Source organism: Urocitellus parryii, chromosome 5 (assembly GCF_045843805.1).
Source record: "Urocitellus parryii isolate mUroPar1 chromosome 5, mUroPar1.hap1, whole genome shotgun sequence".
Classification (NCBI taxonomy): Eukaryota; Metazoa; Chordata; class Mammalia; order Rodentia; family Sciuridae; genus Urocitellus; species Urocitellus parryii.
Genome location: NC_135535.1, coordinates 137790680 through 137914434, shown reverse-complemented (window position 1 = coordinate 137914434; position 123755 = coordinate 137790680). Strand labels below are relative to the sequence as shown.

General features: G+C 37.0%; 1 protein-coding gene across 1 annotated transcript; it reads right to left on the bottom strand.

Moving 5' to 3' along the window:
- Nucleotides 1-33107: 33107 nt before the first annotated feature.
- Asah2 (N-acylsphingosine amidohydrolase 2) lies at nt 33108-107246 on the bottom strand. The gene is made up of 21 exons (XM_026408980.2): nt 107174-107246; nt 104384-104514; nt 101902-102080; nt 100235-100387; nt 93008-93184; nt 91585-91712; nt 84712-84789; nt 69015-69135; nt 67298-67423; nt 62297-62383; nt 60365-60469; nt 60161-60242; nt 57066-57181; nt 55902-55996; nt 54261-54300; nt 53243-53338; nt 50017-50112; nt 41795-41941; nt 38822-38881; nt 35815-35903; nt 33108-33297 (listed from the first exon to the last, which is right to left on the bottom strand). The coding sequence occupies exons 2-21, from the start codon at nt 104508-104510 to the stop codon at nt 33108-33110; spliced, it is 2292 nt and encodes a 763-aa protein (XP_026264765.1). The 5' UTR covers nt 104511-104514; nt 107174-107246.
- Nucleotides 107247-123755: the final 16509 nt, after the last annotated feature.

Here is a 123755-nt window from a genome sequence, read left to right as displayed (position 1 = left end):
TGACCTTTGAGCTAAAAATGGCTGTTGTGTTTGTAAAGGATTTAGCTAAGAATATTTTTTACATTTTTAAAAGGTTATTTTAAAGGGGGGTAACGATTCAGGGCTGCATAACCATATATGGTCTGCAAAGCCAAACATATTTATTATCTGGCTTCTTACAGCAAAGTTTGCCAACCCTACACTAAACAAATGGTGTATATTTAATACCTCACTTCCAGGTATTAAATTCTGAGTTATCTAGGATTAGGTTTGGCTGGCAATGACGGTATCCCTAAATAGCAGTAGTTTAATTATAAAGAGACCACTTATTGTTTCTTGCCCCAACAATAAGCCCCAAAAGGCAGTCCGATGCTGATATTGTGCTCACAGTGTTTAGACCTGGGCTCCTTCTTGTTACTTAATTTACAAGATTCTAACTTATGGTCTAAGATCTACCTTTCAAGTAGAAGGTTGGAAGAGGGATAAAGAAAAGGAAGGGACACCCACTAACTTTCCTTTAAGAAAATTACCAGAAGCTGTCATACAATACTGTGGTTTATATCTACACAATACTGTGGTTTATATCCCATTGGCCAGAATTTAGGAATATCACCACACCTAGCTGCAAAAAAAAAGGATGGGAAATGTAGTCTTTTATCTAAACAACCCTAAAAAGTATTGTACTATGAAAAGAATGAAAGAATGAATATTGAGGGGAAAACTAGCAGAATCTGCCACAAATTTTATATCATAGATAGGATGTAAAGATTAAGTAAGGGACATGAAACCATTCGGCCCTGGACTTGGCACAGGGCAGGCACTTCCTCTCATCATGGCTTCATCAACTAAAAGGAAACTGCCTATTTTCATTAGTATCCTGAATATTGATACCTATTGAAAGTACAACTGTGGGGACATCCTGAGATTAATACTGTTGCATAATCTCCTCCCCTTGAGTTCAGGCTCAATCTAGTACTTGATTTTAATGAAGGGAATATGGAAAGAATTATAGAATATCACTTCCAAAGTTAGGTTATAAAAGAGATTGATTTCCATTCTGCTGGCCCTTCCTCACTATGAGGAAACAGGCTGCCATGTTGTGAGCTCTGCTGTGGAAAGGATCTCAGAGGCAAGGAATTAAAAGCAGCCTACAGCCAAGATCTTGGTGAAGTGAATCCTGCCAACAACATGTGATTTAGTTTAGAAGCTGATCCCTCCTCAGTTGAGTCTTGAGAGGATGGCAGGCCGGGCTGTGTTGTGTGCAACTGATGAGAGACTCAGAAACAGACCCAGAGCTAACTGTCCGGGTTCCTGCCTCATAGAAACTGTGAGGTCATATATGTTATTGTGAGTTGCTAAGTTTCAGAAAAAATCTATTATGAAACAACAGACAACTGATAGAACAGTAAAAAGTCATAAAATTACAATGCATTCCAAATGTTTTTATAATCTGAGAGTCACAGAAGTAGAGAACTAATACAAGAATAAAACTTGTAAATTTACAGTGATTCAAATGTGCTAATCATCTGAGAGTCACTGAGCTGTTAGGCAAAATCACAGGAAACAACTCAATTTTGAGGTTATGATTAACTATTGCTAACATCAACTGTGGGAGCACATGCCCAGGGCCAGAGAGGGTGAAAGCTAAGAAAATTGTACATGCCTGATACACAATAGGTGCTGGAAAGTGTGGTGAGTGAGAGAAAGAAAGGGAGGGAGGGAATGGTGGCAGGGGGAAATGCAGAGGGAGGAAGGAGAAGTACAGAAAGAGTAGAAAGGAAGTGAAGGAAGATTGGAGGGGAGAAGAGAGGAGAGTCTGGGCTTGTGAGAACCTGGATGATACTAAGTACCTGCGAGAGGGTAAGGCCTTATTGCTCCTATATCTCAAGCAACATCAGTGTTATGATAGGAACCATCTTAGATCCAGATATTTTTCACTAGGGAAAAAAAAATCCAAATCTGAAATTTTACAAGACCAGGATTCCTACTCCAGTTCTGCCACTTGCTGGCTGTTCTTAATATCTGACTAAGACTCTCAGATGTTAATAATAGAAAATAGCAATTAAAACACATGCTGACAAGGCAGACAGGTCAATATTGTTCAAGTGGTAGAGACTCAACATGTTATTACCACAATGCCTACTTCCTTGCCTCTTCTCAAATTTTCTATTCCCTTTGTATGCTCCTAACAAGAAGCAATATGATGAAACACACCAGGGAAAGGAAATATCTGACCCACAGGCAGCCTCTCCCCTTCTCCCACCCTAGGCAGACATTGATATGTGACTCCATTTGTCTTCTACTGATCTTCCTTGTGGTTTCAAAATCCCATCAAATCCAGGGCTCCAGATAGACACCACTAATCGATGTGCATATCTATGAAGGACAGCACCATAAATCTCTGGCTTCCTTATTGCAGCACATCCAGAAAACGGAAGTGATTATTAGCAAAACCACTTAGAGACAGTTTATTTTAGAAAGTAAAACCTTTCTACAGCTAATAATCAATGTATTTGTATACTGTATCAACTACCGATGTCTTACCTCGTGTGGCTAGATAAATATTTTAGGTATTTACTCATTTCTATTCTCACTGTATTTACCCCCTTTCTCAGCAGGACCATCTGTCTATTATTGCTTTGATTAAAGGTACTTAGCCAAATATAAGATTTTCTGAAAGCTTTTCTAGCTGTGATTTTCCAAAAACTTTAGTAGTTCAAAGAATTTATAGGTTTTTGGGGGTTTTGTGGTTTTTTTTTTTTTTTTTTTTTGAGGAATCAAGAGTGAGAGAAAGTAATTCCCAGTACAGACAAAGTATTGTGGAGAAGGAAGGGGAGCAAAGTGTGTCCTTATCCCCAAAATAGAATGGGGATAGGAAGAGAGAGAACAAAGAGCCTGAAAAACTAGGAGCCTGGGGAATGCAGATCCTGATTCCAAGCAGCACCAACCAAAGGCGACAAGATCTCAAAGAACAGCATTAGTGGGAGTTCCCACAGCTTTGACTTCATGTCCATGACCAGAACACAGTAGGGACGTCTAAGGGGGTATAAAGAGGGTTATCAGGACAGAGACATTGGCCTTCTCAGAGATATCTCCATGACCTAACAATAAGGATCAGATTTTCCATTTCCACTCCTGTGTCTTGGCACTGGGAAGGATACCAAAGTTTGTAGCACAACCTCAGAGATGAGAACCTGAATCTTAGAAATAAATCTTAGAAATGTTTATTTTTATCCTTCCCATAGGTGGGATCGAATACTATAGTGAAACAGCCATATCAATATTTATAGCAAAACAATTCACAATAGCTAAGCTCTGGAACCAATCTAGATGTCCATGTTCAATAGATGAATGAATAAAGACATTGTGGTATAGGTACACATGGATCATTACTCAGCCATAAAAAAGAATGAATTTATGACATTTGCAGGTTTATGGATGGATTTGGAGACTATCATCCTAAGTGCATAAACCAGTCCTTCCCCCCCACACACACACCAAAAAAAGAAAAAGGTCGAGTGTTATCTCTGATATTTGGATGCTAACACACAAGGGTGGTAGTGGGGGAGAATAGAAATTCAGTGAATTAGACAAAAGGGGAATGAAAGGAAGGGAGGACGGATAGGGACAGGAATGACAGTGGAATGAATCTGACATAACTTTCCAATGTACATCACCACAGTGAATTTCAATGTCCTGTACATCCACAAGACTGGGATCCTAATTAGAATAAGATATATTTCATGCTTGTATAAATATATCATAATAAATTCTACTGTCATGTACAACTAAAAAAAACAAAATAAAAGAAAAAAATCAGGTTGATCAATAGAAAAACAGTGATTTTTTTTTTCCTTTCATGCTTGTGTTTGGGGACTGAGACCAGCTTTTCTAGCATTCCAAGTTCACCTCCACAGGCTCCCGCTGGCCTTTTCAATCCCCGCTGCCTTTCAGAGCAGCACAAGCACTAGCTCTTGAGCCAATCAAAACTGAGTTTGATCTGCCAGTTACTAATTAATCTTAGGAAAATTACTTAAAGTCCCAGTTCTGTTTCCCGATCTTTTTAAAGGGAAATTATCATGTGTCCCCCACAGGGTTACTATGAGGAATTGAGATTATGTACATTAAAATACTCATCCTGATGCCTGGCATGGTATACGTCAAATAAATAAATATAATCACTATTACACAAATCTACAAATGAAATCTAGTAGTGACCTGATAGAAATTTTCAGATTCCTTCCTCTACAGAACAAGTAAAAATCAGACTCCCTTCCAGTGCTGTCTAAACGGAGGTAAACTAACCAACCGTAGCTTATCTTTCCCACTGATTACAACAAACAACTCTAGCAGGCAGATCAGGGTGGAAAGTCAAAGCATGATTTATCCACAACTGAAGTGAGTTTCCTGGGGATTTTCCTCCTTTATCTCCTTGGAATTTAACCGGAGGGTGACCTAAGTCATGGAACTGTGTAGCAGATACAGACACTAGAACTCTAAGAGAAAGTCCTCCTTCTAGCTTTCCCAAGGAGCTCCTGAGAACCAGACACTATAAAGGAGAAGGAATCCATGGTGGGAGAAACCAAACATAAATAGCACATACAGGATTATTCCATTTTATAAATTTCTGGAAAATGCAAACCAACTATCCAGTAGTGACAGAAAGCAGATCAGTAGCTGCCTGGGGTTGTGAAAGGCAGCAAGATTATAAAAGAATACCCAGGGATACTTCTGGGTGACCGATACCTTCACTCTCTTGGATGTGGTGACATTTTCCTAGGTATATGCATATGTCAAAACCTATCAAGTTATTTAATGTAAATATGCCATGTATCATATAGCAATGGCATCTCCAAAACTGTTTTATTCAGGTGAAACATTCCTCTTATATAATCTAACCATTCCATTCCTAGATATTGACTCAAGAGAAACAAAAGCATATATTCATAACAAGACCTGCATATGAAGGTTGATAGAAGCTTTATTTGTCATATCCAATAACCCAAAGAAGCCCAAGCATCCATCAGCAGATGAATGAGTAAAAAAACAAACGGTGACACATTCATATGATGGGAGGCTGCTCAGGAATAAAAAGAGTGAACTATTGACACATGGTTATATGTCAAAATAATTATGTTCAGCTAAATAAATCAGACAAAAATGAGTACATACTGTATTACTCCATTTTATAACATTTTAGAACATGCAAATTCATCTAATGTGAAAGACAGCAGATTGGTGGTTGTCTGGAGGGGAGGTGCAAGAAGAAGCTATCACCAAGCAGCACAAGGAAGCTTCCAAGGGATACGGGATGGGTTCATCATCTTGTTGTGATGATGGTTTTGTGAGAATAAACATTTGTCAAAACTTTTCAAATTGTACAATTTTATTATGTACATTTTATTGTGTGTTGATAATGCCTCGATTTTTTTTTTAACAAAGGGAATGATATAGGAAATGCAGCAGGGTAATTAAAGAAATCAAGGAAGAGGGATTCCAGTGTTCTGGGTACAAGAACATGTTGGCTCAACTAAATTGCCGGATAGTCATCAGCATGTCCTCTGTTGCCTCCGGGTCTCCATTTTGGTACTGTGACCTGAAGCAGTAGCACTTAACATTCTCTAATATTTGTACCATATCTAAGTACCACAAGCTAGGCTACTATTTTTAATCAATGATATCAGGTTCTTCAAAATAGATTTTAATGAAGAGACTGCTGGTGAGCTTCCTCAGGAAACTTCAGAATTCATATGGAAGAGATAGGCCTGGCTTGCCCACAACAGGAAAGGGATCACACTAAATTACACAGGATTTCAAAACAAGAGCCCCAGTTAAAAAAAAAAAAAAAAAAAAACAAACAAATCATTCTTATCTTAGTTGCTCTATATGTCTGCAAATATGCCACCATAATCCTCCAAATAAACTTTTATTATTTTAATGAGTATCAACTAGGGACAACTGAATTTGAGAGACAATTACTCTCTATCTCTCTCTCTCTCACTTGGTCTTTTCAAAGGTAGTGGGTAGAGTATAAGCAATATCCTCCATCTGGAAGTTACGAAAATTTAAACTTCTGTGTGTGTGTGTGCATGCACACATGTGTGCACATATGGTTACTTTATAACTTATTAGTACTCAGAGTAAGCTCTCTTGGCTTGCCTTTTCTGATAAGAGCTGGGGTAAATCATGACCCTTGGCTTGTCTTACTGATTTCCTGTTAGAGGTTGTGGACTTTATGGTTAGCCTAATGTGTCTCTACTAAGTGCCTTGGGAATTAGACTGCAATGTCCAACCACAGTCTCATCCTCTAACCACATTAATGCGATAAAATATTCATGAGATAAAACACCCAATCTAGTGCTAGTGCAAAAGGCCAAAATATTCAGTAGTTTATGCTTAGACAGAGTTTAGGTAAAAGCCAGAGCTAGATAATGATTCTTCTCATTATCTGGTAGATATTTCCTAAAGGTGCATAATTGTGATATATATCTTTATAGTGACTCCATGTCTGGAACCAGGCTGGGAGTCCGTAAACTGAGTTTTAATCCCGGATTTATTACCAACTTAACCTGGGTCCAACCATTGATCAGGGTCTTTCTCTTTAAAATGAGATTAGAGACTCCTATACTCCATTGCCTCAAGGAACCAGGTGGCTAACTCAAATGAGTGAGCACCCCAGGAGGACTCCCTAAGTAGGACCCAGCTGTCCCAGCTCTAATCAAACTGAAGAGTGTGTTTAAAATGATAAAAATAAAACATGGAAAACCAAAAATCTTTCTACAGCCTACAGTTTTCAAACTCTGGATTTAAATATCCCTAAGGTCCACTCAAACTCTAAAAGTTAATGACTGTCCAAACTAAAGCACCCTGGACAAGAACGCAGTAGCTTAGATCAAGCATGACATCCAGTGGCCTATTTAGCTAATGACACTTAGAGACTTTCAAATAGCCTGGGGAATTCTAACCTCTTTGGCATTTAGTCTTACTGAAAAGATTTCAACTGGAGAAAAGCAACTGGAACTAACAAGTATTTTCCACTGGATAACAGGTACTGCAAGAGGAATGCTTCCCATTTATTCTGCCCATCTTGCACAGTAACAGTGAGACCACTCTTATTATCCACCAAAGTGAATAAAGAAATAGAAGGAGGCATAGAGGTTAACTGAATTACCCAACCATCTTAGCAAGCCTGCAAATGAGAAATTTTAAACATGGTCTTGATAGTCTGACTCCTGACACCACACTTAACATGCGTCATTTTGAGACTTTGGAGAACATGTTGCCACATTTCTATTTTATAAATTTGGAAGTTAGAAATATTCTTTACCTCCAGACCGCTAAGAGACACACTGTAAACACAAACATCCTCTGCTTTACTTCAAAGAAGAGGAAGAATTACCATTAAGTCCACTAATGGCATCAGAAAGAAGACAGAAGAATAATTTATAAAATTTTTAAATATATCTTGACTGTGTAGGCAGTGCCATTAGCACAGGGGCAAAAAGTCTGACATACTTTAAGTTCCAGAGCTTCACCCTCCACAACCTGATATAATAATTAATATCCAAAATGAAGACCCAAGGTCATTAAGAAAAATTAAATTATTCTAGAGTCCTATTTGTAATCAAGTAAGGGAGTATATAATCTAATCTAAAAAATTTAAAAGTCAAGATAATGAGAGCAAATTTTCTCTGTGTAGTTAAAGGGCTTTTCTTGCAGACTTGGGTTTGGATTTCAACATTCTGAACCCTTGAGCATATGTGTAGGAGCAGTCAGAAGTCATCTCCTATCTAGCCAGAAATGTTTCCACCATTAGTCATTGGTTTAGCCACAAATAAGGGGCACTGTTCCCAGAGAAGAACCATTTTCAATACCCACTGCCTGTTTTGTCCTGATAAAACCTAGCCCCTTTCAATTCAGTCTCAGAGCAGAGGTACATCCAAGAAGCTATTTAGTTTTTCACTTACATTTTCCAAAACTTGGCAGGTATGTTAGTCAGCTTGGCATCACTCTGACAAAATATCTGGGACAAACAACTAAAACAGAGGAAAGGATTATTTTGGTCCACAATTTCAGGGGGATCAGTCCACAGTCAGCTGGTTCCATTGCCTTTAGACTTGTGATGAGGCAGAACATCATGGTGGAAACCACATGGTAGAGCAAAGCTGCCTTACCCCATGGCAGTCAGAAAGGTTGGGATAGAGGAGGGTCCAGGTTCCCAATAAATCCTTCAAGGGCATGCCCCAATGACCTATGTCCTCCAACTTGGCCCTACCTACTAAAATTTCCATTACCTCCCAATATTAACAAAGACTGCAACACATGAGATTTTAGAGGACATTTAAGGTCTAAATCATAACAAAAGGAAATTCAACCTTTGTTAAAGATATCATCTCTCTTCTCTGTGTACTGCCCTCACATACTCATCTTCTCTGGGACCTACCACTCTAAAACCCCAGGAAATGTTTGTTTTCTCTGCTTTCTGTCAAACATATCTTTTCTTCTACCTAGAATTTCTCCCTGATTTCTACCTTTTTTTTTGTCCCCTTTATCTTCTTAGCCTTCTCCCCTTGTAGAAGTTAATTCCTGCTTTAGTATTCAACTCAAAAACAATAAAATACGCCTTTCAAAGAACCTGAATCTGTCTTTAAGAATGAGTTTTTATCCTAATGCATGATAATTACATTTTTAGTTCACATCCAAGAATGATAAGTAGACTCAGAGATGAGAACAGATTCTAGAGCCATTCGTCCTGTTTTGTTCACTTGTAAGCTACCATGTTTAGGTTCTTTCTGCAAGGAAAGCCATGTTCCATCCATTTTACATGTATTAACTCAAGTCTCCCAGTTTGCCTATGAGATAGTTACTATGATCTTCATGATTTACGATGAGATAACTAAGGCTTAGAGAAATTAAGTACCTTGGCATTGATCACATAGATAATAAATGGCAAAATCAAGTTTCAAATCCAGGAACTCTGACTCCAGAACTGAGAACATTAACCACCACGGTGGCTGTGGAGGGGAGCCCTCTCAGACCTTCTTTAAGAGAAACTGCCATAGTGAGCACCATTAGATCTACCATATCATTTGTGCCAAGGCCACACATTCCCTACATTGCCCTTAGACAATGACTAAGCATATCAAAAATACTAAAACTGGACAGTTCTTGCCCAACACAGGACCTCTTTTCAAGCATCCTTTGTTGAGGGACTCCTCATGTTATTGACCAAGGCTTTCTCAAGACTAGACTGTGGTCTGAGCTTCTTCCAATCCAATCACCGTTTCTCCATCTCTCCTTGCCCAAATGCCAGTCTGCACTGCAGTTTGAAAGTCCTCTAAACTTTTGATTCTTCCTCCATCTTTATCATGAAAAAGATGTTTTCCTCAGGAATTTTTTTTTCTTTGCATGTCTAACCCCATCTTGGAATCTGCTTCTTGAAAGACATAAGTGGCACCAGAAGTGGTCCAAGAAAATAGGCAATATAGTGGGTTTTCAGGACTGGCTCACTCACCACCTGTCTGGCAAGGAGGATTCCATCCCAAATAGAATATATAGCACAGGTGTCTCTGGCACCAGCAGCAACCAAACTATTAAAGTTTTCATTTATATTGACCTGGAAAGATGCCCTGGTAGAGGAGAGAATGTCCTGGACAGTTCAATGATTCAAATATTTGAAGATGTTTTGGAAAAATTTCTATAAGGTCAATGCAGCTGAGCAGTAGTTAATAAGCTGTATTAGTGCCCCACAGAGGCATGCCTCACATGAAAGTGAGGGTGGTAAATGTTTTAGTCAGCTTTTTCACCACTGTGACTAAAAGACCCAATCAGCACAATTGTAGAGAAGGAAAAGTTTATTTCAGGGCACACAGTTTCAGAGGTCTCATAGAAGGGTGGTTCCATTCCTCGGGGCTCAAGGTGAGGCAGAACCTCATGATGGAAGAGTGTGGTGGAGGGAAGCAGCTCACATCATGATCAGAAAGCAGAGAGAGACTCTACTTGCCAGATTCATATACTTTCCAAAGCCACACTCCCAATTCCCACCTCCTCCAGCCACACCCTACCTGTTAGGGTCCGTAAACAAGTCAAGATGGCGCCTGGCATTTTACCAGAGGGAGTGGTTTCTGAGTAACGCCAGTGAGACATTAAGATGACAGAGATTCCTTAATGACTGACCGCTGTGTCTAGATTATGTCAATTAAATTAAGCTGTGTATAATTATTAAGATGATGAGGATTCCTTAATGACCAAATGATGTAAATTGAAACAAGTTGTGTATAATCAGTTAATTGTATATATACCTCTACTGTCCGACAATAAAGTGGCTCCCGCTGTATCAACCTTCACAAATTGCTCATCATTAACCCCCGGCTATTTTGCCCAGCCAGCTGGGCTGCGGCACCTACCTGCATTCAATTACCACTCAATACCATCAGGTTAATTCACTGATTGGGTTAAGACTCCAATAACCCAATTATTTCTCCTCCAAACCTTCATGCATTGTCTTGTACATGAGCTTTAGGGGGACACTTCATGTCTAAACTATAAAGTAGACAAGCACCTAACAGGCTAAGGGAGAAAATTTCTGTAGCTTACCTCTTGTGGTAGGAGATGGGGTGGGGTGGGAATATAAAATATAATCTACAGCATGTGTCAAGACACTCAGGTTCCCTCCACCAGGTTCATATGTCTTATCAGCTGCTTTCATAAGTGATTATCTTTGTGGGGTTTGATAATCACACAGCAGTTTGGAATAAGAGAGTGAGCTATTTAACAGTTCAATTGGTACTCAACTTAGCCCAGAGAAGAAGATACACTCATTTCCTGATGACACTTGGGAAAAGTGAAGCTCTGAGTCACAAAGAGTGAGGGACAGAGTAAGATCCAAAAAGCCCATCTTGCCCTGGCTCCTATCCAGACATCTCATACTCAACCAAATTTTATATGTAAAGTACACAATGTAGTCTACCTGAAATGGCTTCTGGACAAGTGAGCTTCTGGAATTATCTGTTCTTTTATATGTGATTCTTACTGGCGAGGTTAAAAAAAAAAAATCTATGATCTCTTCAAGAGAGTGAGTTTGAAAATGGAATCTCAGAGAATTGATCTGTAAATTGTGCTTTAATGGCAAAGAAATGTAGAGCCTCAAAGTCTGACACGCAGTAAGAATTCCCTAGAGGGCTGGGAATGTAGCCCAGTGGTAGCATGCACAAGGCCCTGGGTTAGATCTCTAGCACTTGCATGAAAAAAAAAAAAAAAATCCCCGAGATATCCTTTTTCTCTCTAGTCATCCTTTGAAAGAGATCCAGCTTTGGGAGTAGGTGGGTGGTCTGTGTTTTTGAGGAAGGACACACAAGGCCACCTGTCACGAGCAGAACACAATCTCCAACATCCACAAGGAGCCAACCACTTTCTTCTCCAACAAGAGCCTTGAAAGCATCTCTATCCCAAGGAAAGGCCAACTAAAAACTGAGGGACAAAGAGCTTGTCACTAGAATGACTGTTGAGAGGCTGTAGACTCTACTGGCCACAGCATGGGATCAGAAATCAGACAAGACCTGGGTTTTAATTCTAGCATTGACACCTCCTGGCTATATGTTTTGTGCAAGTTTAGCGTCAACTCTCTCAATTCCAAATCCTTTTCTTTAAAATGGAGATAAAATCACCAGGCTGTAATAAAGGGTCAGTTGACATATGGAACATTCAGCACCATGTCTGGCGTGTGACAGACCAATATTGGAAATTCCGTAAAATAAATGGACCTTGTTCAACCATGTTGAAGAAATACTGAATTAGACAAAGTTCAGTGGATTTCTTGCCATCAGAGTTTCCAAAACCTGCATCATCCTCATGTGCATTGTGAATCTGTGACAAACAGACTGAGTATACAGTCATTTCCAAAATTATTAAGTCAAAAACATTTTTCATGACAGTAATGTCAACAATGCAGGAAATGCCAATTTGGACTGGAATCTAACAAGTCATTAACAAAACACTACTTACCTCTCTCTTCCACTTAGACTTTTTTTAAAAAAATTGTAACTTCCTAAAATTAACATACAAATAAGAGTCCTGTGATTACAAAGACATCAGAGGTGTACCTTGGGTATTGAGTTTTTAACCCTTAAGTCTTTCATTGAAAATACTAATTTTTAAAAAGGAAACACATGAAAATGTGTATTGACAACATATACAACTGCAATTTGCATTGGATTAAAAATGGCTGTGAGAACTTCTCAAAGGTGTTCAATCAAAACATAACCCTCCAGTGAAGCTAAATTATGAGATTAAAATATGTGTTCTTAAACAAAAAGCAAAAAACATTCCTAATGTTGTCATTTGGCCCACTTTCATAGTCTTTGTATTGTTTCCTGTTTGATTCAGTAGATGGCACTGCAGACTCAAAGTACAGAAAAATCTATGGAGTGAATGTACATTTATCCTAGGGTGAATATCCTGCTTTTTTTTCACCCTTGCTAGTAGAATCTAGAGTTGTCTACCTAGAGAGGAACCAGTGTGTAACTGCTAGAGCAAGATATGGGATCAAATAGTATAAGAAATAATTTTATGCTCCTCCTAAAAATTCTACTTGTATATCTTCTCTCCTTGAAAAGGGGCATTTATAAAATTCCATAGATCAAGAAGGACAAATGTGGGCCATCACTTGTCCACTAAAAGACTCTGTCAGTACTTCATACTCACAGCCACTTTCCCACTGGACCCCAACACCATCTCCCATCCCTTTTAATACATTTGTCCCAGCAGCTACTATAAATCAATTAACAAGGCACCAAAAATGAAATATATTTATATTACCTTCCATAGAGTTCAGAGATTGTCAAGATCAAATCCTAGAGTTGTTCAGAAACATCCAAGGCTTACCAAATGGTTCACGAAAACCAGAGATAAGAATCCAGGACTCCTGACTCTCACTGAAGAGTTGTATTCCCCCTCACTTGATTCCCCCCTGCTAAGTATACCAAGGGCCAAGTTCATACGACCAAACACAAGCCGTTCATTCCTCATTTGGAGATGGGGATGGGAAGAACCGGCAGAAATTAAATCAAAAGCAGTTGGTGGTGCCCTGTGCCCTGTGGGTGGGACAGTTTTGTCTTGACCCAAAATAGTACTGCTCTGTGAACCCAGATGGAATGGCCTTCCAGTACCTCCTTCCCCATGGTTTGTGATCTTCAAATGCCAAGACTTTTTTTTAACCTCTCTTGGTTTTTAAGGCAATAAGTTATCAATTTTGTGGCAAATGGTAGGGCCTGTCATTAATATTGCTTTTTCAGGAAACTTCTATAATTATTTTTTTCAACTTCCGACTCTGTTGTCCAAATCTCTTTAGAGAAAAGCTGAGGGGAAAGCCCTTGAATCTGAACAGAAATAGCCCTCGTCCCAAACTACTGATGATGTCAGAATGAACCTCAGTGGGCTCCAGAGGATGTCTAAATGAAGTTCCACTAGAATTCTAAATATCATTAAAAAAAGAAAAAGAAAAAGAAATGGGGAGTGAGCATAATTGTAACAGAAAAATAGATACTATCACCCTCTGGCTCATTTCTGATTTTCATCTAGCAATTGCAGTTCTAAAAGTTACCACTCTGCTCTCACCTAGATTTGAAATCTGTCATTTTCTGCTTCTCATTGGTTCTCACCAGCAATACTAATTTCTGTCTATTCTGCTTGCATTCTTTTTAAAACTGTGAATGAATGTTTCAGGTATATGAAAAAGGTCAAAAGGTGAGCATAACAGATCCCCAGGTACCCACTGTTAAGCCTATCCAAATATTTGCAATTTGCCATAATTCATGTTTTTTTTTAAACAAAAGTATTATAAAACCACTCCATTACTGCTTCAAGAACTAGCATAGTGTAGTGATCAGCAACTTAATGAGGCCCTAAACAACATGTAATGAGACTCTGTCTTAAATTTAAAAACAAACAAACAACAACAACAACAAAAAGACTGGGGATGTGGATCAGTGGTTAAGTAGCCCTGGGTTCAATCCCCAGTACCAAAAAAATATTAAAATTCTATCTTTTGTAATAGGGCACAATTTTATCTTTGTACTATTTAAATTTGTTCTGAGGGTTAGGAGAGGAAGTCTGGAGCTCCTTTTAAAAGCTAGAGTTGTTCACTAATAAACTTCCAGTCAACCCTAGAAGAATATCATTTAAAAGCCAAAGGTTGAATGTTGTCTCTGATATGTGGAATCTAACCCACAATAAGTGGGGGGAGTGTGGAAGAATAAAAGTTCAGTAGATGAGACAAAGGGGAATGGAGGGAAGGGAGTGGGATATGAAAAGGAAAGAGAATTGAATGAATCTGACGTAATTTTTCTGTGTACATATATGAAAACACCACAATGAACCCCACCATCAAGAAGAGGGTCCTAACTAGAATAAGATATATTCCATGCTTGTGTAATTATATCAAAATGGACCCTAATGTCATGTATAACTAAAAAGAACCAATAATTTAAAAAAGAAAAAGAAATGGGGAGTGAGCATAATTGTAAGAGAAAGCAAGAGAGAGAGAGAGAAACAAAGAGAGAGCCAGAGAGAGACAGAGAGAAAATATATCAGCTGAATTCCTCTTAGGAAAGAGGCCTGTGCCCAGGGTGGGAGTAGGAAAGGAGTCACAGGCTCTCGGGGCCACCTGCGTAACCCCCTGTGTTATTCCTAGAAGCACTAGGGAAGTCGTATTATTTTATCACAGGTTACTGGGAAAAATGTGAGATGGATTTACATGTGATTGATATTTTGTGCCATGAAAAGGCCAGCAAATGCCACAACATCCTCTCAAATGTAAACTTTGCAATAGAACACAGGAGTGACGATTAGAAGAGTCGTCACAACACTACAGCATGAACAAGAAGGCTCCAAAAAATCAAACAAGAGCAGTCAGCACCATAATCAAATAACAAGTGGCTATTTAATTTTAGCAATATGGTCTCATGCATCCCGTTTAATAATTGTAATTATTTGATTCTTTCTGGTTTGTGGTTTTTCAGTAGATTTAATATTTTTAAATATATTTAGTTTGTATTTAATTTTGTTTCTATATATTTAATATGTAAAAAGAAGAATTTATGGGGGAGTATAGTATCCGTGAGGATTGTTTTTCCCTTTTAATTCCTGTTCATATATCACTCAACTTTGAGAAACACTGATATAGACATAAAGAGATGCTCCAGATGTCCCCTGTTCACACAGCATTCCGGCTTAGTCCCTAGGTTTTAGGGCCCAACACCCCAGTGTTCCCTGGACCAGTCCTGTGCCCTCTGCTTGGATATACTATACATATTAAACAGGTAACCAAAATTCATGATTCCTAGGGTTCTGACTGTTTTTTTTTCCCATTTTCTTACCTCCAGCGACACCCTAACTGGTCCATATTTCTAGCTCACCATCACAGATGACCAGACTTTGAAATGAACATCCTTGTGTTTGAAAAGCAGAACTTCAACTTCAAAGATATATCAAGGACTGGGCAGAAGATTTTTGTTTGGGGTTTTGTTTTGTTTTTGTTTTTGTTTTTGTTTTGTGGTACTGGAGATTGAACTCTACCACTGAGCTATATCCCCAGCCCTTCTTTAAAGTTGTGAAACAGGATCTTACTATGTTTCCCAAGCTAGCCTTGAACTTGTCACCCTGTCTCAGCTTTCTTTCCAGAGAAGCTGGGGTTACAGGCATGTGCCACCACAACCTTGGTGGGCAGAAGAGTTACCTCTATCTACATTGGCAGACTAAGGAATCATGTAACTCCTCCCTTCTCCCGAAGCCTGTCATCTGGTGTTAGATACAACGAAGATTCATTTATTTATTTATTTCATAAAGTTGTTAATTACGCCATGGTGAGATGACAGACAATTCCATGGGTCAATTTCATAAGGAGATAATTGCTGGGGAAAAGATCAGAGGGACCAGAGACAAAAGTGGGGGGTAGTACATCAGAGTGGGCGGTCAAGAAGGTACCTCTGAACAGAGGACATATAGCTAAATGATAATGAGACAGTAGTGCAAATATTGGAAACAACATACAACCTAGAGGAAAAACAAATGCAAAAATATGTTATTGACAAACCAATGAAAATTTTTAAATATCATAAAATACTGTTTTGCACAAGTCTAAATAGAATAGCAACCTAGTAATAACAACCTAGAAAGAAAAGGGATAATTTTAACTCCTGTAGCATAATAATTAAAAACAAGAATCAATAAATAAGATGGATTCAAACTAAAAAGCTTCTTCTCAGCGAAAGAAACAATCAATGAGATGAATAGAGAGCCTACAGAATGGGAGTAAATCTTTACCACAAGGTCATCAGATAGAGCACTAATCTCTAGGATATATAAAGAACTCAAAAAACTTAATGCCAAAAAAACAAATAACCCAATCAATAAATAGGCCAAGGAACTGAACAGACACTTCTAAGAGGATATATAATCAATCAACAAATATATGAAAAAATGTTCAACATCTCTAGCAATTAGAGAAATGCAAATCAAAACTACTCTAAGATTTCATCTCACTCCAGTCAGAATGGCAGCTATTGTGAAGACAAACAACAATGAGTGTTGGTGAGGATGTGGGGGAAAGTTTACATTGATACACTGCTGGAGGGACTGCAAATTGGTGTGGCCAATCTGGAAAGCAATATGGAAATTCCTTGGAAAACTGGGAATAGAACCACCATTTGACCCAGCAATCCGTCTCCTTGGTCTATACCCAAAGGACTTAAAAACAGCATACTACAGGGACACAGCCACATCAATGTTTATAACAGCACAATTCACAATAGCTAAATTATGGAACCAACCTAGATGCCCTTCAGTAGATGAATAGATAGGGAAACTTTGGTATATATACACAGTGAATATTACTCAGCATTAAAAGAGAATAAAATCATGGCAGTTGCAGGTAAGTGGAAGAAGTTGGAGAATATAATGCTAAGTGAAGCAAGCCTATCCCAAAAAACCAAAGGTTAAATATTTTCTTTGATATGAGGATGCAGATGCATTATGGCGATTTGGCGGGGGGCTGGAGCATGGGAGGAATGGAGGAACTTTAGATGGGGCAGCAGGGAGGGAGGGGAAAGGAGGAGGCAAAGGGGTAGGAATGATGTTGGAATGAGTTAGACATCATTACCCTAAGTACATGTGTAAGACACGAATGATGTGGAAATACTTTGCGTACAATCAGTGTTTTGAAAAATTGTGCTCTATATGTGTAATATGAAATGAGTTGCATTCTGCCATCATGTATAACAAATCAGAATAAATTAAAAACAGAAATCAATAGATATAGGAAGTCTAAACAGACTAATATCCATAGGAAAAAAAAACAGAAGTTTCACTTAACAAACTTCCCCTTATATAAAAAACAAAATTAAAATTAAAATCACCATATCCAGATAGTTCCACAAGGGGACTCCTATGAAATCTTTAGTTCAGCTAATTTTGCAGATACTTAGAATACTAAATTTAGAAAAACTAAGAAAGTCTTCAAATAGTAATATAGTATTTGTACTATATTATACTAATTTATGCTATATTTAATATAATATTGATACTTGTACCTGACAAATATTATAAGCACACGTCAAACAAACATGACAATATTGTTTATGAATATTGTAGAAATCTAAAATTTCTAAAATTTTGGAGGGCAGAATTCAACATTATATTGAAGAGTGAGATTTATTTCAGCAAGGATAGTTTAATATTTAAAGATCTGTTATGTAAAATGTCATGTGGATAAACATAAAGAGGAAAATTGTAAAATCACCTCATAGATATCAAGAAGATATTTAACACAAAACAATATCCAGTCATGTTAAGAATACTCAATAAAGAAAAAATTGGGATAGTCTCTTCCATGGTAAATACATATGCCTCAGTGAAGTTAGGATGGGGGGACACTAGAACAAGACCACAATGCTCTGTACCATCCCCAAATCTTTTTTTTTAAATTGATTTTATTTTTTAAATACATGACAGCAAAATGCATTATAATTCATATTACACATATAGAGCACAATTTTTCATATCTCTGTTTATAAAGTATGTTCACAGCAATTCATGTTCTTATATATGTACTTTGGATAATGATGTCCATCACATTCCACCATCATTGCTAACCCCCTGCCCTCTCTTTTACCCTCTCACCCCTCTGCCCTATCTAGTTTGTCTAATCCTCCCATGCTCTCCCTCCCTACCCTACTATGAGTCAGTCATCTTATAACAGAGAAAACATTTGGCATTTGTTTTCTTTGAATTGGCTAACTTCACTTAGCATTATCTCCTCCAACTTCATCCATTTGCCTGCAAATGCCATGATTTTATTCTCTTTTATTGCCGAGTAATATTCCATTGTGTATATATGCACATTTTTTATCCATTCATCTACTGAAGGGCATCTAGGTTGGTTCCACAGTTTAGCTATTGTAAATTGTACTGCTATAAACATTGATAGGCTGTGACCCTGGAGTATGCTGTTTTTAAGTCCTTTGGATATAGACTGAGGAGAGGGATAGCTGGGTCAAATGGTGGTTCCATTATGAGTTTTCCAAGGAATCTTCATACTGCTTCCCATAATGGCTGCACCAATTTGCAGTCCCACCAGCAATTTATGAGTTGTACCACCCACAATTCTTCAATACTGTCTTGCAAAATACAATAAACAAGATGCAGCAATTAAAGCCCAAAAGATGAATCAGAAAGGGAGAGAAACACCTATCTCTATTCTCAGACAATACTGTTATATTTAGAGATCCTAAAATAACTAGTGGACAGTACTAACAAACTACATGAATACTAAATAAGGTCAGAGGATATAAAATTATCATATAATAATAGTAGTTTTCACATATACCAACAATAACCTGCTGGAAGATATAATGAAGAAGAAGAAAAATAATAACTACTACAAAAGCAAGACATAACTTAACAAGAAATGGGCAAAACTCATATGTAGAAAACACTACTGTAGACACACAAAGGGACTTATGCAAATAAAAAATTCTTACCATGTTCTTGGATAGAAGGACTCAACATCATGTAGATGTTGATTCTCCCTGAGTCCATTCACAAAATTAATGAAGACCAATAAAATATTTTCAATTTTATTCAGAAGTCTAAATAAGTGATTATATAGTTTATGTAGAAAAAATAAGCCTGAATATCCAGGAATAACTAAAAAAGAGCAATGAAGCAGAGAGAGAACTCCAGCAGATCGTAAAACATATTGTGGATTTCTATATTTAAAATTGTGGTATTATAACATTAAAAAGACTGACAAGTAGAACATAATATCTAGAGCAGATACTCAGGATAGAACAGAATATCTAGAAACAGACACAAATGCATTAAAATGTAGTATTTAATAAAGACAGAATCTCAAAATAGGGAAGAAAATGTCAACTGCTAAAGTTAGCTTTAGAACAAGTGGAGAGTTACTTAGAAAAATACAGAATGGGGTCAGATTCCACACACCAAGAGAAATTCTGAATGAAGTAGATTTCTAAATGTAACTAACAAAAAAATATAAGCACTAGAATAAAATATGGGTCAATTCCTTTCTAACTTAAAAAAGCAGACAAAATGTTCTTTACTTTTATTTTAAATCCAATAAAATACAATAAAATAAAAAGTAACTCATGTCTAATAAAAATTTGAATTTTTGCATAGAAAAAATATGCTATAATCAAATTCAAAAGACAAATGTCAAACTGAAAAAAAATCAGTAATTAAATTCCTAAAAAAGTGTCAATATATCAAAAGCATAGAAAGCATCTAGAAATTAAGAAAAATAAAACCCTATTTCCTGTTGGAAAATGGGGAAAAACATAAATAAAAGGGAAAAAATTAAACATGCAATTTCAGTCTAGTAAGACAAAGCCAAAATATATCTACCATAGTAGAAAGACTTCAAAAGCACAACAGTATACTCTGTTAACACAGCTCTAGGAGGACAGATATTCTCATCCAATAGTGAAGGAAATATGAAATTATACAAACCCTATGGAAAGAAGATTGACAATTTTCAGTTACTTCTATATTTTACCCAGCCATCTTATATGTAGGACACTATCTCAAAGATGCACTGGTAAATATATATTTGATTTATAACACCAAAAGTGAGGACCAACACAAATGTTTAATTATACAGGACTGGCTAATATTTTCTAGCATACTTACAAACTGTGGTATTAGAAAACTATTTTTAAAAAATAATAGAAGTGTCCATACCGTCATGCATGGCATAGCAACATTTCAGTCAAAAACAGGCTGCATATGCAATGGTTTTCCCCTAAGAATATAGTGGAACTGACAAATTGCTATCACCTAGTGATGTCATAGCTATTGTAACATCTCAGCACAACCCCTTTCTTGTGTGTTGGTGGTGATGCTGGTGTGAACAAACCTACTGTGCCAGTTGTGTAACAGCATAGCATGTACAATTATATCAAGTATATAATAGCTGATGATGATAATAAATGACTGTTACTGATCTATTCATGTACTATATTTTTCATCATTAGAGTGTACACCTACTCATTAAAAAATGCTTACTGCAAACAGTGGCACATTACCTGCAGCAGTCCCACACATCTCATGTTCATCCTGTCTCAAAATTGCATCATTTTCTCTTGTGCTTGATTTAATCTTGTGTTGTTTTATTCATCCTGGCTCTGAGAGTAATAGGAATAGGTATGTAGCAGGACATACCATACAGGTTTGTTTAAGCACACTCTATGATGTTTGCACAATGACAATTTAGCATTTCTCAGAACATATCCCTGTCATTAAATGATGAATGACTTACAAAAATAGAAAAATCTCTAGATATATTTTTAAGTAAGATAAAGATAAGTGCAAATGGGTATGTATAATATGAATCCTTATGAAAAAGAAATGAAATAATTATTACTTGTATTTTTAAAAAGAAACAATGAAAGACTTTACCATAAACTAAATGGAAAATAGCTTCCTATAAACCAAGAGAGGAATGAAGATGGAGGAAACAGGAGTAGAAACTATAATTCTAAGTGTATTTTTTAAAATTTTTAAACTATATATACATGTTTAACACAACTAAATCAAATGAAGAAAAATGTAATCCTTAAAAACTGAAAACTGAATCAAATGAAACTAAACATATATCACATGAGAAGAATTATTTCACATGCCTTCAAACATAGTATTTTTTCTAACACATAATAATAAATGACTCACTAGAGAGATTAACCCCAAGAAAAAAACAGGCACAAACATTTTTTAAACTGCATCAAGTAGTCATAATACTATCAGTAATATTGATACTTACATTTTTAAAAAGATTTATTTATGTATATCCCATGTATCATAAAATAAGTAAATATGTTAGTGTTGTGAGAAACCAAGATTTCTAGTGTAAAATAAAATTGACAACAAGTTTAAGATTTTTTAAAAAAATATTTGTTTATTTTCTTAGTTGTAGTTGCACACAATACCTTTATTTATATGTGGTGCTGAGGATTGAACCCAGGGCCTCGCACATGCTAGGCGAGCGTTCTACCATTGAGCCACAACCCCAGCCCCAAGATTTTTTTTTAATTAAGAAAAATCCTGCAATCATAGCTGAATTTGAAATGGATGTGTTCTATTTTCTTCTTTCTTAAAAATGTGTTTCCCAGTTTTCTTCATTTAAAAAGTCACAAAGCAATGATAACTAAGTAGCACTAAGCACCTCCTATGTGAAAATAGTGGTCTCTACATACCATTCTCCGCTGTGGAGACCCCAGTGATGGTACAGGAAATGAACAAAAGGAGCCTGGAAATGCACCATTTTATCAGGCAGCGTGATATAGGGTCTTATCAGAGCCTACTAAAGGTCCTGTGAAAAAGACATGTGAGCAAACTCACCAGTCTAAGAGCATTAAAAATTGATGAAAATGAACAGAGACATCAAATAAAACAAGAACTAATGAGATATTAAAGATGAAAGAAAACCATTGCTCACATTTTGAAACTGCTGGGAAATCAACTCATTATTCTGAAAAACAACAGATAAAGGCAAGAGAGGAGAGAATTCTATACTGCATTTATGTACAAAGTGTATTTCATGTTGAACCAATACCAGTAGTTCATGAGAAAAAGGTTTTGTTTATAGAAGAAACCCAACTATAAATACAAAAGAAATGATAGAATTAGAAAGTTACTACTTTATAATTGCTACCATTATTCTACACTGCTAAAACCAAGGATAAAAAGTTCACAAGGATATTTAAAATACATCAACCAAAGGGCAACTCCTGAATGTCATGTAAATCTTATCAGAAACAGGACAATCAGACAATGTGAAACGCCGGTTTTACAAAATAGAACAAAAACTGCATTACCAACAAAACATTCTTGACAAAAGAAAAAAAAAACAAAATTAACCTGAATTTAATCCAAAAAGTTGAATATAGCTAATATTTGCTGGAAACAATAAAGATGGAGGAAGAAGTTAAAATGAGCAAGCAATTGATGAGAACATGGGAAAATCTGCTGGACAGACAACATGGTTTCCCTAACAAATAAATGTACAAAACAGAGTAGCATGAAAACTATGTCATATTAGGTCACTAGATGAGTTTTTACCCAGTGTAAAAAAGACATTTATTTTTAGACAATCAGAGAATCTTGACCATAGACCATGTATTAGATTAAATTAAGAAATTGTCTTATAATTTATAAAATATGAGTGACTTTTTATTTAAGTAAAAGAAAAAAACATTCTTTATTTATTAAAAGAATAAAAGTTTTTCAAAATAAGAGGGATTTTCCCCCAAAATATTCTAAGCCTGAAATCATAGTGGCATTCTCATGATGGTGAAGGTACAAGAAGATCACCACCAATGAGAGAAGATCATTAGTTCCTGTGGTGAACTTCATACCCCCCAGCCAGGAAGAAAAATAGTGTTTCCTATGCAAGCCACTAAATTATGTGCTAAAATATGATTATTGAGGTATCTCTTGCTTAATCTAAAAAAAATATGCCCTCATAGATTGGAAAATGCCTCTTTAAAAGACTCCATAAAATCACTCTTTCATAAAAGCATTTCCTGTAGAAAATACTCACCTATTTAAATGCAAAATGAATCACCCAGAGAGAGGGAAAAATTCAGTTATACAGTTCTACTTTTTTTTTCCTTTCTAAACATGAAAACAATCATCTTCTGCCTTAATTTAAAACTAGACCTAACAAATTTTTTCAGTTCATCATGTTTCTTTTCTGGCTTTGCTTCTATGTAGAACAGAAAGATGAACTGTACACTGTCATTTCCCCTATTTATTGCAGAGCTTATAATACTTGTATGATAGAGTTGAGAAGAAAAAGACCAACTCAGTTCAACTGCAACCAAGAACAAACATGCACACTGTATTTGTCCTGATTCTGTCATCTTAAAATATATATATAGTAGGTATCTATAGTCTTACCCAGAATCCATAAAAGATCAATTCCCAAAATTGAATGTTTATTCTCTATAAAATTTTAGTTACAGCTGCATCCCAACTGATATATTTGGCTCTTCGTTATATGTAAATTAGCTTCAGGATTTACTATGGTCTTTAACAGAGATGGAGAACACTCACAGGTAACCAATGATAGGTAAGATCAGTTGCCACTCTGGAAAGCAGTATGAAGGTTCCTCAGAAAACTTGAAATGGAACCACCATTTGACCCAGTTATCTCACTCCTTAGTATATACCCAAAGGACTTAAAATCAGCATACTATAGTGATGCAACCACATCAATGCTTATGGCAGCTCAATTCACAATAGCCAAACTATGGAACTAGCCTAGGTGCTTTTCAACAGATGAATGAATAAAGAAAATGTGGTATATATACACAGTGGAATATTACTCAGCCACAAAGAGAAATGAAAATTATAGCATTCTCCTGTAAATGGATGGAACTGGAGAATAGCATGCTAAGTGAAATAAATCAATCCCCAAAAAAACCAAAGGCCCAAATGTTTTCTCTGATACGCAGATGCTAACTCATAAAAAAGGAGGGGTAGAGAAGAATGGAAGTACTTTGGATTAGACAACAGGGAATAAAGGAAAGCGGGGTGGGAATAGGAAAGATAGTTGAATGAATCAGAGATTGCTTTCCTGTGTTCCTATATGAATACACCACCAATATAATTCTACATTATGTACAACCAGAAAAATGGGAAGTTGTACTCCATGGATGTATAAGATATCAAAATACATTCTACTGTCATGAATAACTAAAAAGAATAAATAAAAAATACATTGAATATATTTATTGAAATTGTAAAGTTTGAATATCTGGTTAATAGAGCTATATTTAATATTTTAATAAAATTGATATTCATTAATATTGCAAAAAAGATAAAATTGGTTGTAATAAGCTGACCATATTATCCAGGAAAGTAAAGATAAGACATAACTATTAGATCCTCTAAACTGGAAGGCACCCACGAATTTGTATGGGCTTATTCCTAAAAGGAGGAAATTAATCCACTGACCAGCTTAGTAGTGTGCTCTTGCTGACATAGCAGAGTACAACAGATGCCTGCTCAAACAACAGAAATATATTGTCTCACAGTTCTGGAGGAGAGAAGATCCAGATCACAGTGTCAACAGAGACGGTGTTCTGTGAGCTGTGAGGGAGAACCAGTTCCAGCCTCTGTCCCATTTCTGGCCATTTGCTGACAATCTTTGGCATTCCTTTGCTTATAGAGACATTCCAATCTCTGCCTTCATCATCACATTTTATTCTTCCTGAGTATCTCTCTTTCAAGGACTTCTTTTTTGTAAAGATGGCTTAAAACTTCAACTTACTTTTTGGTGGGGGGAACACAGTTCAACCCATAAGAGTCAAAAAATCAAAAACAGATCAACATACTGTTTCCCACAGGTCAACAAGATCTGCTTCCAGATTTTGTATAAATATGTTCATATTTGTTCTAGCCACAGAAGAAAGTGTTTTCATTTGATAACCTTCAGGGGATTGTATTTGGAATACTAGTCAGAATGTAGCTTCCAGCTACTCTAACAATGAAATGTTATTATGAAAAAGGAGATGGAGGTTTATTTTCCCTTTAATTAATCATCTAAGATGAAGCCGTCTAGGGATGATTTGAAAACTCCAAATTGTTAGGGGCCCAAGCATCTTTTGTACTATTGTCATCTTTAATAGGGAGCTTTCATCTCTAGGCTCAAATGGCTTCTCTAGCTCTTGCTTTCATGTTTTTTTATACATCTTTAGGAAGGAAATTCAAGGGAATGTGTGCCTAGGACTCTTTAGAGCACAAGTGAGAAGTAAAACACATCACTTCTCTCATCCCACTGAAAAAGCTGAGCCAGATCACTAGATCTCGCTGCCAAATGCAGTCCTGAGATATACCCAGGCTGGGCAATGTAGTCCTTCCCCATGACCAACTAAAACCATCACTTTGGAAAAACAGGAGAGAGGACAAGTGGGGTCAGTAACAGTCTCTCCCACATCCAGCCAACCTAGTATATTTACTCATTCATGTTTCGCAAACTCCTTCCACTCATAAAATTGCTTACATTCAAGTTTCAAGAGCTTAATCTAGTCCTTATCCCTTGAATTTTCTCTATAACATGTGATGTAATTAACTTTCTTGGAATTCTTCCTTCCCAACTCTTAAATGTAATTTCTTCTTCTTCTTAATAGTAGTTATTTTTTTCTCCTTCCTCTTTCTAAAAGTAAATATGTCCCAAAGTCCTGTCATTCCAATCTTTCTTCTCCCCCCTCTCTACTCTTCTTCTAGCAAAATCACCAATTTATTTGATTTCAATCAATCAAGTTGATGTTTCCCCTATCTCTTATCTTTTGCTCTATTTTTTCCTCCAATGCCCCCACCTCACATTTCCCAATGTGTGCTGGAATTTGCTACCTGGACATTTTGTCAAAGTCTCAGATGTCCACAACCAGATTTACCATCTCCCTGAAGTCTCTTTTACTCTGGATTTTTAGTTCACAGTTACTATCTTTCAAACGACGTTTCAGGGTTTTCATTGTTTTTGAACTGCCTTCCTCCTCTCACTCCCCACCTAGTCTAATCAGTAAGTTGTGTCCACTTCCGTTCTTAAGTTTTAGGCACCTACACCCCTCTCACCGTTCCTGAAGCTATTCTTCTGGTTCTCATTCTGGCTTCCATTCCCTCTCAGTCTAGGCCACTCTAACAACCTCTGTCCGTTTTAATTCTTCCTACACTAATCTCAGAGATGTCAAAGCACATCTTTAAAAATAATTAGAGAAAGAATAGTGTCTTTAGGGTCAATCATGATTCAGTTTCTAGTGGAAGAATGTTTTTTTTTTTTTAGTTCCTACTATTTTCCAAATACTTATATGTATTATCTTATGTATTGGCTAACTAAATTAACAACTAAGTAGTAGGGAACCCACCTAGGTACTCACCAATGAATGAATGAATGGATAAAAAAACATAATATATATACACATTGGAGTTTCTTAATGCAACCATAAAGAAAAATGAATTTATGACATTTTTAGGAAAATATATGGAACTTGAGAACATCATGATAAGTGAAATAAGCCAAACTCAGAAGGTCAAGAGTCATATTTTTCTCTCATATGTGGAAACTAGAGAGGAAAAATAAAAAGAAAGCAGGGGGGGATATCCTATAAAAATCAAAGGGAAATTAGTAGAATAGAGAAAGGGGACCAAAAGGAGGAAGAGGGGGAGAGAAAGGGCAAATACTGGGGAATGATATTGGTCAAGTTATATTGTTATATTGCATGCAATATTGAGTAGGCAGCAACAAAGTTCACCATTATGTACAACTCTAATGCATCAACAAAAAATGGAAAAAAATAAGAATGAAGTAAATTGTTTTTATATATATACCCCACACTGTGCCAACAGCTTTACCTTATTTTAATCTCACAATCTAGAAAGGTAAATACAAGTGGTGTAAGAAACTGAGATGAAGAAACTGAGGCTTTTCAAAGTTAATTTGTTCAAGCTCTGACTCTGATTAAGTGGAGGGACTGATATTTGAGCCAGTTAGTTTCCTGAATATTCTCTTCTAATAATTAACTTATTAAAAACACTTCATGAACCAAGAAAGTAGAATGACCTTCTCAAGACCACAGCCATAATTCAAGTTGACCAAACTCCAAAGCTCATGTTTTTTTTTTCTTCCATTTTATACAACTTCCCATTTACAATCTATGGTTATAAGCTACCCCTCAGTCCATGAGAGATTCTTTTGCATTTGTGAAGAGTTGAGGTTAAGAGAAACAGATAAAAGCCCACAAGTCAGCAGAACACCATCACTGTTTTGAAAGAACATTTGAGTATATATTCTCCTCATGATGGTGGCATCAACTTTATAAATCCACACCTGCTAGTTTTTTGAGTACCATTTAAGGACATCTTCCTCTACACTACCATCGCAGTCATTGGCTATTTAGATAACATGATGTATCCCGACTGGACTTGGTTCCAAGCTTGCAATTACCAGAATATTAAATTCTTGGGTCTGCTTAGTTTATCCCAGTTTAGAGAAAAAGGTGAATCTTTTATATTAAACAGAAAACCTTTAATAAAATAGAAAAAAAATACTCAAGTCAATGTTTCCAGATTCCTGCATACAGACAATAGGATTTTCAATTTCCTATTTTCTTTTAGCTAGTGTTGAGCCAATACACTGTGGTTTCTAACTTGTTTATTATTCAAAAACACATCTAAAAACTAAAAACAAAATCAACAGAAAGAGAGTTTCTGATAACTTAGCATTATGTAGGGTAAGCTACTTTTGAAGTTTATGTGTGTAGCTTAGTTCTTAAGATACATAAGAAATTACGGTATACAGGCTAGAACTCTGGACCCCATCATTGGGGTTCCCACCTTAATAGATATAACAATGCAAAAAGAAATTAGATACTTGGAAACATGAGATAAAAGAAAAATAAGTCTCAGTAAATTCAATTCAAAGAAATGGGGTCATAATCCACAGAGACAGAGGATGACAACAGTATAACTGGAAACTGGGTACAAAAATCAACAGGCTTGGTTACAAAGGGTGTGTTTTATTATTAGAGCAAAGGGCAAATACAGTCTAGGACATTTATGTTTTAAGTGATTAGTTTTAAGGGAGAAGATTCTAATTCAAATATAAAACCAAATTGCTATTTATGAAGGCAAAGTTCAGTAGTATATCTCTGACCAATCTTCCTTTGTTCTCTAACTAGAGTCTTGATAAACTGTTTGACATTCCCTCTATCTGGAATAGTCCACTTGTCCTGCACATGCATGATCTCTCTCTCTCTCTCTCTCTCTCTCTCTCACACACACACACACACACACACACACACACACACACACCATTATACTTCTAGCTAATTTCCACATATATTTTAGGTCTTAATTTAGATGTCATTTCTTCTGAGAAACCTAGTGCAATATCGCCTAGACTCTATGAGTACTGTCTCCAATGCTCTGAACTATTGTAGCCATGTGGGTCACTCTGTACAGTGATTGCCTGTTGACTTGTCTACTTTGTCCATTAAACTCTAAGTTCCTTGATGGAAAAAAAACTAGCTGTACCTTCATCCTTGTTTTATCCTTAAGGCTTAGCACAATGCCAGTCACAAAGTACACAAGTGCTTAACATTTGCTAAAGGAATTCATACAGTCTGTAATATAAATTGTAATTCCTTTCTATCATCTTTTCTTTCTGAAAATATTTTTCCTAGGGTAAATCGAGCTCCAGTTATTTTGAAGAGAAATTAAGTTTGGTATGTTGAGATGAAGAAACTGAGGCTTGAGCACTTGTATATGAGCACTTGTATATTATGGTAAACTGCAGGGCTGGTAATAAAAAGAAAAGTCATGTGGCAGCTTCAATAGTTGATGTGTGATTTCTATGTTCACTACCCCCAATCACAGAAGCACAGATCCACTTCCCCTAATGATAGAAGTCTGTTTTAGGTGTGACCTTCTATCAGGCTGTGTCCCTGAGATGTAGAACAGATTCTCCAGATGACCACAATGGACATTTCATAAATCAAGAAATAAATCTCTAATGTTGCTACATATCTAATCTGTCCTGATTAACATGCTTGGTAATATCTGCTTTCTCCATGTCTTTATTCTTGCTATTCTTGCTTTATTCTTGCTATTAATATTACTAGCCTCCTCTCTAGAAATAGAAAATACCAAATATTCTCTTTCCAATTCTCCCTAGCAGCTAAGAGTAGCCATGCAGCACAGATCTGGACAAGGAAATTGAAGGGAAATTCTACTTGTGCTCCACTAAATATTTTCAATCTTTCAAAAAGAGATTCTGAAAAGAACTTTCCTCTCCCCTTTTCCTTCTGTATGCAATTGTATAAAAACGTTTTTTGACTGAGAATATAAACCAAAGAATTAAGGCCAACATGTTTTTTAAAAATGTTTCAATGACATAATTGAGTGGCTATCCAAAACCTGAATTTGCCACCTCAAGACTGATTACAGTGTGAAATTATACGTATTGTTAGAGGTCTTTAATGGTTGGACTACTGTTGATTAGGAATATTTTGTTACTTCCCATTGAATACACCCTAACTAATTGTGTGATGTTTTAGTCAGCTTTTTCACCACTGTGACTAAAAGGACAATTGTAGCAAAGAAAAAGTTTATTTGGAGGCTTACATTTCAGAGGTCTCTGTCTATAGACAGCCATGTCCATTCCTCGGGGCTCAAGGGGAGGCTGAACATCATGGTGGAAGAGAATGGCAGAGGGAAGTAGCTCACATGGTGATTAGAAGGTAGAGAGAGAGCCTCTACTCTCCAGATACAAAATATATACCCCATAGCCACGCCCCCAATGAACTGTTTCCCCCAGCCACATCCCACCTGCCTCCTATTACGACTCAGTTAATCCCATCAGGGATTAATTAACTGATTAGGTAAAGCTATAACCCAATCATTTGTCCTCCAAACCTTCTTGCATAGTCTCACCTGTGAGCTTTTGGGGGGCACCTCATACGGGAATATGTGAGCTTCTATCTCTGGCATTTTATGTTATCTTTTTAAAAATTTATTTATTTTTCTTATCTTTTTTTTCTTATCTTAATGTCAAGAGCCTGTATAAACCAGAAAGTTACACTGGATACCCAGGAACCAAAAATACTATTTGTAATCACTGAAAACATGAGGTGACCATCTAGTGATGAGATTATTTGCCTGAAGCTTCAACCCTTGTGCTGATTCAGAAAAGTACAGTGATCTTGCTTACACTGTAAAAGAAGCATAAGAGAGTAGATTGGAAAAAGATATTCACAACTAAATTTGTTATTGGTATCTTTGTTCAGAATTAGCTCATAAAACAATTTTATAATTATCTACCTGCCTAGGAAACTCTAAGTTGACCAAGTAAGTAAACAGAATGCCAACCACATGTGTTTTACCAGTAGTTGAGCTTCAGAGGTTGGGAAGGAGCTGATGAAGAAGTAACTCTATTTTGTTTGAATGGTTCTTTACAGAAGTTGTTTCCCTCTCCAATCTGATTTACATGTAATCTATTACCTTTATATCTCTCTTAAAAAAAACAAGTGTTAATTTGTCTACATTACTTTTCATTAGAAAATACCAAGTGTAATTCTTAATTTATTATTAAATATTCTATTGAATATTAACAGTTTTACAGAATACTCATTGAAAAAATACAGACCTGGAAGAAGAATCAATCATTCATTGCTTTTTGCAGAAGTCACAGTATCATTTAAATCAGAATAGGCAGAGTACAACTAATAAAACAAAGACATTTTGACATGAGAAACAAAATCTTCTCCAAAACAGTTCTCCCTCCAACCCAACCCACCATTTTCCACACTGCCTGCCATTTTTAGGAGTTTCCTTCACATGGTTATGCTCCAATGAGCCATTCCCAACAGCAGTCACAGACACAGACTGAGTCCGCTTTTAGATTATTAGATCAGATTAGATACTTAGTGGATTCTTTCATGCTCAGGTGAATTATTATGGTTCATGCTCAGGTGTACCTATAATGCAGGAATTCTGTTTTACTTTTATGCACCACAAAAAATACAGCTACATGGGGTGGAAGAAGTGATAGCTAGTGAGGTAATAAGTGTCTGTCTATCTGGGAGCAAAAGCACTCAACAGAGGGGCAGAAGGATCACAGGTGATAAAAAGACCACCTTATACAGTTGCCCATTAACAAGAAGGAATCAAACTTTTTGAGAACATATTCAGTAGGAGGAATGGAGATGTTGGAAAATAATTGATAAATTCTTCTGAGTAGTAATTAATACTTTAAAAATCCATATCATAAGTTCTAATGTAATTATTATTTTGGTTGGGGTTGACTACTTTCAGAATCACCTGTTCTTTTGGCTCCTAAACTTTTATGCTAAATATGGTATTAAGAAAAATAATAACAAGCCTTGGAAATTCTCATTAGCTAATTCTTTAGCAGTGGACTTTCATAGAAAACCCTCTGGAGTACTGATTCATCAAAAAGTGTTCCAGGTTCATTCTAATTCAATTTATCATGTTTGAGTTGCTCAGCTATATATAAATGAATGTTAGTATTCTCATTATTAATATTATTATTATTAAATCTTAAAGTTTGTTTTTGAAATAAAAGTTGATTTTGTCCTAAAGTGTTAAAGCTTTTTCACACATACAAAAATCTGTGACTTGGAGTTTGGAAATTTACTTTGCAGTCTGGGAGCTCCTACATAACTTAGATAATTTTAAATGTGATTAGTACTTTCAGGCAATTGATGTTAGACTATCATTTTTCATTCTTTGGAACATCCGGCTGGGTATTTCACAATGCCCCCTAAACAACTTTAAAAATGTTATTTACAAAATTGTCTGCAGCCTCTATTCTCCCCAATTAGAATGTCTAACACAGAAGTCACACAACATGCAATTTTATGACTTCTGATTTTTAAATGTCTCTCCAGAACTTTTGTATCAAATTCAAAATTTTCTCCCTCAAAATAGTTATCTTTTAACACATATTTTGTCTCAAATATGATCTCACTAATTGTCAAGGTCCAAATACTAGGACAATGCTGGACATGTAAATTTAGTAAATATTCTACTCCTGAACAGGTCCATAAGTGAGTATGTGAATGAGCAAGTGCAACTGATAAAAGAATTGATAAGAGACTTTAGAACCTACCTTTGAGGACTTCCTTCCAGCCAGTAAAACTCCCATTGAAAACTCTATCCTAATGACAAAGCTTTGTGGTTTGGGGTGAATTTGATTGGAAAAGAGTCAAAAATCATTTAGATTAAGTTTTGGGAATAAGAGACACAATCCAGCAGGATAAGGACACTTAAGGCAATAAAAGGCATGATCAAAATATTGCAAGTCTGACTTTCTCACAGTTGGGCTCTGAAGGAAATTCAGAAATGATTTGAGCATCATCAACGGCTCTGAACTAGGCATACCAACTCCAGAGTGACTACTTTGATGGACTATGCTTAATTGGGTATAAAAACTGACATGCTAATTTTCTGTTTCTCTAATCGAGCTCATACATTTATGTAAGGTTACATAATATTTTTAAATGCAATTGGAGGAAAGGTCTTATAACCTTATTCTAATCTTAAATCGAAAAAATCTCATTTTTTCCATCCATAAAAGGAAGACTTAATCTAGAGGATTTTTGCAGAGTCTTCCAGAAAACTCTCACTAACATTTCAGAGGCTTTGTATCCAAGGGAACTGTCCCTTAAACAATCGCAAAGCCTTCAGGGAAATCATGCTTTAGGTTGTGAACTTCTAGGTGCTTGGCCGCTGTAGTAAGATGAATGGGACACACCTCTCTTTCCCTCCCTGCCCTCTCTCCTCTCTCCCTCTCCCTCCCTCCCTCCCTACCTCCCTCTCCCTCTCTCTCTCCCTCTCCGTCTCTCTCTCACATACACACACACACACACACACACACACACACACACACTCACACACACTCCTCTGTCCCATTAGCAATAAACTATCTGTCCCCAAACAGGGGCTATCATAGAAGTCCAAATGGTAGTTCACATTCATGTGCAGTCAGTACATACAGAGTAAAGCTGGTCTTTAAAATAAATATCAGCTTTTCACTAAGTAGTTACAACTTCAAAAATGGAGGAAATGCCTTCAAATGGAAGTATGACTGCGGGCTTCAGGATCTCCATCTTGCGATTATGTCCAAAATATCTTATTCTGTAAATTCCTGGCTGGACTGTGTCTGGAATATGCCATTCTATGGTTGCATTGCTCCGACCCAGAAATCCCTTGTGCCAATAAAATCTGTTGGTAGAAAACAAATAAGCAAAACACCATTTTACTCTTTGACACATTTGACTGCACATATGGTAAGGCACTATATTGTGTACAACCAGAGAAATGAAAAGTTGTGCTGCAATTGTGTACAATGAATCAAAATGCATTCTGCTGTCATATATACCTAATAAATAAATTAATTAATTTTAAAAAGTATGATTAGTAAAAGGGCTGGGAATGTAGTAGCTCAGTGGTAAAGCACCCCTGAGTTAAGTCCCCAGTACCAAAAAAAAATTTGTGATTATTCATTCAATGAATATTCAAGCAGTGCCTACATTGAGCAAGGCTCTATTCTAGACATTGAGGATATAACACTGAACAGAATAGACATAAATGCCTATTTTCTAGAAGAGAACAGCTATTTGTAGAAATATCTTTACTTCTATCCTTCTAACTACCTAAACTCTGTCCACCCCAGGAAGCCTTCCATGATAGTCAGAACACAGATGTCCCCTGTTTTAAATTTCTATAGCATCCTTTTTATCCTTATCAGACTCTGATACTTCTTTTCATATCAATTTAGCTGTTTAAAATGTATATTTTGAGACACAAGAGCTAAAGATACAGTGGTGAGCAAGATAAAGATGGTTTAAAGATTGTTTAAAGTTTCATGAACCTAACATTTTATTGGTGTAGGTATGGGAATAAAGGTAATAAACCCATACATTTTAGAATTTCGAGAGTAAGAAGTGCAACAAAGACAATAAGACCAAGACCCTTCTCTAAGGAGTCCTCATTTACACTGAGTCCACACATGCCTGGAGGAGGAAAATCAAAGTGAACACAGAGAATACAAAGTGCCCAAAGAAGAAAATAATTTGCAGTGGCCAAGGAACAGAAAAGAGGTCGGCAGGAACAGTGAACTGGGCAAGAGTGGTGAGATGAGAGAAACATGGGCTCAGATCACGCAGAGACCAGACCCTTTGTAAGAAACACAATGGCATAACTAGCCAATCCCTCAGCTGTGCAGAAGGTAAATGCCTCGGGCACAGAGGGTATGATCAACGTTCTGTGTGTCTCAGTGACTGCCTCAGTGCCTCCATAAATATTTGACCAAACTACCCTGATGAACAAGGCAGAGGTCTGAACATATCCTCAGTGCTGACAGGTATTCTAGTTTAGCTTTTGAAAATAAATCATCCTTTCTTGTTATCACTATAACCATTTTCTAACAATAAATATGTATTGTTTAAAAACTGCCTATATTTTAGATTCCTACACACCAAAGAAAACCCATGCCTGTATTTGTATGTCATGGTTTAGATACGAAGGGTCCCCCAAAAGCTCATTTGTGAGACCATGCAAGAAAGTTTAGAGGTAAAATGATTAGATTATGAGGTATGTAACCTAATCAGTGGATTCATCTACTGATGTAGATTAACTGGATGGTAATTGTAACAGGTAGGGTGTGGCTGGAGGAAGTATGTCTCTGGGGATATGCCTTTTGAATTAATATTCTGTCTCTGGTAAATGGAACTCTTTCTGCTTCTTCTCTCTGTTTCCTGGATGTTCTGAGCAAATTCCTCCAAGCCCCTATTCCATGATGCTCTCCCTTACCTCAGGCCCAAAGCCATGCAGTTGGCCAACCATGAACTGAACATCTGAAACTATCAGCCAAAATAAATTTTTCCAACTCTAAGTTGTTCATATCAGGTCTTTCAGTCACGGTGACACACAAAGCTAACTAAAACATTATATATAGCTATCAAAAATACCACAATATGATAAATCCTTATTTTTAGTTAACCATGTGAACCAAACCAGCATGCAAAGAATTGCTTGGTTTAAAACAATATGAATCAGACACAAATTGCCAAATGCCACATTTTATGGTGTGAGAGTTATAGACTTTAAAATAAAAATATTTTCTTATTTCAGACACATTGTCAAAATCTTAAAATTATCTATTCAGCTCAAGAATCTGGTAATAAAAGACACTGAAATGTATGTATTTCTCTGAAGGAATGCCATGAGCTTATTACCTCTTTTCTTGCATCTATAAGAATTAAATGTAATTAGTTAAATTAAACGTAACTTCTTAAGTTTTAATAGTTCAAATGAAGAATCACTGGCCATACACAAACAAGCATTACAAGTTGAAAATAGACTTGTTCTTTACCCAATAGGAACATTGAGCTCTGTAGATACATCTCCGCTTCCTCAACCAAGATCCCTTTCAACCAATCTGCAAGAAGGTTAGTCAATTTTTTAAGGGTAATACCTGTAATCATGGAAAGAAAAAACTGCCAAGATGTCTATAAGACAGGAGCCATAACCTCATTAGCACCTAACATTGTAGAAGCACACACCACACCGTTTTGTCTTAAAAAATCAATTAAATAAAGCCAGAGAATCCTGGGGACTTTGATACCATAAATACCATTATGGAGTCAGTCTTCTCATTTGCCTTTCCTGCATTACTAACCAACTCTTTTCAAGACTTTACACATATACAAAGACAAAATATTCCATAGTCATGCTCACCGAGTCTCCCAGGAGGCATCATTATACATTATCTGCCACGCTGCTGTAGTGTTCTCATATTTCTCCACAGTGAGGAAGGTCTGGTGGGTCTGAAATGCAGTTAACATAACTCATCAGGCACTGCACAGCCACAAAAAGGATCCTTTCTGTACTAAGACCTTTTGATGACCACATGTCAACCTTGTATGAAAATGAATTTGAATTTCATCTGAATTCTTAGGCGTTCCGCTTAACCTGTGCCATAGCCTCATAATGTTAACTTATCCAGTCTATTAAAAACCAAGACATTTTTAGAAATTTGAAGGAAGTGTAATTATGGAGCTCAAAGCAAATTTTGGAGGTTAGAGCTGAAAAGAAACTCGAAATAAAACTTGAGACTTTAAAAAAGGCATAAGTCAAGGCTTCTCATGACGTGTCTCTTGATCTATATTCTAAAGCTTTCTCTAGTTGCCTAGTGATTTAGGAGGGAAAATGGAAAAGTTTCTTCATCTCTCCATCTCCAAGTGAATGAATTATTAGTTACAGCACCTCCCTGAGTGAAAGCGCTGAAAAGAATATATTAAACCTTCCCTGTCCTGTGGTGCTAAAGGCCGTCCCCTCTATTTTGTCATAATGGATTCCCATAAACCATATCATAAGCAGATTTTATTTCCCTATTGGAAGATCACTGTAACACAGCAATTTGTTTCAGACCAAGAATTCAGCTTCAAATAAAGTACAGATTTGAATAATATGACAAGCTATTCAATGCAAAGACCGTAAATCTTCAATTTCCCTCAAAATCCTTTGGACTGTGACTCTTAAAGATAGGAATTGTGCTTAATTCAGCTTTATCCATCATAGTCTTTACACCTGTCATTTACCAGAGCTCAAATAACCCTTTATTGAATATACCGCTTACTTACACTGAGCCATGTAATTATATAAAATTCTTCTCTAATTATTCAACTGATGGATTGCATTCAATAAAGAAGTTTTCATAACCATAGTAATTTGTAAAGAGAACTGTTTCTGTCTAGTTAGGACCTGTTAACTGTTTCTTTTTTAATGTTTATTTTTTAGTTTTAGGTAGACACAATATCTTTATTTTACATTTATGTGGTTCTGAGAATCAAACCCAGTGCCTCATGCATGCTAGGCGAGCATGCTACTACTGAGCCACAACCCTAGCCCAGGACCTGTTAACTTTTTCTGTTAGTTGGGAAGGCCTTAGATGAAGAAGGAGATACCATGGATCCTAATTACTACATCTAGAATACCAACTGGAAAACTAGTAGAAGCCACCAAACATTGGGGACAAAACATGGGTATCATAAACTATTCCAGATGCATAATTAGTTAATCTTTCTAGGGTTTAGTTTACTCATCTATAGATTAAGGACAGTAAAACAATGTATTGGGCAGTAATGAGGATTAAATGAGATTTACATGATGAGGCATATAAAGTACTTAGGCTAGTAGCTACTACTAATAAGCATGCATTAAATAGTAATGATGATGACATAATGATTATTAAAAATAAAGGGTACTAGAAATTATTTTGCACAAAGTCCCTGAACATTCATAGAAATTAATTCTATTCTCATTATAGTTTTTATTCATTTAATCATTTTGTTCTCCTGCTTCTCCATGGCATTAATGATGACAGTGCTTCTCTACCTTAAGGATATAGGATGACAGCTAAGCCTGATATAATGTTCCAATATCTTCAGAAAATAATATTATAAGCATGTTAATATCCTTGTATAGCTTGATCTCCCAGTGAAATTATTTCAAATAGGTGCATATTGACTATCCAAGCAGAACATTTCCCCCAATCTCATATTTGACAATGTCATAGGGCCACAATGGTTATCATGGCTATACCAGCATTTTAAAAGGAAAGCTCATTTAGAAGAAAGGTATTTTAGATTATAAGTGACTATGGACCCTAGGCAAATGGCTCATGGATAAAGCAAATACATTCTTAGCCCCTTTAAAATATACAACCTTGAAATCATTTTCATATGCCAATTCTGTTTTCCTCTACAGATTTATTCACTGTTTAAATTTTTGCAACCAGAATGTATCCCATTATTACTTGTGTGGTTATTAAGACTATCCTAAGGAAGCCATAGAAGAGTAAGAATACTTCATTTTATTACTAGATACATTGCATATGTGAATAATTTATCATGTGTGTCATGAAAAGAAATTTTCATAATCATAGTAACTTGTAAAGAGAATTTTTCTGTCTAGTTAGGGCCTATTAACGGTTTCTGTTAGTTGGGAATACCTTAGATGGAGTAGGAGATACCACGGATCCTATATGAAAGTCTATATCCTATAAGAAAGTCTAAAATGCTATGTTATGACCTCTTAATAGTACACTTCCTCTGAAAAGCAGATTTATAAGAAGAAGAGTACTTTCACTTTCTATTTTATATACTTCTACAGTGTTCATTTTTGCATTGTACAAGTGTTTCTGATGCCATTTTGCAAGATTAATAAATAAGCACCCTGTTAGTGCCAGCAGTCAAGAGTACGGAATAGTCAATAAAAAGTAAAGTAAAGCCCGTGGGTCAGAACCCACACCCACAAGGCATCCACCCAGGGATCCGTAACTATCCCCCAGCAAAAGAGGTGGGACCAGGGGCAGCAATACTAGAGAAGAAGGAGAGGCCCACAGAGGAGGATGACAGAACTAAGGACACAGTTCACTTGCTTGGACCTTTAATTATTTTGACAAATTATTGGAGTTCTAAATATGAGTACATAAATGAGATTGTGTTCAAACATCATCTAAAAAGACAACACAGTCCTATATGAACTGTGCCATATGTGTCCTAAATAGAGCCAGGTTAGATGTCTCCTGTGTACTGTTTTTCCAGACTCCATTTCACATTAACTTTATCCACTGCACATTTTCCCACCTCAAAAAATAAGATGCAAAATAAGTTTGCACATTTTTTCTTTATGTTGTGAACCTCTAAAAGAATTTAAATTTGTAAAGACAATTGATGCTTACCCGGTTTTCTGCTGAATTCTTTGGGTTAGCACCTACAAATGTAACTTCAGCAACTTCTCCCTAGAAATAAAAATTTCATTTAGTGAGCTCTAATAAAAGAATTTTTGCTGTACTCATATTCAAGTCATTATCTACTATATGTTCTGGATGCCTATATAGATTCTTTTCTATTAATCACGTGACTATCTTCTAAGAAAAGGAGGAGAAATACCCTTGAAACAATGAACATGGGGTCAATGAATTTTCTTCTGGTAGATTCAGATATAGATGAAATTTTCTCATGCCTCCCTCCCACACACACCCAGCAGATTGACTGAATCAAATAAGAGGAGTTAAAACTCTCCATGGATGACTTATCTTATATTTCTATAGGATGGAGTTTCTGGGTGTGCAGTACTCTACCACCTGAAATAATTTAAAAACTGAAAAACAATCCCCAAGTGGTAGAAAACAGGGAATATAAGCTCTACAATTGTGTAGGGATTCTGACCGTGGAAATATATAGGAAAGCGTTCCCCTGGTAAGCAAACTCCTGGAGGGTAACAAGCACCTTGTTTCCTACCCTTAGAATGCCCTGCAATCTTTCTTAGGATCTAGTAATAAAGCTAATATATGTGCAATATCTATCTGGTATGTCAATGCCCTGAGATGCCTCTGTGTTAGAGCCTCATCAAGCCTCAGACTTGATTGCAGGCACATAGCTCCTGGGAATAGAAGAACTTATTTGCTAGATAACTACAGTGTTTCACCAAGCTCTGGACTCCTGAAGCTGCCTGCCTAACAGTAACTTCACACAATGGACTTTCTTGAGAACTGCACAAATCTCCTAGCATTGCATATTGTAACTATGAAATGTAAGTGCACAATAAGCAACCTTATTGATACTCTAAACAATAATGGGGTTATGGTACTAATGACCTAATGTAACCTATTGGTATAAATAAGTGTGGCCGCTTGGATACCGCTCTGCCAACTTCCCTGCCTCTGTGCCTTGTCTCTTCTTTATTATTATTATTCTTTAAACAATTGCTCCAAGTTAATGCCTTCAGAGTTAAAAGCCATGACACAAAAAGAAATTCAAGTCAAGCCAGGGAATCTTCCTAAGTTGAAGGTATGGAGGAGGGAATTCAGGAAGGCTGAATAAGTTCACTGCTTAGAGTACCAGAGAGCAGAGCAGAGTACCAGAGAGCAGAGCAGAGCAGAGTACCAGAAAGGAGAGTTAATGGGGCAGGGAAGGGTGAGAACGCAAAATTTGCAAAAGGCATAGTTTAAGTGCACAAGCATGCATGGGAGCTACCTGAAGCCAGAAAAGATTCACCTGAAAGAATTAGGTGGAAGAATCCCCAGGTTCACATGGAGTTGTAAAAAGTTCTGTTTCCATCAACCAGATTAGAAAACTTTATAATTAAGAAGAGTTTTACCTCAGCGGGGTAGGGTGAGGGGTAGGGGAGAATGGATTTGCCCTAGACTAAAAGTTTTTCTGGCCCTTCCTAAAAAGCTTAGTAATAAGTAAAACCATAGATAAAAGCAATACAACTAAAATCTAGTTCTTTGAAGACACAAATTACTGAAATAAGGAAGAAATAGGAGACAACATTATCAACCCTAGAGAAATTAAAAGGATTATAAGGGAATATTATGAATAACAAATTTTATATTGTAGCAACAACTTAAACAACATAAACAAAGTGAGAAAGTTTCTAGACAAATGGAAATTGCTAGAAAGATAAAGATTACTAAAAAGAAAGTTAAATTCTAGGGAAGACCTATAATAGACTCAAAGGAAAAAAATAAAATATTTGAGTAGGCTTATAACAAGTAAAGAAATTAAATAAGTAATTAAAATTATTGCCATAAATAAAAGCCCAATTCCATAGACTCTTGCAGATAAATCTAATCAAATATTCACACAAGAAATGATACAAATAATCTTCTGCATGCTTTTCCAGAAAATATAAGAGGACATGCTACCCAATTTTTTCTTTGCAACCTCTGCAGACAAAGACAATGCACAAAAGAAAACTACAAATATCCCTCATGGGCAAAGATATAAAACTCCTTAGCAAAATATCAGCAAATTAGTGTCAGCAACAGGAAAAAGCATGAATACGCCATGATGAAAGAGTATTTAATAGCTGAAAATCAGTTAGTGCAATATACCATTTTAATAGGGTAGAAAGCAAAAACAAAACAAAACATGATCACCTCAGTAGTATCTGCAAAAATCCAAAACCCACCACAAGTAAAAATTTGAACAAGTGAAGCATCAAAGAGAACTATCTCAACCTGATAAGGTCATCTACAAAAATACTAAAGAAAGTGTCATATTAAATGAGGGAAACACTGAATATTTTTCACCTAAGATCAGAAACAAAGCAAGGATGTCCATTCTCACAACTTTATTCAACCTTGTTTTTGAAGGTTTTAGACCATTCAACAACAACAAAAACAAAACAAACAAAAAAAAGTGAAGACATCCAGAAAACATACACAGAGCTATTTTTTTAATTGATATGATACTATATGTTGAAATTCCTAAGGAATCCATACCAAAAACAAACAAACAAGAAAACCCACCTATTGGAAATGATTTAGCAAGACTCTGTAGAGCACACAGTCAACATAAAACGCACAGGTAAAGATCCTGCTTCATTTCCATATGCTTGATTTAAAAGACATATTCTCTCAGCTCCAGTGAATGGTTCTTTCACCATCCATTTAAGAAAAAATAATATTTTAAAGTATAGAAATCTAATTTTACATAATTACCCCCGGAAAATAAAAACATTTCCCATTCTCTTTACTTACATTATTTACTTACAGAGTCTCTACAGAAAATAACTCTCAAAATGATCACTGGTAAAGCTGCCCTATGGTATGATTAGTAGCAAGTGGTATTATCAAACCATATCCTTCCCTTCACCTCCAAAAACATGTCTCTTAAATATTTTAAAACATCTCTCTGAGTCTTACCACTCTGTATTTAGGTTTCACTGGCTCTAGGACATCCCCAAAATTTCTGCCTATTGGTGGTTTATCCTCAATATTAGGAATCAGTGGGATAATCAGTTGTTTGAAAAATGGAGGCTCTGGACCGCTGCTCATGTTGGCGACTGTATCCTGAAACAGAGAGCATTTGCTTAAGGAACACAATGTGGAATCAAAGATCCTTTTAGACATCCATCTCCAGAAATAATGCTTTCATTAAAGGAAGTGCGCGCATACACACACACACACACACACACACACACAGCTAACAACCTTTAACAAAATGTGAGCCTGGATGACCATCATTTATATTTTGCCATTAGAAGAAAGTTTTGGTCAGAGGTTTCTGTTTTATTCCCCTGAGAAGTGTAGTACAGGGATCAGAGAGGAAGCTTGTAAGCACAATAGTCAAGTTTAGATTCTGGGGCAGCCATTTTTAAATTGTGTGGCCTTGGGACAAGAGCTTCACACATGATAAGCCTTCATAACATGACACTGGAATTGTTCTCTGACTCTACAAAAAGTGTTGAAACTCTCCTAGAGTCAGTACCAATTTTCCTTCTGAATTTTTGCCTATAACAATTAAAGAAAATAATAAACACATTTTAATTTAAAAATTTAAGATCAGTTGACATCCTCACTGGTTTAGTCTGTTTTCCACAAAATTTACCATTTCTAACAGTTTCCTCAGAATGTGAATCTCAAACTTAATAGCTCTTGGTATATATTTAATATTATTCAACCTTCACAATGTGTATTTATCTTTACAACAGCAATATGGGACAGGTATGTATTACCATTCTCATTTTGAAAGTGAGAAAATAGACTTGCAGACAGTCATTTTTTCAAGATCACATAGGTAGTCTTAAATGTGCTACTGTAAAGGACATCAAATTTTCACAGACTGAACTACTTTTCTTCACTAAATAATCTCCATAATTGAAGAATTTGTTTCTGTGAGAAGAACTAGAAACCTCTGGCTACAACCAAAGTTACCCAATAGTTCTTTCTAAGGATAGGTTATAGGTTTATATTTTTATATAATTTAAATATTCCACAAGTAGTTTTAGCTTTTATAATAAAAAGTGAAAGTACAAATAATTTTACATCAAAAAAGTAACACAATTAAACTGAGAAACTATGATAAAATAAAAATCAAGTAATTTTTTAGGGGTGGGGTACCAGGGATTGAACTCAGGGCACTCAACCACTGAGCCACATCCCCAGCCCTAATTTGCATTTTATTTAGAGACAAGGTCTCACTGAGTTGCTTATTGCCTCACCATTGCTGAGGCTGGCTTTGAACTTGCAACCCTCCTGTCTCAGCTTCCCAAGCTGCTGGGATTACAGGTGTATACCACTAAAGACATGCAAAGTAAACACAACATGCAGAAATTTTTATACACAATGAGAAACAAATGACAGAGGCATATGAAAGTGCCAATATTCGACCAATTGTACCTACAGGACAGCAATGTCATCTATTCCTATATCATATATCCAAGCTCTTTCTTTCAAAAGGCTTTATTGTCTGTGCTTCACCACAATCATTTCACAGCTTTTATAGAGGTTTGTATGTTATTATATAAGGGTCTATTCATCATTTAAAATCTTTACCCTACTTGTTGACTAATCTGGTACCACAGGTGCAGCTTCACAGTTAACTCTATCCCAAAAGAACGATTTCCACAATTACGGTTTTTTTAAATTAAGTAAACTTGCTCAGTTGTATGTATTTCAGGTAGATGCACTTCCAAGGTAGTGTGCATCCCAAGGTGATACTGTGTTTCATAAAATCTAAGCATCCACTCACAATAATGACCTATATTATGTTTTTAATCACCAAGATAGTAAAAAAAGTGCTATTAATTATAATGGTAAGATTTCTCTGATTGGAAGATACACCCCAGTTTTAGAGATGTTATAATGTGGAAAATTGGCATCCTACAATTGATGCACTACTCAACTCTTGAAGTGAGTCAGAGAATCTGGCAAGGATAACAGAGCACTGGTCCAACATCCAAATATAATTATAGTAGGCCTGAGACTTATCTTTGAGCCTTTTTGCTCATCTGAAAAATGAAAGCAAACAATATCTTCTTCTCATGATAATTGTGAGAATGGAAAAATTAAATATAAGAAAAAGCTGCCACCACTCAAGATGTTAACTGAATTTGAATTTTACTATCAGTAAAATGTTGGTTTTTTTCGTAAGAAATATCACAAGGGCCCTACAGGGCTGAGTCTGTGATCGGCCTCTGGCGGTTCAGCGCTAGGATCCACACTCCTACCACCCCACCCCCCTCCAGCCGGTTCGGAGCAACGCGGAGCAGGGACACAATCCCGCCGGTCACGGAGGCGGCTGGACTGGGCCCCGCAGGCCTGAGTCTATGAACTGCCTCTAGCGGTTTGGCGCTAGGACTTTGGCAGCGCTTAGGGCTGAGTTTCAGCTTTGAGACAGAGGAGAGAAGCGGTCCAGTTTGGTTCCAGACACTGGTCGGACCACAGAGGAGGACAGCAGCCTCCATTTCGGAGAGATGATGTAATCATCCCCATGTTCTACTGATCTCAGCTCATTCAGCTACGGAACAGGTGATTTCAGGCTGGTAAATTTCAAAAACACAACAGTTGCACCAAGCAGAAAGAAGCACGTGCAGTATGAAAAGACAAGGAAAGAAAGGATCACAAGCAATGCAGGTCAACTCAACTTTAGAAGAGGTAATAGCTGCAACAGATGGAATATCAGATAAAGAGTTCAGGATATATATGCTTCAGATGATCTGGAGTCTCAAGGAAGACATGAGACAGCAAAATCAGACAATGAAAGATCACATTGACAAACAAATCCAGGAAGTAAAAGATCAATTTCACAGGGAGATAGAGGTAATAAAAAACAAACAAATAGAAATACTAGGAATGCAGGAAACAATAAACCAACTTAAAAACTCAATTGAGAATACTACCAGCAGAGTGGATCACTTAGAAGATAGAACATCAGACAATGAAGACAGAGTATTTCAACTTGAAAAGAACATAGATAGCTCAGCAAGTCTACTAAGAAACCATGAGCAGAACATTCAAGAGCTATGGGATAATATCAAAAGACCAAACTTAAGAGTCATTGGGATACAGGAAGGCACAGAGCTCCAAACCAAAGGATTAAGCAATCTATTCAGTGAAATAATACAAGAAAACTTCCCAGACTTGAAGAATGAGACAGAATCCCAAATCCTAGAAGCCTACAGGACGCCGATTGTGCAAAATCATAAGAGATCCACACCTAGACACATTATAATGAAGATGTCCAACATACAGAATAAGGAGAGAATTTTAAAAGCTGCAAGAGAAAGAAAGCAGATTACATTTAGGGGTAAACCAATCAGGATAACAGCTGATCTCTCAACACAGACTCTGAAAGCTAGAAGATCCTGGAATAACATATTTCAAACACTGAAAGAAAATGGGTTCCAACCAAGAATCGTGTATCCGGCGAAATTAAGCTTCAGGATAGAAGATGAAATTAAAACCTTCCATGATAAACAAAAGTTAAAAGAATTCGCAGCTAGAAAACCATCTCTTCAAAAAATCCTTGGCAAAACATTACAGGAAGAGGAAATGGAAAATAACATTGAAAACCAACAATGGGAGGTAGGACAGTAAAGGGGGGAAAGTAGTCAAAGAGGATAACAAATCAGGTTTAGTAACATCAATAAACAAATATGGCTGGAAGAACAAATCATATCTCAATAATAACCTTAAATGTTAATGGCTTAAACTCACCAATTAAGAGACACAGGCTAGTAGAATGGATCACAAAACAAGACCCAACAATATGCTGCCTACAGGAGACACATCTGATAGGAAAAGATATTCATAGACTGAAGGTGAAAGGGTGGGAAAAACCATACCACTCATATGGACTGCGGAAACAAGCAGGAGTGTCCATACTCATATCTAATAAAATAGATTTCAAGCCAAAGTTAATCAAAAGGGATAAAGAAGGACACTTCATACTGCTCAAGGGAACCATACACCAACAAGACATAACAATCATAAATATATATGCCCCAAACAACGGTGCTGCTATGTTCATCAAGCAAATGCTCCTCAAGTTCAAGAGTCTAATAGACCACCATACAATAATCATGGGAGACTTTAATACACCTCTCTCACCACTGGACAGATCTTCCAAACAAAAGTTAAATAAGGAAACTATAGAACTCAATAACATAATTAATAACCTAGACTTAATTGACATATATAGACTATACCACCCAACATCAAGTAATTACACTTTTTTCTCAGCAGCACATGGAACCTTCTCAAAAATAGACCATATATTATGTCACAGGGCAACTCTTAGACAATATAAAGGGGTAGAGATAATACCATGCATCTTATCTGATCATAATGGAATGAAACTGAAAATCAATGATAAAAGAAGGAAGGAAAAATCAAGCATCACCTGGAGAATGAACAATAGGTTGCTTAATGATCAATGGGTTCTAGAAGACATTAAGGAGGAAATTAAAAACTTCCTAGAGTCAAATGAAAACACAGACACAACATATCGGAATCTATGGGACACATTGAAAGCAGTTCTAAGAGGAAAATTCATTGCTTGGAGTTCATTCCTCAAAAAAAGAAAAAACCAACAAATAAATGATCTCATACTTCATCTCAAAATCCTAGAAAAATAAGAGCAAAACAACAGCAAAAGAAGTAGAAGGCAAGAAATAATTAAAATCAGAGCTGAAATTAATCAAATTGAAACAAAAGAAACAATTGAAAAAATTGACAAAACTAAAAGTTGGTTTTTTGAAAAAATAAATAAAATTGACAGACCCTTAGCCATGCTAACGAAGAGAAGAAGAGAGAGAACCCAAATTACTAGCATACGGGATGAAAAAGGCAATATCACAACAGACACTTCAGAAATACAGATGATAATCAGAAATTATTTTGAATCCTTATACTCCAATAAAATAGAAGATAGTGAAGGCATAGATAAATTCCTTAAGTCTTATGATCTGCCCAGATTGAGTCAGGAGGATATAGACAACCTAAACAGACCAATAACAATAGAGGAAATAGAAGAAACCATCAAAAGATTACCAACTAAGAAAAGCCCAGGACCGGATGGGTATACAGCAGAGTTTTACAAAACCTTTAAAGAGGAACTAACACCAATACTTTTCAAGCTATTTCAGGAAATAGAAAAAGAGGGAGAACTTCCAAATTCGTTCTACGAGGCCAACATCACCCTGATTCCGAAACCAGACAAAGACACTTCAAAGAAAGAAAACTACAGACCAATATCTCTAATGAACCTTGACGCAAAAATCCTCAACAAAATTCTGGCAAATCGGATTCAAATACATATCAAAAAAATTATACACCATGATCAAGTAGGATTCATCCCTGGGAGGCAAGGCTGGTTCAATATACGGAAATGAATAAATGTTATTCAACACATCAATAGACTTAAAAATAAGAACCATATGATCATCTCAATAGATGCAGAAAAAGCATTCGACAAAGTACAGCATCCCTTTATGTTCAAAACTCTAGAAAAATTAGGGATAACTGGATCATACCTCAACATTGTAAAAGCCATCTATGATAAGCCACAGGCCAGCATCACTCTGAATGGAGAAAAATTGAAGGCATTCCCACTAAGATCGGGTACAAGACAGGGATGCCCTCTCTCACCACTTCTGTTCAACATAGTCCTCGAAACACTGGCCAGAGCAATTAGACAGACGAAAGAAATTAAAGGCATAAAAATAGGAAAATAAGAACTTAAATTATCACTGTTTGCAGATGATATGATTCTATACCTAGCAGACCCAAAAGGGTCTACAAAGAAGCTATTAGAGCTAATAAATGAATTCAGCAAAGTGGCAGGATATAAGATCAACACGCATAAATCAAAGGCATTCCTGTATATCAGCGACAAATCCTCTGAAAGGGAAATGAGGACAACTACTCCATTCACAATATCCCCCCCAAAAATAAAATACTTGGGAATCAACCTAACAAAAGAGGTGAAAGATTTATACAATGAAGATTACAGAACCCTAAAGAAAGATATAGAAAAAGACCTTAGAAGATGGAAAAATATACCCTGCTCATGGATAGGCAGAACTAACATCATCAAAATGGCAATATTACCAAAAGTTCTCTATAAGTTCAATGCAATGCCAATCAAAATCCCAACAGCATTTCTTGCAGAAATAGAAAAGAGAATCATGAAATTCATATGGAATAATAAAAGACCCAGAATAGCAAAAACAATGCTAAGCAGGAAGTGTGAATCAGGCGGTATAGCGATACCAGACTTCAAACTATACTACAGAGCAATAGTAACAAAAACAGCATGGTACTGGTACCAAAACAGGTGGGTGGACCAATGGTACAGAATAGAGGATACAGTAACCAATCCACAAAACTACAACTATCTTATATTTGATAAAGGGGCTAAAAGCATGCAATGGAGGAAGGATAGCATCTTCAACAAATGGTGCTGGGAAAACTGGAAATCCATTTGCATCAAAATGAATCTGAATCCCTATCTCTCGCCATCCACAAAAGTTAACTCAAAATGGATCAAGGAGCTTGATATTAAATCAGAGACACGGCATCTGATAGAAGAAAAAGTTGGTTATGATCTACATACTGTGGGATCAGGCTCCAAATTCCTCAATAGGACACCCATAGCGCAAGAGTTAACAACTAGAATCAACAAATGGGACTTACTCAAACTAAAAAGTTTTTTCTCAGCAAAAGAAACAATAAGAGAGATAAACAGGGAGCCTACATCCTGGGAACAAATCTTTACTCCACACACTTCAGATAGAGCCCTAATAACCAGAATATACAAAGAACTCAAAAAATTAGACAATAAGATAACAAATAACCCAATCAATAAATGGGCCAAGGACCTGAACAGACACTTCTCAGAGGAGGACATACAATCAATCAATAAGTACATGAAAAAATGCTCACCATCACTAGCAGTTAGAGAAATGCAAATCAAAACTACCCTAAGATACCATCTCACTCCAGTAAGATTGGCAGCCATTAGGAAGTCAGACAACAATAAGTGCTGGAGAGGATGCGGGGAAAAGGGCACTCTTGTTCATTGCTGGTGGGACTGCAAATTTGTGCAGCCAATTTGGAAAGCAGTATGGAGATTTCTTGGAAAGCTGGGAATGGAACCACCATTTGACCCAGCTATTCCCCTTCTCGGTCTATTCCCAAAAGACCTAAAAAGAGCATGCTACAGGGACACTGCTACATCGATGTTCATAGCAGCACAATTCACCATAGCAAGATTGTGGAATCAGCCTAGATGCCCTTCAATAGATGAGTGGATAAAAAATGTGGCATTTATACCCAATGGAGTATTATTCTGCAGTAAAAAATGACAAAATCATAGAATTCGGAGGGAAATGGATGGCATTAGAGCAGATTATGCTAAGTGAAGCCAGTCAATCTTTAAAAAACAAATACCAAATGACTCCTTTGATATAAGGGGAGTAAACAAGGACAGGGTAGGGACGAAGAGCTTGAGAAGAAGATTTACATTAAACAGGGATGAGAGGTGGGAGGGAAAGGGAGTGAGAAGGGAAATTGCATGGAAATGGAAGGCGATCCTCAGGGTTATACAAAATGTCATATAAGAGGAAAGGAGGGGTAAGACAAGATAATACAAAGGGAAGAAATGATTTACAGTAGAAGGGGTAGAGAGAGAAAAGGGGAGGGGAGGGGAGGGGAGGGGAGGGGGGATAGTAGAGAATAGGACAGACAGCAGAATGCATCAGACACTAGAAAGGCAATTTGTCAATCAATGGAAGGGTAACTGATGTGATACAGAAATCTGTATACAGGGTAAAATTGGGAGTTCATAACCCACTTGAATCAAACTGTGAAATATGATGTATTAAGAACTATGTAATGTTTTGAACGACCAACAATAAATAAAAAAAAAAGAAATATCACAAAGCTATTTTTCTTGTAGGGAACCCTGTATGTATTTCAGGTAGATGCACTTTTTGTTTAATACAAAGGTTGTCAAAGAAACTGAACATGTGAAGGTAATGTTTTCTCTTTCCTCCCTCTATACCTCCTCCCCATGAGGCAAACATGCACGAGCACACACACACACACACACACACACACACACACAGCTGGTATTTAATTACTGTTGCAATGGCTTTGGCAAGGCCTCTGAAGAGCTGGATATAAGCAGACAGAGTATGTGGTCCATAAATTGTAGAGGCTGCTTCATACCGCTGAGCCTGCAGAAGCAAACAGAGGTGTAGACAGTTCTGCACATTTCAAACAAACCATTCACAGAGGTGTAACATTTAGGTTGGATATCCACATTATTCAAAACCAGGCTCATCTTCAATATTATTTAGAAAAAAATGAATGTGGGCATTTCCATTTACCAGCCCAAGTAAATGGGTCTCATAAATTACTCATTAAAGACTAGGGCAGAGGGGTAGGAGGGGAAGGGAGAGGTCAGGGGGTTATAAATGATGGTGGAATGTGTTGGACATCATTATCCAAAGTACATGTATGAAAACATAAATTGGTGTGAATATACTTTGTATACAACCAGAGATATGAAAAATTGTGCTCTATATGGGTAATATGAATTATAATCCATTCCACTGTCATATATAAAAAAATTAATTTAAAAGGCCATTAATGACCATTAATATCTCTGCTTATACCATTGATATTACCACTCCATTCAATCTGAAAGAGGGTGCCAGCTCTTGAGCTTGTGTCTGTGAAGTGATTATCCCAAGGGCACACATCAGGAGAAAAAAAATAGGGTTAAAATAGTTGTAGTAACTCCTGGATCAATTAGGTATTAACAGTCCTCTCTGGAGAAGGAATTTTAACCCAAGCAGCACTAAGAATGAGAGTCAAAAGGCCCTCTCTCTACCTGAGCACCAGGCCTTTGCTTGTTCCACAGGACCCTCAATGTCATCAAATCCAAAAGGGCACACAGCATTCCAGACCCACCAGTCTTCCTGGCAACATTCTGCATCCCAATGAATGCCATCCTTCCAGATTCTCACACAAGGATCCTCTGATAGTCAACTTACACTCTTCTTTCTCCTTCATCCTACATCCTCTAAGACTCCAAATCATGTCATTCTCCCTCTTTTAAAACTTCTTGAGTCTGTCCATTTTCCTGTGCCTTCAATTCTTGTACACAACCCACATCTCTTTCCAGATCTTAGCTACAACTTCATAATCAGTTGTGTCTCTATACGTGGCCTTCACATTCATTCTCCATACTGTTATCCTATGTCCTTTCTAAATCACAGAATAGACTGAAGCATTCCTTTGCTTGAATCCTACTGCATTTCCCCAGAACCTTCCTTACTGAGCCAAAGCTCTGTTTTGCTGCACTACACAGATGACTCTCCATCAACTAACCCCTGCCCCCGTCCTAGCCCTTGTCTCACCACCACCCTCAACATACTTACTCCAACACACTCACTAATTATGGTCCACTAATGTGCTAAGTCTGTCCCTCTGGTCCTTTGTGTGTTCACTCCCTTCAATATAGAACACTTTCCTAATTTTATTTGTTTGGCGAACACTCACTTTTTCTCAATAATTCAGACAAAATGTTACATCTTCCAGTCTCCGTCCTCAAAAACACACACTAGACTAGTGCTCTTTCTCCTTGTTTTCGTATCACCTGTGCATACCTTTCACAGAAATGGGATCATCTGTTCTCTTTCTACTAGATATTAGCTTCCAGTGGTCTTGAAGGCAGGAACGGAGTCTTTTCATTGTTATATCCCAGAAAGTGACTAGTACAGCCTCTGTTACTGGTACTTATCTGTTTGATTATTTAATGACTTCATAGTAATCCTTGCAGGTCCACATCTCCTGGACCAGGAGACAAGCTAGTAGGGGTTCCCAACTTTGTGCCAAAGACTCCTTTGGCAGACTGTTGGATCTATGGGCCACTCTTAGAATAGTGATTTTAAAATAAAATAACATGAGATTGACAAAGGAAATGAATTAGTTAAAATGCATTTATCTAACTATAATAACCAATTTTGCTACCCAGTATGCTTTGTTATGCTATTGAAACACAAGATCTAATAGCTACTACTCTGCTTTTACAATAGAGAAAGGAATAAAAGATATTTCCAGATCTGCAATCATTTTATGTCATATTAAAAGATCTGTGATTACTATTGGTAACAAAAACAGAGGTATTTGCTAATATTATTGTTGTTTATTATATGCAGTCTTAATAATGGTGAAAAAAGAATGTAATCATCCCTCTCCTAGTTTGCCTAGTTAAGAACCCATATTCAAAAATGCCATAGTTTGGATCTGGAATGTCCTCCAAAGCTCCATGTGGTAAAGCAGTGGTCTCTATCAGGGTGCTCTTGGGAGATGGTAGAACCTTTCAGAGGCTAGACCTAGTAGGAGGTCTTGTGGTCATTGCAAGCATGCCCCGGAAGTGGACAGTGGGACCCCAGCTTTTCCTCTCTCATTTTTGCTTCCTGGCCATGAGGTGAATGACTCTGCTCCACCACACACTCTTGCCGTTGCCCTTCAGCACCCCTACCAAAGATATAAAAGCAGGGGGTCCACCCAGTCACAGACTATGAGATGTCATAAACCTTCCTCTTTAGAAGTTGATTATCTCAGGTGTTTTATAGTTTCAGAAAGTTGAAAGGCATAAACAGGATTTTCACAAGTCAGGGACCTTCAGCAAAGCCAACGGAGGGCCACAGAGTAGATTTCACTTCTGGTATCACCATGTGCATCTGTGTGGATTACCATTATATAAGCAGCAGGTATATATTAGAAATCATCGGTTGTGGAACTCTTGATTGTTTTAATGTGTTTACTATAACTAAAAAGTACTTGGGCTGCTTTCTGGACTATGTGTAAACCAAGAAGCAACACTAGAGACCAGCTCCCCTAAACTCTCTGGGACCTTGCTTCTTAATCTTCATTGCAAATATAATAATACCCTACTTTAGGACATACTGCACAGATTACTTAGATTACATATGCAAAGTGCCTAACTAGTAACTAAGTAGCTGCTGTCAGTGAGTTTTCCCAGGTTCTGCAGAGGCTTACAGCACAAAATGCACTATGGATAGCTATTTTTAAGCTTATTACCAGTACCCCTGACAAAGTCATTTTTTCTAGGTAAGGTGTAAGTCAGTGAGATTAGAATTCTGACCTGAACTTGGAAATGATGAACCTGGAACTCCAAAATACAACCTCTGGCTGATCATTAGCTTATATTCCCCACCTAAAACAAAATCATCTCTCAGAAACATGATAGCAGAAGTTTAGGAAGTGTACATAGGACACAATAGTCTTGGCCAGAATGTAATTCATGTAAATGATGAGAACTTTTTACTTTACCTGGTATTCTTCATAAGTGGTAATATAATGTGAATAAACATTGCACAGACCCGAAATAATAATAGTCATATTCTTCATTCCATAAGATGCAAATTCCTAGGAGGAAAAAGTAGAGTCCAGTAAAATTATTCTCCATCTTAAAGTTATTATCATCTCAGACTAATGGCTCTAGAATGGTGATCATTATGGTGACAAGGGTAGGTGGTGCCAGTGTGGGCGCTGGTGTGGATGTGATTGATGATGGTAGTGGTATCATGGGTAAAGACTATTTTATATAGAACTGAATGTGCAATCACTTATGTGAATTTCTATTGTAAGGTGTGTCTCTTAACAACACTCTTCTCAGAAATGAGCAAAACTGCCAAGGAATGCAGAAGTATCAGAGTCCTTGATGAAAAATTAGCAACATAACTCTGCACTACAGTTGGGTACGTCAGTGAACCTCTGGACATCTTAACGATCACATTTGCAGATGTAAAGTCTAGTTATTACTAAAATAAATCAATATCCTAAATTTTTTTAAAAAAATCAATATCCTAAAAGATATAATGAATGGATGGGATGGATGGCTAACCTGATAGTTATTTAAAGTTCCAAGTAACAACACATCTGTTTCTATGTCATTTTATGTGCTATTTATAATAGTTTCCAAATATAAAGGAAACCACAAATACAGATTAAGAAACAGAATGCCCAAAATGTAATAAATTTTATTTATACCATTTATAAAGTTTAAAATAGTAAGTTTAGGGATTATTTACTATTTAATCCATATAACTATTATCAACTTTTACATTATTTAAACATAAATACATATAAAATATGTATTTAACTAGATAATAATTCCCTTATATTTTTAAAGTCTGGTTCTTACACCACCCATATTAATCTCTAGCCATTAATTTCAAGAAGTATAACATTCTAGCCATCAGAAAAAAATATAATTTAAAAGACATAGGGAATTCTTTCCTCTTCACCAAATATGAACGTCTGGAATTTTATTTCATATTTAACTTACTGCTTGAACTGCCTCTCGAAGTCTTCTTCCAGACATGGTCCTAAGTCAAGAAAACAGAATTATGTAAACGTTCTCCTATTCAGAATGTGTACAAAGTGTACAGAGAGACTTCTAGTAAAAATTTTAAAATGCCCTGGCTCAGATCATATAACGGTAAAGTATGCAGGAACTCAATGATGCTACGAAGCCAAATTTGAGGGGGTTTTCCTGTACTGTCCTATCTTCAACAGAAATTCAAACTGACAACAGTCAGTTTGACACCAGGGGAGTACAGAATCGGTGAATATCAACAGCAAAAGATCTTCATCATTTTCTACTCATTGATTCAACAAAATACACCAAATGTAATCCATGTAAATAAAAGCAAAAGCAGGGAGAAAGGGTACTACTACTATTCCTGCCTATAAAGAATTTGCCATTTGATTCAGATGGTGAATTCTTCAATGAAACATTGAGTACCTACCACAAAGACAGCCCACTTCTTGGTGCTAATATTTCAGGAGTACAATGTTTCCATTCCCCGGAGGAGGGAAGGTCAATAAGTAAATAAAAATGTGAGGTGGCATAAGTGCTCTAGATAATAAAGCAGGGTAAAAATGAAAAGGAAGCTTGGTGGTCACGTGGGGACAATGGCAGTGATGCTGGTGTTGATGCAGGAGTTGAGGTGACAGTGGTGGCAGTAACTGTGGATAAAGACTATTTCATATAGTTTGAATGACATCCCTGTTAGAGATTTAAGCAAAGGCTTGAAAGAATAAAGGATCAGGCCATGAAGATAACTGGAGGGAATGTGTTGTAGGCAGAAGAAACCATAAGTTTAAAGGCTTGAATCAAGACCATCTTTAGTGAGTCAAGGAAGTGCTTGTATAGGACCCTCCATACAGAACACTTTGCCAATACAGACACACAGGGTGGCTGAAGCAAGGGTGAGCAAGGAAACAGTGGTAAGAAATCCCATCAAAGAGCCTGCAGAGGAACTTGGAGAATATTGTAAAGGTTTGATGATTTGTCTGGAATGAAACAGGAAGCTATTGGAAGGTTCTTATGTCCTGAAGAGAATATAGAGGAGTAAGGGAATTGAGCAGAACAAATAGGGGGTTATTGAAATAGTCTGAATGGGAGATAGTAGTAGCCCAGAGGGAAATGATAGAAAGGGTTGTATAGAATGCACAGAATTTATTGAAGGATTCAAAGAGAAAAAGAAAATTCAGAGATGGGCTCTGAGACATAAGGTCTGAGCAACTGGGTTTGCAAAAAGTGCCACTTACTGAGATAGGAAAGATTATATAGGAAGTAGGTCTAAAGCACTCTTACATGTTTTTAACACCTACATTGATTGCTTCAAGTACTGTATTTTCATACTATTTCAAGGTTTTGTACTGACCCAATAGTTCAGGAGGTTACTTTACTTTAGAAATGATAAGTTCATACATTTTTATGATTATTTCAGGTGAACCACCACTAATAGGCACAGATTTATTCTAAAGAGGCCCCACCAAAAGCAGGTAGAAATATTTGCCACTGTTGCCAAACATAGTCGAGAATGATATCAAGAGATTAATACAGAACTGTCTTCCCATAGGAATTAATTCCAACAGAAACACACAATAAACACATTTCTAACTAAATAAAAAGACTTACGTAAACTCCCCAGGGATAGCAGTTATAGCCAAGGACCCAAGAGTAATAATCTGAACATCAACAATATCTGGATGCCAAGGATGAGGTTTTGATAGCTGAGAATCCAAAACAAACAAACAAAAAAAAAAAAACATGTTAGGCATATTATTCTTTCTATGGTCAAAAGACGGGTGGTCAGAAAATTTCCTTTACTATAGTGTTTCAATGTTTCAAGTGAGTTTTGGATTTTTATCCCATCATAGAATTATTTTCAATTTATGATGTAGTATGAGATATATTACAAGGGTATTTATGTTCTGATCATAATGTGAGAATCTCAAATGCTAACGCTACAGTAACCTGGACTTAACAATGAAGTTTTTGGTAGATGTGTCATTATGAAATCATAGTGTCCCACAAATATACTAGGGTATTGTGAGTGACTGTCATAAACCCATGAATGGAGAATGCCATTTGTTGGTAGTTGGATGTGACAATTTCTCTTCACTGTAACAGCACTTCAAGTTTACAGTTCCTAAGTCTTGCATCTGATTTTCCAAGATTTTGACAAGAGAAGCTACCCTTTTTTCAAATACATATTAGTGTATAGTCTATCATTCCATTTCCACCTTTCCTCCCTCCTCTCTAAGAATTTTAATTGATTAGAAAAAAAAATCTGTTTTAAAGAATAGTTCCACCTTGATAATCCATGTTTCTATGAATACTAGAACAGTCTTTTCATATTTAGAATGTAAAAAATATATGTTCCAAAAGAGTGTTAAAAGATACTTGCTTTTAGTTAATAGTGTTGTCTGAAGTGTGAAATAACTGGGATGTGGACATGTCCTTTTGTTTGACCTAGATACTTTCCTCTACCGAGAATTCTGTGCAGACTGGCTTCCTGGAGCCAACATAAATGAATAAGATAAGTGTTAATCTTATTCTTCCTGTCCACTGTCCTTTTTCATCTATTTATCATGAGTGCAATAAGGTAACTCAGTATATTTAATATCATGACCTGAGGTCCTCAGACTTACAGCATTCATATTTTAATATCAAAATTTTATGTGTGAAATCTAAATGTCATCTCCTATGTCAGTAGATATTTGTTATTTGTTATCTGACAATTCATAAATCTAAAAATAACAAAATATGAATTTCACTATTATAATCAAAAAGTATTACCTCTCCAGTGTGAAGAAGGACTGGCTTTGGTTTATGGCATTCTTTAATTTCTTCCGATGGCTTGCCGAAGAGCTGGTCCCGAATGGCATCCCAAAACGGATCCCCTTCTGTTTTCCCTATTAGAAATATTCTGATTAATATGATCCCTTAACTAACCCTCTGAAAAAAAGCCATTATATAGATTTGGTTATTCAATTATTTCCGGCAGTCTGAGTATCAGAAAAGTCAAACCCCCTGTCCATCATATAATGATCCATTAGTTAGATCCTGAATTTAAACTAGAGAATAAAGGAATATATTTTGTTAAAAACCCTCAAATTTTTGAGTATATTAACCTTGCTTATTTGTGTTGTAAATAAAAACAATTTTATACAATCAATGGTAGAGCAGTGAACTAAATCATCTCTTTCCTATTTTAAAAAATAAAAATGACTACCCAACTTACAATACCAGTTGTCTGATGTATGGTCTCTGAAAGAATCTCTCTTGAATCCCCAAACATCTAACACACATACACACACACGCATACACACACACACACACCATAAAACTTAAAAATGAGAAAAAAATTAATAGACATTTCTCCAAGGAAGATGTAAAAATGAGCAAGTACATAAAAAGGTGCAAATCAAAAGCACAATGAGATAACATCCCATACCCACTAAACAAGGTGAAATCAGTAAGTCAGAAAACAAGTACTGGCCAAGATGTAGAAAAGTTAGAATTCTATGCACTGCTAGAATAAATGTAAAACAATATACTGGCTCAAATAAAATCAGAAATAAATGTAAAACAATGCAACCAATTTAGATGTAATCTGGCAGCTTCTCATATATTAAATATAAAGTTATTGTATAATTCAGAAATTTCACTCCTACATATGTATCCGAGAAGGAAAAATGAAGACATATACCCCCACAAAAACTTGTGTGTGAATTTTCATTGAAGCATTATTCATAATAGCCAAAAATTGGAACAACCCAATTTTCCATCAATTGATCAATGTACAAATATCTGGCACATTGACATAGTGGAGTATCATTTAGCCATAAAAAGGAATGAAGTACATGCTACAACATAGATGAACCTTGAAAACACAATGCTACATGAAAGAAGTCATGAAAAAGTGTTGTATTATGTAATCCCACTTATATGAAATAGGAAAATACAGAGACAGAAAGATCAGTGGTTGTTTAGGTACGGGGAAGATGGGGGTGAGAGAGTAGGATCGCTGAAGTGTGCAGTTTGTTCTGAGGTGATGAAAATGTTCTAAAATTGGGTGAGGATGTGGCTTGGTGGGAGAAAGCTTGTCTAGCAAATACAAGGCCCTGGTTTTAACCCCTAGTACCACAAACAAACTAAAGAAAATATTCTAAAATCGACTCTGGTGATGGGTGTATATATTTGTGAATATATTAAAAATCATTGAATTGTATACTTTAAATGGATGAATTGTATGGCATGTGAATCATCTCTCAATAAGTCTGTTATTTAAAAACTAATTTTAGTAAAATATTAAATCAAACTGGACGAATGATTCCCAGGAAATAAGATGTCAAGAATGTCAAGTCTAAACTATATTAACTAATTTTTTTTAAATTAATGGAGATATATGTATATATATATATATAGATATATGTATATATATATATATATATATATATATATATATATATATATATGATGTATGTGTGTCTGTGTATAAGAGAAAAATGAAATAAGCCACAATGTTGTGTGTAGGTAATACACTACAATATTTTCCATTTTATTGCCTTTACGATGCATATTATTATACTGATAACCTAGATAAAATTGGAAGAGCTAAAATAATATTTCATAAATTTTTGGAACTCAAAGGCAGATCAGTAGAGTAGAAGAAAGAGATGAGAGGGAGGGAGGAAGATAAGGAGATGGGGAAATACTGGAGAATGATATTAACCAAATCATAATGTTATATTTTGTCCATTGTACAAATATGTAACAATGAATCCCACTATTATGTACAACCATAATGCACGAATAAAAATAGAGAATAAAAAAATAAAGACCGGCAAAAAACAAATTTAAATATTTTAATATAGGAAGAGGACCTGAGACCATATGCTTTGGGCTTCTAAAAGGCCTCTGTTGTAAGGCATACTGGTTACAATAAAATCAGGGAAACACTAAAATAAAATATGGAAGAACCAATTCACATTGTGGAAAGTTGACATTGTTGAATGACAATTCCCCTCCAGACTCTCTCACTTCTTTCCCAGCCTCGCCCCAATTAAAAATGTTTCCTGTGCACTCACTCCCAAGTTTATTGCAGCACTATTCATAATAGCAAAGATACAGAATCAAACAAGAGTCCACCAAGAGACGAATGAATAAAGAATGTGATATATATACACAATGGAGTACTCTTCAGCAATACAAAAGAATGAAATCCTGTCATTTGCAGCAACATGGATAGACCTGGACATAATAATGTTAAGCATTATAAGCCAGGCACAGAAAGATAAACACCACATGATTTCACTCATCTGAGCTTAGAGGTTACTGGAGGTTGCAGTGGTTACTAGAGGCCATGGCAGGAGGGAGGTATGGAGATATGGAAAGACCGCCTCACAGGTCCAAGGTCACAGCCTGATAGGAGAAAATACTCCTAATGCACTATTACACAGAAGAGTAATCACAACATCGTAGTGTATAATTCAAATAACTAGAAAACCACAAGACTGGGATCCCAATTAGAATAAGATATGTTCCATGTTTGTATAAATATGTCAAAATATACTGACTCTACTGTCCTGTATATCTAAAAAGAACAAATAAAAAATAAAATTAAAAGAATAACTAAAAGATTCTGAATGTTGCCATCCCAAAGAAATGACATTTGTTTGAGATGGTGGATGACCTAAGTATCCTGAATTGATGAATATACAATATATCAATGTACTAAAACAAAAAAATAGCATATGTACTGGCTCCTATTAAACCTTATTAGCAAAGATACAGAATCAAACAAGATAGCAAAGCTGTGTGGTTTATCCCAAGCCCCACACAGAAGCTTCAGAACCCGGAACACAGATTTTTGTCCACCTTCACCTCACCCTGTGTAATATTGAGGCCTCCAACTCCATCAATTGTGCCTGCCGCAAAACTGTAGCCCAATGCTGGTTTACATGTTTTTGCCTAAAGGAAAGTTTTCAAAAAAGAAAGAAAGAAAGAAATTGAAGTTAAGCTGCAAGTAAATAATTAGATCACCCTAGCCCTTTGCCCTTGTGGCATTGTTAGTGTGACTCAGCGATACTTACTGTGTGTGTGGAATTGAGCCAGACGGTCACATCTGTCATATTCACCCACTGGTGAGCCGAAGCCAGTGGCCCAGTCACCTCCTGGGAGGCAGAGGCATACAGTTCCTAGAAGAACCACACAGCTTACTGTCCCAAGCCAAACAGCAAAGGTGAATGGTTCCAACAGAACCCAGGAAGCACCAAACTGGAAAAGCATCTCTCACCCATGAGTTACTTTTGTTTTGCTGTATGCTTAGAAATAGCCACTACCCGGGTGGTTCTGTCAAACTGAATTGCTTCCCAGAAGCTTAAAAGCTCCAAGATGGTGGACCTGTGTGTACTCCTCACAAATACAAAATTCCAGTGATACAGGCCTTGGCACTAAGGGCCACATTTGAAAGACAGTCAAGAAAATTTAAGATTAGGACTAGATGGGCCCGAATACTTTCTTTGCTGGAATGAGAATGTATCCTCCTCAGGCTGTTTCCTTGTGGGTTCATCCTTCTCAGGATCCTCAGGTCCTCCAGGAGTTCAGGTGCCAAGTGGTGGCTTGAAAGACCCCAAGTCCCACTTCATTTGCATCAATTCTGCCACCCACATTCTACCCTCTGGTGATTTTGTTTTGTTTTGTTTTTAAATATGATCAATGCAGCATGCTTTTACAATCATGGGAAGTATAAGTCAAAACGTATTTGGAAATGTTTGTGTTTATTCATTTGTATTATACAATACAAGCAAATCCGGCTTCAGCACAAGTTCCCTGTTCTTGGACCTAGACATTTCCACTCTGTCCCACCCCTTTCTAACAGCCACAGGTGAGCTTTCAGGTAAGTGCTTGGGAGCACTGCTGCAGCCTGCCTCTCCTAATTAAGAGGCAAGTTGTGCCTTGCTGAGAAGAGAATCTAGAATGTGGGCCAAATCTCTATGGCTCCCAGGCCCAGGATGGTAACAAAATTTCTGACACCAAAGTGTGTCGGGGCACACCCCTAAATAGAATATGTTAATTTAGAATAATCCACTGATAATTCCACAGTGATTAAAAAGAAACTGCAGCAATTAAGCTGGCTGCTGCTACCAATTTTGTGTGTGATGTTTTTTTAAAGATGCTTTTGTTCTTTCTTAATTGCTCCTGAAACATTTTAGAACTCTGGGAATGAAAAATTTACACATACCAACATGTGCGCCTGCACGAGCATGCACACACCCAAAAGTAGGAATAAGCTATAAAAACAAATGGCCTTCATTCTCTTTATTGGGTCCACGTCAGTTGAGGGGTTATCCTTTCTTCTTTCCTCAGAAAGCTGTCTCCATAGAAACTGATTCAAAACATGGGGACAAAAAGGACGGTAAAATTCAGGAGAGGGAGGAGGATAAAACAATGCATAGAGATCTCACTTCAGACCAGATTCTGTTCTTCATCATGAAGTGTTTAAAATATAAAGAAAGAAAAAAAGTAAAGATGGCATGCCTTTGCTCTATCAAGGAGGAACTAATTGGAATCCAAACTGTAAGAGCTGTGCCACTCAGCTTTGTCACCAAAGGACAAGTTCAGAAATGGTAGGATGACTTTGGGCAGGCAAAGACTTGAAAGATTTCCGAGAATTTAAATGGGGCTGGTCCTATGTGAATACAGAGTAATTGAAAAGCTTACAATCAATCTATCTCCTCTGTCTGAGGCAAGCACTCTGGCTTTCAAAATATTCTGAAATAAAATGTTTTCCCGATTAATTGGTTTTAGATGTACTTCCTATAAAACATCTGACCCAATCAGGCAGAGACAGTTCCTGTGTGGTGCACGAAGACAACCTTCCAAACTGAAATCTTCCAGACTTCCTGGCGCAGCCAGAGTTCTTGCTGTCTTCCTTGTGATTATCGACCTCCTAATAAATAATGTCAGTGGACTTAAAGGAACAATTCTAAATGCAGACACAAGGAGCTGGGCCCATGGCTTACCTTTGCTCTCTGGTAAATAGTCCGCCCAATAATTTGTGTGCTGTCAATCATATCTCGTCCAGGTCCCTTAGCAATGCACATTCCGGGCTGGAACAACATGAGAAAAGATGCATCCTTAATGAAATGAGTGATTATTCTAAGGAATGGAAAAATTATCACCGAATCTAAGCAAAATAGATTGTTTAAGCTATATTCTAGCATTTCTTTTTAGATAGTCTCTCAAATTATAGACTTAGAAAAAAAAAATCAAACATGGAATTGGAGCAGTGAATGTTTTTAGGAAGTATCTATTCCAGCAACTTAGTTTTAAAAATTAGGAAATTGAGGTTTATGTGGGTTGAAAGACTTGTTGCAGATTGTACATACAGCTAATACTTAGGCTAAGGCGGGAAATCACATCTTTCCCTTTGTTGCACAAGTTTCTCTTTGTTCGTTGTTTCCTAGGACTCTTGTCTATGATCATCTTAAACTAAAATCAGCTAAAATCATATATTAGAAAAACTATTGGCCTTCTGGATAAAAAATAACTAAATCTAATTCTATACCATATATTTTTAAAAATTTTCCTTCATTTTTTATTGGTGTATTATAATTGTACATAATAATGAGACTTGTTTTTACGTGTTTGTACACACACAAAATGTAACAATATAACTTCAATTTCATTCCCCAGCATTTACCCCTCCCTTCCCACCTCCCACCTCTTGGTTTCTTTCCTCTACTGATCTTTCTTTGATTTCCATGAGATCTGCCCCCAACTTTCTTTTCCTTTTTCCTCTGTAGTTCCCACAAATGAGAGAAAACGTACATCCCTAGACCTTCTGACTTTGACTCATTTTGCTTAACATAATGGTTTCTACTTCCATCCATTTTCCTGCAAATGGCATGTTTTTGTTTTTCTTTGTAGCTGAATAAAACTCCATTGTGTATATATACCATATTTTCTTGTCCATTCATCTGCTGTTGGACACCGAGGTTGGTTTCATAGTTTGGCTACTGAGAACTCGGCTATAAATATGGGTATGTATGTATCACTATAGTACAATGCTTTTAATTCTTCAGGAGAAATTCTGAGAAGTGGTATAGCTGCGTCATATAGTGGATCCATTCCTAGCCTTTGAGGAGCTTCCAGACTGATTACCCGTAGTGGTGGTACTAATTTGCAATCCCATCAATAGTGCAAAAGTGTTCCTTTGTCTCCACATCCTCTCCAGCATTTATTATTACTTGTCTTCTTGATGACTAACATTCTGACTGGCAGGAGATGAAATTTTAGTGTAGTTTTGATTTTCATTTCCCTAATTGCTAATGATGTTGAACATTTTTTCATATTTTTGTTAGCCATTTGTATTTCTTCTTTTAAGAAGTATTGTTTTAATTCATTTGTGCATTTATTAATTGGGTTATCTCATTTTTGGTGTAGTTTTTTGAGTTCTTTATATATTCTAGCTATTAATCATCTGTCAGAAGAGTAACTAGCCAAGATTTTCTCCCATTCTGTAGGTTCTCTCTTCATTTTCCTAATCGTTTCCTTTGCTGTGCAGAAAGTTTTAAATTTATTTCCATCTCTAAGAAACTCATTGCTTGTGCCTAAATACTGAAGTGTTGATCCTACGTTTTATTCTAGGAGTTGGGTAGTTTCTGATCTAATTCCTAAGTCTTTGATCCATTTTAAGTTGATTTTTCTTCAGGGTGAGAGATAAAGTCTATACCCTATTTCTTATATCAGAAAGTTTTGAGATTGAGCAGATACTTAAATAAAAAATAAAATCTAGAAAATACTAAAATATATATTATAAGGAAAATGTGGTATATATACAACGGAATATTAGTCAGAAAATAATCAAGTCATATATATATTTGAGTATATACTCTGAGAATATGGAAGAACCTTCAAAAACTAATAAAGAAAAGGTTTAGTAAATTTGATGACTTAAACAAATTATAAATGTTGTTTTGGGATGGGGGAATATAAGCAAAGCTAAAACACAACTGATAAACTGGAGAGAAAATCTATGCTGTTTGTGACAAATATATTAAGACTTTAGTATATTAGAAGCTTTAAAATATCAGTAAAAACAAAATGCTCCTCATAAATCTAAAGGGATAAAATCATCATACTAGATTCTTGCACTCCCATATTTACGCAGCACCATTCACAATAGGTAAGGTATGGAATCAACCAAGATGTCCATCAATGGATGAATGGAAAAGGAAAATGTGGTATATACACAATGGAATATTAGTCATAAAATAATCAAATCCTATAATTTGCAGGAATGTGGAGGAAACTGGAGGTCATTCATTATGTTAAGTGAAATAATCCAACAAAGAAAGACAAAGACCACATGTTCTCACTCGTTTGTGGCAACTAAAAAGTCAGTCTCATAGAATGGAGACCAGGAAGGCTGGGGAGTAGGATAAGGGGCAGCAAAACACAGCTAGATTGAAGGAATTAGCTATTTTTTTTCCCAAACACAATGGGGTAACTATTGGTCTAAACAATTTATGATATATTTCAAGTAACTATAAGAATACAAAATTCCCAACACATAAAAACGGTGAATGTTTGAGGAAATGGAAGTGCTTATTACCCTGATGGATTATTGCACATTTTATACATGTACTGACATCATAATATACCCTATGAAAATGTAAAAATATTATGTCTTGCTGGGCATGGTGATTCACACCTGTAATCCCAGCAGCTGGGGAGGCTGAGGCAGGAGGATTGCAAGTTCAAAGCCAGTCCGAGCAAAAGTAAGGCACCAAGCAACTCAGTGAGACTCTGACTCTAAATAAAATACAAAATAGGGCTGGAGATGTGGTCGAGTGCCCCTGAGTTTTATCCCCAGTTGAAAAAAAAAATATATGTCTCAATTTTTAGAAAAAGAAAAAGAAAATATACCCTTATAAATACCTTTTCATTCATCCATATTGAGTTGATTTCTCTTACTTGAAGTAAAAAATATCCTCGTGAATACACCATGGAATACATATGAAATAAGTAATTCCCATACACACACAGAAATATGAATGGTTCTTGAATATTAAAATATGTTTAACCTCATAAATAATGAAATGGAAATGTAAACTACAAAGAGATAACTCTGCATACTATATTGGCAAAGATTACAAGACCTTTGGTGAGGGTTTGGGGACTCAGCACTCATACATGGTTGGTGGAAAATCATGGAGGGAGCAGTTGGACAATATGGAGCATGTGGTAGGTATACTGTTTCTTTGACAGCAAACTCACTTTTAAGAATTTGTCCTAAGCTGAGATTCATGTACCTGTGAAAACAAGTATGAAAAGGAGGGTGATGTTTATATGAAGAGAAAAAAAAAAGAAGAAAGCATCTGTGCAGGAAGGGAAGAGGGAAGAAAAAACCCATCAGTAAAGGGAGAGTGAACTACATTATAGAACTCAAAGCTATAAAGTCAGCTTAGCAGTGTTACTTAGAGCATATCATTGACAGCATATTTATTGAAAATAAAGAGGATGGTCATAGAATATTATTAGAGCATGATTCCATGTATGTAAAATCATACATGCATTTGTCATGGAGAGATAAAAGGCTGTCTAGAAATTATTCCTGGATGTGAGGGAAGCCAATCCAACACTTGATCAGACAGAAAAAGAATTCAAGGGCGGGAGTGAGGGGCATAAAAGGTCCTGTAATTTTTTTAGATTACAGAAGTAAAATATGCTCCTTTTAGAAAAAAGTATAAATATGCATAAGTTGGAGAAGAATAACCACCCTAATAGTGCCAAAAAGAAAACCACTGTTAATGATTCAAAATATTTCATTTTGTCTTTTTTCTACAACACATTCGTTTTGAAAAACTGCAATTATACTAAATATGCACTATTAAATCCTGATTTTCTTACTCAACATTGACTAGTCTTTTCCCACATTATTCAATATTTCAACAGATGACATTAAATTGATGCATAATAGTCTATAGCAAGCTAGTAGAACTTATTTAACTATTTTACTTACAAATTTTGGAATTTAACAAATAATCTTAAAACTTATTATAAATTAATAATGTGTGAAAATTTTGCAAATGAAGAGTAGCAAAAAAAAGTTTCTTTATGAAAACAGTAGTACATAGTACAATTGCTAAAACGATATTGCTTATTGGGTATGGCTGACTAAAATAGAATAAATAGCCCCAAAATAGTGTATAAAACAAAGATAATATCACAGGTGAAATGTTTTGCAACATAAAGAATAAGAACCCAGAAATGAGCAACTGATGCTCTTGTCAAACATACAAGCAGATCTAAATGAACTCTGGAGGGAAGCAGTTAAATAAATGATGATATATAACTTTGTGGTCTTTCAAATTTTTCACACAGATCAGGATGCAGATGTAAAAAAGATTTCTAAAGCAAATTATGTTAAAAATTCAAGTCCTAGACCAATAAAAAAATCCATAAATAAGTGAAAATTTTTTGTTTATGAATGCTTAGATAAACACATAAGGGAGAGTTGTAAGAATAATAAATTCTGAGAAGGAAAGGGGGTAAATAGAGACTTTAGATTTTTACTACTCTCTGTGTGTTCATGTTATTTGAATTTTTATGGCAAGTTTTTGATTGTGATATTAAAAGAAATAGAGACATTTTGATATTATATTTTTTTAAAAACTATAGATTTATAATTAGTGAAAAATGTCACAGGAGGCAACTTTTGGTACAAACTTAAAACTTCAGAAATGCCAAAGCAAAATGTTTTAGACAGCCCAAATTTGAGGAAGGACACTTAATCTCTGACATTTAACTTAACAGTCAATCAAATGGATTCTGTAACTTTATCCACTAAAACTTTAGTGAGTTTGGACAGGTGCTTTAAAAAAAAAAGAGTAAGCACTTGAGTTAAACAGGCCTGTGTACCCCTAAGAACAACATATTTGTAAATTAATGATGAATGTTTAAATATGAAGTGCACATGAAATGTAGAAACAAAGATTTCATGAGCCCTAATTACTTACCCCACCAATAGGACAGGTACTATAAGCATTTTCACAAGACTCTCCTGTATTGAGGCAATGCGGGCCAAGAATGTTGGAGGACACATCTCCTAGGTTTGATGAAGCAAAGGCTGCTACAAATGGTCCCTGCAGAAAAAAATACTCCATTATCTTTTATTCTTTCTTACTTCCTATAATGACTTCCATTAAAGATGCATTCAATCTACTCTAGTAAACTATTCAAAATCATTTGCTGACAATAAAAAGAGAATGTACAATATTGTGAGGTCATTTTTCACTTCTGAAAATATTCACATTGCAGTCAGTATACATATTACTACTGAAAATATTCCAGTTATCACAGAGTCATTGCAAGGAGGATGGAGTTTCAAATTTATGCCTCAAATAGAAATACTGAGACAAGAAAACACAGTAACAACAATGAAATGTGGACCTATCAATCCAGTGTCTAGTGTTTTATCTGGAGCTCAGGGATGCATTTACCCTTTTTAAAAATGTTGTATTGGCAAAAAAGCAAAGAGCAACTGCAGATTTCTCTATTGTAAAACTGAACCAAAACATACCATTCAGAATCCAGACTTGCCCTCTGTGAATCCTGCCTCTAATCAGCCTTAACCCAACTGGTCTACCATTCCACGTCCTTAAATGTTAATTTTTTCTTAGAGAAAGTGATAACTAAGCATCGGAAATCACATGCCTTTTTTGATACTCAAAGGACAATTTATGTCCAAGTGCCTAACACTCAGGCAATGATTATAAATGGGAACCTCTTTTCGTTTCCCTAAAACGGATGCTAAAATAAGAAAAGAGTTTTCCAATAAATGAGATAAAACATCAGACTGAATGCTAGTGGGGTTACTATATTTATAACAGAACATTCATTCTACCTGAAGTCCCGGGAATCTATTCCATTCTATATTCCTCCACATTTGGTGTTTGTATGCCGTGGTAAGGTAGAACAGGGTCTCTCCTCCCACTTTGTAGTTACTAATTTGCCCACAGATGAAGAGTTCCTGCAGTACATGGATTGGCTTCATGGCGCCTCCAAGTCTGATCTGCTCACTCAGTGAGTTCCAAAGCTACTAAACAAGTCTGACGGATTACAGTTGTCTCTAACCTGTCTCTAGGCCTTCTTTTAGGAAAATGAAAGGAATACCATTCTGAGGAAAGTCTGTACCAGTGAAAAGGACTTATCACCTATCCTTTTTCAGGATTCTTTCACCATTAATAAGGTGCTTAATACTTTTATGGCTCTGAAAACAAAGTTAACATCAACATAGCTTATCATGTTTCCACCTAGGTCAAAAACTATTACGCAGGGGCTGGGGTTGTGGCTCAGTGGTAGAGCACTCACCTAGCAAGGGTGAGGCACTGGGTTCAATCCTCAACACTCATAAAAAAATGAAGGTATTGTGTCCATCTGCAACTTTAAAAAAATTCTTTAAAAAAGCTATTATGTATTATAAAAATGACTTATTCTTCATTATGCAACTGATTATAACTTTATAAGTAATATCTAGCCACAAAGAACAAATAGTTTCTTCATCATTTTAAATTTTTCTTTCCCTCTTAAGAACTGCAAATTCTTTCTATCCAATCTTATGTGTGATCCATGATGACACTTTATTCTAGAAATATGAATCAGCTATTCTAACCATTGCATGAATGACAACACCTGACAAATGTAGAAGAAATTTTCAATGACATAAATTCTCACCTGTCCAGGGAGATATCCTTTGTTCTTCTCTTGCTCAAAAAGGTAAGATGCATAGCCCATATTGTCACTATTTACAAGATGGTTGCTGTTGTTCATGCTGACAGGGTGAATGGCAAACCAGCTGGAAGAGAACAAGAAGCCCCGAGTTAATCAAGAAAACCCGAGAACTGAAACCAAAACTGAGGACTGAGACCTTCAGTTTTCTCCAGCAGGAAAATGTATATTAAATGTGAAGCTTTCCACAGTTAGATTGAACTGGGGTTGTGGCTCAGTGGTAGGGCTCTTGCCTGGCATGTATGAGGCCCTGAGTTTGATCCTCACATCTAGATAAAGAATAAAGTAAAAATTCCATTGGCAAACTAAAAAATAATTTTAAAAAAATAGATTGAAAATGAACCTAAATTACAAATAATGTGCTTGATAAATATGATCATTTACTTAAATTAAAAATACAGAATGTTATTTTTGTGCACTATCATCATCATCATCATCATCATCATCATCAACAACAACATCATCAGCTGTACCAGGGCTGGCCAGTTACCAGATGGCATTTCTAAACAATTATAGAGGTACAGACTTTGTCCTTCAGGACAGGCACAAAGATGATAACTATTCAAATCAATCCTGTCCAATTCAATAGACTTGTCCTGAGGGACAGCTGTATGCCAAACACAGAATAAACGGTGGTGTGCTCTCAGAAGCTCACAGAAGACAGAGAAGTGAATGAATGGCCTTAATACAGTGTGACAAATGGTAAAAATAAAATAGACATAAAGTATTCAGAGACCACAGATGACTAGCAATTAATTCTTAAGGGCATTACAGAGAGAAGAATCAGCAATGTAAATCCATGGAGGCGTGAAAGAGGATGTTATGCATAATTCAGCATATCCTTATGCATAGTAATAGCTTGAGTGCAGAGATATATAGTTTACAAATTAATTTCACATCTGTTAGTTTCTTTAAGCTCCCCAGCTACCCTGATAGGCTGTTTTACCTCCATCTGCATGGTTGACTCAGAGATACAAAATGATGACCCCCTTTTCATGGAGGGAATATGACTCAAATCAGGGTCTATAAGCCTTTGTCCAATAGCTTTTGTAAGATCAAACCACCACACAGGTGAAAAAAAATATTTACAGAAGAGAAGACAATAAAACAGATGAACTAGAATGCTTAAGATGAGAAAGATTCCAAATCATGAAGTTTTGGGTTAATTTAGAATTTTTTCCTATATAAGGTCTCACTCTGTTGCCCCGTCTGACTTCAAATACCTGGGCTCAAGTGATCCTCCTGCCTCAGCCTCTTGAGTAGCTAAGACAAGATTTAAAAAAAAAATTGTCAATTCAAAAGATGTGTGGGGGGGATGTTTTTAAATTATTCAACAAGTAAACAGCATGGAAACAAGAAAAAAATTGAGAATTGCTGTGTATTAGAAAACTTAATATACCTACCAAAAAAAAGTAGGTTTGAATTCAGATTAAAAAAAAAAAAAGACTTGATATAATCAGGAATAACCGAATGCAAACAGGGTATTAGATCCTTTTAAGAAGTTATTTTTAATTTTGTTGGTTGTGATAATGATTTGTAGTTATACATTTTTTCCTAAAAAATAAATCTTTATCTGAAAGAGATATTTACTAAAATATTTGAATGAAATAAATATATGATATTTGATATTTTTTAAATAGCAAAATGAACAAAAAGGGAGAGGAGGAATGGAACAGAATGGCAGAGCACTGTCAAGTTATATCCAAGCTGGTTGATAGCTACATGGAGAATCATTACCCTAATTCGCTCTAAATTGGTACATATTGAAATTTTCCATAACAGTTTTTTATTTCATGTTGGCATCCATCCCAAAAGCACAATGTCAGGCCGAATCACCAGTCCATAAGCTGAATTAGGTCTCTGCATTGACTATTTGCCACTGTACAAAGAGAAGTTTAGGCTGGAGATAATCTAAGCTCATCCTCTAGAAGTTAATTGCAAGGTTTTTTGTATTTCAGAAAACCCTTCTCTTTGTTCTCTTTGTGTGGGGGGAGGGTGTCTCTTTCTCTTAAAACTGTAATGTCAAAATAAAATTCTAATAAACTCTTTTCCAGTTAGTGGACTTTGGTTTTTGTTGTTGTTTGTTTGTTTTTAATTTTGCTCTGTTTAGTTTGGAAAGAAAAATGTGGTAATGGCCTTGGCAGTTTAATGCTCCCTGAGTGAAATATTTCAATCTGATCTGATCACATTGAAGTAAGCCAGATTCAGCCCATTGCAATCAAAGAACACTGCAAAACAATTCTTCCAACATTGGCTGTCATTTAGCACATATTAGGCAAAGACTTTTAAATAAAAGTCTCATTTTATTCTCACAAGAAGCTTTTGAAGCAACTTAGGAGGATAAGGCAGAAGAATCTCAAGTTCAAAGTCAGCCTTGGCAACTTGGTGAGACCCTTTCTCAAAATTTAAAAAAAAAAATGGCTGGGATGTGGCTTAGTGGTAGAGTATCACTGGGTTCAATGACCAGTACCACAAGGAAAAAAAGAACCTCTTGAATCAGGTACTTTCATTATTCTCATTTTACAATGAAGGAAACTTAGTCTCAGAGTAGGGAAGTAACCTGACCAAGGCCGAAGGGTCATTAAGTTGAGAAACAGGGCTATGAATCCAGGTTTGTCAGACTATACATAAGGTCTTATTCACTATGGGATACTGGTTCTGTTCCTTCCCTTTATTCACTTGTTCATTCTATACAAGTTAACCTTGACTCTGTGCCAGGCACTAGGAATGTAAGGATGAATGAGACATCATCTTGCCTTTGAGAAATGCTTGACAAAGGATGTGACATTCCAGTTGGTCTGAAAGCATGAATAGGAACTTGTCAAAGGACTCATTACAGATGTATTCCTAGCAAAGTAAATAACATCTGCAAAGGCACAGAGCTGGGAAAAGTGTGGTGTGTTCAGAGATTGAGTAGATAGGGTGGCCAGAGTAGAATGGATACCATCAAGGAACAGTGGCAGTTGTACTGTCATTCAGCCAGCATGAACTTATTGAAAGCCGGGAGTGGAACAGGCTTTGTGTTAAACCCCAAGGAACTCAGAATCAGTGCTGTTCTCTATCAGCAAGAAAGTTAAAACTGTCCATGAAGTATCTGTGGAGGAAGCAAATGCTAAGTAAATTTTAGTCTAGTAGTTAGATTACAGATGACTTCCTATTTATTTCAGGACTGAGAAAATCGACTGAAGGTTCTCTCTACAAAAATGCAAAAACATGTATCCCCTCCCCCCACAAAAAATGTTATTCTTATTGCAGGAAAGGAAAATGTTGTATATTTTTCTCCTTTTTCCTTTGAAATACGTTGTTTAAATATCAGGCATGCCACTGCAATGAAGTACTAAGGTAACTGATGAATATTTATTTAAAAAACACAAAGAGGTGGTCATTTAATTTTAAAAGGACACACTTACAATTTATTTTATCTGCTAAAAAAATACTCTTCAAAGCAAAGTTCAAAGGAAAGGAAGAAAGGCTTAGTTAGTTTCAGAAGGTGTTTGAATACAGATCTAAGAGGATGAACATGTCCCAAATAATAAACATTTTTAAATTATGATGGTGTCACACCTAGGCGGAAAATGGGATACAGGCCTCTATCTCAACCAACATAGTACAATCAAGAGTACTGAGGAAAGTCAAAGGATTGGAGATTTTATCTTAGTTTGTAGCAAAATCAGTTAAAATTCTTGGATCTTTATTCCTAAGACTGAAAAATAACAAATTTCAACCATATTTTATGAATCAATAAGCAGCATATTAATATATGTTTTGGTTGTACATGCCCTCAATTTCAGCATCTCAGGAGGCTAAGGAAGAACAACCACAAGTTCAAGACCAGTCTCGGTAATTTAGTAAGGCCCTAAGAAACTTAATGAGACCCTGTTTAAAATTTGGAGCTGGGGCTGGGGCTGGGGCTCAGTGGTAGAGCATTTGCCTAGCAATGAGGCACTAGGGTCAATCCTCAGCACCACATAAATAAATAAAATAAAGGTTAAAATATATATAATATGTATATGTAACATATATAAATATACACATATTTATATTATATATAATATATATTTTTCAATATATAAATATATTATGATCTGGCTCTGAAATGTGCCCAGAGCTCATAGGTTGAAGGCTTGGCCCACATTGCAGCAGTATTCAGAGCTGGTGCCTTTGGGAGATGACTGAATTCTGAGGGCTCTGACCTTATCCTTGGACTCACTCATTGATAGATTCATAACTTAATGGGTTCTTGGGAGATGGTGGACATTTGAGGAGGTGGAGTCTGCTTGGAGGAAGTAGATCCTTGAGGGCATGTCCATGAGTATACCTTTCTCTTTTGCTTCCTAACCACCATGAGGTGAGCATCTTATTCCAGTACATGCGTCTTGCCAAGTTGTTCTGTCTTCCCACAGGCCCAGAAAAAACAGAGCCAAGTGACCACAGACTAAACCCTCTGGAATCCTAAGTGAATCTTTTCTCCCTTAAGTTGATTTTCTGAGGCATTTTGACACAGCAATTGAACGCCAACTAGCACAATATAGAATAATGATGTTTTTCTCTTGTGTGAATGAGGCACTTAGAGAAAAAGATCTCTAGAACCTCTTTCAATTCAGACATTGTATGTTTTCTACTGTAAAACGGAAAATAAAAGTACCATAAAAATTCATAAACTAATAGAACCTCAGTGGAAGTCAAGTTTCAGTCTCTCAGACTTGGACCCCCAGGTCCAGTATGTAGGTTGCACTGTATAAAATGGTGGTTGGCAGTAAGGCTGAGTAGGGGTTAAATCCAGCCCCTGCACAGCTCACCAAGCCGGGAACCTCTGTCAGCCCAGAAAAGAATATGACTGTAAGATGTATACCCAGGGGCCTAAGTGGTGTTATCTGTGACCTTCTGTAAACTAAATAGGAAAACAGAATTTTGTGCAACCATTCAAAGGTTGTGTTCATGACAATTCATGGTAATATACAAGCTCTTTGGGTAAATACAATATAGGAGGCCATAGTGGGTAGAACAGTTCCTCCCAAAATTTATATTTACTTAGAACTTCAGAGTGTGGCTTATTTTGGAAGATCTTTATAGATATAATCAAGGTCTTAGTCTTAGATTGACTAAGTCCATACTGACTTAGTACAGTCTCTAATCCAATGACTGATAGTCTTATAACAAGAAGGAAAAAACCCAGGCACCCAAAGAAGAAAGTGATATGACAATAAACGCAGAGATTGAAGTAATGTATCTATAAGGCAAGGAAGCCAAGAATTGATGGTAACCACTAGAAGTGGAGAGAGAGACAAGGGACAAGTTGTTCCTCAGAACCTCTGGAAGGAACCAACTCTGTGAATGCCTTAATTTTGGACTTTGGGCCTCCAGATCTGTGAGACAATACATTCCTGTTGTTTTGAGCCACCCAGTCTGTCATAATATGTGGCTTCCCTTGGAAACTGATACAGAGGTCATGTATTACAGTTCCCAAGCAGACCAGTTCTGGAGTCAGGTACAAGCTACTTAACTTAATGGAATTTCCAATGTTCCTGTCTGTAACATAATGATAATAGTAGTAGCCACGTCACAATATTCGATACTTAAAAGAACCAGCATAAGTAAAGAGCTTAGCACAAATACGGTCTTATACTAAGAATGAAATAAACGTTCACTATGATGATGTTGACAATGCTGATACTGCTACTGCTGCTACAAATGATGATGATGATAAGGAAGGGCACAAAACTCTGAGCATAAATACATACAGCATTCATAAGACTGAGAAAATCCTCCGATATATGGTGTATGGGTGTGTGTGCATTTCACACATACCATAGAGCATGAACATGAATAATTATACGAGGATGCTCTGCCCTCTTGTGGCAGATACTTGAGTGCTCATGAAACACCCATACGCTCTTCTAGATCCCAGCCCCACTTGCAGGGTGGGAGCATGTGAATAGTTCTGGCCAATCCCACATGTGCTGTGCAGAACTACCCCACCTACAGGAGACTTTGCAGGAGCAGGAAATAGGTCTTCAAATGTGGGAGTCACTGGAATGAATGAAGACTAAACCTTCTATCTGTCGTGGTTGTTGGCATTCATTGCTTTGATGAACACGCCTCTCTGTCACCTCCCTCACAATCCTCCTCACCCCACCCCACGATAAACTGTTGGGAGGAAAGAGAGGAAAGGGTGTTTCATTGATAATGTTAAACTGTAAGGACTTTGTGGCCCAGCATTCTACCTAAGGGGTAACCTGAATTTTAAACCAGCAGAAGCGATGAATAAAGACTAAACTCTTAGAGAAAGGCAAAGGGGTTCTTCTGCAATTACAGGTAAACCTGGTGGCAGTATCCTGGGCAGATGTCTGCCAGCTCTGTGCCAGAGAAGTGATATACTTTCTCAACTCATGCTATTCTTATCTTTCAGAAACACTGAATGAAAAGAGGCCCCTCAAAAATAAAAAATAGATTTTAAAAATGCCCTCTCCGATAAGGATTTCGGAGAAAGATCTTGTTTGGGTGGATTTCATTAAGTTATGTAAATCAAATTTCTTGAGCCCTAACTGGTATGATTAAGTGATCAACAAAACCAAACCAGGAAATAGCTGAGAAGATTTTTTTTTTTAATTCAAACCAACTAAGAACTGAGGAAATTCAAAGGAAAACATCCGAATTTGGCTTTGTTGAGTCTGTTGCTTGGCAATTATTATAATGTATGATAATACACATGATTGGCAAGAGCCCAGGACATTCTGCTCCTGTTTGCAGTAGGAGTGTAAACCAGAAAAACCTTTCCAGAGGGCTGTTTGGCAGTTTATAGGAAGAGTTTTACAATTTAAACATTCCATTTGGCTCAGCAATCCCACTTCTAGGAATTTAGCTTAAGGAATCATTGCAAATATTATTTATTTAAGAATTCTTATCACAATGTATTTTATGATGGAAAAACCTGTAAACAACCTAAATACCCAATGATTGTTGATTGGGCTGAATATTTTCTAATATCTATGATGAACTACTATATAGAAATTTTTAAATGGTGATTTTAAAAAATAAAAATTTTATTTTATAAATGTTTAGAAAAAAAGTCTAAGGCTATGTAAGAAAATATTAATAGAATAACAAAGGGAGATAAAGAAAAGTCCAGACATATAAAAATCACAGTTTCTGAAAATAGACTCAACTCACTCATTGAAAGATAGCAGAATACAAAATGAATAAATAGAGCTATATGGTATTCATAATTGATAGTCTTAAAACATAAGAACAAAGAAAGGTTGAATGAAAATGACGGAAAAAAATATACATGGCAAATCTAACCTACAAAAAGTCGAGTTAACGATATTTATCTTTCAAATTAAAAAAAAAAATTTTAGATATTCAGAGAGTCACTATAAAACTGAGCAAGCAACTTAAAAACCACACGATTGTCTTAATACATGAAAATAACATTGTTAATATTTTCATAGTATTTTGAAGTTCCAGTGCCCAAAGTGAATAAAACCAAATAAGCTTCCAATTCTGCAGCAGGACCTTGCAGGCATGCTTATTTCTTCTTATGAGCTCCACATAGGAAAGAGAACAGATGCAAATTACCTGAATATTAACCATGGATAGTTTGGGGTATAATTTTGGGGTATAATTTTGATTTAATTTTTTTTCCTTTCTACTTTCTATATTTTTTCAAGTTTTTTTTCAAATGGTGAATACATCTTATTTAAATACCAATAATAATAATAATAATAATACTTGGAAAAAATATAACCTTCAAAAAAATAACCTTCAAAATTTCTTCAGGTTAAAACTTTCCAACAGTCAAGTCCAATGTCTTCTGCCAACTGGTTTTTATGGCTTTATTTTCTAAACTTGGGACAATCTAACAAGCCTGATTTATCTCTGTTGTCAGCCAACTGTCATCACCCTTGTCATGAAAAAAGTCCTGACCCAGTACCTCTCCTTATGTGAAAATAGATCAGACATGGGGTGAGAGCTCACTACACACCCATGGCCTGTGCTCTCCTGGTGAAGCACATGGGCATGTGGATAAGAGAGGCAGAGCAGGAAGAAGGCGTTAAGCTTCAGATCAACTTACAGGGAAAAAAATATATCCGCTATACAGTGGCAGACAGCAGGGCTTTATAAACCAGATTTAATGCAAATAGAGGCATTTATGAAGACAAAGATCAGGTGAGATGGATTTTTAAAGAGGTCAAAAATAGTGCTGTGAATGGCAGTCACTAAGTTTTTGACATTTGCAATTTGAATAGGATCAAGTGAACTAAGGGGAGAGTAGACAGGGTAGAGTGGAAGAAGCAGTATAGATGGACATTGTAATTCAAAAAGTCATAGTTATAAAGGGTAGAGGAGATTTAAACACACAGGCACGTCTGAGTTCTGTAAGTCAATATGATTCAAATAAATTAGTGTAATTCCACAAATTGGATTTTTTCTGTTTGTACACAAATTATTCAAATAGCTTATACAAATCACTGCCCTGTTATTTTTTTTAAATGTCTTTGAAGAGTGCCCTTACAGGATCCCTTTCTTTTTTTTATTAATTAATATTTTTATTTATATGTGATGGTGGAATGCATTACAATTCTTATTACACATATAAAGCACAATTTTTCACATCTCTGTTTGTATGTAAAGTATGTTCACACCAATTCATGTCCTCATGCATGTACTTTGAATAATGATGTCCATCACATTCCACCATCATTTCTAACCCCATGCCCCCTACCTTCCCTTCCCACCTGTCTGCACTATCTAGAGTTCATCTATTCTTCCTCCCATGCTCCCTCTCCCTACTTCACTATGAATCAGCCTCTTTATATCAGAGAAAACATTTGGCATATGATTTTTGGGGATTGGATAACTTCACTTAGCATTATCTTCTCTAACACCATCCATTTACCTGCAAATGCCATGATTTTATTCTATTTTTTTGCTGAGTAATATTCCATTGTGTATACATGCCACATTTTCTTTATCCATTCGTCTATTGAAGGGTACCTAGGTTGGTTCCACAGTTTAGCTATTGTGAATTGTGCTGCTATAAACATTGATGTGGCTGTGTCCCTGTAGTGTGCTAGTTTTAAGTCCTTTGGGTATAGACCGAGGAGAGGGAGAGCTGGGTCAAATGGTGGTTCCCTTTCTGTAAGAATTCAAGGATTAGCAATAAATAAAATAGAAAGCAATTAAGCAATCATTCACAGACCTGCTGAGGCCTTCCCTCTGACTCCAATAAATAGGAACCACATTATACTGATTCTTAGAGGGCTAACAGAAAGCAAAGAAAGGGAAGAAAAAGAAGAATTCATGCCACTCCCGCAAACTCAAGGGAAGTAAAGCAAGATGCCGGCTGTTCTGTTGCAGCCCAAGCCCATCTTCCCAGCCGCTCAGGGCTGCTTTCCCCAGGCTGGTTGTGTGACTAGTGGCTATCCACTAACCAGAGCTGCCATTTGGGTTCCTTTCTTGGTGACTTTTCTTTCTTTCTTTCTTTTTTAAACCTCTGTTTTGTTCTCCTCCTTCATACTTTCTTCATACATGTGCTGACTTAATGTATCAGGATTTCTCAAGGCTCTGTTTTGTCTCCTCTGGATGACAGACTCTGGGGTGCCTTCCAAAGTTTCTCAAAGTAGATTTTGTATATATTTTTTTCTTATATTTATATTTGGCTTATATTTTAATTCAGAACATTCCCAATATGTTCTCTATGTCCAAAAAGGTATAGATATTTTCCTGACATAGGTCAAGTCAGGGACTGACAATTGTAGAGGGTTTTGTGACCTATGAAAGAGATTTGCCCACAAAGATTTATTTCATTCCTCAAGTCTCTGTTGTTCCTAACCTTTCAATAGTCCCTACCCTAATCCCAGCTTAAAATACTGTAATGATTTTCCATTTCTCTTAGTATAAAAACCAAAGTCTTTATTGTGACATCTAATCTCTTGCTGTGTCTCACAACACTCTGACCCTTTGTCCTTTGTGCTCCAGACACACAGACCTCCCATCAGTCAAAAGGATCCCAGAGCTTTTACACATCTTTCTCCCACTGTGCTAAGTGTTTTTTTTTTCTATACCCCATTTTGCCATTCTTCCTTCAGCTTTGGTCTCTTCCTCAGGGAAACATTTTCAAATCTTCTGACATGATCAAAATTCTTCAAGATAATTCTACACACCTTCCTTCCTACTTAATCTCATTATAATTCAGTATATAACATTATTATTATTATTATTATACAATTTGTTAAATTAGCACTTAAGCCAACTGTAATTTTATTTGTATTTTGTGTCTATTTATATGCCTTCTATCTCTATCAGTAGACTATAAAGGGCAGCAACTATGTCTGATTTTGCTCATGATTGTATTCCTAGGACTAGCTCAGTTCATGACATACACACTCCACAGAGATTTAATAAATGAATGAGTGAACAAATAATAATCTCTTTGTAAAAAGAAGATAGGATACCCATATTGAGAAATGTGAGAAAAGTCTCAGAGAGTTTAAGGGATTCATTCAAGGAGCACAAACATAGGTATTTGATTGCAAGGTATTTGGTTCTGGATTCCAAGGCCAGGGAATGCATCATTCCAAGGACTAAAAGTATGGGTGGCACATATTAGGTGTCTCATGCAGACTTGTTGACTGAAGAAAGGAAAACAAAAATAAAAGTAGGAAGGAATTATGAACTTTGGTAGAGTTTCAGTGTGAAGAGGAATCTTTGCTGTGACACTGGGCAGGCCACATGACTTTTGCTCCCCAGGTGAAGGTTGAACTAGATGATCTCTATGCTCTAGAATTCTGATTCTGTGTTTCCAAACTCCTTACACCTTGGGAATCTGTCTAACAGCAGACACCTACATGTTGTGGCTTAGTTACCTAACAGCCCAGATTTCACTTTATGTTTTAGATCATTTTTAATGTATTCAAAGAGTAATTATCACTATGAAACCAGAGGCAATTGCAGGAGCAATTACATCAAGGATAACATATGGCAGCTATAGAAACAATGGAAAATTACTGCAGGATGTTAAGCACAGCAGATGGAAAACCTTTACTATAACCTTGATCATTGACCCTGAGACTTCTAGATATGTAATACAGTTATATTCAAAAGGGCGAAGAACATCTGGACAAAAAGCTAGCTTTTTAAAATTTTCTTTTCCCATTGATAAGTGATTTAGAAACTAATAAAAGGGAATCATGATGCACCATATGACCCAGCTATCTTCTTGGTATTTATCCAAAAGATAAATCAGCATATTATAGTGATACGGCCATTTTATAGCAGCAGAATTCACATTAGCCAAACTACGGAATCAACCCAGATGCTAGTCAATAGATGAATGGATTCAAAATGTGGCATATATTCACAACGGAGTTTCACTGAGTCATAAAGAAGAATGAAATAATGGCATTTTCTGGTGAATGGATGGAAATGGAGAAAATTATGCAAAGTGAAATAAGCCAGACTCAGAAAATCAAGGATTGAATGTTTTTTTTTTTTTTTCTCACATGTGGAAACTAGAGCAAAATAAGGGAAAGAAGGCAGTTGGGGAGGATAGGATATCTTAAAAATCCAGGGAAGAACAGTGGAGTAGAAGAAGGGGAACCAGAGTGAGGGAAGAAGGAACGGAAAGGGGGAGATAAATTGATGAATCAATAAAATCTTGTTAACTTCAGATAAAAGGTACCAAAAGGAATTTCACCTTTATATATATGTAGAAGAGAGGATGTTTAGTAGAGAGGAGAGAGAATAGGGAGGAAGGAGGGGAAGAAAAGTGGGGAGAGAATGGGGATTGAAATCAAATTCCTTGCATGTATGATTCTGTCAAAATGAATCCAAGTACCATGTATAATTATAATACTCGAATTTACAAAAAGAGGTTGAAGAAGATACACTCAATTCTTAACCCTCTTGGACTAGAAGTGACATGCATTATATCTGCTCCTACTCTGTGACTGAGGTCTAGTCCCACTACCCCACAGAGATGTGAGGGAGGGAGGTTGGAGAAATGTAATGCCCAGTTGGGCAAGTACTTACAGTGCTGGCCCAATACATGGAAAGGCAAGCAAATACAAATTGAATTTTGGTGTACAGTTAATAAATATTACCAAAAAAGAAAAAAAAAAAACAAAAAAAGACTAAAATGTACCTGGTTTGGCCAGTGATCTCTAAATGAAGCTATCTTTTTTGTTTGTGTGTGTGTGGTTCCCAGGGATTGAACCCAGGAGCACTGAACTACTGAGCCACATCATCCCCAGTCCTTTTATTTTTTATTTTGAGACGGAGTCTGCTAGTTTGCTTAGGTTCTTGCTAAATTGCTGAGGCTGGCTTTGAACTTGGGATCATCCTACCCCAACCTCCTGAGGAGTAGCTGGGATTAAAGCATGTGCCACCTTCCCTGTCTAGAAACTAATGCTCTTCTTTGTGGGTTCTACTTTCATTTAGGTTTTGATTTTTAGAATTAATCTCTTTCCAGATTACCAATGTACTGTAAAAGGTATTTTAGTTCTATTTTATGAAGCATTTTTTAGTGGGAGAGTCAGTTAGGGTAGTTAGTCCACCATACTGCTAGAAATGTGACTTGTCTAAAACTTTAAAATCTAGATTTTAAGAACATGCATCTTTAAAAAATTATTTCAGTGGGTTAGAATCATCTTAGGTAGTACTGAATTTGCATTATTTTTTGGTCATATTTAGTTAAGTACTTGTTCACTACTGACTTCTAATCAATTAAAAGTTTTATGTAGGTACAAGTTAGTATCAAGTATATTGGAAGTTAAAGTATTATTTTCATTTTCAATGTAGTGATTAGTTGTAACTATTCCAAATATGCTCTCTAAATGTAAATATTTAATTTTAAGTTATAAATAATACCTGTATGTAGTATAAAATATTGAATTGTTAAGGGGGGGTCAAATACAAAAACCAAATGTTCCAATAAAATGTCAGCATTTTTTATTTTTAAAAGTGGGCAAGAGTAGAGGGAGGATAGGACATGTTTTGTGGTGATGAAAATGTTGCATTTTGGTCACTTTAGTAGCTTCTGTGGGGGCACATATTTGTCAAAACTCATTGAGCTATATATACATTTCAAATGGACATGTTTCATTACATGTAATGGTACCTCAATAAAGTTGATCTTTTAAAAAAGGGAATCATGAATAAAATCAACCATCAGTCCAAGAGGTTAAATAGAAACTATAAGGAAGTTATGGCTTAGAGATGAGGTATCCCCCAAAAGCTCATGTGTGAGACCATGCAAGAAAGCTTACAGGTGAAATGATTGAGTTACAACAGCCTTAACTTAATCAGTGCATTAATACTCTGATAGGGATTAACTGGATGATAACTGTAGGCAGTAAGGAGGTGAGTCATTGGGGGATATGTCTTGGGGTATATATATTGTCTGTGGTGAAGGGATTCTATCTCTCTCTGCTTCTTGCTAAGTCCTGAGATGCTTTCCTCCACCACACATCCCGCCATGATGTTCTGCCTCACCTCAGGTCCTAAAGAATGGAGTCAGCCATCTATGGACTGAGACCTCTGAAATCATGAGCCAAATAAACTTTCCTTTCTCTAAAATTGTTCTTGTCAGGTCTTTTGGTCACAGCAGTGAAAAAGCTGACAAAACAAAGCAAAAACCACCTTCTCCCAACAAACATGGTGTACTCAACATAACTTGTCAGAGATTTATGCCCTAATCAAATTCCATACCAACATGAACCACAATCTAGATCTTCCTTCCCTATTCAGTACACTTCCCACCTACTCTCTGACCTAGCATTCACTCTCGCCTCAGAACTCACTGTCTCCATGATGCCTTGAGAAATCCCATGACTCCTTCAAGGTCCAGCTCCAATGTCATTTTCTCTTGGAAACCTTTCACAGTGCACCCGAGAACTCATGGCTACATCATCCAAAGTCTCATAGCATTTATTTATGCCTACATAACAGCACTTTTGGCCATCTGATTTATGTTATGATGACCTATCTATTTATCTTGTCACCCACCCCAGACACCCCACTAACCTGTAAGACTCGCGAAGACAGGAACTGTGTCTTATTCATCATAACATACCCAAAGCAACACAGTTGCATGATTGACATTTAGAAATTCTGAGTTAAATGCTAGGTGGCAATTAATCAGTAGATGAATATATTGTAATGGAAGAATAAATCTTATCATGTTAGCCCACCTAGCAAAGTTTATCAGGGAGTTTTTAGTCACCTCATTTTATACCCAAAAAAGTAATTCCAATGCTAAAAGTTTCAAGCACTTTTATATGCCAATAATGGAATTATTTAGCAGAGGTCAAATTATATTCTATTCCTTGTCTTTTAGCTAAAAGGATTTTGTTGTCTATGCCATGCACAAAATTATAATTTTGCATGCATTATCTCATTTAATCCCCAAACCATACTATATGGTATTATTATTCCCACTTTCAAATAGAATAACTGAAGTCTAAGTAGGTATTATTTTCCCCAGGCAATAAGGCCAGTAAGTGACCAGCAGGGCTTGGATGTGAACTCAAGTCAACCTTACCCTGAAACTTCAACTCTTTATCACCATGAAACTACTCCACCTAGTTTTAGAGCCAAACTGGGTATGTGATAAACTATGTATCATAGTCTATTTTTCTTCAGTACTTGGTTACTTTTAATTTACTTTAATTTTTAAAATTTGCTTTTAGTTTTACTCACATAGAATCTTTCATTTAGATATTTCATGGTTCTACTTGGCCAACCCATTGCCATCACTCTAATACTTAACCAATGTTTTAACAAAGCAAAAACCACCTTCCTCCCATAGAATGCTCAAAATGGTCTAGGGATAAGAAAACTGGGAGATAGAGTAGTCACATAACTTGTCTAAAGTCACACAGTTAATAAAAATGAGAGTCCAGAGTAAATCCAAGCCATTTGACTTTAGCACCCAAGCACTATTAAACATTTCTCTGAGGGCATTTTTGTATCTTTTGTAAGTCCACAGGTCAAGGTGTCTAGAACAACGTTACCCACCCAGTCAATTCCTGAGTCGGTCCAATTTCAATGACCAAAATCACATAGGAATGTAAATTCCTACTTTTTGAAGAATCCGTTTTCCTATATATTGTCACTGCCATATAACAGTTAACATATGTTAAAATGTGTGCTGAGTTCTTCCTATTCCTAATTGGCACTGCCTTGCATTAGATTTGATCCTCTTAGGAAAATATAAAAAGTGCTAAACCCGTAGTCACTTGCCTGATTGGTCAGGTTATTTTCTTATTTTATCAAGAAATAACTGTCCATATCATAGAAGCTTTCCATCTGAACACCAACATTTACTGAGTATTTATGTCATGTGCCAGAAGCTATGCTGAGTGCCTCACCAGGACTCCTCACTGGGTCATCTTTATATCAGCCCTAATTTACAGGCCACACACTAAGCCCTGAGAGACTGAGAACCTTGCCCAAAGCCCCATGACTGGGCCCCAGTTGTATATGACTCCAAGCCTGAACTCTTAACCACATATATTTTTTCAGCATCTATGGGTACTACTCTAGTCTCTTTTTTCTCCCTGTAATTAAGGAACGATCTCCAGACAGAGTTAAAAAAAAAAAAAAGAAGAAGAAGAAGAAGAAGAAAAAGAAAATAGATTACCTGATAAGGCCCATGTCATCTCCATTCAAATCCACTATTTTCAAGAGTAGCATTTCCTTGTCTGTATTTGAAGAATACCTAGTCAGTGAAATAAAGATACTTAGTTCTATGTTTTTTTTTGTTTTTTTTTTACCTCTTTTTTTTATTGGTTGTTCACAAAATTACAAAGCTCATGACATATCATATTTCATACATTAGATTGAAGTGGGTTATGAACTCCCAATTTTACCCCAAATGCAGATTGCAGAATCACGTCGGTTACACATCCACAATTTTACATAATGCCCAATTAGTAATTGTTGTATTCTGCTACTTTTCCTATCCCCTACTATCCCCCCTCCCCTCCCCTCCCATCTTCTCTCTCTACCCCATCTATTATAATTCATTTCTCTCCCTGTTAATTTTCCCATTCCCCTCACAACCTCTTATATGTAATATTGTATAGCAATGAGGGTCTCCCTTCATTTCCATGCAATTTCCCTTTTCTCTCCCTTTCCCTCCCATCTCATGTCTCTGTTTAATGTTAATCTTTTCTTCCTGCTCTTCCTCCCTGCTCTGTTCATAGTTGCTCTCATTATATCAAAGAAGACATTTGGTATTTGTTTTTTAGGGATTGACTAGCTTCACTAAGCATAATCTGCTCTAGTGCCATCCATTTCCCTGCAAATTCGATGATTTTGTCATTTTTTATTGCTGCATAGTACTCCATTGTGTATAGATGCCACATTTTTTTTATCCATTCATCTATTGAAGGGCATCTGGGTTGGTTCCACAGTCTAGCTATGAACAGTCTAGCTGCTATGAACATCGATGTGGCAGCATCCCTGTAGCATGCTCTTTTAAGGTCTTCAGGGAATAGTCCGAGAAGGGCAATAGCAGGGTCAAATGGTGGTTCCATTCCCAGCTTTCCCAGGAATCTCCAAACTGCTTTCCAAATTGGCCGCACCAATTGGCAGTCCCACCAGCAATGTACAAGAGTACCCTTTTCTCCACATCCTCGCCAGCACTTGTTGTTGTTTGACTTCATAGTGGCTGCCAATCTTACTGGAGTGAGATGGTATCTTAGGGTGGTTTTGATTTGCATTTCTCTGACTGCTAGAGATGGTGAGCATTTTTTCATGTACTTGTTGATTGATTGTATATCCTCCTCTGAGAAGTGTCTGTTCAGGTCCTTGGCCCATTTGTTGATTGGGTTATTTGCTATCTTATTGTCTAATTTTTTGAGTTCTTTGTATACTCTGGATATTAGGGCTCTATCTGAAGTGTGAGGAGTAAAAATTTGTTCCCAGGATGTAGGCTCCCTATTTACCTCTCTTATTGTTTCTCTTGCTGAGAAAAAACTTTTTAGTTTAAGTAAGTCCCATTTGTTGATTCTTGTTATTAACTCTTGTGCTATGGGTGTCCTATTAAGGAATTTGGAGCCCGACCCCACAATATGTAAATCATAGCCAACTTTTTCTTCTATCAGGCAAAGAGTCTCTGATTTGATATCAAGGTCCTTGATCCATTTTGAGTTAACTTTTGTGCATGGCGAGAGAAAGGGATTCAGTTTCATTTTGTTGCATATGGATTTCCAGTTTTCCCAACACCATTTGTTGAAGATGCTATCCTTCCTCCATTGCATGCTTTTAGCCCCTTTATCAAATATAAGATAGTTGTAACTTTGTGGATTAGTCTCTGTGTCCTCTATTCTATACCATTGGTCCACCCGCCTGTTTTGGTACCAGTACCATGCTGTTTTGGTCACTATTGCTCTGTAATATAGTTTGAAATCTGGTATCGCTATACCGCCTGATTCACACTTCCTGCTTAGAATTGCTTTTGCTATTCTGGGTCTTTTATTTTTCCATATGAATTTCATGATTGCTTTATCTATTTCTTCAAGAAATGCCGTTGGGATTTTGATTGGCATTGCATTAAACCTATAGAGAACTTTTGGTAATATCGCCATTTTGATAATGTTAGTTCGGCCTATCCATGAACAGGGTATATTTTTCCATCTTCTAAGGTCTTCTTCTACTTCTCTCTTTAGGGTTCTGTAGTTTTCATTGTATAAATCTTTCACCTCTTTTGTTAGGTTGATTCCCAAGTATTTTATTTTTTTTGAGGATATTGTGAATGGAGTGTTTTTCCTCATTTCCGTTTCAGAAGTTTTGTCGCTGATATACATAAATGCCTTTGATTTGTGCGTGTTGATTTTATATCCTGCCACTTTGCTGAATTCATTTATTAGTTCTAGTAGTTTCTTTGTAGATCCTTTTGGGTCTTCTAGGTATAGAATCATGTCATCTGCAAATAGTGATAATTTAAGTTCTTCTTTTCCTATTGTTATGCCTTTAATTTCCTTAGTCTAATTGCTCTGGCCAGTGTTTCGAGAACTATATTGAATAGAAGTGGTGATAGAGGGCATCCCTGTCTTGTTCCAGATTTTAGAGGGAATGCCTTTAACTTTTGTCCATTCAGAATGATGCTAGCCTGAGACTTAGCATAGATAGCTTTTACAATGTCAAGGTAAGTTCCTGTTATCCCTTGTTTTTCTAATGTTTTGAACATAAAGGGGTGCTGTACTTTGTCGAATGCTTTCTCTGCGTCTATCGAGACGATCATATGGTTCTTATCTTTAAGTCTATTGATGTGGTGAATAATATTTATTGATTTACATATATTGAACCATCCTTGCATCCCAGGGATGAATCCTACTTGATCATGGTGCACAATTTTTTTGATGTGTTTTTGTATTCGATTTGCCAGAATTTTATTGAGAATTTTTGCATCTAGGTTCATTAGAGATATTGGTCTGTAGTTTTCTTTCTTTGAGGTGTCTTTGTCTGGTTTCGGAATCAGGGTGATGTTGGCCTCATAGAATGAATTTGGAAGAGCTCCCTCTTTTTCTATTTCCTGAAATAACTTGAAAAGTATTGGTATTAATTCTTCTTTAAAGGTTTTGTAAAACTCCGCTGTATACCCATCTGGTCCTGGGCTTTTCTTGGTTGGTAGTCTTTTGATGGCTTTTTCAATTTCATCCATTGATATTGGTCTGTTCAAATTGTGTGTATCCTCCTGACTCAGTCTGGGCAAATCATATGACTTAAGAAATTTATCGATGTCTTCACTATCTTCTATTTTATTGGAATATAGGTTTTCAAAATAATTTCTAATTGTCTTCTGTATTTCTGTAGCATCTGTTGTGATATTGCCTTTTTCATCCCGTATGTTAGTAATTTGAGTTTTCTCTCTTCTTCTCTTCGTTAGCATGGCTAAAGTTCTGTCGATCTTATTTATTTTTTCGAAGAACCAACTTTTAGTTTTGTTAATTTTTTCAATAGTTTCTTTTGTTTCAATTTCATTGATTTCCGCTCTGATTTTAATTATTTCTTGCCTTCTGCTACATTTGCTGTTGTTTTGCTCTTCCTTTTCTAGGGCTTTGAGATGAAGTGTGAGCTCATTTATTTGTTGTTTTTTTCTTTTTTTGAGGAATGACCACCAGGCGATGAATTTTCCTCTTAAAACTGCTTTCATTGTGTCCCATAGATTCCGATATGTTGTGTCTGTATTTTCATTTATCTCTAAGAATTTTTTGATTTCCTCCTTTATGTCTTCTGTAACCCATTGATCATTCAGTAACATATTGTTCATTTTCCATGTGATGCAGGATTTTTCCTTCCTTCTTTTATCATTGATTTCCAGTTTCATTCCATTATGATCAGATAAAATGCATGGTATTATCTCCACCCCTTTATATTTACTGAGGGTTGCCCTATGGCATAATATATGTTCTATTTTTGAGAAGGATCCATGTGCTGCTGAGAAAAAAGTATATCCATTTGATGATGGTTGATATATTCTATATATGTCAGTTAAGTCTAGGTTATTGATTGTGGTATTGAGTTCTATAGTTTCTTTATTCAACTTTTGTTTGGAGGATCTGTCTAATGGTGAGAGAGGTGTGTTGAAGTCACCCATAATTATTGTGTTTTCATCTATTTGATTCCTGAACTTGAGGAGAATTTGTTTTATGAATATCGCAGCGCCATTATTTGGTGCATAAATATTGATAATTGTTATGTCTTGTTGGTGAATGGTTCCTTTTAACAGTATATAGTGTCCTTCTTTATCCCTTTTGATTAACTTAGTCTTGAAGTCGATTTTATTCGATATGAGGATGGCCACCCCTGCTTGCTTACGAGGACCGTGTGCATGGTATATTTTTTCCCATCCTTTCACCTTCAGCCTGTGTATGTCTTTTCCAATCAGATGTGTCTCCTGGAGGCAGCATATTGTTGGATTTGTTTTTTTAATCCATGATACCAGCCTATGTCGCTTTATTGGAGAGTTTAAGCCATTAACATTCAGAGTTACTATTGATATATGGTTTGTACTTCCATCCATGTTTGATTATTTATCCTTTTTTTAAAAAATTTAGTTTGTTTCTCCATGATTTTCTTTCCCCTCACCCTCTGTCTTTACCGAGGCACTTCCCTCTGATGGTTTTGGTTATTGTTTTTCATTTCTTCCTCGTGTAGTGTTTTGCTCAAAATGCTTTGCAATGCTGGTTTTCTGGCTGCAAATTCTTTTAACTTTTGTTTATCATGAAAGATTTTTATTTCATTGTCATACCTGAAGCTTAATTTTGCTGGATACAGAATTCTTGGTTGGCATCCATTGTCTTTCAGTGTTTGAAATACATTGTTCCATGACCTTCTTGCTTTCAGTGTCTGTGATGAAAAATCTGTTGTTAATCTTATTGGTTTACCCCTGAATGTAATCTGTCTCTTTTCTCTTGTAGCTTTTAATATTTTCTCTTTGTTCTGTATATTGGATATCTTCATAACAATGTGTCTTGGCGTTGGTCTACTGTGATTTTGTGTGCTCGGTGTCCTGAATGCATCTTCAATTTGTATATCTGTTTCCTTTTTTATTTCTGGAAAGTTTTCTGTAATTATTTCATTCAGCAGGTTACTCATTCCCTTGGTTTGAATCTCTGTACCTTCTTCTATCCCGATGACTCGTAAATTTGGTTTTTTTATGTTATCCCATAACTCTTGGATGTTTTTCTCGTGATTTTTTTACCAGCCTTTCTGAGTTGGCTAGACTCTTTTCAAGATGATATATTTTGTCTTCAGTATCTGACGTTCTGGCTTCTACTTGCTCCCCTCTGTTAGTGATACTCTCAATTGAGTTTTTAATTTGGTTTATCGTTTCCTTCATTTCTAGAATTATTGTTTGATTATTTTTTATAATCTCTATCTCCTGATAAAGATGCTTAACTTCTTCTTTTATCTGTTTATGTAACTCATTCTCAATGTGTTCTTTTGCTGCTTGAATTTGCTGTCTCGTATCCTCTTTAAGGTTCCATTCCATCTGTCTAAGGTGTTCCTTGAGTTCTTTATATGAACATTTTTCCGATGACTCTAGGTCCTCCTGAATATTTAGGCTGTCCTGCATTGTTTGTACTCCTTTTCTTCCTTGCTTTTTGAAGCTGCTCATGTTACTTCTTGTTCTGTTTGACTGCTGAGTTACTGTTTACTCCTATAAATTTATTTGATGCTGTAGCCGCAGGATTCAATGAAGTTATCTCCTCCGCCGCAGTCTGATCTCCTTCTTACCTCTGGCATGCATGCAGCCCGGGTTCAATCCTCAACACCACATACAAACAAAGATGTTGTGTCTGCTGAAAACTTTAATGCCCAGCTCCGGAGATGGCTTCTCCTAGCTCCCTCCTCCAGCCACCTAATGCGGTGGGGAGGTTTACACAAGAGGCTAGAGAGAGACTTAGTTCTATGTTAAAGACTGGCCCTCATGTATGGCAAATAATAAAAGCTGGAAAAAAAAATGCCCCAGTGAGATTCCTTGAAAAGCAACAGTTCTGTGAACCCCATCCAGTACCTCATTCTTCAGTAAGAAGATGGTTCATAATCATGATTGACCTTAGGAGGACTAAGTAAACTGACCGGAGTTGAACTATATATTTTTATATAATAGATGTAATATTATATAACATATAGAAAATGATTTTTAGAAAATTATTTGTCTTTGACATTTCTACTTATATCAACTTTTAATGGAATCTCTTGGAATGTGCAGGAGTTTACAAAACCCAAATCATTCAATACCTGCAACTTAAGTGTTCCTTTATGTCTTTTCAAGAAAAATCAGATTTTAGTTTCTAAAAATCAATACCTCTGAAAGCCATTGAAAAATATGCAGACAAATATAAAATGTCAATGTCAAGTTGAAACAGATGTTATACAATGCCATAGCAGCCAAGTACTTCTCTTCTGTTACAACCTTGTAACCAACTATTTAAAAAAAAATCATCCCCTTTAGATGTTTAATTTAGTTATGTTGGTTTTATTTCTTGCTTTTCCTTCCAGATTCTCTTTTTTATTTTTGTGTTTTAATCTTCTATCCCTTGCCCCACTCTGATGAATTTAGATGATTCCTTCTACATAACACATAATAAAACAGCTATTTTTTAATTTAACAAAAATGTGTTATGCACATTTTAGTCTCCATTTTACAGATGACAAAGCTAAGAGTCAATAAATTAAGTAAATTCTTAAAGGTCACACAATTAGGAAGTGATAAAGCTAAGTTGAAACAATACTTGTGCCTGATTTCATAGCCCAGAGTACTTTAGACATTTACCATGGCTCCCTACGCCAACAAAGGACAGAAATATATGAAAAGAAAATATTGGGAGTTCATTATTATATTCACTCTTTGTTTGCTTGCCCTAGATGAACGTGTTCTAAAATTATTTTAGCTTTCATACTCTCCTAGGGTCCTATCATGGCCCCCAATAACAACTTTTTGATTTTGTGGCTTTTCTCAAGGGAAATGCAATGATGCTGTTTTGATCATTTCCCTCACCTTGCTCTCTCTGACTGTGGATTCCTAAGGTAAGATGTAGGACTTCGATTGATCTGCACACCCTCGACATCTCCTTTATTGATGAAGATTTTGGCTGGTTTCATATTTTCGTGTGCTATCTCGATGCTCTGAAAGTTAAAAGAAGGAAGAAGAGGGAGTTGTAAGCTTCGACATCCTGGTGGAGATGATGACTTAGTCCATGTAAAAGAAGAGCCCTATAAACAATCTCCTTTGTAAGGTGTCCCCACCATAGGTTAAAAGCTGAAGAGCCACATGGCTGTTGTCATCTGTAGGTAAACAGATAGGGCCTTCAGGGCTGAGACAGAGGAAGTGCTGTGCATAGGTAAGAAGAGTGTCCATTAGCTCTTGTGTCCTCTGCCCTCAGGACTGCCATTTACATGGCCAATATGGCAGACTTGACTCCCAAGACACTGGGGCAAGATTTATTAACATACAAGTGTTCCACCCTCTCTGCCCTCTCCATCCCACCACCCTCTAAGGCAGTTTTTCAAAATTGTTTTTCCTTTTTTTTTTAACTGAAACCACAGTGAGAGATACATTTTTCATCATAACTTATTACAAACCAACATATGCATCCAAAGACAAAAGTACATAAGACAGACTCTACCCTCACTGTGGGTCATGTACTTCAATATTTTCCCATCTATTCTATTGAAGTGCTTCTGCATGTCACACTTATTGCCACCTACACACTTTATTTTATAAGCTATGAACACACTGCTAGCCACAGTGTGAAAAACACTGTTGTAAAGAAAATTCTGCCTTTGCCAGATGAAATTTGGGGCGACTTGGCGAGGAAAAGTAGAGACTAAACCTGGAAGGCCGAGGGAGGAAGAACAAGATACACGAGATCTCTGTGCACAAACAGTAGCCAGAGCCCAGGGGAGAGGGGAGGACAAGGCATTTGAGCTAGGAATGGTGAGGAGCTTGAGGGTGTTGGTGAGAAGTCCCCAGGGGGGTTGGTTCTGCTGAAAAAGACTTGAGAATGAGGATGTGTTTTTACCAATTGTATCTTCTTCTTTCTTTGAGACATATAAAGAAATATGAGAGTTATTTGCAATTGTAGTTCCTTGATAAGTTCCTCTTCCAGTGACTCTGTGCAGGGAACAGATCATGTGAGGCCTTATAATTTATAAGAGTCACCAACGAAGTATTTTCTGTCTTTAGATGGCTTGGGGCTTACTGCCATAGAAGCCTCCTGTTCCTATCAGTCAGTGCCTCTTGCCTAACAGTCTGAGGCTCAGAACCAGAAGCCAAAGAGAGTCAGGAAGGAGAAAGATAGAAAAGCCCTAACACTGTGTCAGACCTGGATCCTAGAGGGAGTCTCTGTGTCACGCCAAATCACTCCTAAAACCTAGGGAAGAAGGGTCAGGAACAGCTGCCTTGGGGACTCTTTGCCTACCTTCACGATACCAGTGACCATGTACTCAAAGGTTCGATTGCTAAATCCTTCACTGGCAATGACAAATATAGTGTACTGGAAATATCCTGCTGGACCCGAGTGTGTGTGAGTGCCACTCAGGATAACATTGTCTCTTCTGTACAGGGAGCCGTATTTACTCTGCAGTCTGTTCAGGACCTTTAGGAAAAAAAGAAAAATGAACCAACAAAGGGGATAACATACAAACTAAGCATGAGAAAAGCGTCTCCTGAGTTTAATCACTGATCCATCCCTTTGATACCCCTTTCATGTGGCCCTTCACTCTGTTTACTATTATAGTAACAATAACGAGAACAACAGTAACAGCTATAGCAATAGCTAACATTTTATAGATTGCTAAGTGCAAGCACAATCCTAGGTATTATATATATATATATATATATATATATATATATATATATATACATATATATAAAATGTCATTTGAAAATATTTAGAACAATCCCAAGAAGTAGGTATTGTGAACCTCTTTTTTTTTTAACTCAGAACATTGAAGGGTACAGAAGTTAAATAATTTGTTGGTAGGAGAGTGGTGAGCAGAGGCACCTTCCAGAAATTGATTTGCTGACCCATCTGAAATGTAGCAGAATCAGACTCCAGATCTGAGTCTGGCTATTGAGCCAGTATTCTTAAACCATTCATCATTCAACGCATAGCATTAACATTCAGGCACCTGCTCTGAGCACATGGAATATGGCAAATTCCTACCTTGAAGATGTTTTTACTCTAATGAAGGAGAAAGATAATAAACAAGAAAACAAATACATGACAGTATGCCATACAGTGACAAATGCTATAAAAAGAAACATTGATAAATAAGAAAAAAGAAAGTGGCAGGAGTTAGTGAAGAAAGACCTTTCTGAGGAGGGGTGCTGTTTAGCAGAGGCTTACCCAGGGAAAGAAGCTAGCCATGTAGTATCTGGCATGAAGCCTTACAGGCACAGTGAGGAGACTTGGCTAGGCCTCTTAGCTACTTTACTGCATCACTTTGCAAGATAAAGAATTCACTATCTCTGAATTACATCTACTGGTCTAAGGTAAGTCATCCAGTGTGATGTTAAGGACACCCCAGTAATCTCATGAAAGGTCCACGTGAAGAAGAACCATCTTACCAGCATGACTTGCTAGAAGAAGATTTCCTCAACCTCAGGCAAGTCTCCAAACAACTGCAGCCCCAGTCAACATCTGTGTGCCACCCCACAACACAGAAAAAATAATGTGTGACTTCTGATCTAACGTAAGTCAGAGGTGCCCGACTCAACCACTCTGGGATTTCCAACCCACAGAAACCTTCTGTGGTAATACATGACTATTACTGCTTTAAGCCACAATGGTTTGGGATGATCTGTTTTTTAGCAATAGACAATTAAGGTAAAGATGCTTGGTAAATGTTCACTGAATTAGTCAATTAATATGCAAGTGCATGACTCGTGTCTTTGTACGGTGCACATGCAACAAGAAAACAGAAAATTGATGATGTTGCTGAGTACCTACTTCTGACTGTGCTTTAATCAGCTGCAATCCAAAGTTTGGTGTTATTGTGGCTCCTTTGTGAAAAATATGAAAATGATCCAGAAAAATGATCCACAAAGGAGCCACAATATGACCTTGAATATGTCATACAGTGTCTGATAAACCATCTCTCTAGGGAAGGGGGGGAAGCCCTCATATATGGTTGCCGATTTCTGTGGTGTCAATGCTCCCACCGTGGTCAATTTTAAAACTGCCAAAAGTTTAACAACCAAACCACAACATTCCTTAATATTTAAAAACAATCTCTCATGAGCTGGTACAATCCACTTCCAGAACACCACTAGTCCACTGGGAAGTAGCAGCTTATGCACTGCATAGTTAGCAGAGATGAAGGTAGCCATGCAACTTCTGTCTTAGCTGAAGAGTGATGCTACTCATTCCAGCCATGTGGTCATTAAAGCATAAAGAATATCTTGCACACCATCTTGCCTCATTAACCTCTCCATACCCCAAAGAACAATTGTTTGGTTACCATGTCCACATAAGCAACACTGAAGCATGAAGCAGCAATGATGGGAAGGAAATATGAAAGAGTGCAACTAACATCCCTCTAACCAAGCAGCCCTCATCCTCCATCCCAGTGAGTTTGTATTCCTTCTGTTTCACCCTAAGTCCAACCTCAACTCCTATTGCTTCCACAAATGCTTCTGCACAGTAACTACCACACCATGCAGAAGAAAAAAAAATGTCTGGGAGAAGAGGAAATAATTGATGAAGGGACACCATCAAGCTGAACTAAAGTCAAAGGCTGAAATTCTTGAAATTCTGCACCAAGACAGGAAGGTAACAGAAAAGTAGAACTGCAAGTCAACTTTAAAACTCCCTAACCCCACTCAATTTATTCCTAAGACTACAACATTGGGATTTTAGAATTAAATGTATTAATTCATTTCTGTTCAAGAATCAAGTTCTTAAAAAGATAGTAATAATGAGGTATGGGGATGTGGCTCAGTGGTGGCACACCTGCCTAGCATGTCTGAAGCCCAGGGTTCTATTCCCAGCTTCACACACACACACACACACACACACACACACACACACACTCACACACACATACACAATGAATCTTGAACAAAAAAAGCTACAAATAGCACACCCACAACTGCAGGTACCTTTTCCTAAACCATAATCTCTGGTAAGAAGCCAGACCCATAGGACTTTGAGGGAAAATGAAATATATGAAATAATAATAGAATAATCATGCGTGCAAATAACCATTATTACAAGCACATTTGCCCTTTCTTGAAAGAAAGGGTATTTTAACATAGAACAATGCAGTTATGGTAATGTATGTAGCTGACTTCTCTGTCTTCCATTCCCATTTCATTTCCTATCCCAGATACTCTTGAGAGAATGATATAGACTATTAGAAAGTCATTCCGTTTTCCTGCCTTGCCTCACTGCTCAGAGATCCTTTCTAATCTTCATTCCATGCTGGAAATGTCATTAGTCTTGAAGCTGAGATGGAGAACCTACCTCAAACCAGGTGTTAAAGACAAGCTTAATGGCACTTATATAGCTACTTTTATTTTTCACACCTTCCTTTGAGTTAACATGGAATAACTAAGTTAGTTTATTTAAAGGCCTTCCCACTGGGTCTCAGATTGCATGGAAAAATAAAAATAGGAAGATATGTTGCATGGTACCCACTATGCCATGACCTCATCTATAAACCAACACATTAAGCCCCTCTCCCCTCACCATTCCAGCCCCAAAGTCTACCTTTGACTCTTCTGTTTTCTTTAGTTCCTTAGAAAAGTAGTATAGTGTAATAATAACTCTGGCACCAAAATGCCTAAAGTTCAAATCCCAGCTCTGACAATTCCTCACTGTGTAACTCTGGATAAGTTACTTGATGGTCTACAACTTAGCTTCACAGTCTGTCTAAGGACATAACATCAGTACTCTCTCATAGAGTTGCTTAGAGGATTAAGCAAGTTTATATATACAAACTTTTTTCCATGTTAAAATGTTTTATATATTGTTCTTCATATATATATATATATATATATATTATATTATATATATATATATTATATATATAATGCTCTTCATAAATATATATAATGCTATATATATAATATATATATCACACACACATATATATGAATTCATATATAAAAATATAAGGCTGGCACTTAGAACAGTACCTGGCTTATTATGTGTTAGTTTTTATGTCTATTCATCCCCAAATCTCATAAGCATTTAATTTCATCCCTTACACACATGAAATCTCACTGTCACCTCATTGGTTTAAGATCTTTGTGCCAACCTCAAATGACATAGGAGAAATTGTCAGGTAATGTTAAAAACCCTTCTGTCACCTTAATTTCTCTTTCTATTTCTTTCAATCCTCCAACACCTTGTAAAATTCCCCTGTATTAAATGTCCTCTGTTTTAAGTACCTAGTATGATACTGTTTTCCTAACTGGACTCTTACAAATAAAATCTCAATATTAAAAATCTGATGGGCTGGGGCTGAGGCTCAGTGGTAGAGTACTTGCCTAGCTGGGCAAGGCCCTGGGTTCAATCTTCAGTACCTAAAATAAAATAAAAGTAAATAGACAAAATAAAGGTACTGTGTCCATCTACAACTAAAAAAAGCACCTTAAAGTCTGCTAATTTATGTCTTTAACTCTAGCTCCACTTTATTCCAATCCATATCAAACATCACTGTCTGATTAATCATCTTAAACCAAAATAGTGTTTATATTACCATTCAAAAGTTTTATAAAATTCCACAGCACTCCCAGAATTAAAAAATAAAAACCTAGCATTCCCAGGCCTTCCACATTAGAGCCAACACATCATCCAGACACATCTTAAGACCTGACTCCTTGTGTCCTAACAGAATTCTTCTGTTCCCTCAGAAGAGAGTCTCTGTCTCTCCCTTTCAAATCTCGTTGTTCATGCTGTCCCTTCCATACAGTATGTCATCTCTCATTGTAAACTTTTAAAATTCTGCACACTCGAATGTCATTTCCACAAGGAAAACGTCTTCATAATTACCATTTCCTGAATCCCTTTGTGCTGATCTTAAAATACTATATATATTCTAAAAATTCTCCAGTATTTCCTACAAGAGTTAAAGCTTAATTTTCCCACCTGTAAGTATGAACTAGATTTAGTGACTTGCTTAATAGAGTAGGGTGAAAGTAACAGTAACTTATAAGACATGGTTGTAGAAGGCACTGTGGATTCCTCCTTGTTCTTTCTCTTGGGATACTCCCTCCAAAGGAATCCATCAGAATATGGAGTGAGTAATTGAGGTTTTCTGCCAACAACCACAGGAGTGAACCATCTTGCAATGAGAATTCAAATCCCAAATTGATCCTTAAATTTAAGGTTCATTCTTTTTTTTTTTTTTTAGTTGTACAAGATACCTTTATTTTGTTTATTTTTACGTAGTGCTGAGGATCGAACCCAGGACCCCGTGCATGCTAGGCATCCTCTACTACTAAGCCACAACTCCAGCCCAAGGCTCCTTCTTAAATGCCTGCATTCTTTGCCATCATCTTGATTGCAAGAAAACTGAGGCCAAAACCACAGAGCCAAGCCAGTTCGGAACTCCTAACCAACAGACCAAGTGAAATAATAATGTTTGTTGTTTTTAAATCACTGTGCTTTGGGATAAGTTATTACACAGTAATCAATAAATAATATACCAGCATACTTTACTCCAGAGAATAATGTGTGTTACTGAAAATTCTCTTCCTTTTATGCCCCAACTAGATGGTGAACACATAAGGGACATGGAGTATGACTCACTTAGCTGTGTGTCCCCTGTAATGGCCAGCAAAGTGCTTACAAAAAAGCAGGTGGTCAGCATATTTCACCCTCTAAAATAATAATGTATTTTAAGAACAAGGGTTCTTGGATGAATAGATGATGGATGAATGGGTGGATGGATCCATCAGTCTATTGATGGAATATGGTGGATGGATGGTAGATAAATGGATGGATGATGGATGAATGGGTGGTTGGGTGGATAAATGGATGGATGGTGATTGAATGGATAGATGGAGAGGCTGGCAGTTGTTAGGTTGATGAATGGGTGGATGTGAATGGGTTGGCATGGTCTATAGGAGCTGTTGGCACTCAGGCAGGTAGCCTCTTACCTGAGAAACTGGGAGAGGGATCTCAGGCAAGAGCTCCTTGCCCCAGTTTCCCTGTTGAGTCACAAGCCAGACCTCTCTTGCAATCAGGAAAGTCAATTCTCCAAGTCCCTCCTCTCTCATAACTTAAATTGAGCTGATTTCTCTTTAGGAAAGACCTAGGTGATCAGCATCCCTTATCCCTCTTCCCCGCAGAGTTTCCACCTCCCTTCAGGTACAGGAGGCAACTTCTCAGGTGGGTTTGGGAGACATGGGCTCTGGGATGAGGCGCACAGGTGTTCAGAACCCAGATCCCACATTTGCTAACTGTCTGAATTTTGGAAAGTTACTTACCTTCTTGAGACTCAGTTGCCTGATCCATGATATGGGGACAACAGAAGAGCCACCTCTGAGTTCTGTTGTTAAATGTAGGAGGGAGGAAAACACTCAATGCCCCCTCCTGTTTCCAGAGATGGGAGAGGCTCCCACCCTCCACCCCGGGGAGGGAGATATTGGAACAGTGCCTTTAGGCCATCTCACCACCCCTTGGCTGGTCTCTTCACACAGCCAGAGCAGCACAGGGGAGACTCACAGAACATGGCACTGCATGACCGGCACTTACAGTCATTGTTCTGGCCAGGGCTCCAGCCTCTCCTCTTTCTCACATAAATGACTATGTGAACAGACCTGAACAGAACATTCACTCATTGTGACCTGATCTTATGAAAAAAAAAAAAAAACTTCACTGGGTCAAAAGCTTGAAAGTTTGCTTCAAGAGATAGAACTGGAACTCTAATATCCATCATTTTATTCTGCCCCATTTTTCCTTCCTTCCCTATCTCCCTCTCTGCCTCTCTGCTCCTCCCTCTCCTTTTCTTTCTCTAATCTTTATATGTTTCAGGCAGCCCAGGACACCATGTAACTTTCTGCTAAGCTCAATTATCCCCACAGGCAGGTAACAAGTTCTAAATTGGGGAGGAAAAAAAATCACAGAAAAGTCTGCCATATTCTACAATACAGTTGAAAGATTAATAGAGCTGATGGTATATTCTTTTATAATGTTTGTCATATAAATTTTCAAACTCATACAAAAATGACCAGAATAATATAGTGAACCCTCTGTGCCTCTCACCCAGTTTCTACAGTTACCAACTCATAGCTAACCTCATTTCAATGTGGCCTTTTAATTCTCATTTGACTCCTTGCATCTCTTCTCAATTGTCTGAGAACTTGAGAGATGAGTGATGAATTGATGCTCTCAAACTTCTAACGAGGAATGATTTAGTGAAAGAATATATGTGAAGGTCACCTGGAATATAATAAGCTTTCAAAAATATTAACATTCTTAATGACAAGACATCTGCAGAACTGAGAGTGAGTTTTGATCAAGATCACTTAGACCCAATAATGGGGCTCATTCGTGTCCGATTGTCTGCTGGATGAGAGCTTCTGTTGATGGAAGAGGCTCACTGTGAGAAACCAGGAGTGCTTAGGCCATCATGTTTCGTTCACCCAGACTTCCTTTAAATCACATCATTTCACTTGGACCTCAATTACCTACCTCCAGCCTGAGTCTCTGGGATATCATGCCTATGTCAACGCTGACAAACACTATCCGTCGGTTTGGCCCAGTGGGTTCTGCCATGATGAATGCACGACTGTACAGCCTTGTGAGGATGCCCCGAGCATTCTGGCCAGATTTGCCATAGCCCATCTAAAGAGAAAGGGAGAATGAGAGCCATGCTAGCCCACTCACCCACTAATGGAAAGAAGGCACACGCATAGGAGAATAAATTCTTTCAGACAAAAATTAAAAACCACATGAACCCATAGCTCTGAGTGAGATAACTAATGTGTTTTCAAGAATAATTTATGTTCATAATAAAGCCAAATAATAAAAAAAAATGTTAAATAATAAAGCTAAAATCATAATAGTGACTTTAATCTTCTACTCCAATGTAAAGGCAATGTATTAATAAGGCAGAAAACATTCACTGGTGTATGTCAAGGAAAGAGCTAGTGTGGCTCAAGAATTCCATTTCTACACTGGAAACCCTTTGACAGCCATTCTGTTCTTGAAAATGAAAGCTTTTCGTCTGTCTGCTTAAGGTACTAAAGAAGGAAATATTTTCTGTACCTCTACCCGACATTGTTCAGGAACATCCTGAAGATTGGAGCCTGCCTGTCTCACAATCGTTGTTTGGTGTGTGATTTTCTTTTTCCTCTGAAGATAATGGTATCTTTATGATTAAGTTATCTTTACTTAGGTACTTCACCCTGGCTTTTACTATGTTATCTCTCCCTAAGCAAAACCAAGTCAGATCACAGGCATCTATCCCAAGCTCCTTTTGTCACTATTCATAAAACCCGTCTATAAAGACTACACCCATACCTTCAGAATGCCCCTTCTACCATTAACTTTATCTCTCATTAGAGTGTTCACTTAGGGTTCCCATTCCAAGTCACTTTTTAGAAGAGACAGCTGGGAATAATTCTTAGAATATAAAAATTACTTGGTAACAGGAAGCAAATCCCATCAGACATTCATGTTCCGGTTTCTTAGGCACAAGCATAGGAGAATAAATTCTTTCAGAAAAACAAAAAATAAAAACCATAAATAGGTACTTCCACCACCATAGCCAAGAAGTTACATGCTAGCTGTCAATAGGCCCCTCCTGACCTATAGAAGTATTTTATTTGGCTTACCTGGTGTTAGCTCCTACTAAGTTTACAGTTCCAACTACAGTTGCCTATGTTTTTCGAGTGAGAGATTGAAAGCCTCAAATCTTCAATTCAGAGATATTTTGGCTTCTTTTGACAAAATCATTAAATTAGATAGCTCTGAGCTCACAGTTACCTCGTAAAACTGATAATTGACTTTACAAAGGCATTGTGACTGAACAAAAATTTCCCTCTTCCTTACAGGATCATATTTCCAATGCTAAACAATACCAAAGGGGGTAGGGTCGTGGCTCAGTGGTAGAATGTTCGCCTCGCACGTGCGCAACCCTGGGTTCAATCCTCAGCACCACATAAAGATAAATAAGTGAAATAAAGGTATAGTGTCCAACTACAACTAAAAAATAAATATTAAAAAAACACCAAAGTCAATAGGAAGACTAGAAGAAGATAATAATGACATAATAAACACAAATGAATATAGAATGCAAAATAATAAAATTACTTGTTTCACAGCCTCCCTAAAAAGCCCATCATTAATTAACCTACCAAATTGATATCTGCTACTTGTCCTGTGCAGTCAGCTCGCCCAACACCAATATGGTAGCCACTGAAGTTCTGAAATAGAGGTGGCTCTGGGGTGCAAGTAACTGGAGAGGGTTGGGTGGCTATGGTGTCCTGCGAAACTGGAGAGGTTTGGGTGGTAGGAAAACCATGGTTTCCTGAGTCTAAAATAGATAAAATATTTGAGAAACAACATTTCATCCACTTTTTTTTTTTGTCTGTATCCATTAGAATACATAAGTTCAGGTACCCAAGGAAAAAAATCTTTATTTTTATTTATATATAAGATACACCATGAGGAAAAAAACAGAAGAAATAGATATCATCATTCTAAGCAGCATCTTTTTTTTGGGGGGGGAGGGGTTGGCAATGCTTCAGACTAACAAATAGAGCCTCTGTGAAATGTCCTTCGGCTTCTCATTATGATCTTTTCCTTGTCACAGTTGTCTGCTGCCCTCACTGTCCCTGCTTTTATGTTCCAGCCAAACAAAACAGGAACCAGGCTCCTCTCACATGATTCGCTAAATCCAACTTCTGGGGATTTTTTTCTTCCATTCTCTCCATTCAGACCTCTCACTCCTTTCCTCTCTGCCAACTGGTCTCCATCACTTGCTTCAGCACAGATCCGTTTCCATCACACCTAGATCTAGCTCAGCTCCTCCAGGATGCCACCCAGATGTCTCTACCCTGCCCTGGTCCTCCTTGGCCTTTCAAAGCCCAGATCCTGTATGCTTGTTGACATAGTTCCACCTTTTTGTAATTATGTTCACATCTATTTATCCACATGCATTATTAATGCATGCATGCATGCATCTATTTCTAATACACAAACACATATGAATTATCAAAGGAGCCAGAATGACACAGAGATTAGTTAGATCAAAAACTAACTGCCTGGTTTTGAAACCTGACTCTACCTATTACTAATGCAACACCTTGCTTAACTTATTTCACTTCGATTTTCTCAACTACATAATGTAGACAATCATAGTATCCTCTTCCTATGGTTGTTTGGAACAACAACAGTATCATCACATTCTTAAAATTTAGAGCAATGGTTGGTAGATAGCTTTGGTCTTCCTTACATATTTAGACATTTTTATAGACATTTTCTTTTTTGTTTCAACCCCCAGACAATAGCCAAGGAATAGACAAGGTGGCAAATATTGGTGTCACCAAGTATCAGTGGTCAGAAAGTTCTTGGGCTAGAGATTTATAGCTGACATCTTTTGGGATTCCAGAATTTTTGAACCCAAAACAGTCATAGATCACCAAGTTCAACCTCTTCAGGTTTACAGATAAGAAAACTGAAACTCAGAGCAGGGACTTCACCAAGATTTCACAGTGAACATGCGGGAGATCCCAGGTCCAATTTAGATTCTCAAACTCAGAATCAGATGCTCTTGTGGCCAAATCCTAGGTGGCGTTAGAATCTATGGTTTTAAATAAATCCCAAGGATCCTCTCATTTCTAGCAGAGCAAGACCCCACGCTGGCCACTGCTACAATAGAGGATGTCTGTTTCTCTGAATCCACAGGGAACTCAAAGCCACAGGACATGATAGAGAAAACTCTAGAAAAGAGAAGAGGCCACGAAAGGGAGAGTGGAAGTGAACCATCCGTCTGCTTTTCCATTCTGCCTGGAGACAGACCTCTCTTTACTTTGGTCAAAGCATGGAATCGCTCCTCCCCACACTCTCTATCGCCTAACAGGCATGTTACCAAACATGGAAGCAGAGACTCCACCAAAACCTGGATGGAACACAGTGCTAAGATTGCTGATAAATGTAGCCTATATAGTTTTTTATAGTTTTCAAAAACTCAATTTGTTTCCAATATCAAATACAAAAAAAAAATCAGAGACACCTTAAAAAAAATCTCAATTTCCAGCTTTTCTTGAAAACTCGGGAGATCTGAGACCATGCCGTATCATGACAAAGAGCACAACAAGCTATGGATCCCCTCCATCAGAATTGAACCTGCCCCCACTCTGTTCTGTCTCTCCACTCAAACCTGGTGGAAGAATTTGATTGGCCTCTAGGATTTGAATTGGAGGCTCCCTTTTTTAAGGCTTTTCATAGACTGACATTCAGGGGTCTTTCTTTCTTTTTTGTTTTGTTTGTTTTGTCTCCAGGAGAAAACAGACACTGCCTACAAGGAGACAGAAAGATTAGAAGCTTGGGGTAAAAGCTGACATTACCAGGCTTTGAAGAATCTTGAACTGGGCATAGATTAATGGGAAAGCTAAAGGCAAATATGTGCACGTGTCTCTTAACTGTATCTTTAGGGACAAAGGTAAATTTGATAAAAACTGCTATCAATGCAGAAAGAATAATTAATGTAAGGGAAAGGACCATCCCATCTCCCTGAAGCACACATTGAACTATCAGCAGATACAGTTTCTCATCTTGGTATCCCCCAATAATTAAGACTGAGGAAGAGCATCTAAGAGGGCCCATGACACTTACCTTTGTGGTTTTCGATGGTCCCACTGGTAATGAACAAGAGGCTGAGAAGGGCCACTGTGATGGCAGTCATCATTACAAGGAGAAAAATCAGGAATGTCTCCAATGTGGAGAAAGTACGCTTGGCCATTTCTCTTGAGGCAAAGCAGAAATGGGAGAAGAAACATGAAGAGGAATAAAAAGACAGAATCATGGGTGAAAATTCATACACATTGAGCTTCTCAAGGCTAAAACATCTTAGCTTTCATCTTGACAGTGGCAAGGATGGTAAACAAAACATATTTACCACGGCTTCCATATCCCAGACCACAACAGACAAGACCAATTACAATAGTGTTTCTGAAAAGCTTAGATGTGTTATCCAAATGCTTCACAACACAATCTATTTGCATTCCACTGTTGGTACCTATCTCATAGAATTTCTATAAAAATAAGATCACGCGTACAAGGGATACTTCTTCTAAGTATTTATCATTAGGTTGATAAAACAGAGACCACCATACTCCTCCCTGTCTTTAAAGGGAGTTTAGAGAAGCTAGTGCTAAAGGTCTATTAGAGTGCCAGGTGGGAACTTCAGAACCCATTTTTCTTAACCCATGCTTGAAGAAACCTGATCAGTGATATGAGACTCCCAGGACTGGTCCTTAAAAGGAGCAATTTGTGGCTAAGATGCTGCCACCCTATGTATTGAGAAATGGCAAGAAATTAATGCATTCAGTGTGGCCCAGACAATGTTTGGTTTCAATTTGAGTGAGATGGCAAGAAAAAAAATTGCATTTATAGTTTATCTGTAAAGATAGAGCTTACATTTATAAATCTGATATTTCACATTTTCTTTTAAAGTACTTCATAAAATACAGCAGTAGCTGGTGTTCCTGCAGCTGGGACATGCACTCTCTAGCCTGCTAAACCTGTATAGGATACAGAATAAATGGAAACAATTATGTAATCTGGAACCATTTGAGACGTAATCATGGGCTCTGCTCCTCAAGGTATATTTGCATTCTGAAGGCAGATGAGGCATCTGCCTTAATGTTCAAATTCAGATTTTAATCATCAATGAGAAATAAATAGTGCTCACTCAAATGTTAATTTCCCTAAAGATGGTGGTAAAGTCAGTTAAAGTGGTTTAACAAGAATGTTAATGTGTTGGCAGTGATTCTGGCAGCTAAACAGAGTGGTGAAACACATGAGGTAGACAGGTCATTCAAGTCCAACTAAAAGGCGAAAATTCAAATGCAAAATCAAGTGCCATTGTTGTCTTATATAGAAGGTCAGCAGTGGTAATCAGTTCAACAGAGCAAAAATGGCCAAACAAAACGTGTGTGTGTGTGTGTATGTGTGTGTGTGTGTGTGTGTGTGTGTGTGTGTGTGTGTGATGTGTTAATGTGTTATGTAGCACCTCTGTTTGGTACACAGGCTCTTATCACATGACTACACTTAACATAGACAATCTGTGTGTTGTCAGTCATCTTGGCTTATAGAAGGCTCATAGCCTGTGGTTCATTTAAAGTGATTATTTTAAAAATGGCATACATGGGTTAAGATTTTTTTGTTTTAATTTGCTTTTTTCTTTCTTCTTAAAAATTGTTCTATCATATTAATATCTTGGGAACTTCACTAAAAAAAAATCAATTTACCATATACATGGATACCTATTTCTGGACCCACTACCATATACATTTGTCTTTATTGCCTATTCCAGAGCTTTTTAATTGAAGTAGTGGTAAATAAGTTTTGAAATTAGGTAGTGAAATCATCTTTATTCCTTTAAAAATTGTTTGGCTGTTCTGTGTCCTGAGAATTTAGAAATAAATTTTTAGAATAAATAATAACTTCTCTTTAAAAAAAAAAGAAAAAAAACAAAGCCTTGAACATGAACTAGGCATAATCAATCTTACTCAAATTGAAACCAAAGGTTGTCTGGGCCATACTGAATGCATTAATTTCTTGCCCTTTCTCAATGCATGGGGGTGTCAGCATCTTAGTCACAAATTGCTCCTTTTGAGGATCAGTCCTGGGAGTCTCATATCACTGCTCAGGTTTCTTCAAGCATGGGTTAAGAAAATGGGTTCTGAAGTTCTCATATGGCTCTCTAACAGGTGTTCAGCACTAGCTTCCTATAAATTTCCTTTAAAGACAGGGAGGAGTACAGTGTTCTCTGTTTTGAAACCTAATGATAAATACTACCATTCTGAACACTTCCTATACCCCAAGGATCAGAAAAAGTATCCCTGGTACATATGATCTTATTTTTATAGAAATTCTATGAGATAGGTGCCAACATTGTCATCATATCCCTATTTGTAGAGTCGGAAACTGAGGCTCAGTATTAGGAGAAGAATTTCCCAAGGTCTCAACCCAAGAAGTGGCAGAAATGAGATTTTTTTTTTCAACTCTGCAATCAGGCTTCAGAACCCAGTTTCTAGCCACCATATCGTATTTCTTCTCATTACATTCTATAGGTTTTTAGGTTCTACAGTCACTCTGACTGATGATGGATTCTTCTAAACCATCTTAAGGAATCTGTGAAGAAATACTTTGATAGAACACAGGGCTTGCAAAATGTGTGGGATAGTTCTGATCACTGAAAGGGAAATTTTACTAATGCCTGTCTTGAGACCAGACATGCCAATCCCTTTTCAGTAACAAGTAACAATTTGGCACAATGGGTTCTCAAAGTTATGAAAATGAGATAAAAACTTTAGGATTTTTTCAAGATCTCTAAAACAATTAGACAATTCGTGATTCTTTTTCCCCCTCCCTCCCCAGGATGAAAGCAATCATTCTTACCTGATTTTACTACTCAAAAGAGTGTTTGCATCTCAGTAGATCAAATGACCACTCAGAATCTTGATCCTCTTCCCCTTGTAGGTTGCTGGGCTTAGACGTCCCAAACCTGCTGAGGAAAGTTGTTCATCTGTGAAGAGCAGGAGCGTAAAGCGCTCATTGGCATAACCTTGTGGACTTAGTACAAGGACCAGATTAACATAAATTGATAAAAAAAAAATGCTAGTAGGCAAAGTCTCCTAGGACAGCCTGTTATTGGAGGTGGAGTTTACAGAAGGCCCTGTTGCTAAGGTCATTTTGGCCTTTATACAACTCTTCTAGTGTGACAAGTTCTTCAGTATTCCTGCAACCACAATCCAATCATAAAAAGATGGCACTTGCTCTATTTATCACTGAACAGTCAACCGTCAATCAGAAGGAGTGGTTGTGAATATTGGACATTAGCATGAACTATGGGTATATTTACCTATAAATATATGACAATATTTACACCAATTTCAGAAGAGGAAAGTGATCTTAATTTTAGATGCTTCTAAAGAAAATGCAAAGTATTAACTAAGAATACAAATAATAAATAATAGGGTTAGAATAGTATGCAGCCAGTAAAATTATACTCAAAAAAAATTTAATGAAATAAAATACATAACATTTAGTTAAATTTACAGTATGATCCCATTTTTGTGAATTGTGCTCGTAAAGACCACACATATATAAGAAAGCATAGCAAAATATTATAAAGTAATTATCTGGTGATTATGGTGGCTTTGTTTTCATCTTTTTGCATCTTCGTGTTTTCCACAAAGGAGAATGTGTTCTATAAAGCAACATGAAGTTAAACAATAGCCCACATGAGACGCAGAGAACAAGAAATAGGTAACACCACCATCCCATTTTGTTTGTTTGGGTTTAGTTTGAAGATTTTCCCCCCTTAAGTTCACATTGTTCAGGAATTAGCTGGTAGGCCACTTAATTCTTTGCAAAGTTAAAAGAAAAATAGCCTGGCCTCCAAAGTTCCAAAGGAAATATTTGAGGTGTAAGTGCCTTCAGACAGGTCATTTAGTCATGTGTCTGAGATATCTGCTCCTGCGGAAGGGAACAGTCCAAATCATGGTAGCAAACAAGGTCTGTTTGTTCTTTTTATTAGTGCATTTATGCTAGGATTCTTGGTTACAAACCTCAGAAAACAAGTCAAGCCATCTTAAGGTGAGTGCAGAGAAGGAGAGAGAGAAGGACATCCACTTGAAGGCAGCAAGAAAAGCCGAAGAGTGGACTCAGTAAGGGCAAGAATGAGGCAGCTCTACAGTGGTAGAGAACAGGAGCTCTGAGACCCTCTCTCTGAATCTCCACCACTGAGATGGAGGCTTTCCAGCTAGTTGGGTCTCGGTTGCTCCCCTCAGGGTTTAATTCCTGAAAGATAACATCTGACTAGCCTAGCTCAGATCATATAGCGACCCTTTTCTTTTGTGGAGACATTTAAATGGAAATCTTTTATTTATTTTTTTTTTGGAGGGGTGGGGGACTGGGGATGGAACTCAGGGGCACTCGACCACTGAGCTACATCCCCAGCCCTACCATTTTGTGTTTTATTTAGAGACAGACACTGAGTTGTTTAGTGCCTCACTTTTGCTGAGGCTAGCTTTAAACTCAAAATCCTCCTGAGCCACTGGGATTACAGGCGTATGCCATGAGGAAATCTAAACAAGACCATGCTCAAAAAGGGAAAGGTAGTTCTCAAAAATAAATAAAAAAAAAATCTCATCATCGAGGTGGAATAGATGTTAGATAAAAATAACAGATAGCCCTGATGACCTGCCATTGGATTTCCTTCTCCTGCCCATCTCCATGGCAGTGGAAGATCTCCAGACTGGCCCCAGGGTCTCTTCCAGGCCCCTTCAGCCCTCCTCCTCTTCATAAAAAGGAGCCATGCTGTGGCCCACTCACAGAGTCCTACTTAGTGACCAACAATGAAGTCAGATAAGATCATTTTGACCAGGGTTTGGTAGATGATCACAGCACAACATAACTTCTCTAGACAACATTTCAAGATCTATACCTGATCAATAAAGGAGTGAGAATCAAGGAGATTCCAACTATAACAGAGGAGGAAGATGCTGGACCCAGAGAACTCATGGTGACCATCAAAATAGCTGACTCCCATAGCCTGGAACAAGCTCCCACACCCTGGGAGGAGATGAAGATGCAGTCACTGTAAATATTTTAATTTGTGCATATATTTTATTTCTATCTGAGTGACTCTCACATTAACCTTGTTAGCAAAGATAAGTTAACTGTCTTTCTCTACCCTCTGCCTCAACACATTGATTCATGTACACAGGGTCTACCCATTTTACAGATGAGGAAGACAGAAAGATCAAGGAGTCTATAGAACAAAACAGTTAAAAATGAGCACGAATCAGGCATGTTTATTCTAGTATATGAGTCTAAATAGTCAGACTCCTAGACAAGACTTATTACCCTTCACCAAAGTCTCATTATCTGTATATCACCTTGACCCAGTCATGGCACCCAGCCTCTGGAGATATGAAAGTCCACATGTCCACTCCTCATTAGATAGGATGAAACAAGCTATGTTCTTGGTCTCTTAACACCCTAGCACAGAGGAAGGAACTATCTAATATAAAGTAAAGGCAACTGAGGAAAATCTGCAATCAAGCTAGAAGAATATTTCTCCAAAACCTAACTCCTAGACAATAATATTCATTAGCATCACAAATTTTCTTAGTATTCTTTTTATGCCTAGCAAATTGGAGTCTTAAACATGATGTTGATTTCATATACTCCACATTAATGTTCACATCCTTTCAATTTTTAACTCTTTTAATATTGAAAATTGAATTACTTCTAATAAACACTATTTCATATAGCATCCAGATTGTCATCTCTAAATATCATTTCTTGCTCAAAGAACCAGAGATCCTTGGAGAAATAGCTGGTTTGAGAATCTAGAACAGGAATTACATGAACTGAATCTGGAATATTTTATTATACCAGAAATCTTTAAGACTATTAGAACTGTTTAAAGAACTAAAGATATTTCCAACAACAGAAGACTGATTAAATAGAGTATCTGTATAAAGAAATATTTGCAATGAGTTGAAGAAATTAGATATGTTTAAATCCATCATATCATAATGATACCTTTTATTATTATTAGTTGTACATATTAACTGTACACATTTATGACATACTCAGTGATAATTTGAAATATATGTACAATGTATAATGGTCTAATCAGTGTAGTTAGGATCTCTATCTCCTTAAATATTTTTTAGATGTTTGACTAACACATGATAATTGTATATACTTATGATACACAATGTGTTATTTCAATTCATGTATACAGTGTACACAAATGATCAGAATAATAAATATTTCCATCTCCTTATCATTAGTTTGTATTTGGAGCCTCAAAGCTCCTGTCTTCTAGTTACTTATAAAATATATAATAGACTATTATGAACTATCATCCCTTCACTATGATATAAACCCTAGAACTTGTTCTTCCAAAAGTCACTTGCTGTTCAAAACATTTCTACCAATTCTGAAAATTGGTAGAGAAAAAGCAAGGAGGGATGGAAATTAAGAAATCAAGAATATAGCTGGGTGCAGTGGCACACACCTATAATCCCAATGGCTCAGGAAGCAGGAGGATCACAAGTTCAAGGCCAGCCCCAGCAAATTACTGAGACCCTAAGCAATTTAGTGAGACCCCTTTCAAAATAAAAAATAAAAACATGTCTGGCATTCTGGGGATGTGGTTCAGTGGTTAAATATCCTTGAGTTCAATTCCTGATACCAAAAAAGAAAAGAAGAGAAATCAAGAATGTACTCAGCTTTTCCTGTAAAAAAAAAAAAATGTACTTTTGGAAAGCCAAACCATTGTTGAGGGACAGTTTCTTAACTACCAAAGTGTTCCAGCTATAAAAGAGGAAGGAATGACAGACTTGACAAGGAGGTAAAGTGTTTGAATAAAGAAGAAAACCTTACCTCTCAAGAATTCTTGCCAGGAAGCTAAACTTAGATCAGATCAGCCTCTACATATAAGTTCCTGTGTGTAGGAAATGTATAAGAACAACTGACCATATCAGAGGACAATATGGTGGCATGGTAAGCCAAATGAAGATGATGAAACTCCCTAAGATAAATGATCCAATTTCGTTAATAAATTGGAAGTGGAAAGGAAGAGAAAGGAGGAGGAGCTGGAGCAGAAGAAAGTAGTGGAGCTATGAGAGAGGAGAACAGCAAGAACAAGAATGTGTAGTGAAAGGGAAAGGAGAGGGGAGGGGAGGGGAGAATAGATTAAAAGAGACTTAAGAGACATATCAACCAACTGTGTGTAGTAAGCCCCAAATCAACATTATTTGGAACCCAATTCAAAAGTAGCATTTTGTTTTGAGTTATGAGGCAATTGGGGAAATTTTAATACTGTCTAGATATTTGACAGTATTAAGAGATTATTGTTAAAAATGTGAGCACAATAATGGAATTGTGATGATATTCTTTAAAGAGATTTTTATTGTTCAGAGATGCATTCTAAAACAGATTTTTAAAAAAAGAAACAGTATAAAAACTGCAAGGGTTGGATAGAAGGTGGGGGAGTGAATGGATGAATGAATGGACAAATGGTTAGAACAGATGAAAAGACAAATAGATAAGGAATAATGTGCTGCTTGACCGAAGAGAGGAAGGTTAAAAGCACTATGGCTAATACCATGCAGTGCTTTACCCCACACACACTTTGAATCCTAGTGTGCAGAAGGTGGGCTAGACTTGGTTTAGGTTCTGCCTTCCGGATGTACCGAATGAGTCTTCAAATCAGAACCGAAGCACTTGGAGAGAAAGGCAGGGCATGGGACAGCCATCTCATTGGCTCGGATCTTGGCAGCATAATTTTCTGCCAACTGCCTGCTGTCTGCCTCTGGACACTGCATTCAGCTTCCTTACTCCATACTGATGGAGGCAGCTATGCCTGAGCAGCTCAGTTCTGCAATTTAAAATAGGGAGCTGTTCCTGGGAGCTCAGCCTCAGTCCTGACTTCGGCATTCCCAATGATTCTGAGAGTTCTCTCTCTTACTAAATTATTTCCCGACCCCCCAGTTCCATGGAATGGATTCTGTTATTTTTAACTGAGAACCTGTCTATACTAAATCTCACAAAAGTAAGCATTGGACCTCACTTTAGAAAATGAATGCATTCTAAGCATTGGACTATGTAATTGTTTCTGGAAACATTTTTAAAGTAAAAAATGATGAGCAGTATGGTGTAATAGATTTTTCATTAGGTCCAAGAAAAAAAATAGTTTTAAGTATATAGGCTGGAATAGTAGTACATTATCAACTCATGGATTTTACAGAGGATGGAAAGATCTTTTTGAATTCCTTAGCAGTCCCAAGACCAGCTAACTATAAGTTCACCTTTTAATTTGTCTCAGTTTAACTGTGATCTCAACCCACAAGCAAAAGATAGGTCCCTTCTGTGTCAAGCTGGAGCGTTTGATTCTTATTTAAGCCTTATGTGCCTATGATAGGCTAAGACTGTAACTAGGAATGTGCCACAGTGAACTGAGGAGCCCAAGTTCCTGAAAGCAGTCCCAGCTCCAACCACAGCACCAGGACACAGAAGAAGATGGAGCCTGATGCAAGAGCACGCTGCTCTTCCTCCCCCAGGAAGCTCACAAAGCCCAGCAAAAGATACAAGTAGATGCTGACAATCTTTCTATGGTTTTCAGTTATCAGAGCAAACTACACCAGGATTAAACCGTTTCTCTCCCCAAATTTACCTCTGTCTTACCCTCGATGCAAAGTAAAATGGTAAGGAGAGACCCTGAGGGTACAGGAAGATTGGGATTTGAATTTAAAGATTGGGATTTATTTCCTTAGTCCCTCTGATTTTTATTTTCCTTATTATAAAAATAGGGACTAGCAAGAGATTTGTCTTTGTTAAAAGATCCAATAGATAATAAAGGTCTTAAAAGTTCTTTGCTAATTCTATAATGAGATGCCAATTAGTTATATTAACAAGGCTGAAGGTAAATACCCAACAGTGTTAAGTTCGTGCATTTAAAATCCTATACTGCAATTATATTTTCTTGGCGTGTTCCTTATGCTTGGTTCCAAAGATCTCCCTATCAGAGTTTGATAAGCTCTGCCTTGCGAGAGTAATGTCTTTTGCTATTTTCAACTCATCCAAAGGGTTTTAAATCTAGATAAAATTGGAATTGCGAAACCTCCCTATTTCTCCACTTTTAGATAAACAGTGTAGGGCTTTGTCAGAGTATTTGGAAATTATTCTCTGATGATTGATCTTTTTCCAGAACCATAGATAAAAAATTATTTCATTTGGCACTGACAAATTTGACCGTTTTGCCATACAAGATTAAAAAGGGAGATTGGGAGAAAGCAGGCTACAGCTGCATTTATCATCATTTCAGGGACAGGGTGACAATATCTTTTGATGTAACTCTTGCCCTCCACATAAATTTCAGATGCTTAGCATTTCCCACCTGTACTGTGCACCTGTTATAAATGTACCACGTTATCCTTTGATAAAACTTGAAAAAAGAAAGACCAAGAGAAGCAGAAAGAAAACTGGTTGTATCAAAGTTCATCCTGTTCTTTCTGGGCAATACAGGGAAGGAGGAAAGAGGCTGAACAGAGCTTGGAACAAAGGCATATAGGCCATTATGGGTTGGGAACCTGAGGGGGAAACCTGTCTGGTAAGAATTGCCCACTTCTTTGTATGAACAAATTCATTGGCAACCATGCACAGATTACATTAGTCAAGAAGCAAAAGGGGAAGGGAACCACAGATCTTATGCTAGAGAGTGAATGTACATCATTTCTCACATTCTCTTTCTGCTGCAATCCTCTAACTCCTCCCAAAGACAATTCACTTAAGATCCATGGGGTTAGGGGAGAATCCCGTAGGGTCTGGGGAGGAAAATGTACTTTCTTATATATCAATCTATCTGGAGGGGTAGTCCCTGCAGGAGAACTTAACACCCTAGATTTGTCATTGATTTGGGATGGTGATAAGGCCAGGTGACATCTGAAACAGCCAGGCTCAAAAAGTAGAGCTAATAAATTCAGGGTGTCTATGTGATGTCCCCTCCACTTTGCAGAGGCCAAGACCAATCTGCAATTTGAACTGAAGGCAGAGGCAGAGCCAAGTCCTGAGGAGTTGAGGCTAGGGTTGGAAGTCCCCTCCTGAGGTAAGAAGGCTCCCCAGGAGACCAAGGGTCCAGACAAGGAGTCTGTAAGGGAAAGACAGAGCTGGGAAATCAAGCAGACATACTGAGCTTGGAGGAGTCAAAGGCAGGATGCAACTCAGGTGTTAGAACCAAAATGGGGGCAGGCAAAGATGGTATCTAAGCTAAAGTTGATAAAACACAAGTGTGAAGGGGCTAAAGGTTTGGCCCCAGGTCACCTATAGGTGGTGTGACCATTTTATAGGTCAGTAAATTAGAGAGATATGTGTGGGCTGGGCTGGCTTATCTAGCCAGGACAAGAACAATAATTAAAACAAGCACAACTTATTAAGCTCTTACGTGTAGATAATATCAAGCCAGGGCAAGAAGAACAGATTTTAAAAATGATTTTTGAAATAAAATGAAATAAACTTATTGAACTCTTAGTATGTTCTAGACACTATTCTAAGAACATGAAATGAATTGCTTCATTCAGTTGTCACAGTAACCCTGTGGGGATGGCACTATGCCTATCCTCAATTTACCTTTGAATTAGAAACAACAAAAGAAAACAACTGAGTCATAGAGAAGTTAAACAAACAGCTGAAAGTCACGTAGCCAAGCTATATTCAAACCAGATCAATTGCCCTCTGTGTCCTCTAGCTTAACTTGATACACTATGCAACATACTCAATCAAGGGCCTTTTACTAGTTTTTATATAACCGATGGCCTCTGATTAACGATAAGATAATGCATGCAAAGTGATCAAAACCAAAAATCTATGACAAGAAGAAGCCATTTAGATTCAAAGATTGTAAGAGAGGTAAGAATTCTGAAGTCATCTAGTCCAATCCCCTCATCATAGAGATAAAATTAAGGTACTTGCCCAAGGTCACTGTGGGGAAAACTTGCAGCACTCATTCATATCAGCTTCTCCATTCCTCCATGGACATATGGCAAAGTGGTGCCTTCCACTCTGGTTGTTACTGGCCAATGGGCTGTGGGTGGCAGGGACATGTGTCACTTCTGAATTGAAGTTATCATGCTAAGGTATGTGAGAGGAGGTGTAAGTTCCACATGGTCTCTCTTCTTCCACTGTGGTAACCCTAATTGCCATGTGTCCCAGATGCCAGGTTACAAGATTCCTGAGTCACCACATGAAAGAAACTGATCTCTAGATCAGGAGTAGGCTTTGCACAATAAATGCAAAGAAATGAATGCTTACATGTTAAGCAACTAAGATTTGGTAGAAGGGGCTATATTTATTACCACAATAAACCTCCTGCCCTCCTAATATAATGCCAGTTAACAAAGTAGCCTCCTTAGTTGAATTATAAATCTTTTAAAATTTCTTTCAGTACAATAAATACCTCAAATCAAATGGTTTCATTTTTACTTTTCAAAAAATAATAAAATCTCTCTAAATCAATACCATATTTCATGCAATCTCAACCCTAAGACATTGTCAAAAATGGGAAGCAAATATAAAAGGCCTCTTGATTACAAGACATTCATGGCATAATGTTCATGCATTTATATGATAGGAGAGACTCAGGCTCATTCACATCACAGAGGCTTTTAATTTACATACAGTTCCAACCAATTGTTCTTTTTCTTCTGACCATAAAAAAAATTAGAATTGGAAAAAAATCCAGATTTTTAGAAACAAGAAAACAGGTAGCAAAAGTGAAAGCTAAGAGACTCACTTGAAAATTACTCATTCCAGGACAATAATCAATGGTTAAAGGGACAATTTTGGTCATTTTAACAACCTCTAAGACAGTAGAATGTATAACACATTTGAAAACACTTTCACCTAATACGTTGGTTGGTTAGTTGGTTGGTTGGTTGATTTCCACTTAGGGCTTTAAAAGAAAGAGCCATGAGTTTTAAAGCTATTGAAAATATAAAGAAGGAGAGAAAGACAAAGAGATAACTAGAGCAATGTTATATTACATACACTTCAAAAGGCTCAAGTGTTTTATCAGTGCGAGCTGAGGAGCTTCTCTCATTTTTGCCATTTTACTTAATTATATTTTTAAATTTTGAATTTTTCTGCAATGATCATGTATTATTTTCATAATACAAAGATAATATTTTTAAGGGATTAATTCACGTGTGTGCAAAAATCAGAGAGAGTAAAGACTTTAATTCTTCAACTTGGCCAAAAAAAACCACAAAGATGTCAATTCTACTACCCTACCCTTTTAAAAAATTATTTATATATGACAACAGAATGCATTACAGTTCTTTTTACACCTAGAGAGCAAAATTCTTCATATCTCTGGTTGTATACAAAATATATTCATACCCATTCATGTCTTCATACATGTACTTTGGATAATAATGATCATCACAATCTCTTATGCATCATCAAATTAAGAATAACCACCATCAAAAGCAGAGTTTTTCTTTCTTAAAGTATGAAGACTCCATCTTGGTTGAGCTCCTAAATCAGTGGTCTGAGTGCCTGGGGCTCTGGAAGTAATGAGGCATCAGCTAATTTAGCCAGGACTAATGGAAGAGAGCAAGTTCTACCTGTCTATTCACTTCACGAATCAGAGAGCGGGCTGAGCTTCTCAGGTGAGCTAATCCTTAGCTACACCATGATAGATAAAGGTTTTTCTGAATTGGTTCATGATATTGGTATTTACACAGAGATTTGATAACACAGGTTGCTTAGAGCTTCGACCTATTGTCTTGCAAATGCATACAAGGAGCTGAGGACACAATTGGAAACTAGCATTTTTTTCGTTCCTAACGTGTGAGTACTAAGATGGCTATATTCAAAATATTTAACTACTGATTCAGCTTGGGCACTGTCCAATCAGAGCAGATGCCAAGGTAAATGACAGGTAGACCTGCATTCCTACTGAATATCAACCAGCCTGGGTGAGTTTCTTTTTCAAAAGAAATTATGAAATTTGCATGGGCTGAGCAGTTTATTCCTTCAAAGACCCCACCATTATGAGTAGAGGGAATAGTCAAAAAACAACACAGAACAAAAACCCTTCCAAACTCAAATTACGCTGCTGAAAAATTACTTTGATCCATCATGAGGGAGACAGACAACCAGTAGTAAGTAGTTTTACAAAGAGTCTAAAGAGCACATTTAAAGGGGAATCATCAGGAAACTGGCATGATTTCCCTGTCTGGCCAGCCAACACTACTGGGTGAGGATGTCTCCAGCCAAACCACAAAAACTGCCAATGCAAAGTTAAATTATGCAATGAAAGAAAACATCTTGCTCCAGTTTAGGCAGATTGTAAGTTGAATTACCCTTGAAAATCCTTTGGATGGAGAGAAAACAAACCCAGTGTGTGGAGGAGAAAAATGAGACCATAAGGAAAGTTCTGCTGCCCTTTAAGGAGAGGGCTGCATGCATCAACTCATATTTAAGGCACAGGTTAAAAAGTGGACATATTTATCAACAGCTCTCCTAAGAACTGAGTGCTTTAGAGAAGGTAAACATGTGATGGAAACCTGTAGATTCTGTCTGCAGGGGTACAGCACTAAATAACAATGGGTGTTAAGGAAACAATGGGGATGAGAGACAAGTGTCACCGTCAAATGTGTGCCCTATCTAAAGGGTACAGCTACCTTACATTGATGGCATGAGGAAATTCAGGCCCAATGTTAATGGATCTTCCCTTTTTTAATGAAAAGTCTGCATTAATGATGCTTATCTCAAATTTCTTAATTTTCAAATGTAGGTAAAGAATTTCAAGAGAAACAAAACGAGATAGTTTTATCACTCTTCAGTCAATGCAGGACAACCTGACCGTATACAAGAACAAAAGTAGGAAGATCCATTCCTTCCTTCATTCAAAAACATTCTCTGAGCATCTATAGAGTACCAGATACTGTGGTAGGACTAAGAGATACAATTTGTAAGACAAAGTTCCTGCCCTCAAAAACCTTGCCATCTGAGCTGGGTACAATACTTATCTAACATACATGAAGCCCTGGGTTTGATCCCCCAGTGCTTCAAAAACCAAACAAAAATCTCATAATCTAACATATAGAGATGATGCCCAGGTAATTCTAATACTGGAATATTAGTACTCTTGAGGTAGATAAGCGGGAGCCTAGAAATAAAGTTCAGAAGAAGAAATGTCTAAGTTGAGATCCAAAAGGTGGCTGTGAACATAGTGTTATCAGTTATCTTTAGCAATATAAAAAAACCACCCCAAGAGCTTAAAATAACAGTTGGTTTAGCTTGTGATTCTGAGCAACTGGGGCTGGGCCCAGCTGAACAGCTCTGATCTGGGACGTGTTAATACATGAAATGACCCGATGGGTTGGTTGGAGGGCTGACAGGGAGCAGTCAATCTCGGGTGGCCTCCCCTTGGTATCTTAGAATCTGCTCTAACCTTTAGCAGACTAGCCTGGCAGCTGGGCAAGCTGCCAAGAGAACAAACAGAACTTGCAAGCCTTCTGAAAGCTTAGGCTCAGAACTGGCACAGTGGAACTTCCTCTGCACTGTGCTGACCAAAGCAAGTTCTCGGGCCAGCTCAGATTCCAGGGGAGGGGAAATAGTCTGCACCTCTGGGTGGGAAGTCACACAGCAAAAGGCAAGGCTACAGGGAGGACTAAAGAACTGTGGCCATTTTGACAATCTTTTTCACCTGGTAAGAAGGCATGGCATGTGCACAGACCTAAAGATAACTGAGAGAGAAAATGGAGTTTGGGAAACTCAAGGGATTTGGTATGACAGGAGCAAAGACATTCTGCAAGAAAGCATGGCAATATGACACAAAGAAGCCAGATCAAGGACCTCCCAGGAGGGCAGCCCAGTGAAATCGATTTTTTTTTTTAAAAGGGACTTTCTCTCTTCCAATTATCTGTATGTTAAATACAAACAGTCACAAAATGAATACTATGCAAGATTAAACAGAAGTATCCTAAATAAAGTGCTCTGGGAGTTTACATCTAGTCTGAAAACTTAGGGCAGGTGTCATGACAGAGGTAGAATTCAAGCTGAACTTGGGGAAAAAAATGATTTTTCCAGCTAGAGATAAAGAAGTGAGCCAAAAGGTGAGCATGACTCAAGTGGAGGAGCTGGAAAAAGTCAAAATATAGAATAGCAAACAGTGTGATTTGTCTAAGCAGAGGACAACGTTCCTTATTCTCTGTACACCTTAAGATCCAGAAAGACATTCTTCACATTCCAACCCTGAATATACTGCAGTAAAGATGGGACATGGGGTTAGTGTAAAAGGCAGCCCTTTGACTGTAAACCCCACCCTCATCTTACCCATTAGTTCTTTTATTATTATTATTATTGGTTGTTCAAAACATTACAAAGCTCTTGACATATCATATTTCATACATTTGATTCAAGTGGGTTATGAACTCCCATTTTTACCCCGTATACAGATTGCAGAATCACATCGGTTACACATCCACGTTTTTACATACTGCCATACTAGTGACTGTTGTATTCTGCTACCTTTCCTATCCTCTACTATCCCCCCTCCCCTCCCCTCCCATCTTCTCTCTCTACCCCATCTACTGTAATTCATTTCTCTCCCTTGGTTTTTTTCCCCTTTCCCCTCACATCCTCTTATATGTAATTTTGTATAACAATGAGGGTCTCCTTCCATTTCCGTGCAATTTCCCTTCTCTCTCCCTTTCCCTCCCACCTCTCGTCCCTGTTTAATGTTAATCCTTTTCTCATGCTCTTCCTCCCTGCTCCCTCCCTGTTCTGTTCCTCCCTGCTCTGACATTTGGTATTTGTTTTTTAGGGATTGGCTAGCTTCACTTAGCATAATCTGCTCTAATGCCATCCATTTCCCTGCAAATTCCATGATTTTGTCACGTTTTAGTGCTGAGTAATACTCCATTGTGTACAAATGCCACATTTTTTTATCCATTCATCTATTGAAGGGCATTTAGGTTGGTTCCACAGTCTAGCTATTGTTCACAGTCTAGCTATGAACATCGATGTAGCAGTATCCCTATAGTACGCTCTTTTAGTTCTTCAGGGAATAGTCCAAGAAGGGCAATAGCTGGGTCAGATGGTGGTTCCATTCCCAGCTTTCCCAGGAATCTCCATACTGATTTCCAAATTGGCAGCAACAATTTGCAGTCCCACCAGCAATGTACAAGTGTACCCTTTTCCTCACATTCTCACCAGCACTTGTTGTTGTTTGACTTCATAATGGCTGCCAATCTTACTGGAGTGAGATGGTATCTTAGGGTGGTTTTGATTTGCATTTCTCTGACGGCTAGAGATGGTGAGCATTTTTTCATGTACTTGTTGATTGCTTGTATGTCCTCCTCTGAGAAGTGTCTGTTCAGGTCCTTGGCCCATTTGTTGATTGGGATATTTGTTTTCTTATTGTCTAATTTTTTGAGTTCTATATATACTCTGGATATTAGGGCTGTATCTGAAGTGTGAGGAGTAAAGATTTGTTCCCATGATGTAGGCTCCCTATTTACCTCTCTTATTGTTTCTCTTGCTGAGAAAAAAAACTTTTTAGTTTGAGTAAGTCCCAAGTTTGTTGATTCTTGTTTTTAACTCTTGTGCTATGGGTGTCCTATTAAGGAATTTGGAGCCTGACCCCACAATATGTAGATCAGAGCCAACTTTTTCTTCTATCAGACGTAGAGTTTCTGATTTGATATCAAGCTCCTTGATCCATTTTGAGTTAACTTTTGTGCATGGCGAGAGAAAGGGGTTCAGCTTCATTTTGTTGCATATGGATTTCCAGTTTTCCCAGCACCATTTGTTGAAGATGCTATCCTTCCTCCATTGCATTAGTTGTTTATGACACTCAATCTAAGATCCACTACTATGTGCTTCTTTAGAAGAGCAAGGAAAGATGTAGCTGAGAAAAGTTCCAGAAGGAGCTCGGAGATGCTCTAATGCCAGTCTCTGGAGTCGAAAGTTAGTGAGGGCTGTAAAAAGTGCCCATTTTTGTATAAGACTGACAAATAGAACTGCATTTTCTAAAAATTTGCCTGGCAGAAATGGGTAAAATAAAGCAGGGAGGGGCTAAGAGAAGATACTTTTTCCCTGTCTCCGTCTATGGTAGCATTACTAGTCAATCAAGGGACTTTATCCTAAGAAGCCCAAACAGAGCCTCCAAATTCTTCCCATCATGGTGCTCTAATGGTACTGAAAGGCAGATTGAGACCTGGGCTTGTGCTGGAGAGCGGCAACTATTTAAGAGGTAAGACACCATTTAGGAGGAAAAGAGAGCCAAGGTAGGATGTAGAAGTGGTAGTAGAAAAGGAAGAGAATATGTTAGGACATGTGTGTGATGTGTATCAGTAGGACTTGGAATTTGTTTAATGTGGAGAGATGGAACCAAAATGGCACTCCAACTTTTTGACGTTTTGAAAGAAACGTCAAACAAAAACAAAAACAAAAACACTCAAACAAGAACCAGCAGAAGCAGTGAGGGGGAGGAGGGAAAGAAAGAGAGGAAAGAGGAGAGGATTGAAGTGGGGGTGGAAAACTTGGGCAAACAAACGGATTGTAAAGGGGAGAAGAAAATGAAACCTGAATATTTGGTATAAATAGCAGGTCTAGAACAAGGGCCAAAGCTAAAGTTTGTAGGACCAACCATCAAAACAAGAATCTCAGGAATATAACATTTCTCCAAAGATTCTCAGCAGCATTAAAAGACTGCATATGGGAGAGAAGCCCATTTCTATCTCCCATAAAAATATTACATTGTTCAAGAGTCCTGGCAGAACTAAGAATAGGAAGAAAGGTAAAAATTGAATGCAAAAGAGTTTTGTTTTTCAAAACCGCATGGTACTAGCATAAAAATAGATATATAGATCAGTGATACAGAATAGAAGACACAGAGACAAGCCCACACACATACAGTCATCTGATCTTTGACAAAGGTGCCAAAAACATACATCAGAGAGAAGATTTTTTTTTTTTTTTAACAAATGGTGCTGGGGAAACTGGTTATCTGTACGGAGAAAAATGAAACTAGCCTCAGAATTAGACCAGAAACTAAGCAATTCATTGGAGAAAATGGAGAGTCAACACTCTAGTTTTCAAGCACAGCAATGACTTTCTCAATAGGACCCCTAGATCTCAGAAAATAATGCCAAGAGTTAAGAAAAAGCTTCTGCACAACTTAGGAAATGATTAGAAACATGAAAAAAAAATCTTTGCTAGCTACTCTTCTGACAGAGGATTAATATCTAGAATATATAAAGACTTAAAAAACATTACACCAAAACCTCAAATAACCCAACTAATAATTAAGTGGACAAATAAATTAAATAGACACTTCTCAAAAGAAAAAATACAAATGGCCAACAAATATATTAACAAGTTTACAACATCCATTAGCAACTAGGAAAATGCAAAACAAAACTACACTAAAATTTCATAAATTTTAAATGCATATGGGAGAGAAGCCCATTTCTATTTCCCATAAAAATATTACATTGTTCAAGAGTCACTAGTTAGAATGGCAGCCATCAAGAATACAAATAATAATAAATGCTGGAAGAGGATGTGGAGAAAAAGGAACACTTTTGGACTGTTGGTGGGATTGCAAATTAGTATCACCACTATGAAAATCAGTATGGAGGTTCCTTAAGACTAGGCATGGAACCACCATTTGTCCCAATTATACCACTCCTAGGTATTTATCCTGAAGAATTAAAGTCATCTTACTACAGTGATATATGCATACCCATGTTTATAGCAGCAGAGTTCACAGTAGCCAAATTATAGAACTAGACTAGGTGTCCATCAATGGATAAATGGATAAAGAAAATGTGTAATATGTACACAACAGAGTTTTATTCAGCCATAAAGAAAAATGAAATCACATCATTTGCAGGAAAATGTATGGAACTTGAGACCATGTTAAGCAAAATAGGTCAAATTCAGGTTAGGTGTCATGTTTTCTCTCATGCAGAAGATAGAGATGAAAAAAAGAAAAGAAAGGTGGGGTGCCCCTCATGGAAATCAAAGGGAAATTAGTAGAGGAAAGGGCCAGGGGGTGAGAGGTGGGAAGGGAAGGGGCAAGGGCTGGGGAGTGATATTGGCCAAATTATATTGGTGTATTTTATACTGTGTGCATTTATGAATATGTAACAACAAATCCCACCAATATTTGCAACTATAATGTACCAATAAAAATTATGGAAGAGAGAGTTATGTTTTGCTTATCTTCCTTCCTTCCTTCCTTCCTTTCTTTCTTTCTTTCTTTCTTTCTTTCTTTCTTTCTTTCTTTCTTTCTTTCTTTCTTTCTACTTTTTAAAATTTGCTGCTGAGGATTGAACCCAGGACTTGCACATACTAAACATATACCCTATCTCTGAGCCATACCTTAGCCCCAATTAAATATTTCTTTTGTATGAGAAACAATGTGGGGGATGACCCCCTGCATACA

Coding starts and splice junctions, on each gene's coding strand:
- Asah2 (XM_026408980.2), bottom strand. CDS start 104,510: ATGGCCAAGCGTACTTTCTCCACATTGGAGACATTCCTGATTTTTCTC. Junction 67,424..69,014: donor AAGGATATCTCCCTGGACAG/GTGAGAATTTAT, acceptor TTTTTTCTGCAG/GGACCATTTGTAGCAGCCTT. Junction 57,182..60,160: donor AGGCCTCAATATTACACAGG/GTGAGGTGAAGG, acceptor TATTTCTAATAG/GGAAAACAGAAGGGGATCCG.